Source organism: Oreochromis aureus, linkage group 8, assembly GCF_013358895.1.
Source record: "Oreochromis aureus strain Israel breed Guangdong linkage group 8, ZZ_aureus, whole genome shotgun sequence".
NCBI lineage: Eukaryota > Metazoa > Chordata > Actinopteri > Cichliformes > Cichlidae > Oreochromis > Oreochromis aureus.
This window is the reverse complement of record NC_052949.1, coordinates 7,152,875-7,285,902: the sequence shown is the minus strand read 5'-3', so window position 1 is coordinate 7,285,902 and position 133,028 is coordinate 7,152,875. Positions and strand designations below refer to the sequence as shown.

Genomic DNA, 133,028 nt, shown 5'->3' with positions numbered 1-133,028 from the left:
GGAAATGTCAGGAAGCAGCAGGGAAATGTATGGAAGCAACTGATTCATGTCCAAGATCATTTGCAGTTTGTTCAGAGAGGGGGGAAATTGCTACTATGATGTGCACAAATGACTGAGTGTTGTGGAGGTTGAACTAATAGTTATGAGAATTTCAATTCTGATCTGAGAAACGCACCAAAGCGACTGAGAAAAACTGTATATATATACTTGTAGAGTAGGGGATACTGTAACGCGATTCACCTATGACTGGGTAGAAGAGGCTTTTCATTGGTTGCAAGTAAGAGTAACACACACCAATTTTCATTAGTGTGAGATAAAGTTCACCTGAGAAAAGTAATTTATGGAGATTTTCATGGAAACTCCTTGAAAATAGGGTTTTCAAAATGGATGTACAAATCGTTTGACAAGATGTTCAACAATTTTGAGTGCACTGACACAAGCAATGACATGAAGACTATTAGTTGTATGGACAATGACTATTCAGCTGGTACAAGTATAAATAATTGTGACATTCATGATAGAAGCAAGGAGATAGTGATGAATAGCAAGTCAAAAGTGACCATTCTTTAGATATTTGTACTTACTCAACTGCTTCATGTCCAAAGGCATTTGCCTTTGGACGAAATGAACATGAAACTGCCACAAGGTTGTGCCAAAACGACTATATGTTGTGGAGGTTGAACTAACTATTGTGCAAAGTTTAATTCTGTTGTGAGAAATGCACCAAAGCAACTGAGAAAAACTGTAAGTTATGACTACAAGCTTGAGAAACTGGCATCACCTCTGATTTATGCCAATTAATTCATCTACGTACGGGAACAATTTGTGTTCCTTGTGACGCTGTGCGCCACGTTTACATGAGATTATTTCTACGATGGCAGATATACACATAATAATGTTGCTGTTAATCTGACTATCTGCAGTTTTTACACACTTACATATATACATACTGTCCCTCCATTTAGAAAGACAGAGGCATCAGAGTGAACTTCTCCATTCAACACAGACGGTCTCGCAACCTAAATCCCGACGCTGACGTCATTGTCAGTTTGGAATAAATTTAATTTTTTAAAGTTAAAATTTATGCATGCTGTATGCATTTTGTTCATTCCTAAGTTGTGAGCCTACACCAGCCAAAATACTGTTTTTGGTTATTAACATTTGAAATGATTAAGGGACTTGAAAAGTAACACAAAATTAGCTGCCTTTTCAGAAAAACACAAAAACCTTTCAAAAGTACTTAAGGTTTGCCTAAAACCTTCTAGACTTCTGATTGGCCAACATTTCTACACGGCTAGGATTTGGCATGTTCTTGACAATGTTTGACTGCGTTTTTGGCGTTGATATGTGGACGGAGAAATTTTTCAAAACTGCACGTGTGGACCGGATTTAAAAACAAAAACGAAAACGGAAAATCTCCAGATGTTAAACTTAATTGTCACACCTGGTAAAGCAGCAACGCTGATCATTTTATTAAAGGTGAAAGGATTTAGACAGTTTTTAACTCTCAGTGATGCTGCAGTGTTCGTTTGACTGTGGAACCTGAAGCGGACGGAGTTTTGAACCCAGATTACTCCGCGAGGCTCCTGACTACGGTAGCTGTAATGCTCCAACAATCCATCAAGCGGTGTGGCTTCGTAGCTTACCAATGTCATACTAAAACGTTTTTTTAAAGACTCTTCAGTGCCGTGTACGACATAAAATCAGTTTGACGTCAGTAAGCACAACCAGAATTCATACATAAGTGCACCAGATTATAAGGCGCACTTTCGATTTTTGAGAAAATTAAAGGATTTTAAGTGCGTCTTATAGTGTGGAAAATACAGTACTGTTCGGCTGCCCCGCTTCAGCCATCTGCTGTTTTTTTCGGAAAATTATACATACCTACCGCCGCGCTATGAATTCTGGGATAGGTTGGGCCACGAAGGATACACCCGACGCATCCTTCAAATTCAGGGAAATGAAGAACCATTTCTCGGCTGCATTTGGAGCAGCCTTGGAATTGGGACAGCCTTCGTCGCGTTGCTGTGATGCAATCAGCCTTCAAAGGGGGCGTTGAAGGATGCAGATCCTGAATTGGGATACAGCCATTGTGTACGTTAACGACGCGACAGCAAGCAGTGAATGACACCGGACTAAAATACAGAGTGGAGTAATCAGGGAACAGGAGACAGGAGGAAAACACAGCTGGAACAAATTCAGCAGGACGAGACAAGGGAGGCAAAGTAAAACAGCACAAAGTAAAACAGGAAATATGACACGTACGCACAGACACGGACTCAGAAACGAGAGTAACATAGCGACATCACAGACGTGGCAACAGAGGAAATTTAGAGACAGGGGACCAAGACAGGCACATACTAGACACTGAAAAGAGGGGACACGTAACCAAAAGCTAAGAACTGAAACACACAGAGCAAGGACGAACTAGAGCTTTAGAGATGCAAAACAGAAACCAAAACTATAAACAACAATAATCAAATTATACATTTACTAGTACCGTGACATGTAAGCTTTTGTCTCACTCTGCCCAGGGTTTCTAAAACATCTACTTTTTACACTCCATGATTGAGGTTTACACAAATACTTTCATCAGGAGTCAGGATCACTTAATGATGTTGTTAAAGTTACCTTTGCAACAGTTTGTTTAGTCACTGTTAATAAAGCTGAGACTCTTGGAAATGTAATTTTTCTCAGCATTTAATGATGTCACTGTGTTCTCACACATGGCTTTTATTCCCCTTTATTAATCAAGCATAATATTTAAAAAGATGGAAAGAGATACGTGTTATAGATGATTTTTGATGTAAAGTGTCATAATTTGATGTAGTGTGTGTATTTTCTAGAACTAGCTGTTTCGGTTGGCTGGTGAGCTAGGGCTCTTCAACAATCAGAGAGCTGTCATTTGGTCAGCTGGCCTGATAAGTTATTGTCGTCAACCCCAGCACAGGTCTGGCAGCGTGGACACCCAACTATTAGCCGTTTTCCATGACCTACTCAGATCAGTAGGATTTTAAGGGATTTTCATTAGGTGGTAGTACCTGGTACCAGGCACTGTGTTAGTACTTACTTGGCCGGTGCTCCAAATGATCTGAGACTGCATACCACCGATTGACCAATTGGTTGCGTCACTCGAGTCATGAGAGCGTCTCCTTCACGAAACTCTAAACCGCCATTTTTGAAACCCAGCAACTAGGGAGATGGCTACACAAAAAACACCCTGATCTCCAAGTTTGACAAACCATACAGTGATCAGCTGGTGTACCAATGTCACAATGTCCTCCTTTGTTGCGCCATTCATGTATCATACAAATGACATCACGGGACATTCATGCATCTGGTAAAAGGCTGAGGAGCAGCACTGGTGGCTGCCAGTATTTTTTTTAAATTATCTTACACTAAAAAGGAATTAAAAAACATTAAAAGATATATTTTATAAAAAAATTAAGGCAAATGATTAAACTGAGAATATCCTTGAATGAACTTTTATATCCAAATTAAGATCTTTCTTGCATGAAAACACTGGGACCTGTTATCCATTTCAAACCTACTGAGTCATCTTAATACAGGGGAGCTTAAATAAAGCAGAATTTAAGTTATTCAGCTTTTCTTAGTTGCTTCTAAAACTTAATTTTCATTAGAAATGTTTCTGAACAACACAGAAATTGATTATGACCCTGAAGCAAACTGAATTTATTTAAAAAGTTTCTCCATGTGGAAAATAATATCCTGTCAAATCCCCTGATTCTTGGAGGGAAAGACTTGGACACTACAGCTTTAGACCAAATAATTTCTATATTTGACCTGTTTAATAAAGTGACAAGCAGACGCGTAAAAATCCAATTGATTGTGTTTATTGATTTTAAAACGTCCAACTCTGTTGGTGGTGTTTTATTAATTTTGTGTGTTTGAATCCAAATAGAAATTTCTTCACTCAAAGGTGAAGAAACAGGAATTCTTCTTTTGGCTTCTTGAAAAACTGCCATAATTCAGTCTGTTGCTCAGTAAAAAGTTTCAGCTGTGACCTTCTCAAAGAGTTGATAGAACATGTGGAACATAAAGATCACAGTGTAAGCTGCCACAGTAATTCTCAACGTTGCCCAGGTTGTAGTTGTAGCCAGGTTGCCCAGGCCTCAATTAGTTGTCCAATCTGAATTTTTCTTCGGGCTGCTTGAATTACTGCCAGAGTCCAGTCTATTGACCAGTAAACAATTGTCCGAAATGCAGCTGCAACATCCACAAAGAGTTCATAGAGGATGTGGAACATAAAGATCACAGTGAAAGCAGCTACTGTAATTTGCAATGTTGCCCACTGCGTCGCTGTCCCAGTGTATTGCCTCATAAGATTTTTTCTTCTGGCTTCTTGAGAAATTGCCAGAATCCTGTTTGTTGCCCAGTAAACAGTTGTCTGAAATGCAGCTGCGATGTTCACAAAGAGTTGATAGAGGATGTGGAACATAAAGATCACAGTGTAAGCTGCCACAGTAATTCTCAACGTTGCCCAGGTTGTAGTTGTACCCAGGTTGCCCAGGCCTCAATTAGTTGTTAAATCTGAATTTTTCTTCGGGCTGCTTGAACCACTGCCAGAATCCAGTCTATTGACCAGTAAACAATTGTGCGAAATGCAGCTGCGACATCCACAAAGAGTTGATAGAGGATGTGGAACATAAAGATCACAGTGAAAGCAGCTACTGTAATTTGCAATGTTGCCCAGGTTGTAGCTGCCTCGATTACTTGTCCAATCTGAATTTTTCTTCGGGCTGCTTGAACCACTGCCAGAATCCAGTCTATTGACCAGTAAACAATTGTGCGAAATGCAGCTGCGACATCCACAAAGAGTTGATAGAGGATGTGGAACATAAAGATCACAGTGAAAGCAGCTACTGTAATTTGCAATGTTGCCCAGGTTGTAGCTGCCTCGATTACTTGTCCAATCTGAATTTTTCTTCGGGCTGCTTGAACCACTGCCAGAATCCAGTCTATTGACCAGTAAACAATTGTCCGAAATGCAGCTGCGATGCTCACAAAGAGTTGATAGAGCATGTGGAACATAAAGATCACAGTGAAAGCAGCTACTGTAATTTGCAATGTTGCCCACTGCGTCGCTGTCCCAGTGTATTGCCTCATAAGATTTTTTCTTCTGGCTTCTTGAGAAATTGCCAGAACCCAGTCGGTTGCCCAGTAAACAGTTGTCTGAAATGCAGCTGCGATGTTCACAAAGAGTTGATAGAGGATGTGGAACATAATGATCACAGTGAAAGCTGCTATTGTAATTTTCAATGTTGGCCACAGTGTAGCTGTCCCAATTTGTTGTCCCAATAGAATTTTTCTTCTGGCTTCTTGAAAAACTGCCAGAACCCAGTCGGATGCCCAGCAAGCGGTTGTGTGAAATGGACCTGCTGGGGTCTCAAAGAGTGGATAGAACATGTAGAACATGAAAATCACAGTGAAAGCAGCCACTGTAAATCTCAAAGGTGCACACATTGTAGCTGCCTCATTTTGTTGTTGCATCTGAAATTTTCTTCTGGCTTCTTGAAAAATGACCAGAATCCTGTCTCTTGCCCAATAAAAGGTCCTGACAAATGGGGCTGCGATGTTCTTAAAGACTTGATACAACATGTAGAACATATAGATCACAATCATAATTGGAGCTGTAATTGTGGTTCCGAGCCATGTTATAGCAGCCTCAGCTCTTCTTCTGGCGGCTTGAAAACCAGCCCCAATGCCGTGTGGTGTGCTGTAAATAAAGCCATTCTGTGTTTCAGGAATGTCCACATTCTCCCAGGCCATGTCATTCATGGACCAGTAACCAGTGTAGGAAGAATCGGGTTGGGGTTCTGATTTTTCTTCTAGTTCATCTTTAAAACTTTCACTGGCAGGTTTCAATGTATGAGTCACAGAAGTGGACTGAATTTCACTCAAATGCGAGGTGACATGGTCATATGGCTTATCAGTAAGACAAGGAAGCATATCATTAGATACAGTTCCTCGTCTAGCCGTGGAATAAATAATTGTCGATGTCTCGTGGCTCCAGTAAACTGAGAAGTCTTCGTCAGTTGTTGTTCTACTAGTAGAAACAACAGTGACAGTTTTTTCCTGGGCCCAGTAAATTGATGCCATTCTTGCTTGACCCATGCTGTCAAAAGGTTTGGTCTTCTCTGAACCCAGGAATTCAATATTTAGCCATTCTCTCTTATTTAGGGCATAAATACTTCTTACAGTTAGCCGTGGGGTGCACAGGAGAAAGCTTGAGCTCTGAAATGGCAGAATCCTTTCTTCTGTGCTCAGGTTTCTCTTGCACCATTTCACTACAAGAGCGCAAACCAATGGAACTGGATCCATGACTCTCATAAGTCACTTCATCATCATCGTTGCTTCTCACATTTTTTTCTGTCTGAGCCGATGCGTGCACAGATGTATATCGTTGGTGAGCTTTTTCAGCTATATATGATGCAATATGTGGAAAAATATTTTCCACATTCTCCCAGGCCATGTCATTCATGGACCAATAGCCAGTGTTGGAAGAATCGGGTTGGGGTTCTGATTTTTCTTCTGGTTCATCTTTAAAATTTTCACTGGCAAGTTTCAATGTATGAGTCACAGAAGTGGACTGAATTTCACTCAAATGCGAGGTGACATGGTCATATGGCTTATCAGTAAGACAAGGAAGCATATCATTAGATACAGTTCCTCGTCTAGCCGTGGAATAAATAATTATTGATCTCTCATGGCTCCAGTAAACTGAGAAGTCATCATCAGTTGTAGAGTGAAATCTTGGGTATTGTTGATGTTATAGCTGCACAAATTCGTTATCCAATCTGAATTCTTCTTTTGGCTTCTTGAAAAACTGCCATAATTCAGTCTATTGCTCAGTAAAAGTTTCAGCTGTGACCTTCTCAAAGAGTTGATAGAACATGTGGAACATAAAGATCACAGTGTAAGCTGCCACAATAATTCTCAACGTTGCCCAGGTTGTAGTTGTACCCAGGTTGCCCAGGCCTCAATTAGTTGTTAAATCTGAATTTTTCTTCTGGCTGCTTGAATTACTGCCAGAATCCAGTCTATTGACCAGTAAACAATTGTCCGAAATGCAGCTGCGACATCCACAAAGAGTTCATAGAGGATGTGGAACATAAAGATCACAGTGAAAGCAGCTACTGTAATTTGCAATGTTGCCCAGGTTTTAGCTGCCTCGATTACTTGTCCAATTCGACTTTTTCTTCTGGCAGCTGTGACCTTCTCAAAGAGTTGATAGAGCATGTGGAACATAAAGATCACAGTGAAAGCAGCTACTGTAATTTGCAATGTTGCCCACTGCGTCGCTGTCCCAGTGTATTGCCTCATAAGATTTTTTCTTCTGGCTTCTTGAGAAATTGCCAGAACCCAGTCGGTTGCCCAGTAAACAGTTGTCTGAAATGCAGCTGCGATGTTCACAAAGAGTTGATAGAGGATGTGGAACATAATGATCACAGTGAAAGCTGCTATTGTAATTTTCAATGTTGGCCACAGTGTAGCTGTCCCAATTTGTTGTCCCAATAGAATTTTCTTCTGGCTTCTTGAAAACTGCCAGAACCCAGTCGGATGCCCAGCAAGCGGTTGTGTGAAATGGACCTGCTGGGGTCTCAAAGAGTGGATAGAACATGTAGAACATGAAAATCACAGTGAAAGCAGCCACTGTAAATCTCAAAGGTGCACACATTGTAGCTGCCTCATTTTGTTGTTGCATCTGAAATTTTCTTCTGGCTTCTTGAAAATGACCAGAATCCTGTCTCTTGCCCAATAAAAGGTCCTGACAAATGGGGCTGCGATGTTCTTAAAGACTTGATACAACATGTAGAACATATAGATCACAATCATAATTGGAGCTGTAATTGTGGTTCCGAGCCATGTTATAGCAGCCTCAGCTCTTCTTCTGGCGGCTTGAAAACCAGCCCCAATGCTGTGTGGTGTGCTGTAAATAAAGCCATTCTGTGTTTCAGGAATGTCCACATTCTCCCAGGCCATGTCATTCATGGACCAGTAACCAGTGTAGGAAGAATCGGGTTGGGGTTCTGATTTTTCTTCTAGTTCATCTTTAAAACTTTCACTGGCAAGTTTCAATGTATGAGTCACAGAAGTGGACTGAATTTCACTCAAATGCGAGGTGACATGGTCATATGGCTTATCAGTAAGACAAGGAAGCATATCATTAGATACAGTTCCTCGTCCAGCCGTGGAATAAATAATTGTCGATCTCTCGTGGCTCCAGTAAACTGAGAAGTCTTCGTCAGTTGTTGTTCTACTAGTAGAAACAACAGTGACAGTTTTTTCCTGGGCCCAGTAAATTGATGCCATTCTTGCTTGACCCATGCTGTCAAAAGGTTTGGTCTTCTCTGAACCCAGGAATTCAATATTTAGCCATTCTCTCTTATTTAGGGCATAAATACTTCTTACAGTTAGCCGTGGGGGTGCACAGGGAGAAAGCTTGAGCTCTGAAATGGCAGAATCCTTTCTTCTGTGCTCAGGTCTCTCTTGCACCATTTCACTACAAGAGCGCAAACCAATGGAACTGGGTCCATGACTCTCATAAGTCACTTCATCATCATCGTTGCTTCTCACATTTTTTTCTGTCTGAGCCGATGCGTGCACAGATGTATATTGTTGCAGAGCTTTTTCAGCTATATATGATGCAATATGTGGAAAAATATTTTCCACATTCTCCCAGGCCATGTCATTCATGGACCAATAGCCAGTGTTGGAAGAATCGGGTTGGGGTTCTGATTTTTCTTCTGGTTCATCTTTAAAATTTTCACTGGCAAGTTTCAATGTATGAGTCACAGAAGTGGACTGAATTTCACTCAAATGCGAGGTGACATGGTCATATGGCTTATCAGTAAGACAAGGAAGCATATCATTAGATACAGTTCCTCGTCTAGCCGTGGAATAAATAATTGTTGATCTCGCATGGCTCCAGTAAACTGAGAAGTCATCATCAGTTGTAGAGTGAAATCTTGGGTATTGTTGATGTTATAGCTGCACAAATTCGTTATCCAATCTGAATTCTTCTTTTGGCTTCTTGAAAAACTGCCATAATTCAGTCTATTGCTCAGTAAAAAGTTTCAGCTGTGACCTTCTCAAAGAGTTGATAGAACATGTGGAACATAAAGATCACAGTGTAAGCTGCCACAGTAATTCTCAACGTTGCCCAGGTTGTAGTTGTACCCAGGTTGCCCAGGCCTCAATTAGTTGTTAAATCTGAATTTTTCTTCTGGCTGCTTGAATTACTGCCAGAATCCAGTCTATTGACCAGTAAACAATTGTCCGAAATGCAGCTGCGACATCCACAAAGAGTTCATAGAGGATGTGGAACATAAAGATCACAGTGAAAGCAGCTACTGTAATTTGCAATGTTGCCCAGGTTTTAGCTGCCTCGATTACTTGTCCAATTCGACTTTTTCTTCTGGCAGCTGTGACCTTCTCAAAGAGTTGATAGAGCATGTGGAACATAAAGATCACAGTGAAAGCAGCTACTGTAATTTGCAATGTTGCCCACTGCGTCGCTGTCCCAGTGTATTGCCTCATAAGATTTTTTCTTCTGGCTTCTTGAGAAATTGCCAGAATCCTGTTTGTTGCCCAGTAAACAGTTGTCTGAAATGCAGCTGCGATGTTCACAAAGAGCTGATAGAGGATGTGGAACATAATGATCACAGTGAAAGCTGCTATTGTAATTTTCAATGTTGGCCACAGTGTAGCTGTCCCAATTTGTTGTCCCAATAGAATTTTTCTTCTGGCTTCTTGAAAAACTGCCAGAACCCAGTCGGATGCCCAGCAAGCGGTTGTGTGAAATGGACCTGCTGGGGTCTCAAAGAGTGGATAGAACATGTAGAACATGAAAATCACAGTGAAAGCAGCCACTGTAAATCTCAAAGGTGCACACATTGTAGCTGCCTCATTTTGTTGTTGCATCTGAAATTTTCTTCTGGCTTCTTGAAAATGACCAGAATCCTGTCTCTTGCCCAATAAAAGGTCCTGACAAATGGGGCTGCGATGTTCTTAAAGACTTGATACAACATGTAGAACATATAGATCACAATCATAATTGGAGCTGTAATTGTGATTCCGAGCCATGTTATAGCAGCCTCAGCTCTTCTTCTGGCGGCTTGAAAACCAGCCCCAATGCTGTGTGGTGTGCTGTAAATAAAGCCATTCTGTGTTTCAGGAATGTCCACATTCTCCCAGGCCATGTCATTCATGGACCAGTAACCAGTGTAGGAAGAATCGGGTTGGGGTTCTGATTTTTCTTCTAGTTCATCTTTAAAACTTTCACTGGCAGGTTTCAATGTATGAGTCACAGAAGTGGACTGAATTTCACTCAAATGCGAGGTGACATGGTCATATGGCTTATCAGTAAGACAAGGAAGCATATCATTAGATACAGTTCCTCGTCTAGCCGTGGAATAAATAATTGTCGATGTCTCGTGGCTCCAGTAAACTGAGAAGTCTTCGTCAGTTGTTGTTCTACTAGTAGAAACAACAGTGACAGTTTTTCCTGGGCCCAGTAAATTGATGCCATTCTTGCTTGACCCATGCTGTCAAAAGGTTTGGTCTTCTCTGAACCCAGGAATTCAATATTTAGCCATTCTCTCTTATTTAGGGCATAAATACTTCTTACAGTTAGCCGTGGGGGTGCACAGGGAGAAAGCTTGAGCTCTGAAATGGCAGAATCCTTTCTTCTGTGCTCAGGTCTCTCTTGCACCATTTCACTGCAAGAGCGCAAACCAATGGAACTGGGTCCATGACTCTCATAAGTCACTTCATCATCATCGTTGCTTCTCACATTTTTTTCTGTCTGAGCCGATGCGTGCACAGATGTATATTGTTGCAGAGCTTTTTCAGCTATATATGATGCAATATGTGGAAAAATATTTTCCACATTCTCACAGGCCATGTCATTCATGGACCAATAGCCAGTGTTGGAAGAATCGGGTTGGGTTTCTGATTTTTCTTCTGGTTCATCTTTAAAACTTTCACTGGCAAGTTTCAATGTATGAGTCACAGAAGTGGACTGAATTTCACTCAAATGCGAGGTGACATGGTCATATGGCTTATCAGTAAGACAAGGAAGCATATCATTAGATACAGTTCCTCGTCTAGCCGTGGAATAAATAATTGTCGATCTCTCGTGGCTCCAGTAAACTGAGAAGTCTTCGTCAGTTGTTGTTCTACTAGTAGAAACAACAGTGACAGTTTTTTCCTGGGCCCAGTAAATTGATGCTTGACCCATGCTGTCAAAAGGTTTGGTCTTCTCTGAACCCAGGAATTCAATATTTAGCCATTCTCTCTTATTTAGGGCATAAATACTTCTTACAGTTAGCCGTGGTGCACAGGGAGAAAGCTTGAGCTCTGAAATGGCAGAATCCTTTCTTCTGTGCTCAGGTTTCTCTTGCACCATTTCACTACAAGAGTGCAAACCAATGGAACTGGGTCCATGACTCTCATAAGTCACTTCATCATCATCGTTGCTTCTCACATTTTTTTCTGTCTGAGCCGATGGCTGCGCAGATGTATATCGTTGCAGAGCTTTTTTAGCTATATATGATGCAACTTGTGGAAAAATATTTTCCACAACATATGTGAGAGCCACACCAAAAATAGTGTCCATGTTTGCAGAGCAAATGGGTTTAAATAAAGCCAGTGGTTGTGCAGTGGCTGAAAGCCACTTGCTCCACTTACTGTTGGAATCTCTAGTTGGACTGCTGTTAGTTCTGATTGCAATTAAAAGTATTTCTTGTCGTCCTCTGGAGCTTGAATAAAGTCCAAGGTGAAGAAAAGGAGGTAAATATACGCCAAACTGTGCATTTGCTTTGAAAGCAGCAGGAAGGAATGATGAGACTGGAACTTGTTTGGGCTATTTATGCTTATAGGGACATCAAAGGGACAAACAGATGATGACATCACACAGGGTGAAAGCATGCACATGCAACATTCTGTGGCTTTAATCCAGAGAGAGAGAAAAACTAAAACCTTCATGTTTATGAAGTAGTTACATATGAGAGTTTGTGTTGCCAGTATTTAGGTTTGTTTTTATTTTTTTATTATACCAGTGATGGTCTCAAAGCTTCTGGTTCTATTGTGCCATAATGGTCACTTTGAAAGTGTGATGAATTTTGGATGTTTGCCTTCTCTTTACCCTTCTTTTTTTCTCATCCATGTGCTGTACTCATCATCTCTTCTGCTCTTTCCTCCTGTGAGGAATACAGTCAGTATGTGTCAGAAAAGCCAAATTTCTAACCTTTCTGTAACCTTGTTCCTGCATGCCTGTGTATGTGCACAGTTTGAAGAGCAAATGAGAACTCTCTGTGAATGGTACTCATGGCCAATTGTTAATTGTCATTGATCAGTGGTTATTGATCAGTGTCTCAGTCATTATGCAAATGTACTGTTTATAAGGTTGGGGAAAGCTGCATTGAGACTGAAGATGAAGATGAGTGAAGAAAGTTTTCTCCCAACCTTTGTCCAGTTTAACAAAATCAACTTTTTGGGATTGCCCTACAGGATGATTGAAGTGACGGACCACTAGTCTATTGTGCACTGCACACGTGGGTTTGAATCCCATCCTTGTAGCTGTACTTGTGTCTTAAATCTGTTGGGATGCGCTGAATTACATCCTGGGTCACTTCTGTTGTAGTTCAAAGATCAAACACAGGAAGATATCTCAGTATCTCTGCTGAAGAAAAAACATGACTTCATGCACAAATGAAATCACTGCAAATTAAATGAATGAAAGGCTTGGAGGTGTTTACTACTCTCATAATGTTTGTCATTACACATTAAAATTTTTTTGTATAAATAAAAAATTTTTCATGTCGGCATATACTTGAAATATTACATTAAATATTTGTATTATTTTTCTAAATAATACCGAAGTCATTGTTTCTCTTCCATAGAAGTGAGGTGTAGATGATACTGCAGAATAGAAGCTGTCAAAGCGGTGACTGTGGTGTGAGTGCAACTGTGGTGTTATTGCGGTACACATGACTGAATCTTACTGTCAGTGTTGGCAAACTTCTGTGTGTTACGGCCTCTGGCCTCAGGTGGCCCCGCCTTCCTCTATGGAAATCGCAGTGTTCCAGGACTCACGGGGGATTGGCTGGCCCGGACCCGTGCCAACCCTCTTTTATGCAGAATGAAGTGTGCCAGACCACACGGACGATTGGCTGCCCAGGGATCCCGTGATGCTCCAAGAGGCAATCAGTGGCTGATCGTGCCCACCTGTGGGTACAAAAGGCTGGAGGTCCTTCACTCAGTGGCTGCTGCTTAGAACTGAACATGCAGTTTGCCCTTTGTGCCTCCCTCTTCAATCTTTGTTGAGCTTGTTCATATTGCTCAACTTTGTCAAACCTTGGTGCATGCTTGAACTAAGCCTGATTAGAGCTTTGAGCTGCTAGCTGGCTGTGAGTAGAATTTTGTGATGCTGGCCCGCCTTAGTTAACCCTTAGCTTTTATTTTGTGTGCTGCCAGCTTGCCTTAGTTAACCTTTAGCTTTTACTCTTGTCTTTTTTTTTGTCTTTATATAATAATTGTTTGCCCAGTGGTCTGTTGAACAGCCCTGTCGGTTTTCTGTTTAAAGTTTGAAATTAAAACCTTTCTTTACTCAGTTGTGTGTTGGGGGCTTGTGTATGTTACTCCTCCCCTGACGCCTAGGAGAGGGGGTCGTAACACTGTGAGAAAATGAACATAAAAATTGAGCTAACACAAAAGTTAGCCCACCATCATCACTTTAACAGACTAATGAAGAAGCTTCTTGAATGTCACGGATTTCAGTGGAATAAAAACTGGTCTGCTGATCTGGGTCATGGTTATGGTTGATATCCTTCCCGTCACACAGTTAGTACTGCCACTGTAACTTAGTGTTCACAAACCTGAGGTCAATGCCTCAAAGAAGCTTGGTAGATAAAGGGGAAAAGGATAAGAAAGAAAATGCTTGATAAGTTACTGGATTATTTCATCTCTGAAAAGCGAAACAATCAGAAGGAAAAAAGAACTTTTGAACTGTTTACCACTCAAGGCCACATTAAGGACATAACATATGACCAGAGTGAGGAAACATACTCTATCTCCCTGTAAGGATCACAAGTTATTAATATATAATAGGCTGTTTTGTGCCTTTTTTCTTTATCTTACTTTAATTAACCACATTTTGGAAGCCTTTTCATAGCATTTAATGTCATCACAGGGAAACTAATAATGATTGTGTGGACATGTTTTTGAGAAATCCTTAATCAGTTGTCCTCAACCACTGTGAATCATTGGTGAACAACTTTTCTTTTTCTCTTGCTTTATCAAAATGTCAAATGTAAGATAAAAATTCTACTTTTAGGAAAGCTCAGACCTGCTTTGTCATTTTTGGGTTTTTTTTTTAATGTTTTTTCCTTGCATTCTTACAGCTCTGTGTTTTTATGTATCATCTTATACCGCAATGATCGTAACGTATGTATGTTTATTCCTGAACTCCTGCTAGACGACTGGTTCAATCTTCATGAAACTTACCCCATAAACTGGTTTCACATTGTTAGTTAATATGTTTTCCTTCAAATTCTCAACTGTAACGGTCCAAAGTTACCAAGTTTGCAGGTTTGGCAGAAACAGTCCGTAGGGGAGGTTTTTGTTTGATGTGTGGAATAATATAAAGTAAGGGAAAATTCTAGAGAGAAAACTTTTACAAAACAGACAAATGATCATTTTACATAATAAAGATCAAAAGACAAGCATATTCTCTGATGACAAGAGAGATAAAAGTCAAGTGTAAAACCAAAATCCATTAGTAAACATCTGACTAGACCTAGTAATACACCCATGACTGGCCCTCCATGCAAAAACACAAATAGGCTGCTTCAGTACAATTTGCTTGTGTTGGGAGATGAACAGTCCTGACCTTGAAATATCCAATATCAAAGGTTTTCAACACAACTCCCATGAACAATACTGAATAGATCTAAAAATTGTGAATTATATCTCTAAACTGAAATGTATTCATGTAATTTTCCTCTCTGCACAGGGCTAAACCAGGTTTCCTCGCTTCCAGAGTCACAGCTCCACTCCTCAAAGCCTGACCTGAAGCATATACAATGCATTTTATTTAGATTTTGGGTAATGTTGGTTTTTAAATAGACAGTAGACCCCTAACTCACTTGATATTCTTTTTTTCCCCAAACATTTCTCCCCTTAAGTTCTTCAGACAAGAAAGGGGGGGTGAACATCTGTGTGAATAATAGGGTAACCAGTTCCTCCAGTGAGAGGGTGCTGACTTTATCCAGAATAAGCTAGTGTTGCTACAGGTAAAGAGACACATTAAACATATCCCCTTTCAGGATTTAAGAAAGCTGAATGGGAACAGAGAAAAGTCAGTCATCTCAAGATGGATAAACGACTTCTTTCGAGAAACAAAATACTTAAAGGTAAGCCTAATCCAACAATACAGCTAACTAATTAAATACCAAATCCAGAATCCCAGCATAATTAAAACAGACTTAAGCAAAACTCCAGTTTCCAAAGAGCAAATTTAACATTTCATGTCTGAAGACAATATTTTTGCATTTTATTTTGGCAATGCACCACTCAATGGTGTTTTTCAAAGGCACAGATGCCTCCACACAAACCTAAATCTGTAAGACTATAACTCTGTGCAGCAAAGTTGTATCTAACCAATGCTTTTTAATGTTTGAGTTTCATAAGTTTGATTTTTCCCCCAAATCTCCTGAGCTTATCCAGTAGATCAGGTTGTGTAACCTACTTTGTAATTGGTTTCTAAAACCAACATAAGTAGATTACAAAACATGTTTTAAAGGACCACAGCCTTCATGTCAACTCAAGCTTATGTCCCTCTAGGCAGATGAATATCTGCAGTAAACTAGAATGCTCATATTTAACATTTTTATTAAGACTATAAAAGGGAAAAAAAAAAAATCCTTCTGAACACAAGACTCAAAGATACTTTCTGAACTGTGCTTCTTGCAAAGTTGAAGTACAAAGTGACTTTGATAGTTCTCATAACTTAATAAGAGAGCACTCAACAGGAAATAAGACTTATCCTAGATGATGATCTTGGCTCTGAAAATGGTTCCACCCTCCACCCACCCTGGTATCAGTCCAACTACTGAATAACTTCAATGCATAAAGAAAAAACAAAACACAAAATACAAATCTGCCGAGCACCGAAACATGTTTTATTGTTCAAAAGATTAGCCTCATTACTTCCAGGACAGCACAGTGGTATCAGAGTTTTAAGAAAATGAGCATTAAGCATCAGGTCTGCTTCTTCTATAGAGTTTAAAGACAGGCCATCATTAACACACTCAGACTCTTAAAAACAGTCATACTGCAAAATGCATCCTTATCTTAAAGAGACAGGCAAACTATCAAATGTACAAATTTCCTCATTTAAAAGAAAAATTTGTCTATACCATATATTTAGACAATGCTGTAGATTTTATGTTATCTGAAAGGTGTTTAATTGTTAATAATTTTTAAATGTTCAAAAACACGAGTAATACAAAGAATTATTTCTTCTCCAAAGACTGTAGTTCCTGTGGTATTTTTCTGACAGCTTGGAGGACATCTTCAATGTTTACTTTATCTCCAAACTCAATCTCTCTGTGTTCCAAAAGTATTCCCTGCAGGACAAACAGACAAGAGATACTAAACATTGCCTAGTATGATGGCTTCACTCTTCTTAAGAAATTTGTATTGCAATTTATTAGAACCTTTCCAATGACATTGGATTAATGTGAAATTTTTACCTGCTGTCCTTGCCCGATGACAAAGACCCCACCAAGGACAAAACCCTCTCCGAGAACATTTCCCACAAAGCCATTCCTGAAAGCCCTTACGCCATTCATCCACACTCCAACACGCAGGAATGCCAGGAGACCCAACTTCCGCTCACGAGGCCCATAAAAACGTCTCTGCAAGCATATCAGAATGCTTGGTTAATTCATGCAGACCTAAAGGGATTTTTCAGACACCCTAAATGGGTCCAAGTGTATTTGGAAGCAGTTATGCTTAAAAACGGGCCGGATGTAGTTTGCAGATAACTTTTGACCATGGTAGAATAGTTCATTAGAGGAAAATAATAAAGTTTACCTTTTCATCCAAGAAGACTTCCCCCTGAAAGTATGGCCTGAAGTTCTTGACCTCTGTGCCGACATCTTCCTTTACAACAGCGTACAGAGGAACCCCAAGCTCATCCAGCTGGGGTTTCAGAGAGGACAGCTCTGCAGCTTCCTGCAGCCAAAGAGCATTAATAAAGAATCTTAACAGTTAACAACTGCAGTTAGAAACTTAAAGGTACAATTGAGGGGTCATGTTGTATTCATTATATGCACACTGCCCATATTTTAGGTGGTAAGCAGGGATTGTGGGGTCCTGCAACAGTACTTTAGGCACTTTATTGTATTATTACAGGAGGATTATGACTTTCTGTTAATTAAACAATCTAAATACTTATTTGACCACAATTAATTTTCAGGCCAATTTCATGTAATAGAGCCATGTCAAGTGGATGCACTGCAATTATACTGTGCCTACTCTGACGGGGAAAAATAAAATATACTGAGACAATTCTGGGGGCAAGGTGGGCTACAGATTTACATATACATCCTCTTGTGCCTTTTATAGCTTAGATTTAGAGGATTATAACCACACCAGGTTTAAATACTCCAGAACTACCTCAGATTTATGCTACACAAATCCACACTCAAGAGTTCAAGTTACAACAGGCAGACATAGTTGTAGAGTATGTAGATACTTTATATGAAAACTGAACTTCACAGCATTTGAGAGCCACTTTGCTCCTCCAGTGCAGACATTTTCATAGTTTGTATCATTTAATCACCATACCTGAATTGAGACCAAAAGTTTGATGTTGTAGAAGTTGCAGAAGTTATTCATTCTGCAACTTTCTAAACATAACGAATATGTTGCCTTTTGGTTACAACTGACAAGAAATGGAAAATATGTGTATGGCAAACTTTCTCTTTTGTGAAGCAGGCAAAACCAAAGGGCTTAAAGTAATAAGCCAATAGCTCATGATAACCGATTGTCACTGGAACAATACCTCTCTGCACAAAAATCATCCAGGACGCCGGACTGCCATGATAACAGCTCCTGACTTTTCCCACAGAGATTTGGCTTTGAACGTCTTTATTTCTAAGGAGAGAGATTAGGTGAAAGGGTAAAAGTTTAGCAACAGGCTAAATGCGTAACAAATCCCAGTTGGGAGGGAAAAAACGACTTTAAAACAAACTTTTTTATAATTACATGGTTTCTTTGGGTAAACACAGATATGACTCACCTCCCTTCGTGGTCTTGAGTTCAGCCTCCTCTAAATATTTGAGAGTTGCTTCCAGCGGCGGTGTAAGAAATCTGTCAGTGAAGAAATTCATTACACCGGTAACGAGACCACCGACAGTGGCCACAACATTGGTTACGAGTTCCATTACAGCCTCTTTTTGCAGCCCGTTTTTAATTAAAGCATCTCAGCTCCGCTGTTGTTGCGCACTCTCGACCGCGCCTCGTCCAAACGCGCATTTAAATTCCAACTCCAGCTGATCTGCCAGCGTTTCCCAAACCCAGCCTCTCTTGGTTGCAGATACTGATGAGATTGAATACAGCTGTATTTCATCAGCGACGAGAAGGGGAACGCAGATGCGGAAACATTCAATACAAACCAGTCATTATGCACCAAACTTTGCCCTCCTCCTCCTCCAGGCTAAAGGTCACTCAACAGCCTGGAAACTGCAGCGTCATCCAATCGAAATGCCAGCCATGACGAGAATTACTTTGCACGCTTACACAATCAAGCATTTCTATAACAGGACCAATAAAAGCTAATGCAAACTTATATTATCATTACTACTAAAAAAGCTAGTTACAGTTTCAGCTATTGTCTGCTCTAATGTGGGTTGAAGAAGCAGACTATCACATTAAAGGTTTTCTTTAATCGCTTGTATGTCACTCCACATTTCGTTATCTCTGCACAAAGTTTGAGTTAAGGCTGATTTTAAATTCACCTGCTAAAAGGGGGGACAGTATGTGGAATCACCTTTAATCTCAGTTTAACATGTGGATGTGCCATTGGGATTTCTGACACTGCAACGTGACTGGAAGCCAACTGGGCTACTTACACAAGTGTGATGTGGAAACAAGCACATGGACTGGGTTGTTTTCATAACTTTTAAAAATGTCTAGAGTGGATCTTTAACACTGTGCAAAAACAAAAGAGACAAATGAATAAACAATAATAAATTATGTCGGCTCACTATTTGTTGTGTATGTTTTTTATTTACACATTAATAACCATTAATGATTTCAGCTTCGGTAAAAGCTCAGACATGTGATGTGATCAAGCTTGGTCTTTTTCCTCTTCTTGGTCCTGAAAAGCAACACAAAGCTGAGTTACAAATTAATCAGTATTAAGTTAAAGAAATAAATATCACACTTGTCAGAAAATAGATGTAGACACTGGTTCTCAAACACAGACACTGCAGGTGGTCCCTAAATGACCAGAGAGTGGGAATGATATTCCAATAATTTAGAAAAAAATAATGTGATCATGCTATATTTTATTTCACTAAAATTGAAACTGGATATTTTTTAATTGCTAGAAACCAAAAATATTTGCTGGGTGCATGCAAGAAAAAGTTTGAGAACCAACAGATGAGAAACACATTCACTCAGGTCAACCTTCTCCCGGGAGTCTTCCTCGTTAGACAGAGACTTTTCAGGTTCCTCTTGTGAACTCTCAGGTTCCCCGCGCTGCATCGTTTCCTCTGCTGTTACCTCACCCTCAACTGGAGCTGAAGAATCAGTGCTTTCGCTCTTCGGTTGTTCATCGGCTGCCTGAGGTAAAGAGGTGAGAAAAGTTCTGGTTAAGCCTTGTTTTATTATTTCTAGCTTCTGAACAGACCTTTGGTTCTCAAACCCAAAAGTGCTGCTTCCCCTGGGCAAATTTTCCTCATTAATGTTAAAAAAATTAGCAAAGTATTAAAGGGAAACATTGTGCATTTTAAATAAGGTTATGCCACCTTTTCCTGGTCCTTGAGAAGGGGTGTACTTGATTCTTGTGCATCCTGTTCAGATTCAGATGTCTTCTCAGGTTCGATGTCCTCACTCTGTGAAGCTGAAGCTGAAGCTGGCTCCACTTGGATGGCATCTTCAGGTTTGCCAGTTTCTTCTTCATGGGCCTTATGGTGAAGGAAAAGTAAACCAGATTAGATTATGGAGAACATAATAATTCTCTGCTTCTACCTGTGCTCAGTCTGACTGTGTTGTCTCAGAAAAGTTCTTGCTCTTCTCATCTTTATTTGTGTTCCTTGTCTCCTCTGTCCTCCTCTGGCCTGAACTTGAACTCGTCTTCAAATCTCACCACTCTGCTGATCTGTCCTTCATCTTTTCTGGTACTTGAGCCTGCACCTCTTGCTTATTCGATCTGAATATGTGCCAAACTGAATCCTCAGCGCACAGTCTGCATTTAACCTGTTTCACCTTTTCTGTGTCATGAGAGTCAAGGTCAGGAGGACTTTGCTTGCTGTATTGATCTTCTGTTTCATTTGATTTTGAATCACTCCCATCTTGTGTGAGAGTTGACTGTAGTGGGTCAGTCTTCTCAGGTTCAGCAGTTTCAGATTGATCAACCTCCTGCAAAGCAGATAAGAACCACAATTACTAACTAAACTATTTTAGCACCACAAACAAAATCAAGTTGTACCATTTCTTTCTTGACAGTGTACTGTCAAGAAAGAAATGGTACAACTTGATTTTGTTTGTGGTGCTAAAATAGTGATATTTCTTACATTATCCAGGCAAATACGACAAAATTTCTCCTGACCTTATCTTCATCTTGGTCACCTTCCTTCTCTTCGTTTTGGCTGGTAATTCCTTCCTTCTCCTCCTCTTCAGTTTTTTCCTCAACACTATTCGTACTTGGCTCTATTTCTGTTTTTTCTTCTATTTGCTCCATCCTTGTCTCCACTTCAGTTTTTTCATCAGGCTTCTGTTCAGACTCCTCTTTGACCTCTGTGTCCTGCCCCTCAGATAGGGAAGAATGACTGACCTCTGCAGGTTTTCCTTCAGGCGGCTCTGGACTGGTTGCTGCTTTATCTGTGATGTCCACCTGGCAGATCTCAAACCATTTATAGTCAGTGATTTGTAGTTTCTTTCAAAAACCATATAAGGCAAGTCATGCAGTTTTAGAGTGAGCTTGGTAGACTGACCCATCACCAAAGAAAAAAAAACCCCAGAAGCACTCATGGCTCAAAACCAAAAACAACAGAAATGAAAGGGATAATCAGAAAATATCACAGAGACTGCCACCACCTCCAGAAGCACTCATATTTTGAATTCTTATCACCTCCTTTTCAGTGACATTTTCCTGCACTTCAGTTTGGCGATCTTCTGTGCCTTGCTGGTTTTCCAGATCGGATGTGTTTGATTTCCCCTCTTGTACGGGTTTGCTGTCCTCAACGGCTCCTGTTGTGGCTGCGGTGGGTGCTTCAGAATCTGTGGGCTTCTTCTCAGAGAGCTGTCGATGTGTTTATGTTATATGCTTTTAAACAATTTACTTAAAAGTGTTTTGGAGTAATTGGAAGCAAGTGGAGAGGACTGAAGCGAAAATAAGCAACTGGTCATTTTAAAGGATAACAGGAAAAATTAGAAAACATCTTAACACATACTATTTTAAAAAAAATTTGATGTAACAAACACAAACAAATGTTCGGTTAGATTAAAAGTTTTGTGTTTTAAAAGTAGTTTGTGACTCCTCCCAGGTCTCACTGACCTTTTGCTCCTCCTCCCTCAGCTTCGCCTGGTGTAACTCCTCCTCTCTGGCTTTTGCCTGCTCTTTCTCCAGGAGTGCCAGTTTGGCCTTTTTCTACAAATATAATTGTGGTTACAACAAAGACGCTTCTAACTATGAGATAAAAAGCTTTCATCTAGACCTTTTACTCCTTGTAATCCTGAGGCGGCTGCAGATCTCTATAGGCATGCAGGGATCTGTTGGTACTTTCTGAGTCAAGGTAAAAAGGTGACTGGGTTTTTGTTACCTTGGCTCTTACAGGCTTTTAATCTTTCAGCCTGATAAGCTTAGACTGTCTAAGCCTCTTTTATCCTTTATATCAGCCCTTAAAACCTATGTAAGGACAGAGGCTTTAAGGCACTAGTAGTGTGAGCAGAAATAGTTTCACTGCTCACACTTTAACAGCCAGTGGAGGCTTCCAAGAGCTAATCACCTGTTTCACTGTCAACTGTTGTTTACTATAACACTTTTGTAGTTATTATGTTGCTAATATAACTATTTGGATTCTGTTTAATACAGTATACTGCCGCATAAGGCTGATGAATGCTAATAGTGCAACACTGTAAAATACTCCAATTGTTTACTTCACTGAACATAATTTACATTTGAGCACTTGTAGCTTCTTAAACAAATGATACTGATGCTTATTGTTAGTTACAGAACACAAAGACATATTTGGCTTTAGATTGTGACACTTGGAGTGGGAATAAAATTGAATTTGTTGCATTATCTAACAGCATTTCACATTTCATGTGATTATTTCTTTTACTAATTTAGTTAGACTTCAAGAGCACAAAATTTCAACCCAAGTCTATGTACTTTGAGGGCTTCTAACTTGGACAGTTTTCAGATTATAAAGGTCAAATTTAGGTTACAAAGTACAAAAAAAAGAAAAAAAACCCTAGCTGATTCTGAAGGGGTCAAATGGGAGACAGTCATATTAGACAATAAGTTGTGCATGCTACCCCCTACTGACAGGACAACAAAACAGCAAGTTTTATCAGGAAAATTTTTACTTCCACGATGCCGATTCTCATTTTTTTTTTTAAATGTTTCTTAGTGGTACTGATCATAATCTTGAGTCTCCAACAAATAACCAGAAATCTATGCAAAAATTAGGTCTGTTTGCCCCCCCCCCTTATTAATGCCACTATTTACTCATCTTTTGATTCAGGTATTTTTTCTGACTGTGTTGACGTAAGATAGCATGACTTGTAAACTGTAACGGGTGCAGTAATAAATAAAAGAAGAGCTCACCTCTGCTTGGTATTCACGGTTTGAGCTGTACTTGTAAAGCCAGTGAGCCAGATACAGGATCGGGTTCACAGGTCGCTGCTCGGCCACTTCAGCCAGGCCGTCCGCCAGGCACTGTCCCAGGTTTCTTTTTAAATACTCCGAGTCCATGCTTATGTTTTCCCGTCTGAATACCAAAAAACATCATTATATTAACAACTAAAGTAATAAACACATGTATCACTTTTAATAAACACACACACACAGTGGAGGTCAAGTAGCGTCGGTGAACAAGAAGTTTCCCAGCAAATAAAACATTTCGGTCATTTTGGGGTTTTTTTTTGTTAGCGGTTAAGTCAGACTAAGCGTTTTTCCTCTTCTGTTTAATGTCAGTAATAATGTTAGTTTCACACAGTAACTAAAAAACTACAGGAAGACAAACAAACCTATTTCTTCCTGAAAATCCTTGTGTAGTGGTTAGGGCTCCATGGTAACGGTGTCACATTATTAATCTTCCCCTCGGTGTTTTGAATTAGCCAACTTCTGACTGCTACTGCTCTACATACCGCAAATATTCTCCCAGTACCCATACTGATATTTTTAACCTGTAACTGCAGCTTATGCAGTGGAGAACAGTGTGTTATGATTTATGAGTTAATCATCATACATTTGCAAATTTTAAACATATTTTAAGAGCCGCTAAATGACTGTGATTTTTTTACTTTATAATAAATAGTTTACACAACAAACCACGTCACGAAACGTGTATCTGGAATTGCAGAAAATCTGTAAATGCAGCTGTCTGGTACCACGAGCCAACTTCTGTTGTTTAAATGTGTTATAGGCTATAAATAAAAATATATATGTGACAGTCAACACAAAATGGTTTCGACATTTTTCATAGTGCTTGTTTGAGGTGTTTTTAATTTATTAATTTATTTAATACAGTTCAGTGGGCTGACCTTAGAGGATAGAAACTGAGTATCGATCCTACACAAGCATGGATCTGGTAACAATACCAGAACTGGCATCAATACAATCGATATCAATCCTCTGTTTCTTTCAGTGTTTCTTTTATTTGCTGTAAAAGAATTAAGTAAATATCTGCAGCTATAGTTTTACTGTAGCTGCAGATGTATAATACATAAGGATATGTATAAAATATAGAGAAACTCTAAAAATAAACATAGAGTTGTATGAAAAAGTATTTGCCTGCCTTATTTTATTTTATTGTATATTTGTCACATTTACATGTTTCAGATCATTAAATGATTAAACTAAAATATATTGAAAAGTTATGACTTTGCTGTCACTGTTCACTGTAGTCCTGTAATTTGCAATTAGAAAAAATCTTGGTGACTAAACTCCATTATTCATAAATAACAATTCTACAAAATAATTAATAAAATTAATAAAAATTCAACAAACAAAATTTAAATATCAAGACGAAGTCATATATATCAAGACACATGAAACGTCCTGAAAACATTATATATAACTGTGACATTAAACAAGCGTTTAATAAGTACATTATATTTCTGACAATGTGCAGTAACCTAAAACTTAGCTACTTAGATGCATATCTGCACATTGCAGATATTGAAATTTGAGTTCAGTTGCGTTTATCTATTTTTCACTCAGACAAAATACAGACAAACATTTTGAATTCTGTGTGGTGATCTAATCATCCGGTAAGAATGTGACTCAGGTACCTTTATGATAATTCAAATGGCTTTTCAGACCAATTAAGTAACATTGCAGGAGGACAGAAGTAAGACCTCTCTCTCTTGGCTGAACAGCTCCCTCTGAACACCAGACCCAGAGCAGAGGACTGAACATGAGAGTTTTTTTTTTTTAAACATATGATGCTATATATGTAAAAGTTTAGGAGTTTTATTCAGTGAATGCTTTATGACTCCTTATGACTCTAGTGACTCTGATCATAATGTTTCATGGAACAACTCTGCTGGTTCCCATTTTGTGCAGGTAGTCAGTTTTGCCTTTAATAATTATTTAAATAAAGACACTTCCCATTTTGCAACCATAATAAAACGCTTTTGTCTGCAACGCACAGCTGTGCAAGGCAGCAAAACCACTTTGTGAGTTTCGAGAAATGAAATCTGCAGAGAAATGAAACTAGCTGTCGTGGTATGTGGGCTTCGTTTTTTGGCTTCCTTAGTTTATAGAGTTTAGGTTTATCCTAATGGAATAATGATTGTGTTTTTGTTGTGTTTTTTTGTTTCTGCATTCGTTTTCCTATTGCTCCTGTTATTGCTGATTTGGTATCTTCCAAACTAAACACAATTAAATACTAAATTTCAGGGTTCTAAGTAAAGTGTTTGTAAAGTAACACACGGGGGCAGTGTTGCCTCACAGCAGAAAGGTTCGATCTGTATCTGAACTGAATGGTTGCAGCGATAGAAATCGTGTAGTTATGCTTCTCAGTCAAACAGCCATGGTTTTAAGTTGTATAGAATATAAAGGATTTTTGTTTATAATGTCCCTTTTGTTTGTTTTGGTTTCATTTTGCAAAATGGGTTTGTGTATTTCAGTTTCATTGTTAAAAATGTTAGCTTTCCCTAGTGGGTTTTTTGTGGTACCATGCAGTAGTTGTTAGGAGGAAAGTATTAAGAAAATCAAAAGAGATATTATAAATCCAAACCACCACACGTTGAAGGTAACTGTTGCTCAGTGTTTGAGAAAGTTCTGTTCACTCTAATTTTAGGATGTCTTTTATTGCATGATTGAAAATAGATGGTAATTTTGCAGCACACACAGGAGGTGCAATGCTGCCTGAAGATGACTCAATCATTAACTGGATCTACCAATCTCATACCCAAGGTGTCAATTAATACTAAGTTATGTTTAGTATATGTAACCCAGACAAAACCGTGTTATCATCTAAACTTAGCCGCTAGTTGTTATAGACTAAACCTGACTAGTGAGTGGAAGTAAAACTTAAATGGGAAGGGAAAAAAATGAACTAAGTACAAAACATAAAACTCCCAACAGGACATGACGCAGGGCCTCCTGGCTGTTCACTCTGGAAAGTGTCCCCTTTAGACTCAGTTTTAAAGAACATGCCATAAAATTGCTGGACTGTCTCCATTCAACCTCAAGTCCAACTCATGCTGGCCAGACATGAGATATGAGATGTTTTGTCACATTTGGAACATGAGGTGTTGTTATCTGGGTCATAAAGTATCTTGCTCATTTCCCCACAAACCAAAATAATATTGTTAAATATTCATGGTAATTATTCCTTTTTAAAAAGTTGTACTTTTTCTTTTATTAGTAGTCAAGGTTTCAAGGCCTTACGTTGTATAAATGACAGACAAAATACAACCTGAATCACTGATAAAACTTTTAAGCCAGATCCATTTCATCATTTAGGATCATTTTATTTTATATGCTGCTCACTGTGTTCTGAAACTGAGACAGTAAGCTGGCCTGGGAGAGGAGAAGGTGGGAAAATTGTAGCAGGCTCCATTTCCAAGAAACCAATGACACCCAGTTAACATTTGTAATCGCAGGTATCATTTTCCTTGTATAATCATACTACACACCTTTCAGCCAAATATAGCCTTCACATCGACATGAGGGACTTTCACAATCAGGCCCTCTCACTGCATACGCTGACGATTTTTAAACCAAATGTGTTGTTTGTATAATGTGACCCTCCATAAATTTTATAAGAGGTGATATCCTCATATTAATATTATTGTCATTAAACTATGGATGCAGGTTTAATTTGAGTCATAGACGTGGGGGAAACACATTTAAGAAACATTTGATACTTTTCATACATACATTTTTACATACTCATACATTTTTAACATCAGCATAATACATGTTTTGATTTTTTTTTAAAAAAAAGAAAAACACTAAAATCAGTGGTAGTGCGTAGTAAGTCCTTTACTTCTTTCGTGTCTTTTATTGGGGTGCAAAGACATGTGTTTTAGATACTTAGGTGAGAACCGTAAATCTATAAGTATGTTTTATTCATTCAAATATTCTTTCAAACATTAAACTGGGGCCATCGAGTGGGTCCATTCAACTGAATGTCTTTTAAAAGTGTGTTTTGGAGAGAAGCTGGACATAGACAATGGTAAACCAAACTGCCAATTTACTCAGAGCAGCAGTTTGATTTATAACCCTTGTGCTTCTTTGTAATGGCAGTAAATTATCAAAATTGGTCAAAACTGATGCACATTGTTAAATACCGAACTGTTGACATCAGAGTGGCCTGATAACAAGGGGAAGGTGTCCCACTATAAGTGAGTTCACACAGGAGTTTCATCCATTATCCTCACATTCCATTTTTATTGGCTCCAGTCTCTAAGGATGGTATAAGCTGCACAGCTGACATAATAGCTCACAGTGACTGTAAGAGAGGTTGAATATAGATGTTTATTAATTAGGCTTATAAACATCTGGAAAAAAAAAATTAATCCAGATTTTAAAATTGTACATTTGTTTTTCTTGTGTACTAACCTGCAAAATATACTCAAGTTTATTTCTGAAATCAGATAAATGGATTACAAACATACAAGAATACTCAAATATAATAAGTTTGACACCTCTGCTTTAAATATTTTATTGGTGAACAGAACTGGGATTTCAAGGTTCTTTTCTTTTCTTTTCTTTTCCCAAAAAAAAAAAAAAAAAAAAAAAAAAAAATCAACCAAACACCTGCGGTCCTATTTGCAGGCTATGTTTAACTCTCCTGTGTTTATATCAGCACTCTCCCAAGTGCTGATGTAAACGTATTACGTCACCACAAAGTCTTAATGTGCACATTTTTCACATTCTGGCAAAACCTAAAACTACTTCAGCTCTCAGTTCCTTTTTTTTTTATAGTGCTCAACATATTAGGCTCCAAAACTTTTAGGTGAGAGGAGTCATGCGCTCATGGGTCCGTGCTGGGGAGAAGAGACCGTCGTGCGCTCCGTTCATCTGCGCTGCCGCGGTTCTTTTCTTCTCTCTGCCACAAAATAATAGTAATCGAGTCTCACTATCGGAAATGCGCTCAGGAGCGACCAGCGGTGCGGGAACGGGACGCGATTCCGGTACCGAAGTGTCAAAGGTCTGATTTTACCTGCAGCGACTCCTCCGGTTTCACTGCAGGACGCCACACTGCGTCAGCAACAGCTGCCCTGCAGCCCCGGGCTGGAAGGAGAAGAATTGCGTCCTCAGTGTAAGACTTGGAAGAAGACATTGTTTTATTTTTCTGTTTTCTTGGATTCTGTGGAAATATTTCTGTTCCCGTGCAAGGTAACGCACCACCTGCATTCTGTTGACTTCCATGAGCCTGGAGATGGCTCCTGCATGAAGTTCAGACTCGGAAAAAGTTGCCTGTCTGGCTGCAGTTTGGGGAGGGTTTTGATGATTATTTGGCGCTGTTTGGTGTCTTCATTGGTTGTGAGTTTGCTGCATTTGCTACCTTACTTGAAATTAAATGGACAAGTTTGGTATCTTCCAGATTTTAAGACGAGGGCAGTTAAGCTATTCTTTAGAATCGCTTGATTTTATGCTCTTCTTATTTGGACTGGGGTGAAGCCTTCACAGTTTTCTGTAGCTGGGTACTGCGTACTTTCACGCCAATCAAAAAAAAATTAAATGAAAAGTGTTTTGATAAGAGAGGCTTTGGATTTGTTCCAGAAATACTCTGTAATTGAGCTAGACAGATTTATGGCTTCACGAAAGCTTATTAAATATGTGTATGAGGAAGCATGTGGTTGTTTGTGTGCACACATAAGCTGTGGCAAATTATTTCACTGCAATGTTATGCAATAGTAACGCAGGGAAAGCGTGTGTGAACATCACAACAGGCCCGTTTCTACACCTGCGAGGTGAATATCTCCCATGTGGCACATGGCTGTAATGTCCAATGTGGACACTGAAACCTTCTCAAAACCCCCACTACGCTTCCTCCTGCAGAGACAGGATTGTATTTTTAGCTCATGTCTTCATGGCAGATGGGCAAGATACTGTGATGCTGTGGATGCTCCTACCCAGCCGTGTCCATTAATCCATGCTGCCCGAATCAGAGGTGCAGGACTATGCATACAGCCTGGCTCCATGCAGGCAAAGCAGCGTCAAAAACCCGGAGGCTGGTGTTTCTGTTAGAGGCTGCCAACAATGCACCTGCAGCTCTTATGTAACAGCTGGACTTACACAGTGGAGGCCAAGCAGTATCAGTGCAAATTCCAACATGGGTTGGGACCTCAGGGGGCATTTTTAAACATTTTTAAATTTTATTTTCATAATTTTAGTTAATATTTAAATTTAAGAATACAAAGTTTTAGTTTCTGTTCTGCATTCTTCCCTAACTTTCTTACTTGTGACCTGACATATCTGGCGTAAATATATATAATTGTGTTTTTTCATATGGACAAAATGGAAATTTTATGGAGAGATCTGTTGGCTTCTTCTCCCTGAGTGTGTTTGTGTGTCTTGTATCAGATGTTCTTGGACGCAGAAGGTGTCGGTTTTGAGTTACTTTCACCAAGTAAGACCATGTGACTGCCTGGCCAGGGCTCTGTATTTTCCACTGTATTCAAAAGGTGAAATAAGGTTAAAGATAAGTAAATATTTTTCTAAAAAAACATGATCTAATTTATTCAGCTACCTGATGAAGTGTACTTGTCTTTGAAATATTATTTGTCTTTGAAAAATTATTTAGTGAGATGGTTCAAACTTAGGCAGCTCCTTTATAGATGTCTGTTTTTTAAGGTCTCTGTTGGTGTTATGGTTATGATAATAGCTCCCCCTGGTCCCACACAAGCTGGATGGAATATTCTCCATAACACTTCCACGTGTAATCTACTCAGATTTCCGCTCAGTGAGTGCAAAGGCCAAATGGGTCAGTTTGAGACCACAGAAATCTGTTTAGAAAGTTGTATCAGACTAGAGGAAGAGGGCTTTCATACCACCACGAATGCTGAGAATTCCCTCTTCACAATGCATGAATTGCACCTCTATCTCTGGATTTGTTTGTGATATTTTCTTGATGGCACCAAAATGATGTCTCACAGTTTTTCTTATTTCATTTTCATGTGTTGTTGTAAGTTGAGGTGATATGAAATGTCTAAATTTGCCTTATCACCTCATGATAAAAAAAAAAATCCGTCAGAAAGTTTCTAAAGCCACAACCAGATAGAATCATGCAATACCATCAATAAGATTTTGAGTAATCCTGCCTGACAAAAATAAAATACACAAACGAATCATCCGTAATGATGGTAATAATTGTAGCTCTTTTTAAAACAAGCTTGCTTCAGTAGTGATCTCCTGCTGTCGCAGCTGCGATGGCAGGCTGTGTGGATGTGGAAATTAGGACCCAAGATGCAGGCACGGCCTCTGATGTGAGTGAGCTTTATTTTGACAGTGATGGTACAAATAGCAGTGGTGATGGCAAGTGCAGAACCTAAACTGGAAAAAACTAACAAAAGCAAACTTGAAACCTTTAAATGGCGACACAGGGAGACTGGGCAAAACAACACAACAATCTGTAAATTTCCAGATTGTTTTATTTTATTTTATTTTATTTCTATTTATATAATGTACATAACTCACCCACTTGCTGCACATAATGTCCTCTTTGTATATACTCATTCACTGTATATAAAGTTCTGTCTGTCTCGCTCTTTTTTTCTTTGCACAGTCGAGGAGAGTATCAGGTCACATTTCACTGCGTGTTATGCCTGTATAACTATGCACGTGGCAAATAAAGAATCTTGAATCTTGAATCACAGACAAAACAACAAACAAGCAGGTAAAAACACAGGGTTTATATACACGCAGGAACAATCAGAGACTGAGAAACAGGAGGGAGACACAGCTGGGGTAATTAGACAAGACAAGACAAGGGACGTGAAACTAGAAACACTGACAAGAGACACGGACCTTCAAAGTAGAAAACACACAGACTCAACTCTGGACACGTAAACACAGACTGGGGAGACAGAACATCGGAACCTGAAACGTGGGACAGGAGAGCACAGAGAGCACTAAACACTGGGAATAATCACAAACAACCCAAAATAAACAAAGCCACAGAATATTATATTATATTATATTATATTATATTATATTATATTATATTATATTATATTATATTATATTATATTATATTATATTAATTATAGATTAAAAATCTAGAGCCATTTATGTCTCTTTTAGCAGCAGCAGAGCAATTACATTAGGTCATTGCAGCTCCTCATTATGTCGTAACAGGGGCATACTTTGGATTACAGCAGCTGTCATCTTAGCAATACCAGTGCTGCTGAGTCTACTGTATCACATATGGGATTGAAGCATTAAGAAAAATATCATCTTGAAGGGCTTTGGGCATTACTGACGTTATGCATCCATTTTTAATTTTGGTGCTATGATTCATTGGCGTAACTTTGTGCTGAACATTGGGGGGGTCAAGGTCTAAATAAATAAATTCCCAGATGATTAAACATGCAACTATTTTGCTGTTAATAACTGAAATGAGTGAAGAAAATCAACAGCCTATTTATGCAAGATAATTCATAATTTTATTGGGGGGGGTTATATATGTTGGGTCTGATTATTGAGGGGGTCATAACCCCCCTAACCCCCCTGGAAATTACGCCCCTGCTATGATTTGTCTGTTGGTATCCATGCATTTTGGTTTTGTTTGAGCATTGCGAGAGCCACTTTAGATGTGGTATTTGGGCCAATTTGCACTCGTTTCTGCCTTTTCTACATCAACTTATGTTGGAAATGACTCTTGTAAAGAAAAAGTAAAAATCTTGGTACTGGTTGATGATTACAAATATAAACTTATTTAATGCTACAGCAACAACAGGAAAATAGACTGTAGACCTTAGCATGACTAAAAGTACTGTGACCATGTGCATTGAACTTGTGATCTAATTTGATCTGAAAGAGTTACTTTGTAGACAGGGACCAGATTCGATACCACTCAGTTGTTGCTCTCGTCTATGTAGCTAGTGCATTAATCAGGTGGCAATCAGTTGAGTCAAGTCTACTATTGCAAAGAGATGCAGTGCAGACAAGTTGTGCTCACTGGCACAGACTGACTCAGATTAATTGAGCTATATGTTGGCAAGCTGTCTGTCTTTAGATGGCAGTTATTTGCACAGCTTCGCCAATCTGTCCCAGAGTGATTGCGTTTAGTCTAAGTCGGGCTGTGATTGTTTGGAAACATGCTGGCTTCCAGCAAGCAACCTGTGATTGAAAGAAGTCACCCAGAGGTTGAGGATGCTGCATGCTTAGACCCATTACTGAAGAATAAACACTGAACTATATAGGAGGCATTTATCTCTGAGTAATGCTGTTGCACTTTTTTCCCTTTATAGTGCTTCTTAAACATTTCTATACCTCGCATCCCCCCTGAAATCTATGCCTATGGTAGCAGCATACAGTAACACCACAGGGAGAAGCAACAGGTGGAGTTTCTGTTAGTGTGGCTTCCTGTGAGAGTATGAAATATATGGGTAATTGGTGGGTGACAGTGTGAGAGCAAACTATGGTGTTGTAAGTTGACCTCGTGAGAAAAAAAAGTGAACAGGAGGATGGCAAATGCCAAAGGATGTGTGAATAAAGGCCCTTGTTTGCTCTGTCGCGCTGTCATTTATAATTACACAGCACTCAATTATGTGCATTGAAGGGACTGAGATGTCTGCTGTGTGACCACAAGATTTGTCTTTGAACTCCAAGCTACTGTTATGGTTGTCTGGTGCGTTATTTTTTACCCCTCAAGATCTCATTGCTCTTCCCATTATGTCAGCAACTTGAGGATTTTGTGCTTGTTTAATGGTGGTTAAATTAAATGTATTTACTGTCTCTGAGTATACAGCACACTCTCTATCACCATCTGAACTCAACCTGCCCTTGTGATAAAAGCCAAAAGCCAGCTGAGTTGGTTTCCGGAGGCGAATATTGGCAATTGCATTCCCCAGCCGGCTAATGTAACGAAGAAGTATCTACATTACCCCGTCTATATCCTCAGCTGGAATGTCTCAGGTCACATGGCGTCCACTGACATGCAAGGTGATATATATATTACTGTCAGGGAAGGCTTCTGAAATCCAACATTCCCTCCCTCTTCCTAAGTTTCCAACTGTGTCTGACAGCATGGAGGCATGGTCATGATGATCTGTCTTAAGTTTTACTCTCAAGATAAAACCAGTGGAGGAAATGACCTTTCAAGAACTATACTTAATGAAATGATAAAGAACTTATAAAGTATGATAAATATTAATGCAACTATATTTTAAAGGCGATATTGTACTTTATATTCTATTGGATTTATTTTATTTATTTATTTCTTCTTCTTCTTCTTCTTCTTCTTCATTTTTTTTTTTTTTTTTTTTTTTTTCACAAATACCATACTAGGTTTGTACTCAGATTTATCTCTATTGTCAAATTTCTGTTCCAGCTTCTGGTCAATTTTAATAGCTAATACTTTCGAGAATGCATTTCAATAAATCCCCTTTTACTCTCCACACTGTTTTTTTTTTTCAGTTAAACCAAAACCTCATAAAACATGTCAATAGTCCAACAACCCCAGTTCCCAAAATGTGAGGAGCCTTTGTAAAATGTAATGATTTGCAAATCTCAGGAACCAATATTCACAGTAGAACATGGGATAAATGTCTCAAATGTTTATATTGAGACATTTTTCTGTTTCATGAAAACAAATTTAATGATGGCAACACATCTCAAAAAAGTTGCAATGGGGGCAACAAAAGACAGGAAAAATAAGTGGTGGTAAAAAGAAGCTGCTGGAGGAACATTTTGCAACTAATTAGGTTAACTGGCAATGGGTCAGTAACATGACTGAGTATAAAGCATAGAGAGACAGTGTTTTTCAGAAGTGAAAAGAGACAAGGGTCAAGGGTTTTGACAGATCAGAACTTGAAATTCCTTTTGGAAAACATGGACACCATGTCCTCTGGACTAAAGAGGAGAGGAAACATTTGGCTTCTTATCAGCTCTGTATTCTAAAACCTGCATCTCTGACAGTATAGGGGTGTTTGTGGAACTGGCAGCTTGCACATCTGGCAAGGCACCATCAATTCTGAAAGATATTTTAGAGCAACATACGCAGTCTTCTTCAGGGAAGGCCTTGCATATTTCAACAAAATAATGAGACCAAGTGCTAACAATTCAAAAAGCCATTTTGTTTTTGTATTGGGATAACAGTTCCACTGAATAATTATTTTTAGGCCCAAGCACTCAAAATGTCTCCAGTATTTAAAAAAAAAAAAAAAGCAAAGGAAAAAAGTGTTTCAAATGTCTGTATGGCTTCTGTCTCTAATTAATCATCTCAAGACCTCTTTTACTTATCAGGTTGCCCTCAGAAGGTAACCAAACCTTCTATTAGTAACCACCAATTAAAACATTTGGACAGTCATCAAGATGGCTCCTCGTAAATATTTTTATTAAGTTCTGGGGCTTATTTTACTGCAGCAACTTTGATGTTAAAGACCTAGTGAAAACTAAGTGATTTTGGATTATTACTTTTACTTAAGTACAGGATCTGATTATTTAAAATAGTGAACCAAATGCTTTTTTGGTGCTTAAACTCAAAATTAGACAGGATTTTATTTATGAAGGTGGTTTATCGAGGAGGAGTAAGATATCATCCTTTGGCTGATACAGAATATCGCAGGCTCTTTCAGTGCTGGCTCTTTCCACACCGATATTTGCAGTTTCAAAAAAATGGTGCCGAAACGTATTACTTACCTAACTTATGAGGGAACAACCAACTCATGAAGACTTTTTTTGATATTAAAGGACCTAGCTTTTTTTTTTTTAAAAAAGGACATTTCCTGGCTTGAGCAAGTTATAGCGTGATGTAATGCAATCAGGAAATGTTCCCCATAAGCCACGTAGAAACACATCCATCCATCTCACGACGTGTATTTTAGGGTCGCGAGCAGCAGGGCCCTCGGGGTCCAAAACGGGGGTTTTGAAACAGGATGATGAGAGAGGAAACTGGCGCTGAGAAGGGGGTGTGAAGGGATTACTGGGTAGGTGCAGATCTGTCCAACTGAAATAGCCTGGTTTTATAGGTAAGTGGTCATAAATAAAGGACATGCAGACCAATTTATTGGTATTGTTTCAGGGGACCACAGAGTTATAGTCTGGTTTGTGTTGTGTTGTGATTAGGAGCAAAGATGGTGATAGGGTAATGAGTTTGATGAGTGATAGGGTAAAGATGGTAATGACTGAATGAAAGAACGAGAGTCTCAAATGCCATGCGGCGGGATAGTGGGTGGGTTTGGTAAGGGTGCAGACGTGGAAGCTTACTGTATATTTGGGGGCCCTGGGTTTAATAGAAGGTAGAGAGAAGAAGCCTGGCAAGATAAGTTGGCAGGCTGTCCTGTTTATCGGAGAGATGTGAGGCGCAGGGCAAAGACTCAGCCAGGAAGGAATGAGCAGAGTCATCGGACTTCTGTAACACGACGCTCCGTCTTGATTGCCTGTAGCAGCTGGGCAGCCACCGTATCTGTGCGAGAGTGTGCATGTCTTCACATGTGTGTAAATGCAGAATTTTATGTTCGAGTGAAGTGGTTCAAGCAAGTATAACTGCACGTTCACGTCTGTGATCAGTGCATCAGTCTGTTTATGGCATCATGTTGACTTATGTGTGTGAAGTCAAGAACCTTTTTCTTTTTACAGTCTTCTTTGCCTGTTTTGGTGATTTGGTGTTATGTCATTCCTTCTTGTGCAGTCTTTATTTAAGAAAATCCAAACTTTTGGTACTTGACTTGTAGACAGTGTGTTTCTCAGATTGTATTAGTTATTCTTTTCAGTTTAAGGCTCACCTCTAGTTATGCTTTGTTTTCCTCCTTGAAATTAGCATATCAAAGCTAAAATAACTGTATATTAATATTGTTGTTCTTGGGCAAATTCCTAAGGGGAAATGTTTATTTATTCTGTAGGATGCTGATGTTATTCATCTTATTCATTAGTCATATAGAGACATATATTTCATTTAATACATTATCATGTCCAGCACAGTGGGAGCTAACTTTAGCTCCTCCAGACAAAAGTGATCTCCTCTGGCTGCTAAACACATCAAAGGATGTAAGCAAATGCTACTTGGACCTGATGTGAAGCGCCTGCTAAGGTAATAAGTAATCCGATGTAGACAACTAATGTCACGGTGTCTTTAGAGTGGTGGGAAAGTCCAGGACCCTGTCCTAAGTCTGTCTAGTCATTTTGCTACCATATGGTCACTTTTAACTGCCTGTGGTGCAGTGGTGGGCGGGGATGGTGAGGTGAGGGGGCAGTGGTGGGCTGAAGATGTAAAGCAGAAGGTAGAGGGCAGAAATGAGAGAGGGTGAGGTGTTTGGACACACATTAGAGCAACTAAGACCTATTGATTGATTGATTGATTGAATCTTTATTTTGAACATGTTGAAAAAGTACAAAAACATAGAATAAAAAGAGACAAATAAACAAAGCAAAACAAAAGGAAAACGAGCAACCACAACTACAAATAACTTTCATGTTCAAAAAGGAGCAGGAAGAATCATAAGCTTATTTAATCCCACCCCCTTTCCACTATCTAGTAATCAATAGACTACAGAAATACCTCCTTGCAATTACATTATATGTTATGTGTATTTTTTATTTATTTATTTTTATTATTATTAATTTTTTTATATATATATACATATATGTTTCTATCTATCCATACATACTTATATACACATACACACATATACACATTTTCAATAACCCCAGTAACACCTCAAAGGATACACAACCTACAGATATATATACCCATACCAACATACCCGTGCACCCGCACACACATGAAAATATTGGACAAGAACACCCTATCAAATCTCTACCTCCTCCCTGTACCCTGTAAAAACCATATCCTTAAACCGCTTTTTAAACTGCGCCATGCTCGGAGATTGCTTCATATCTTTACTTAGTCTGTTCCACAGCTTCACTCCACACACAGAGATGCAAAAACTTTTTAATGTTGTACGGATACAAGGATGTTTTAAATTTAATTCCCCCCTCAAATTGTATCCCCGTTCCCTTTTAGAAAACAGTTTTAGAATATTGTCAGGAAGCAGGTTATTTATTGCTTTATACATAATTTGTGCAGTGAGAAAATGAACCAGATCTGTGAATTTTAGAATTTTTGATTTTAAGAATAGTGTATTTGTATGATCTCTGTAACCAGTTTTATGGATTATCCTATAATTAATTAATTGTATTTAGGACATATGTAGAGAAATGCAGGGTGTGTTTACATTTGGCTTCAGATCATCATAGGTTTATGTGCTTTAGCAAAGGTCCAGCCATTTCCTATCTTTGTCAGTAAAATGTACACAGCCTAGATATACCTTTGCTAGTTCTGGGTTGAACCCCCTTTTTGCCTTCAGAACCACCTCAGTTCTTCATGCCATGGATCCAAAGGCATGCTGAAAACCTTTCTCAGTGATTGTGGTCCAAATTGAAGTGACCGCATCACACAGTTGATGCAGATTTGTTGGCTGCTCATGCATGAATGAATCTCCTGTTTCACCATATCCCAAAGGTGCTCTGTTGGATTGAGATCTAGTGACTGAGGATGCTATTTTAGAACTTATTGTCATGTTCAAGAAACTAGTTTGAAATGATTTGAGCTCTGTGACATGGCACACTCTCCTGCTGTAAGTAGTCATCAGAGGGTGGGCAAACAGCTGGGGCAACTGCGGCTAGGGCTCAGGGGGAAGAGTGGTTTATCTACCAATTAGAAGGTTGGTGGATTGATCCCCTCAGATCCCTGAGTTGCATCCATTGGCTTGTGAGTGAGTGAATGTTAGGTAAAAGTGCTTAGGTATACATAAAAGCACAGTGTGCTAATGGGTGAATGAGGCATGTAATACAAAACTCCTGGAGGTCTTATTCTGAGTAGAAAGCTGCAATATAAGTAGCAATCCATCCATTTACTGTTGCTGTAAAAGATTGGACTTAGACAGCAGCAATACTTTAAACAATGCTTTCCTGCCATTGAGGGGCCCAAAGTGGACGAAGAAAATATCCCCCACACTTTTACACCACCATCACCAGCCTGAATTATTGATACAAGCCAGGATGGATCCATGCTTTCATGTCCATTGCAGCACAAATCAAGAATGCTTAGACCAGGCGGCATATTTCCAGTCTTTTTTTATGCAGTTTTTTGTGTTAATTATAGCCCAAGTTTTCTGTTCTTAGCTGAGTGCCACCACTGTAGCCCATCTGCTTAAAGGTTTGATATGTTGTGTGTTTGGAGGTGGTGTTCTGCATACCTTGGTTATAATGAGTTATTTGAGTTACATTTGGCACTGAGTGTATCAGTAAATGTTGTGAAAAGTCCAAACATTTGTCCAAACAAGTTCTTTCTCCCATTATAAAATCTCATGCCCTCTCCCCTTTATTCAAGCATGAGTAAAAAGTTTCTCTGCAAAAATTAGTCCATGAAAAGCTTATCAGAGAACAAAACTGTGATTTCTTCCCCCTATGAGAACAGTGGTATTTGGTAAATATCCAAAACAGGTAACACAATAAATGGTAAATTTTAAGTTAACAGTAAAAGTCAACCAGTCAATTAAACAACAACTCATAATGTTTACTGGTGTATTTGGTCCATAATTGGTTTGTAAACCATCATTTTGAAGGTTATCGTAAAGTTGCAACAAGTGTTCATAAATCTTTTTTTAAGGTTATTACATTTTAAACATTATACATGTTATAAAACTGCTGTTTGCTATACATGTTTGTAAAGTAGCAGGCAGAGAAGCAGTTTTATAAATCACAAGACTGTTAAACTACACAATGAGGTTTCAGTCAACCTTTAACCTTTAGTTATTGTTTACATCTGCATCACATTGTGGATCTGATGAGGCTGCTTGAGCTGATTGCAACCACTCAAGACTGCTTTTTAAGTTCCACCTGAATGAGTTTTAGAAGCATCCTTGAAGTGGCTCTCTGCTCAGTGACACTTAAAATAGCACTGCACAAGCTGCACAGAGCAGCCGAGGAGGACAAGAAGTCAGACCCAAGAATGTCATAGAAAAACTGGGCAATTTTCAACAAAAAAGATGCACAACAGTCAAGATAAACAAGAGTTCACCTGGGCACCTGATGCATATTGTTAGTTAGAAAAGGCAATGTTATACCGGTTATGTAAATTTGTAAAGCTCATGTTTTGAGTTGCTTTGTCTTGAAGGTTTTTGTATGTCCTATCTGCATGTGACACCCGGACCTATTTAAAAAAACATGGTTGTTTTATATTCTCTCTGTTCACTCACTGTCCTCCCTCCAGCTCCTTCTAGGGAAACCCCGGCAAGGCGGTATCCCTTCGCAATGCAAAGATGGCGCCGCTGCTTCCTCCCCCAGGCACCGATGCGTTTCGCCCCTTTACTCGGGAATCACTGGCGAAGATCAAGAGGCTCAAGGAGGAAAGGAAAAAAGCAGCAGAAGTAAAGGCTGATGACGAGGAAGAACCAGCAACCCCGAATGCTGATCTGGAGGCAGGCAAGGGTCTGCCCATGATCTATGGGGACCCTCCACCAGAGCTGCTCAACACACCCCTGGAGGACATAGACCCCTTCTATGAAACACAGAAAGTCAGTATGAGCACACATGGAAGAAAAAGCTCTGCTGAAGCACACAAACACATTGCACACTCAGGCTCTAATAAACTTGACTGTATCTTAAAATGTGACATTGCAGCTCCATGCAGGGTCTCCTAGAGAATTCATTGAAATGTTGTTTTTTGTGCAAAAAATTATAAACTTTGTAGATAATTTTGTGTTTTTCAGACATTCATTGTGATCACCAAAGGAAACACGATCTTCAGGTTCAACGCAGAACCGGCGTGCTACATTCTGAGCCCCTTTAGTTTGGTTAGGAGAGGAGCCATCAAAATTCTCATACATTCATATCCTTTTGATTTATTGAGTGTATTTTAGTTTGAATGGTATGACAGTATTCTTGTACGCTTCCTTAATGCTGACTTAAATTATTTAGCATGTTCATCATGATTACAATTCTATCGAATTGTGTGTTCATGACGATGAGCAACCCACCAGTATGGAGTAAAACTGTTGAGTAAGTAGCTCATCACTGATTATTCACACGTCACACCTCACACAGTATTTTTGATAATTAATTCTGATTAATTCCTTTCCAGGTATGTTTTTACTGGTATTTATACCTTTGAGGCAACAGTTAAAGTGTTGTCTCGAGGTTTCTGTGTTGGATCTTTTACATTCCTTCGAGATCCATGGAATTGGCTGGATTTCATGGTGATCAGCATGGCGTAAGTATCTGCTTGTATGTTTATTTAAATGACTTAAATGACAGTAGGAACACCCTTTTTGCTGGTGCAATAAAGCCACTGAAGGTTATCCAACAAAGACATTGGGTTTTAGTAAAAGATATCCATTTGCTTCATTGCATCAGAACATCCCATACAGTATACCTGTGTTATTAGCTGCTAGTGTGGTTCCCTTTTTACACCTCAGCTGTAAAATTCTGATGGGGTATTGTCGTCACCTTGCCGGGTGGGTGGGCAACATAGATACCCAAGTTTGTGAATGTGATAATTCAAGAAGGAAGTCACCTAGGATTTTCAAATTACCATAGGTGTATATATGAAAAATCTGAAACACACAAACACAGAGTACCGCTGGCCACCGCCAATATTTTTGTTTTATTTTTACGGTTTATGGTGAGACCTCTGCTTACATCGGGGTGGCATGGAAACCATTTCCTTGATATGCTTGTGCCTTTTCCCAGTTACGTCACTGAGTTCGTTGACCTCGGCAATGTGTCTGCTCTGAGGACGTTTCGTGTTCTTCGAGCCCTTAAAACAATTACTGTGATTCCTGGTATGCTTTCTATTTTAATATAACACTAATAGTTTAACTGCACTCAGTACAGTAATGATACATTATTTTTACTGGTTTTTGAGATATTCGACTTCCAAATATATACCACTCATGTATCAATTGTGTTTTGTCAGGTTTGAAAACAATTGTAGCTGCTTTGATCCAGTCAGTGAAGAAAATGGGGGACGTGATGATTCTGACAGTCTTCGCCCTTGCGGTTTTTGCACTCGTCGGTCTTCAGCTTTTTATGGGAAACCTGCGACAGAAATGTGTGCGATGGCCCATCCAAACAAATGACACCATGTTTGAAATCTTTAACGCCACCTCTTCATTCAATAACACAGTGGACTTTAACAACACAACTGGTTTCAATGATACATATACCAACAGCACCTTCAATTTCACAGCATATATTGAAAACTCAGGTATTTTTCATCTCATCTCTAAGTTTTTGTCTGTAATTTTAAGTCAGTGTTGTCCACAGAGGTGTAAAGGTGTAGCTTTTCCAATTTCTTTTTTTCTTTGATTTTAGAGAATCACTACTTTCTGGAAGGCAGCCAAGATGCTCTGATTTGTGGAAACAGCTCCGATGCTGGGTGCGTATCACCACAAAGATGCTACAGTGCTAATTTTATCTTTTATTTGGGGTAGGGGAGTTTCAGTGCAGACATGAGCCTTAATTGAAGTTTTAGAAAGGTTGCAAGTGTGATTTGGAGCCTGGGAGTCCAGATGTAGTTGGATAACTTTTCTTCTCTGCTGACAGGAAGTGCCCCGAAGGATACACATGCATGAAGGCTGGGAGGAACCCAAACTTTGGCTACACCAGCTTTGATTCTTTTGGCTGGGCCTTCCTTGCCCTCTTCAGGCTCATGACCCAGGACTACTGGGAGAACCTTTTCCAGCTGGTTGGCTCTACTTTCATTTGATCCATTACAGTTTATGCTTTCTAATGCTTTAATTTTAAAAATGTATTGAGAAGAAATTTGTCCTTAGTTCTCGTAGCTTCTTTTCTGTTCTTAAAACAGATCATGAGGGCAGCTGGTAGGACATACATGATGTTCTTTGTAGTCGTTATCTTTCTGGGCTCCTTCTACCTCATCAATCTTATCCTGGCTGTGGTAGCCATGGCTTATGACGAACAGAATCAGGCAACTCGGCAAGAGGCCATTGAAAAAGAGGAGGAGTTCCAGCGGCTACTAGAGCAAGTCAAGAATCAAGAGCAGGTAACTTGCACCGGCCTGTTACACTGAATCAGAATTAGTTCAAAAACTGATTAAAACAAATGGCCAACAAATTTGTGTTTCATTTGCTTGATTTATAATTTTTTTCCAAAAACAATCAAAAGCATTTCATAAGTTTCAAAGACTATTATTGGCAAATAAATCAAACTTATACACAGAGACAGTATTTACAGTGTTGAACCTCCTTCTTTATACGCAGTTCTTTCTGGCACTGGATGCTCTTCAAGGGATGTGATCTAGGGAGACTCTTGGTCATAGATTCAAACTATTATTACTTTGCCTTGTGACATGGTGCTTTTTCCTTCCTGAAAAATGCACTGATTAACACTAAATTCCTCCTCGATGACTGGAAGAAGTTGGTCTTTGCCTGGATCAAATTCAAAATAAAACTGAAGATGCAAAGTGTATAAGACACAAAATATGTGCCACAACAACCACTTTTAACCACAGCTATTTGGATTTAGTGTCCCAGCAATCCCTGACTCATTGCCAAATTTATATTACTTTACAATAACTTCTCATGCTGTCCATGTGTTCAGCCATTTAGAGCATTATTACAAGTCAAAACTAGTCTCACCTTGAAGCCTTTTGGCCAAAATCCCAGTATTGTTTTTTTACATGTTATGGCTCATAGTAAAAACTTTGTTTTCTTTTTTTTATTCAGTACTATCCATCCATCCTTCCACCTTCTTCTGCTTAATCGGGGTTGGGCTGCGGGGGCAGCAGCCTAAGCAGAGAAGCCCAGACCTCGCTCTCCCCAGCCACCTCCTCCAGCTTGTCCGGGGGAACACTAAGGCGTTCCCAGGCCAGCCGAGAGATATAATCTCTCCAGTGTTTCCTGGGTCTGCCCTGGGGCCTCCTCCCCGTGGGACATGCCTGGAACTCCTCACCCAGGAGGCGCCCAGGAGGCATCCTTGTCAGATGCCCGAACCACCTCAGCTGGCTCCTTTCGATGTGGCTCTAGTCTGACCTCCTCCCCGATGGCTGAACTTCTCACCCTATCTCAAAGGGAGAGGCCAGCCACCCTTCGGAGGAAGCCCATTTCTGCCGCTTGTATCCGCGATCTCGTTCTTTCAGTCACTACCCACAGCTCGTGACCATAGCTGAGGGTAGGGAATCGCTACCTTATCTTGGTGTAGGGGGTTTTGTGTCCCAGGGCTCCCAGGGGCTGTGTTGTCCAGGGGCTTCTGCCCCCTGGTAGGGTCTCTCATAGCAAATTGGTCCTGGGTGAGGGACCAGACAAAGAGCAATTCAGAAGACCCCTATGAGAAGAACACCTAGGGAACAGGTCACCCTGCCCGGGATAGGGTTACCAGGGCCCCACTCTGGAGCCAGGTCCAGAGAGTTTGCCCGAGGGTGAGCGTCTAGTGGCCAAACCTTGGTCCATGGGGCCCGGCCGGGCATAGCCTGAAAAAGGGACATGGCCCATCTTCCTGCAGGACCACCTCCTGCAGGAGGCACCGTAGGGGTCGGGTGCATTGTGAGCTGGGTGGTGGCCAGGAGTGGAGGCCCTGATGGACCGATCCCTGGCTACCAAGACTGGCAGATGGGACATGGAATGTCACCTATTCAGTACTAAATTATAATAAAGTAATATTTTATACTGTAAAATTACAGACGAGCCATGTTTTAAAGGGTTTTATAAACTGTCCAATGCAATAACAGAGGCATCGTACTGAATGACTTATCTTCTGCCAATCAGGCTAAGATGCTCGGTAGCCAAGGCACTCTAACCAGCAAGAACTCGCTCAGCCATCATACTGGGTCCGATTTGGCAGATGATGAACAGAGCCTCGACCGTGATGAAATTGTCAAAGATTGCAATGGGAGAATTGTTCCACGTCTTATTATCAGAGCACCTACCATGAAAGAGGTAAGTTATAGTTAGTGGAGCCTTGTATGAGTGTTTTTAAAAACCTTTGCCTTGTCCATCTGCAATTCCATACCTTGACTTATGTGTTTTGAGAAATTCTCAAACTATTTTACAGTCTGCCATGGATTATGAATGCAGAGAGAAGTCACTGGGCTCCGTTCACAGCATGCTTCAACTGGACGAACCATGCATGACAGAGAGAACTGCTAGTGCTCTGACTGTGCTCACTGCAGCTGCCATGGAAGGTACACCACCAAACACACACAATATTGATATCACACTAACAAAATGAAGGATATGTTGTTTAGCTTTGATTAACGTAAGCTGAGGACACAACAACATAACCTCTATTTCAGGGTAATGTTTTTTTATACTGCGTGGAGAAATCTAGGCATCTGGAAGTGTCAGGTGCCACTGGGGGTGAAGAAGAAATACACAAGGCTTAGCATTAGGTGCTCTGGTGTGAGCAATAATTCCTAAGATTATCAAGCAGTTGTTAACATTGTTCATTAATTTATCCAAGGCCGATACAGTGGAGTTGTTTTGAGCTTATCATAACGAGGCTAAAAATATTGTGTGTAGCAGAGATTTCTGTCAAACATGGTGTTAAGCTAGGTCTATTTCAGCACAGCTATAACCTGAAGCAACAAGACTTGAACTTTAGGTTAAAGGTTTAAGCTTAAGTGAGGTTTAATATTACCTTTTGTTTTCTGCCTCTTTCTCTAGAGTTGGAGGAGGCTCAGAGGCCATGCCCACCTGGCTGGTACAAATTTGCTGACCTTTTCCTGAAGTGGGACTGCTGTGCCCCCTGGGTGGTCTTTAAAAAGTGGGTATACTTTGTTGTGATGGACCCTTTTGTTGACCTGGCTATCACTATCTGCATTGTGCTCAACACCCTCTTCATGGCCATGGAGCACTACCCCATGACCCCGGAGTTTGACTATATGCTGTCTGTGGGGAATCTGGTATGTGCCGCCTAACATTTTAAAATACTTTAAAGACATTGCTCAGATTTTAGGGGTGAAAAAAACATTTATCTTTTTTTTTTAAAAGGTTTTTACAGGTATTTTCACAGCAGAAATGGTCTTCAAGCTTATTGCTATGGATCCCTACTACTACTTTCAAGTTGGCTGGAACATATTCGACAGCATCATTGTCACACTCAGTCTGGTGGAGTTGGGGCTGGCAAATGTTCAGGGTCTGTCAGTCCTCAGGTCATTCCGTCTGGTGAGACACACTGATTGAATTTCTTTGCATCAGTTTAACACAGTGGAATTACCTGCTCTGCTATTATTAAATGTCTTTATTTATTTTTGTCCCACGTTTGGTGACAGCTTCGAGTTTTCAAACTGGCAAAGTCCTGGCCCACTCTCAACATGCTCATCAAGATCATTGGTAACTCAGTAGGGGCTTTAGGAAACCTGACTTTGGTGCTGGCCATCATTGTCTTCATTTTCGCCGTCGTGGGCATGCAGCTCTTTGGCAAGAACTACAAAGACTGTGTGTGCAAGATCTCCTTGGACTGTGAATTGCCGCGCTGGCATATGAACGACTTCTTCCACTCATTTCTCATCGTGTTTCGCATCCTGTGCGGGGAGTGGATCGAGACTATGTGGGACTGCATGGAGGTTGCCGGAACTGGGATGTGTTTAGTTGTCTTCATGTTGGTCATGGTCATTGGAAATCTAGTGGTGAGTCCAACAACTGCATGCTATCTTCAGACTGAAGATTGAAGAAAGAAAGTTTTAGTTTTTTCAGTGATCCATCTAGAAGATTGTGAGGTAAATATTTGAGTATGTTAAGGAAAAACTTGCGAAACTTTTTTTGTTGGAGCTGGAGGAAAAAACTGTTTACGCTGATCAGCCAAAAGATTAAAACCAACTCTCTTATATTGTGCATGCCCCCGTCGTGCAGTCAAGAAAATTTTGACCCATCAGTGCAGGATCACCTGACCTCCTCACCCCTGTGGTACGAGACTTCAGATCCTCTGGGTTCTGTGGGTTGATGCATAGTATCCATGGATCAGGCTTGTTACGGCACCTCTCACGGGTGTTTTGAGATTTTTCATGTTCCTCAAGCTGCTCCTGAGCAGTTTTTGTTGTTTGATTGGACTCATTGCTCAACTGGGGGTCTAGATGGATGACATGTGTCAGAGTGACATTTATTTCCCAGGAGATTGTTTCAGTCCAACATATACAATTTAACAGAACAGCCTTTGAACTGATTGAGCTGTACAAACCTTTTAATGCAGAGTCTGACTCAGTTTTCGTGATGAGGCTTCAGGGTTTGTAATGCTTTCTGAAGAATTCTGAGTGTCTGCAGCATGAAAACGCTGCCCCCTGACCTTTTTATCTTGGCCTCACGAAACAAGGCCATACAGACGATCACTGTCAGACATCATTTCAGCATCATATTTAATGACTAGAGCCAAATCCATTTCCTGTCAGGTTATTCATAGAAATGAAAAGGAAATGGCTCATCATCAAGGTTTGAAGTATTGTGTTAGACACACTGTGCCAAAATTGTTGAGGCTTCTTGGATCTTAAACTCTTACTTACCCACTGTTAAACCTGAGCATGCTTACTTAACACATAAATGTACACTTTTTTTCTCTAATAATGAGGCAAATAATATACTTACAAGGTTCATGGGAGGGGGTTTCTATTTAAATCAAATGACTTAAGCTACCAAACAGTGGTTTTGACCTTGAGTATGCGCTAAGATCCGGCTCAAGTAAGCATGCTGCCACTGATGGAACAAACACGGACAGCTGAGCGAGCACAGCTCAGGTGGCAGGGCGTCTGGGTGTAAAGGAGAAGTCATTTGATAGCAGATTGAACTCTAATTGATGTAGAAGTAATCATATTGAGCCATCAACACCACAGCATATGGAGCAGAGAAGATTTAAAGGGGACTTATTATGTTTTTATTTTATGTTATACATTACTGTTAGAGTGGGGGACGATCATTCTGTGTGAGATGGGCAGCCAATTAGAATAAACTTGGCTCAGAGGGAGGGGCTTATTTTGAACTGAGAATCACACAGAGTATTTTCTCTGGTTAAATGAGCATGAAATCACCACTAGCTTTTATGCACAGTTTTTATTAAAACTTAAACAAATAATAATATAACATCAGCTCAAGCTGCTGGCTGTGCCTTCAGATAAAACCAAAAGTAATGAGTTTTAAATGTTTAGATTTTTTGTTTTTATTTTAATCTATTTTGCAGCAAGAAATCGACTAGGTACATTTCCTATAGGCCACACTATTCCTCTAAGACAAGGAAGAAATGTCTCACTTCATCAGGTTACCGGACAAAGCTAATGGAATTTGAAACTACTGACAAATCACCTGAATTATATTGCAGGAGAACATGACCCTGAAAAAACACTATAACCTCTACCACAGTTATTTTTCCACTCATCAAAGATCATCAAATCCATTTCCGATCTTTCATTGTCGGGTTTGGTTTTTGTGCAGCTCATCCTGTCCATCAGCTTTATTTTCTTATTGACATCTCTGACACTGGAATAAGCGAGATGAGCAGTCCCACTAGTCCATGTAACCATGATCTCCTGCTAAACCTGGGAAATAGAAGCCGCGAAATCGAATAACATGTTTGAGTAACTAAAGATAGCTGCATCTGAGACAGGAGGCAGACAACATAATATTTATTGATGTGACGTCACAGGAACAATATGGTATATGATGTCTGCTTGAGCTATTCCAAACTTTTGTGTTTAGTTTATCAAAGTTAGTACAGTTTTACTCACTGATCACTGGATATAAGCTTGATGACTGTTTTGCAGTCGAGTAATGATCCTAATTCTCACTTCTTTAGGCATCACTTCGACTGTTAAATATTTATTTTCACTAAACAAAATGAACAATAAGAAGCTGTTAATTCTATGTGTGAAATATGGGCTGTACGTATGATGCGTATTCATGATTACCTTCATTACTCTTTGAACTCAGGTGCTGAACCTCTTTTTGGCCTTACTGCTCAGCTCGTTCAGTGGAGACAACCTTTCTGCAGGAGAAGATGACGGAGAGATGAACAATCTCCAGATTGCCATTGGCAGGATCACACGGTTCATCGACTGGTTTAAAGCATTCATCATTCAAACTGTCTTGCGGACTCTTGGCAGAAAGCCCAAGGAGCCTGACGAGGGCCCTGCTGATGACGTCGACCCTAAAACGGAAGGAATTGAAATGAACCATTTGGACACCGGTCAGACTTTGAAACTGCCAGATGGGATATCAGATTGCCTAGTTGAAGGCCGGCCTTCTGGATTTATTGTGGCTGGAGAGTTTAGTCTTAGTGTGCCAATTGCCCAGGGAGAGTCAGACTCTGAAAATCTGGGAGAGGACAATGAGGATGATGAAGATGAAACCAGTGATTCCAATGATGATAATCACTCTGAGAGTTTAGATGAGGGACATAGCCAACAGAATACCGTAAGAAAACTTCTGTCCTAACCCAAAGTCTTATACAGTTTATTTCAAATAATTGACATCTTTTGATCTATTATTCATCTCAAAATAACATTTTAACAGCTCTTGACCACCAAAGATAAATTGTATTGGTTAATTCATTCATTCATTTATTCATTTAAGAGTCCAACTTCACTTTTTTGTTTTCAAATTTGCAGCTAAAATTCAATTCATAAGGAAATATATATCCAGCATAAGTAAAATTAGACTTTGGTTAATAAGCTGGTGACATGGCTTAAACATGTATTGGAACTTTGTATTTGGAAATTTGCCAAACATTAAAATAAATCCTAACTATCACAAGAATTTTTTTGTAATTGTTGGATATAAGGCAGCAAAGAAAATAATTATTCTGATGCAGATCAAAAACTATTTACATTTTTTCTGTAAATAAATAAATGAAATTATACCGGATGCTGTTCCTGACGTAACCTCAAAGGGATTTGTGTGTGCTCCCAGGATTCCCATAATGCATTTTTGGGAAAATAAACTTGTGTGCTGGATGTTTCTCACACTGCTATGAACACTTAATAAAGTTTGTTTTCTGTTCGTCTGCTGTTTCAGGAAAATGTGAAAGATCAAATTAGTATCCCAGGAAATATCAAAGTGAGTTAACAGTATTTTCATCTGTGTGATTGCATAATGCATGTGCATCTGAACTTTAATTGTGATTCTTGTCTAGCTGATGGGTGCTCGGAATGATGAGGATTCTTCAGTATGCAGCACAGCGGACTATCAACCACCTGAGCCTGAACCGGAAATAGAAGAGCCAGAGCCACTGGAGCCAGAGGCGTGCTTCACTGACAGTATGAACAACAATTTTATTAAATAAACAAAACAAAAAAGACACAAAAGTCTTTTTCAGTACCCATTCTGTAATCTGACATTATGAGGTAATCGTAAACCTTTCCACTTTTCTCAGACTGTGTGAGGCGCTGGCCATGTCTGATGGTGGACATCACCCAAGACAAAGGCAAAAAATGGTGGAACCTCCGCAAGACCTGCTTCACTATTGTGGAGCATGATTGGTTTGAAACCTTCATAATCTTTATGATCCTCCTCAGCAGTGGAGCTCTTGTGAGTGTTGCCATAACAGCAACAAATTTAGAAACGATGACCTTTTTATGATAGCGTTAAGACACTGATCCTGTCATGACACATATCTAGGTAGATAATGTTTTCTTTTGGCAGGCTTTTGAAGATATATACATAGAAAAGCGCCGAACGATCAAAATAATTCTGGAGTATGCTGACAAGATTTTCAGCTACATCTTTGTCATCGAGATGCTCCTTAAATGGGTTGCATATGGCTTCAAGACCTATTTCACCAATGCCTGGTGTTGGCTAGACTTTTTCATTGTAGATGTAAGTTTCACTGAATGTGATAATACATCTCCTATGCCAGAAAGGTTTTGTGATAGCACTTGAATGGGAAATGTTTTGATTCTGCTACAGATTTCCCTGATTAGTTTAGTTGCCAACTGGATGGGCTACTCTGACCTTGGGCCAATCAAATCCCTCAGAACCCTCAGAGCACTAAGGCCTCTTCGAGCTCTATCAAGATTTGAAGGGATGAGGGTAAGTTATTGGCTGCTAATGCTTGTTTCATAGGGAATTTGTAATACTTAATGTTAACATTATAATATTTTGAATGGTTAACACTGATTTAGAAGATGCAAACCTGTCATGTTTGATGCACTCTTCTACTAATTTGCCTGGCTTTTGTCCATCTGTGTTTGTTGAATGCATGCTTAAACCACAGCTGCTGTAACAGAGGTGACTGAGGTGAGTTTCCCCGAGTCAGTTGACTAACTAAGTAGTAGAGTAAGATTATTGTTGTAGCCCTGTGCAAAGGTCTTGAGCCACCACTCATTTCTTTCTTTTTTTTTTTTTCCTTTCCAAGGAGTCAGACATTCTTGTTATTTTAAAGTATTTTTGAGCAAGTTTTCCTTTGTTTCTGTAGATCTTTCAAAGCTTTTCTTTGGACATTAGCTGCTTTTTCACTCATTTTCGGTGAGGTTCTTGTACCCAACCTTATCTTTCCTTTTATTTTTGTTTATTTGTTTGTTAAGTCACCTAAGATTGACCTATGAATCATTCAAGCATAAAAGAGGTATCCAACTCAAAGGATCAGTATTGTGTGTCAGCACATAACAGTTTAGCCAAGAACCAATTTTAATTGTATCTTTAAGCACTTTGTTTCTAGCAGCCTGTTGCAAAAGCACATAATGTTCCCCTTTCTTAAGCTGAGTCTATAAAAAATGACATGCACTCTGGGATCATTTTGGTAGAGAACGAAACAAAAGGCACCCAGAATTTAAAGAACAGATTTGGATGTCAAGAAGCCTGGAGAACTACACCAGAGGACTCCTTAAAGGAAGTAAAATGAAACTTGCCTAAGAAAGCTCAGACTACAATATAGAAAATAGGTGGCAATGCCAAATATTGCCTTGAAATCTTGTTAGGGTTCTAAAAACTCTGTTTGTGACTTACATACTGTGCTCTCATGAATATTTGCACCTTTCAATAAATTGCTCCACATACTTCCCATCTTGTTAACAAATTATAGAGAAATGTGGGGTGCCTTTGCACAGTACTTCAGGTCTTACAGCTGAATAAATTATTGAATAAATCTGAATATCTATTGCAAAATTCTAAACAGAGTCTTGTCTTGTGGGGCAGGTGGTGGTAAACGCTCTTGTTGGAGCAATTCCCTCCATCTTCAACGTGCTACTCGTGTGTCTGATTTTTTGGCTCATCTTCAGCATCATGGGAGTTAATTTGTTTGCTGGGAAGTTCTACCGCTGCATCAACACCACATCGGAGGAGCTTTTCCCCATCACTGAAGTCAATAACCGGAGCGACTGCATGGCCATCAAAGAAGTGACACAGGACGCCCGCTGGGTCAACATGAAAGTAAACTATGACAACGTTGGACAAGGCTACCTGTCCTTGCTTCAAGTGGTGAGGTGTTTTGTTTGAGTTAAAGAAAATTAGTAGTCATATTTACTGATACATATTTTAAATGAATGTTTTCACTGACTGCAGGCAACTTTTAAAGGTTGGATGGACATCATGTATGCTGCTGTTGACTCAAGAGAGGTAATCATTTCGTATCTTTGAAGTTCTGGTGCATTGCATAAAGGAATCCTCATCTGGGGCAATACATCACTACTATGAATCCAATTACAATTATTTCCTTAGAAGTGCATGTATGCATTGCAACCCTACATTCTAAAATCAAATGAAGAAAACCTTGTAACCTGTACCTGAGCAAATGATAATGATTAGGCATTTATTCACCTGTATTTTTTCTGCTTAGGTTGAAGAGCAACCATCCTACGAAATCAACCTCTACATGTACATGTACTTTGTCATCTTCATTATCTTTGGCGCTTTCTTCACACTTAACCTCTTCATTGGTGTCATTATTGACAACTTTAGTCAGCAAAAGAAAAAGATAAGTATAAGACTTTGTTCATCTGAAATAGTGCCTGTGCAAAAGCATTGAGTGTTTTCTTTCTTAATTTCAAGTGTACAATTTTATAACTTTAAACCACATAGACTTGTGACATTATTTAAATTCCTATAATTACGTTTGAATTCTGCTTTTTCCGCACTTTGGAGATGAAGACATCTTTATGACTGATGAACAGAAAAAGTACTATGAAGCCATGAAGAAACTTGGTTCCAAGAAGCCACAGAAGCCAATTCCTCGTCCAACGGTAAGACATTATGATTATTTTAGTTTTCTGTATTAGCAATGCGTTACGTTGTTCAGTCCAAGACTGGAAAACTTGCATGTATGAATGACATCATCAGAAGTAATGATGCTTCACGTCGGCATGCATGTTCACCTTTTCTGCACACTACTTGTGTTAACAGATGAGCCAAATGACTTTCCTGGATTTGTATTTCTGTTCCTCACTGCTCTCGATTTACTTCCTCTCCTTTACAGAACCTAATCCAGGGCATAGTGTTTGACTTCATCAGTCAACAATTCTTTGACATCTTCATTATGGTCCTCATTTGCCTCAATATGGTGTCCATGATGGTGGAAACAGATGACCAAAGTGCAGAGAAGGAGGATTTCCTCTTTAAGCTAAATGTGGCTTTCATTGTGGTCTTCACTGGAGAGTGTGTGTTGAAGGTCTTTGCCCTGCGGCAGTACTACTTCACCAATGGATGGAACATTTTTGATTTTGTCGTGGTCATCTTGTCAATAGCTGGTGGGTAATTAATGATTTAAAAGTACAGCTGTGAATTGCTAATTTGGTCTGGCAGATATATTGATACATTGTTGCTTTTCTGTGTGTTTTCTTCCAGGTACGATGCTCTCAGACCTAATTGAGAAGTACTTTGTGTCACCAACTCTTTTCAGGGTGATCAGACTGGCCAGGATAGGCAGGATTCTACGTCTTATTAAAGGAGCTAAGGGCATTCGGACGCTTCTATTTGCCCTGATGATGTCCCTACCTGCTCTATTCAATATTGGTCTCCTACTCTTCCTCAATATGTTCATTTTCTCTATATTTGGGATGTCAAACTTTGCCTATGTCAAAAAGGAGGCTGGGATTGATGATATATTTAATTTTGAAACATTTGGAGGAAGTATTATCTGCTTGTTCCAGATTACAACATCTGCAGGCTGGGATGGACTTCTACTTCCGATGCTGAACCGGGAGCCTCCAGACTGTGATCCAGATTTTGAGCATCCTGGCACGAATGTAAAGGGCAATTGTGGAAGCCCTGGCATGGGCATGATGTTCTTCTGCAGTTACATCATCGTCTCATTCTTGGTGGTGGTCAACATGTATATCGCGATCATCTTGGAGAACTTCAATGTGGCACAGGAGGAAAGCAGTGATCCACTCTGCGAGGACGACTTTGAGATGTTCAATGAGACATGGGAGAAATTTGACATTGATGGAACTCAGTTTATTGAGTATAGCCAGCTCTCAGATTTTTGCGATACCTTGCAGGAGCCACTGAAGGTTGCCAAACCCAACCTGTTCCAACTGATTGAAATGGATCTCCCCTTGGTTGCTGGAGATAAGATCCACTACTTGGATGTGTTGATGGCTGTCACTCAGTTGATCTTGGGAGACACAGTGGAGATGGAAGCAATACGGAATAGCACTGAGGAAAAATTTAAGGATAGCAAAGACACCTTTGCACCAGTTATCACAACGGTGCGCCACAAAGAAGAGCAGAGAGCTGCTGTGGTTATTCAGAGGGCTTACCGCAGCCATCTTCTGAGGCGCTGCTTATGCCATGCAGCTTTTATGCATCGATCTAAGAAGATGGGGAGAAAGAAAGAAGGTGACGATCCACCAGAAAAAGAAGGGTTGCTTGCACGAAGGTTAGGGGTTCTCTATGGGAGTAATGCAGAGCTTGCTGAGGAAATGGAGCAAGCTGCTTTAGAAACTTTGGCAAGACAACAGCCCTCTAATCCTGAGGCACTGTCACATTACAGAGATGCACGGTGCTGTCCAGAAACCCCTGAGCAAAATATTGTTGTTGTTCCTGTAGAAGTCACTAGTGAGGTTTTATTGCATTCTGCCCCCAACCAACACCTCTTGACTCTACAAGCAAACCTGAGAGAGTCAGTTGTATAGTAAACTGCATAATATAATTATTTATGTCTTCCCTCTATTTTTTTTTTTTTTTTTTACCAGTGATGGAAACTGTTCTTGTTAATGTATAAGTGTCGCTGATATGCTTTTTAACTCTAGATAAAGAAGAGGCTAACTGATGTTTCAGTTTTTATCCCTAAACTTAAGAATCTATTCCTCTTTTTTTCTTGCTATATTTAATTTTCTCGGGTATTGAAAGTGAAACTGAAGTGTGTACTGCCAAGCAGGTTCAAAATAACAGGGTTTTTGTGTGCAAAAGTGTGCGTTAACTACCTTGACAAAACCTAAAGGTTCAGTTTTAGGGAGTTCAGTTGTTGGTGGTGGTTCACAAGTGGTGGTTACCAACTTTCTCTGTTAACCCCAGTTTTCTGTTTCAGGCTCAGGGAGATTTGATGCCTTGTCTAACTCTTCTTCTGCACAAAATAAACAAATTGCCTTCCTTCAGTAGGGAGGAACAGGAGGGTTATAAATCACATAACAATTCTTACAGCAAAATCAAACAAAAATAACAAATGTGATGAGAAGAACACACCAGAAAACTGCTAATGTTGTAAATCCACATGTGAATATATGTGTTTTACCGTTCTCGTCAGTTACACATAGGAGGTCTGAAACTTCAAACTATATTTCATCATGATATTGATGAACGATAATGAAGGAATAAACATGAAATCATATATATACATTTCATGCATCATCAAATTAACGTGTGCTAATTCTCGTGGCAATGCGAAGCTTGAAGTTTGCGCTGTTGCAATTAGATTGGGGTATAAGGCTAATAATAGTCTATGGCTCAGCTGGTATTAAAATAATATCCTCTCAGCTCAGAATCATATTTCATTAAAAGAACTTTTGAAAACACAACACTTACAGCTAATTATACCTAACCTATCCGGGTTAAAAGAGGGCCACATTAGTGACACTAAAAACTCTGGTTGAAGTCTGAACATACCTTGTCGTACACCCCTCAATATATATTGACTTTCCCTCATAGAAACATAAACATTAACACAATTGGTCAAGGAAAATTGTGATTTAATGCACAATTCAAAAATAATGAAACAGTAAAATATGATTTCTTTCAGTTTAACAGAAATACAAGATCTAATATTTATTTTAGCCTTTATTATCCAATGAAAATATGCTAGACTTTATTGTAGGCTGAAACATTACTGTGGACTAGAATCTGTTTTATGGTAAATTTCTAGTGGGAAGAAAACAAACAAACAAACAAACAAAAAAAAACAGAAACAAAAACAAAGGCAAAACCTAAATTGAGATAAGCTAACAATAACATGAAAAATATGACAGGGGATGTGAACATGAATCAGAACAGATGTATTGCAAAAATTATGATGAAAAACATGAACATGAATCAACGCTTGAAAATAATCCTGTGACTTGAAGTCTATGATGCTAGACAATCAGATAACCCGACACTGAACAGAGAACGACAGAGGACCTAAATACACAGGATAATAATAATAATAATAATGAGGGAAGTGGAAACACCTGGGGATAATGAGCTGACACAAATGAATCTGAATGCAACAGGGGAAGTACAACTAAACACACTGAACATGGAACACGGACCCTTCAAAGTAAAACAGGAAACAACAGAACGTAGACAAGACAACAAGCTTGACAACGTGAACACAAAGACATTACAAATGACAGACTTCACAGAGGACAGGAAAAGACTCATATCAGGAGACAGAGACGAAACATAAACTCAACTAAAACAAGCTAATAATACTAGAACTTAACATTATCTCAATATATAAGAAGCAAAGAAAATACAAAATAACACAAAAATGCTGGATCACAGACCCAGCCCCCTGCCATATAAGAGCAAAGTTTCTGAACATATTTCAGTTCAGAATGTAAATGTATTTTAAAGCATATTATAGTTGAAGCTTTTATTTGGGCTTAGCAATTAATGCACTGATCATTTTTGTCTTTATATAATTAGAGTTTAGTATACAGTTTAAAATTATTTCACAGTGTCCTTACAGTTAAAGAACTCACGATATGCTTTCTTTTTTTCTGAATATGACATCATTTCAGCTCTATTAACAGTCCCAACAGAATATTTTATATGGTAATATGCACAAATCACTACTTTATCATGATAGCCATGTTATTTCATTTAGGTTTAACAGCAACAAGAACAACAAGAACAACAAGAACAATAATAATAATGATGATGATGATGATGATGATGATGATAATAATAATAATAATGATAATAACAATTATTATTATTATTATTATTATTATTATTATTATTATTATTATTATTAGAAATTGTATTTATCAATTTATCAGCACATTTTAAAACACCCAAGGACACCATACAATAGATGAACAAAAACTAATAAAAAAGAGAAATATAAAAAGCATATAAAAAAAATGAGACAGTCTAAATCTAATGACAGGAAAAAAGGGGTTTAAAACAGATGGATTTTGAGCTTGGATTTTAAAAGTAGTAATTAATCATAATTCATGTTATCAGAAGGTAAAGAGTATAAAAGACTAATATTAGTGTTTTATTATTAATTAGATACCAGATGACTTTCTATGGGGAATCTGTTTTGTACACAGGCAAATAAATTGCTATAAAATAGGGTCCCTGGATCTCATTGTCAGTCTCTTTTTGTGAAACTGCTTATTAGTTAACAATGGGGTTAACTAAGCCCCCGTGGTGTGGCTAATATAGTTAGCATCTGTTCCTAACAGGCTCATTCAGACAGGCCCACTTTATATTGGACTATTTATGTCCCTCCAAGTCAAATAAGAGCAGTTAACTGCACTCCACTGAATGATTTCAAAGGTTATTTCCCACTCATACACTGTATGCATGTTTATATTTTTTGGTCCCTTCGGATTTCAGATGTTCTCAAAACTTAAATCAGCCATGTTTGGCCATTTCATTGCTGGATTTTCCTTTCAGCATTCAGGTTTGAATGTTGCCTGTAAACTTACAATGTGATGTTTTTATGTTAATGTGGCTGCATTAGAGAACTGCTAAGCACATACTTACTTGCTGTGCATTAAAAGGAAGTTTCGTCTCAGGTTAGATCACAAGATGCAAGGCACACACATTGAATGGTTGGAAAAAAAAAAAAAACATGTGCCACTTTCCAAAATGTAGTTAATCAGATCTTTTTACAAGAAACCCTGCAGTGGATCTAGTCATATAAAGATTAATTCTCTTGCTTTTGTCTAAGTCTTAATAGAAATTATGATGTCTTACTTTAAATGTATGGTACTGTGTAAAACTTGCAGGCAGTTTTAAAAGTAATTTCATATAAACATATTTTTTTAAATTTAGCAATAAACTTCATTTAAAGTGCAGTAAACATAGAAAAAAATCAAATAAAATCACTCTTTGTGAATATAATTTATTTCGAGAAAGGTACCGCTCCTCTTTGGTACTTTGCCATGTAGTATTATTATTATTATTTTATTTTTTCATTTTAATTTGCACAGGTAGGTTGTCCCAAGGATCCTAAAGACTTTCCTTGACTGTTTTGTGGATTTAGGCTTTCTCGTTTTTTTCTCTTCATGTAGTTCTTGACACACAAAAGGTGTTGATATCTGATCAGATGCCCCTTTACATTCTGCACAGTACTGTATATACATGAATAACATGTGCACTTTTACAGTTTTCTAGCTTGTGTTTTTTTAACAATAGGCAATAAGATGTCTATTTTCAATTGAGTTTGACACTGTTCCAATGTCATCTTTGGAGAAGGTACATAAATTATGAATGTTTCCTCCACAAGGGGTCTCTCTTGTCATATCCTGCTGCTACAGCATGGCAGTTTTCCTGTCAGGAGACTGTAATGTGACCATCCGAACTCCTATGTGAGACTGAGACACTGCTGCACCACTCATCTATAGTGTCCTCTGATGGGACAGTCATATTCACAAGACAGTGTCCTCTTTTTGTTTACATTTCTACTGGAGGAAAAGACACATGGGGAGCTTTGCTGGTACAACCTACAATCACCTACAATGTTGCTTGTACATACTTTTTTCTTTTTTCCTTCTGAACTGTACATTTATATCATTTTGTTATTTTAAAACTATATTGTTAGAATAAAATAGCTATTGTAAGGAAAAGTAGGCTGTGCGATCACGTTGTCAGTTCTTACTTTGTCTTGTCTGTGAAATTGCATTGATGCACTGTAGCCCTCTGCTGGTGGAGAGGTCGACAGGCCACACTACAAACTGAAGATGGAAAACAACCAAGAGAGCACAATGTAGTGACTTTTTACTCTTTAAAAAAGCCACTGGGTAGCAGCTATAGTCAGACTTTTTAATGATCTATGCTTTACATTAAAGAGTGTCCATCTTTTTGCATAATTATAAGAAATGTAGGTTAATGAATAAGAAAAAGCACATTAAAAAAACCTCATTACCAAGGAGCAACACTTCGAGAGCTCTACTTTTACCTCCTTAAAAACAACTTACAACTGTTAAACATGTGCAATGTGTGTTTTTTTTTTTAATGGACAAACCATTTTTATTAACAGGGGATTAAACGAGGCCTTAACTTGATAGCAGGTTCTATGTTGAAAAATATGCATTCAGTGACTTTTTCAAGCATGATTGTCAGTAGATTAAAAAACACCCTGTTTCTGACATGAAGTGGGACGATGGGATTTTTGATTTATTTGCATTTTATGTCATTTCATTCTGCCTCACCCAGCTGGAGATCACCTCTGCAAATGCATGTTTCTAGTGCCTGTTTTTTGCCACCTGGTTTTCAATGCTACTCTTTTTTGGGTTGTTTTTTTCTTTAGGTCCTAATGTCTAGTAAACCAAAATGGTTAAGGTTGATAACATTTTTTTTAACAAGTAGGGTTAATCCAGAATTTTTACATCAAATAATTAGAAAACTGTAAATCGGTCTGTCACAATTAAGAGCCAAACACCAAATGACATTTAATTTTGTAGATTTTGTGCTTGCATTTTACTTTTGATTGATTAAATAAATGTTATTTTCACTTCAGCTTTGCAAACAATAGCAGCCACCATTTCTTATAAAAATGTAAAGGTTAGACACCCTAAGCATTGCAAATCTTTTTGGAAATATTTCTTTTCTTTTAAGAGAGGTACAGTATTTCTAGTTATTACATACTTCTTGAAAGAAGCTTTTTATCTCTTCCTTACAGATTGTGATAGGTGATAAAATACGCAAATATCGAGGACTGTGCTGTGCGGAGTTTATCAGCTTTGAAAATTAGGGAAATGAGATCAGCTTGGCTGACCTGAAAACTTCACTCTTGACTGCAACTTTATGTTGCATAACAAGATCGAGAGTCCATAGCAATGCTAAAAGCTCTTTGGGGATGTACGGAGCCACATAATGACAATATCCTGCAAATACGTCGTGTTCAGCACGACATTCTCATTCTCATATATTTATATTATTATAGGTTTATATTTTTTTTAGTTTGTTTATTTATTTTAACTGTATATTCCATTTTTTATTTTCAGTTCACTTTAGTTTCAGTTAGTTTCCAGAGTTGATTTGGTCGTTTCAGTTTAGTTTTTTATTAGTTTCAGTCTTAGTTTTAGTTTTATATCATTATAACATGGGTGGCATTCAGAAGTTCAGAACATTTATTACTATGCACATCATTTTAATATCATTTAGGCATTCCACTCCCAAAACACGTCTGTATTAAAGCTTCCTGATACTTGTCGGGTTGACAAATTTGAGTGTAGTGAAAAGGACTAAAATTAACGAAGACTGAGATGATCAGATGTTTTGAGCTGATTTTAATCCAACAGTACATTTATTTTTTGTTCTTTTTCATAAGTTCATAACTTATAAAAGCACAAACAATCCTCCAACTCTTACCCATTAGTTTAGCTCGTGTGACACGAGGCACAGAGATGGGACTGGCATGGCCTTCACTGGCAGAAGACTAAAGAAGTTTGCGTGCCTTTGCATTTCAATCCCCCCAAAACAATAACATTGTGTTTTTTTAAATCTCAGTCTAGTTTTAAGAACCACCACTCCATGTATTAGTGCAACTGACCAAATGATCCTGTAAGAAATGATAGATGGTTTTCTATCTAACACCACTGGGTGTTTATGCCCAAAAGGAAGCTTTGGTTTACAGTTATAGTCACAGCTATTCAGATTTCTATATGCAAAAATAACGGCTTTAGGCTAACTAAAGTCTAAAAAAGCCTGCTATTTTCACTTGAACTCAAAATTTGGCAAGTTAGATGTGAGTCTATGTTCATTCATAATTAAAAATTCAGACATTAGACAAACTACTTATTAAATACCTGATTTTTGCAAGACAGACAACAGAGACAGATTAAACACGAGGAGTATGCTATAATACTGCAAGCCTGGTTAAAATGATGAGTATATAAAGGTTCTCTGTAATCAGTTTAATATAACTGATTACAGGTAGTTAGTTACTGATACCCGATAGTCATTTCTTGATGCTTTTCTGCTATACAAAACTATGAACTACTATTTTATGGCAGCTATTTAAAATAAATGTAATGAGGGTTAAATGAGCATATCATAGTAACCTAAAAAATTAACAACCATGCTTGTGTAATGTGTCACTAATTTCTCTGGTCATATATACTTTTATTTGTCTGGTGCTAATTTATCATATAAAATAACTACCAAAAGGCAATGATAGGTACTTTAATAGCCATTATTTCCCTTTTGGACAAATTTGGATTTGTCACTTGATATGTCACCTCTTGCCACTGATTTTCAGAGCATTTCGGAGGAAGCTTTGGCAAACTGTATATATATATGGATCAGCTGAAAGCCCAGGTGTATCTCTCAGGCCCTGTTTCAGGTCATTGGTCGATTTTTATTTGTTATTTTTCATACATAACTTTCAGTTACTGCTCATTTACCACAGATATGTATTGTTTTTAAAACCTGCCACTTGTGTCCTCCACTTGTCCAGTTACCTCAGTTTTTTTTAAGGCTACATTGCACACTATGCCAAAATATGCCAAGTTTTCAGGTCTCTGTAAATTGGGTGTTTTCGGTCTGAAGTGACCATTTAAAATGGGTTCTTTGCCAAGTTGTTTGTGAAGTAGTTCATAAATTTCAGTAGGTGCCATTTTTATGCTGGAATGATTCATAGTTCAGTGTTGAGTGGTTTAAAAACTGTAGAAACTTTAGTCCTCCAAGCCTGGAGAATTGTTGCTAAAGACCTCTGCTAAAGACAAATCTGACTCATTGGAAGCAAACAAACAAACAAACAAACAAGGGTTGAAAAGTCTCAACGACTTTTGCACAGTACAGTATCTTCTTTTGCATACTGTATCTTGTAAATGTTTTTTTTTTTTTAAGGAATTTAATGTTTAAAAATGATCTGCTTTGGTTTGTTGACCATAAAGGCTTTCTTTTGAAATCTAAGGTATCTAAAAACATCTTCTTGGTATCAATATTGAAACTATGATATTATATTGGCTGTAATATCACTAATCATAACCTTAATGTTTAGCTTAATAATGCTGTTTCATCTGTCCCTAAAAATGGAACATTTAATCATTCGTGTTACTGACGCTAAAAGTGTGGGCTGTTTTTTTGGTTCAACGATAGAGCCCTCTTCCTCTTATTTGCCTGCCTGCATGGTGACAGAAGACAGACTGTACACCCACTGATGCAGACACTTCATCTTCGTTCACAACACTTTTAGACCTGCAGAGAAACTCAGATACAGCTGTGGAGTCAGCATCTGAAGCGTATTTCTCTTCTTTTTGAGGACATCATGCGCTGGATGCTAGCTGGATGCTGGGGGCTTGTGTTAATCAGTCTGTCAGGTAAATGGAAATTTTTGGAATATAATCAACACGATTTTGTGACTGAAAAATGAAACCAATACAGGAAAAATACCAGTTTGAGTGCTATATATATTAACTCACAGTGCCAGTACACCAAAATAATTCAGTAAAGTACAGTACTGGCAATTTACAACACCTCACGCAGTCTTTTAATTGTATTTTTTATAACTGTTAAACCACAACTACACTGCATACTAGTGTTTTGCATGTTATTTTTGACTCTGCAGCACCATTACTTCCTGCCCATCTGGGGAAAAGAGGAAGTTTTCTTCTGAAACAAAGACTATAAGATTATTGTCATGTTGATGAATTGAAGTCCTTTATAATTTTATAGTAAATAAATATCACACATGCACCTCCAAGTTATTCAGTTCTTAGTTTCCATTGTTTTATTTACATATAACTTGTAATCTAATTTAAAGAATGAATATAGAAATAGCAAATAAAAGAAAAAAGCATCTGATATTTATGTGTTGTAAACATTAAAAGCAAACAAATATGATATCCTCATACATGCATGTATACATGTCTTGGGACACAAATACGGATTATTTTCAATATCAGTGGATAATAAGGCCTTTATTTACATTAACTGATTTATCATTACTCCATAGTATTTGAGAAAATAGTGCAATAGTGTCTTCTGATCTTATGGTTTCTACTCCTCAATCTAAAGATATTCAATTTATCATTTCATTGGCATTACCATTTCAAAAAGGAAGTTAATTATTCACTTTGTTTTCTAAACTTTTTGGATTAGTATAGAAATGGTTATCGATTTAATTTTAGCTTATCTGCAATGATTGTTTTGTAGCAACATTCATAAAATCCTTCCTATGTTTGATGGTTATGGTTTGTGTAATTTATACTGTAGTTTAGATGAAACCTGGAAATCTGGCAACATCTTTTTATTATGTTTTTTAGACTGAATAAACTGAATAATGGAGTCAAAGAATAATGTGGATAATGTCCCTTACAACAATGGCACTTTTCTCCACCATGTGTACCATTCGGTTCCATCATCATCTTGAAGTTTGTCTCTTTTTATGTAGAAATTTTTCATAATTAGTGATACAGGGCATTTATCTTTTGTTTCCACATGCATTAGCCTCTTGAGACCTGAACTCTTGTTTAGTACGCATTTTTAACTTCTCCTAGCTAGCTCCTTCATGATACAAACTAAGCTTCCTCTTTCAACAGGAAGCCCTTATGATTTCACAGAAAAACATGTCCTCATCTGGGGGCAATGGGTTTATTTCACAGGATAAAACAAGAAAGTTAACATTACTTGAAAAAGTACAAAATCTCAGCCCCTCAGGTGTGGGTTAGGGTTAGGGGTTACCCTGCCAGTGGCTGATGCCCCCAGACGTCAGTGCATTGGTGGTTCTCGGTGTCTGGGGCTGGGGACTCAGGTATGCACTGACTCACTCAGGTGCAGGGGCCTGGCACCTGTGGCTCGGTTGGGCCCCTTCTGTGGGGAGGGGGGACCTCGGTCCTCTGGGCCTGGGGCTCGTCTCGCTCTGCTGCGGCTGGCTGCCGACAGGGCCTGCAGGCACGTCACCGCAGTCTCCTGTAGCTTCACCACCGTGGCTGCTAGGTGACCCCTAGTCTGCGGCTCTCCTCAGCTCTTTCCAGGAGGATGGCGCAGCTGCCCCTCCGGTGGTCCTCCTTGGGCTCTCGCGCTCTGGAGGGCCTCTAGATGTCTGGGACCTGGATCTCCTCCATGTCTGCTTCATGTCCTGGGGGACAGGGCTATGGCTCCCCACACCCTCTATCAGATAGTTAAATGGAGAAACCTTTTACATACAAGCGCACTCACGCACACAAGTGTGCACACAGGTATACACATGGGTGCTCATAGACACACTCTATATCTTCCTTTGCTGCATCCTCAAAGCATACTGTGCATTGTCGGTCTTGTGTTCTGCTCGGTAACATTCAATATTTATTATTTACTGTTACTTATAGTTATCAAGGTTGTTGCTGTGGTCTCCCTACTGTGGTGTTCTCTATTTTTTTTTCTTCCAGCAGGTGATCCAGTGGACTTTTTAATGTCTTGTCTCACTGTCCCTCTCTCTGTTTTTCTTTCCCCTCTCCTTTTCTTGAACTTCTCTTGTCTTTGTCTTCCCCTTTCCTATCCCCCAGTCATGTCTGTTCTGTTTGTAATAACTTAAAAGTTAAAAATAAATAATACCAGTCAATCTAATGGGCCAATAATGATCTACTTGATTAAAAAAAATCTGTTGGGCCTTTTTTTTGGCCTTCAGACAATAATTCTGATCGCTACAGTGCCGAACAGGATAGGCACAAAAAAAACCCCAACCAACCAAACAAACAAACAAACAAAAAGACGAAACATGATTCATTAGAATAACGTATAAGGTGAAGAAAGGGCTTAATGCAATGTCCCTATATGAGGATACGGGGTCCCAGGAGGTTACGTACATCACTGTTCTCTGTAAAGCAAGCATCTCATAAGTGGCATACACATTATTTATCCTCAACCACAATGACAAAATCCTTTTAATGTATATTTTGTCCATTTGAAATGTGTGATAATTGCTGGTATAACTATGTCACAGTGTCTTTCAACCTTTCTTTGTCTGCTTAGTTGCTGATAACAAGAAACTGCAGATCAGACAGAAACCCCGCTTCTATGGTGTGACAGTTAACACCAATGTGCCCATTTACTGTTCATCCTCACGACAAGACAATTCTACTGTGCAGTGGTTCAAGGCCAACAAGATCGGAGACGAGCAAACACCGCTATTGACATTGATAGATGACAACATTAATTTTCAAAACCATGGTTTTATGCAAAAGGCCTATCTTTACATCACCAAGATACAAATGAGGCACAGTGGCGTGTACTACTGCATGGTAAATGAAACACAGGGACCTGGAACTGAAGTAAACGTTTTCAGTAAGTAGCTGGAACAGCATGTCATCAGCAGATCTTTAAAAATACAGTGCACTTTTACCATATTTTTTATTTTTAATTATGTACCAACTTGCTCATGAAAATGCACAGCTGACATACATCTTTTCACTGTGCAGGACCCGTTGCGATGGAAAAGGCACTCTACAGGAGCAACGTGAAGGACGGTCTCATTGTGTTCCAGGGTTTTCTTTTGGCTGTATTCATCGCTGCTCTGTTCCTACGTAAACAAAAACTGGTGAGGAACACGATGAACAAAACTCGAGGCAAATGTGTGCTCCAAAAAAGGATTTTGTGCAGAACTTGCATAACAAATCTTCACCAGAACGCAGGGTTCTTTGGATCAAGAATTTTTTTTAATATGGTTTATTTCAGGAAAATTTAGAGGTTTTTCTTTAGAAGCAGAGAAAAGAAATATCAAGGCTGTAGAGAAAAATATGTGCATTTACTATGATTAGCCTCACAACAGGAAGGCTTTCTAACTGATCGTTTCGCTTTGCTTAATGTGTATGCAACGTGGTGCACTGAGTAAAATGCTTTGTATCCCACTGGTGAAGGCAACAGCTTTACATTGATTTTTCTGTAAACAGTCCAGAGGAAAACAAAAGAAAGGCAGCAAATCATCTAATTAAGAAGAGAGTAGATCAACAGTAGGTCAAATATCAAAGCTGACATGTTGAAATGATAAGTATCTGATTATTAAGGCGCCAGCCAGATACCAATCAGTGCCAATCTAGGTTAGGCATTCCCACTATACAGTAAATGGCTGCATTTCATCCAGGTGCTCATGAGATAGCTATTGAGCTACACAGCTAAAATAACTATTTACACTTGCTTCATATATGTCTGCTTTTAAATTAAAACAACACCTATGTCTTTAAATTTTTCTGAAAAGTAAGCCAGTTTTACCTATACAACACTTTGTCAGAATCTGTTATCATTGCTATGCCTGAAATCAAACTTGTCAATGCCATAAAGTGTCTTAGAATGTTTTGACATCCTTAATACACACATGAATCCATTTTACTTTAAATAAAACCTGTAATACATCTTAAAAAAGATGATCAGTATTGCCAGTGGAAACATGTGCGCCCCAAGAAATTAAATTTTTTGGGCTACAGCTCCGTAGGCCTTCATTCATTCTATGTTGTAACCAGCACCCACGAAACTGGAAGTGGAGATAATAGGAGGTTTCAAACAGATGTTTTAGATAAGAGGTTCTCTAACATACCAAAAATTACCAAAGGTGTGTTGATATTAATAACTGACAGTGATCTCCACCAATATTTAAAAAAAGAAAATCCATACATTTTATTAAATAGTACTTACTCGGTTTAATTCTATACATGAAGTTAAATCTAGTTTTTGAGTTATCACAGTGTTAGCTACAATTATGTTGCCATTTAATAGGTTAATCATTTTCTACAAACATTTATTTAGCTTTTGTCTTTATAACACAGGAAAGCAACTGCAACTGTATTTTTTAATATAACCTACAACAAAACACGCTTTAGTCATTTTCACTACAGTTATTTGAGTTCACCTACTGCAAACAGACAAATTTTGAAATAAAAATACTTTAATTATCATTTTAATTTATTTCGTTGTGTGTTATGTGCGATGTGTCTCTATATAAGATGGTATCAGCTCTTTAACTGCATTCATTCTCCCCACCCACACCCCCATTTCCTTTTTTAACAGTGGGAACGAAGAGACAGCGAATACGAGGAGCCGGAAACAGATCACATCTATGAGGTTTGTCAGCTCTTTGTTTTACAATAAAAAGTGAAAAAAAGAAAGACACTGGCTTTCTTTAAGAAAAAAAATATTACAGTGACGCTTCACTGTGTGGTCTCATTTGTGTAAACATGTCACAGTGAATACACACCACAGCTGTGTGACTTTACATAAAAATGCAGGAGCACAATAGACAAGCGAAAAAACAGGAATCGCAATCTCCGTGCACCACTGAGCTCCTAACCACAAATTTACCGTCAGGTTTATTGTTGAATGTATGAATACACATCCTATATTTGAGTTAATAAATAAAGTACATCTAGCTGGCTGAATTTGTATTTCATTTGTTTATTGCATTAATAATAACACATTTGAAGGATTTTATAGATTTTGTTGCTGCTGCTCTCTTACACAAGAAACAGAACGGTTTGTAAATCAATTATACCAAAAGTGTAGAAGGTAGTCTTATTGTGATTGCTTGACTTTTCATATAGTGAAGAGTTATTTAAAGCAACATAGCAAAAACATAGTCATAAATTAAAATCTTACTAAGGCTCCAGAATAGTGTACATAAGTATAAGTTAATAAATAATAATAATAACAATAGCAAGATCAACTTCAATTATCGTACTCAATACATGAGTCTTTGTGTTTTTTCTTGAGACTTTTTCATCATCAGTGTGAGTTTTCCCCTGAAAATCCTTTTAAAAAAACCGTAAATTTATTTTTAAGCAAAAATTGCCAAAAAAAGAGAAAGAAAATAACATAAAATGCTGGATGCAGCAAATGTGATACAAATTAAAGCTCATATATGCAAAATAATATTTAAGGTCCATTTAAAAAAAAGTTTATTTCATTATTTCATATTTCAGGCTTTACAGGGTTAAGTGGGAGAAATTATAACTTTTATTTTGAACATGCACGTCTCAAAAAGTATGTGTCATGTAAATCAATCAAACCCACAAATTAACCAAATGAACATGGCTGTAATTCAGAATTTCGAAGTCTTACTAATATCAACACTTTGTTGATATTGGGAACTACTAGGAAGGTAAGACTGCACCTTCACAGTATTTACAGTATGTTTTAAAAGTCAGTGAGCTCACTTTTTCTTGCAGTCCTGTGACCCATATATCACTTAGTTACAACATCATTGGTTTTATTAAGATTTGAACAACCCTGAATATGAACACTGCACTATAGGAGTGTCAGACGCAATGGCAAAACCTTGTTAGCTAAACCTGTACACTGTTCTAGGTTATATAACTACTGGAAACCACACTTACAGCTTTACACAGTTTAACTAAAATAATGACCTAAACAGAGCCAAACTAAGGATTTGAAGTTAAATATGAACAACAATTGGTCAAAATTATTAAGTAAAACTAATTAAAAAAATAAATGAATACCCAGTTACACTTCTTAGTATTCAGACAGCAATTACAGATACATTAATAAAGTACATCTACAAATGAAGTAAAATCCATTAACTCAAATGAAGTAAGGATGTTGGGCTGAGCTCCAATTTGCATTATGAATGAAGAACAGTAGCGTTTGAGGTTCATGCAAACGTTGTTATGTTTTGTTACTTTTTGAGTTAATGTCATTCTGCAGTGACATTAAGCGGGAGCCCATTTTTAACTCTGAGTCATGTCTGAAACGCCAACTATGCAAATAAAAACTGTAGCTGCCAGTATGCCCAGACATATACAGTAACTATGTAATGGATTTTCATCATTTGTTTAATCATCTTTTTAATAATATAGTGGGAGAAGGAGCCCTCAAATCTAGACACATGTAAAGTTAGTAAAACTGACTTATTTCTGTCTTTTAGGGCTTGGCGATCGAGACATGTGGTGGAGGTCTGTATGAGGAACTCTCCGTGTATGCTCAGGCTGAGGGAGCTGAGGCCCCGTGGGAGTGAGACTCACACAACTACTTTTCACCTGCTAAAGCCTCTGAATGAGGACACATAATATGTTCTTAATTGCAACTTGTAAAGTCCTTAAATAGTTTACTGAGAATGGAGACGTGCCTTTTTCTCACAACACAATACATGGTTTGTTCGTAGATGTGCAGCTGCATGCTTGCCCTATTTTTTTTAATGTGATGTGCTGTTTAGTAACACTGTTTTGAATTAATCTGTTGTCGTAAAGTGTAAATAAGCCTTTCTGCAATTTAGACCCAAAAGCTGATATTTCAGCGGACCTTTTTGGTGCTTCTGGTGATGTTTATTTAAACTATATTGTGTATCAGGTGGTCCTGTAAAAGCCCAGTCTATCAGTCTATCACAGGCTCTGGGTTGTACCCCTGCTCTTGATCAGTGTGAGCTGGGACAGAATCCACACCCCTTATGACTCTTAAAAAATTAGTCTTACGTAAGTAGATGGATGGATAATTTCATACTGACTGTACTAACATGACATTTTGAAGCCTGTGGGTGGTGGAAAAACAAAGACTAACTTGTGTCAGTAAGAACTAAAACAACATCCTACTCGTTTTTTCATTTTTCAGTTGTTTGTTAAGATTAAGTATATACATATGTATTTTGTTTGTTTAACATGAATAAAAACAATAAACACATCTGTCTTTGCTGAAGAAATTTATTTTTTCCCATAACTATGGAAAACATGATTTTCTTTTTTTTAATCACCAACATGTTTGATTAAAAAGACAATGATAAATAAAAATGCCGTAAATAAATAAGTAAATAAATAAATAAAAAGAATCAAATAAATTAACACATCCTTCCTTTAACAGGAATGCAACATCTGTTTACTTCATTTTGCAGGAATAAAAATATGTCCACTTTCTTTTTTAAATGGGAAATATTTATTGATTTCAACATATAAAATACAGAAAATGTTCTGTTTAGTTTAAAGTAAATTTATAAATAAATAAACATATGCTGTTTACCTGTATGAACTATTCACTTATACAATCAACTTAAAAATCATTAAATAAATTAGTAGATAAATAAGTTAAAAAATAAATAAATTAACACATCCTTCCTGTAACAGACAGATTTTAGTTGGCCGTGTGCAGAGATGAAGCCAGCTGTTCTGCTCTCATGAGATGGGCTTTGGTTTCCTTCCTGATTACCTCCCAGGCTTCAGCACTGTGACCCTACAGACACAACAATATTATCATAAGTAAAGTATTCCAGTGGCGTTTAATTAAAGAATTGGTTTTAAAAAATAATAAAGACCTACCTTTTTCTTTAGGACATCATCTGAAAGCCTTTTGAAATACATTTCTGTCTTGAAATACAGCTGTGAGTTCTTCTTCTTGTGACTGTGGCTCCCAATCTAAATCAGGAAAAATAGTCATTTAAATATATGTTTTAGCCACGTTAGCACTATAATTGATCTCAGTAGTGGTGTTACTGAAAGTGAACTTACACAGGAGTGAAGCTCTTCAGCCTGTTTGTTGACAATATTGAGAAAGTTCCTCACTGTGCTGTCCTCCCATGATGCAGAGCTGTGATCCTCCTCAAACAGGGCAGCCACCTCCTCCAGAACCTGAACTGTGAAAGCCAGTTTATCCTCATCCTGGAAGAAGAATCATAAGTTTTTATAATTCAAAAAAATTGAAAAATAAGAACAAATATCAGAACACTGAGACCCGAGTTTTGCATAATAAGAACTTAAAGTTATGACGGTTATGAATTTTAATTTTTGATTGTTCTTGATATTTGAAAATTTAAAAACCTTTACGTTGTTTTACTTTAAGGAGAAATTAGTCTAGGATAAAATGAGAAAAGCTGAGGTTCACTTACTGATGCTTTTGATGCCTGGCGGTACAGATGATTAGGGAAGGCCACGGTGTCCTCCACCTCAGTGGTGTTAGTTGAGTTGTTACCCTGGATCACACACAGAAACAGACTTAGAGTTGAAGTGCAGACACTAAACCTAAATAATTTCATTTAATTAAAAATTCAACAAAATTTTAAGCCTATTAAAAGAAACGCACTCACCATGGTATCAAGTAGGTTCAGAGTCTCCTCGTTGTGCTGTTTGAATTTATCATCCATCCATTTGCAGCTCAGCGAGGAGCCGACAGTGAACAGACCAAGAAACAGGCAAGCAAAGAGAATCCTGCTGATCATTTTTTATGGATGTCAATTGTCTTTGTATGAAGCAGACTCAGATGTCTCCTGTTCTGATGGAGCTGACCTGCCCAGCAGCACTTATAGCAGAGCACACCTGTTTCATTTTCCATATATACCTCTGTGGCTTTCACCTCAACAAAGGTGGGTTCTGATGTCACACATTTCAGACTTGGTTTCCATGGGAAGCAAAAAAATCCCACATTAAATTTTTTTGTCCTGTTCAGCTGTTGTATAAAGCAGAATAATAGTCTGCTTTGTTGTGCCACACAGTTGCTTTCCAAAGAGGAGCACTTCACCAGGTCATTTTCGAGTGTGTTTCATGACAAAAGCAGACACTCACACACACAGACACACACTGGCTTTCATATTTTAGTGAGGACATCTAATTGTGACATAATGCTTTCCCTAGCTGCTTACCCTGACTCTAACCCTCAAAAATGAATGCTTAACTGTAACCCTTAGCCTAAACTTAACCATAACCTAATTGTAACCCTGACACTAAAACCACATTTTGAGCCTCAAAAATGCCTTCAAACTCATGGGGATGGGCACTTTGTCCCCATAAGCGACTGTTGGTCCCCACAAGTATAGCAGCATGCCAATTTTCTGTCCTCACAAAGATATCTAAACATACACGCACTCTTTCACCAGTTTGGCCTTCACCCCCTGTCTACTCAAGCATAATATCCACACAGATAATAATATGGATAATAAAACACTAACAGTATAATCCATAATGTGCAAAATGTCCCCATAAATGCACAATTATAGAATAGTAAAGTGTAATTTTTTTTAAAGAGTAGAAACATTAGTGTTATAGGTATTTTACTGTGAGTAGACATATAGATGTTTTTAAAGCTTAAACATTTTACTTATATGTCCTTATTTAAATGCATGTTGCATGGATGAAATTTCTGCAATTCATGATGATTAAAAAACAAACAAACAAAAATAAAAAAGTGTTTACATTTACATCTCTCTCCAGTGTGGTGGTGGTAAATGTACATTAACGCTTTGGAGTCACATTTCACAGTTACTTCTAGTTGTGATTGTGCCATAAAAGGGAAGTTCTTACACCGAGAAAAAGAAAGTGGCTTCGTGACTCTTTGGCCTACAGTGACGCTCATTCATATGAACCAGTCAGCGAAATTTCGCCTTGTTTTATCGAGAATATCTGCTTCACCGTGGGAACCAGGTGAAGGGGATTGTCCCTCACGATCAGTGGGAACATTAGAGCATATTTTCAGCCTGATATAAATCAAAAACATGCCAATATGTTCTTTTGCTAATGCTTGTATTATATTCTTCTTCCCTTATTTTGGTATAACTCGTTTTACAACTTTTTGTTTTATTGCATTTATTGCATTATGCAAAGGACAAGACATGTGAAACAAATTATTATTGCATGTCTAACCACTAAAAGTTCCAACGCAGCAAACACTTCAAGCAAGCAGTTTAAATCATAACTCATACATTCAGTTGGGTAGGCATAAATTGTTATTTTCTAAGTACAAACTGTCACCTCTAGTTATGCTCACACTTGCCTGTTTAGTGTGAGTCTTTAAATATACAAGGACAAAAGTATTGGAATACACCATTTATTATTTGAATTCAGGTGTTTTCAGTCCCCGTGCCACAGTTGTATAAAATCAAGCACATGCAGTCTGCGTTTACGAAAGTTCCTGAAACAATGGATTGTTCCAAAGACCTCGCTGAATGGTACTGAATTATAATATGATATCACCGATGCAACAAGTGTATTTGTAAAATTTATCCCCTCCTAGATATTCCACAATCATCTGTAAGTGGTATTATTGCTAACTTGAAGCGAAGGGGAAGAGCACGTAAAGTTACAGAGCCGGGTTGCCAAATGCTCAGGCGCAAAGTGCGTACAAGTCTCCAAAGCTTCGCTGTCTCAGTAACTACAGATGCATAAACCTCCTCTGGCATTAACATCAGTATCAATCACATTACGACCCTCCTCATATGCTGGCACTGATACAAGTGTTTGGTGCTGATTTATCATCACGTTAATTCACATCATTTGAATGTGTGATGAGAGGTGAGTCCAGAAGAAGGGGGATGAGGCGGTACTGGCCCCCACTGAAATATGACTGGCCCTCCACGAATGCCACTGGGTAAATTAGTGGCATCGAGGAAAATAAGCCAGAGGTGTACACGCCAGCGAACTCAATATGTGGGTATAAATGGGGAGAGTTGCTTCATGAAGGGAATATAACATGATTTGCTGCTAAATCTTTGTGCGAATCAGAACAATTTCGTACTATATTGGTCACTCGGATGGAAGTAGGTGATCAACTTGGCCCGCCTAAAGCCAGCAGCCAAAAGAAGAAGATGAAGATTTTAATGTACTTGTACTTTAAGTACCTCTTTGTTATTTTTACTTCTTCTCCACTATAAATCAACTTACCTTAGCTTATTTTACTTATTGGATGGCAATATTTTGCACTCCATACTATTCGTGGCAAGGCTCTATTTACTGTTTAGTAGTATTCATATGACACTCTAGAAATACTGATATCCAACCTAAGTAATTAAAATCTCCAGCAACAACAGTGAACAGGTCAATGAAGCACGCATTATGAGATCGTGCTTTTGCTGTAGCAGCTCCCAAAACTGTGGAACAATCTGCCTGTAGAGATTAGACAGGCCTATTCTCTGCCTGTTTTTAAATCACTTCTGAAAACCCAGCTCTTCACTCTGGCCTTTGACACCTTGTGAGATGTTGGTTTTAGTTTTAGTTTTATTTTAGTTGTTTTTGTTGAATCTATGCTGTTTTATCTTGTTTTTGGTATAGGGCTGTTTTAATTTTTATGTATTATGTGTTTTATTTTTCGCTGTTTTGTTTTATTCTATTGTTCTTAACCTAATTACTCTACAGCTTTTTGGTCCTGTGCTGAGTATTTTAAAGTGCTTTGTAAAGAAAGTTGGATTGAATTTCAAACTATTACTAAAGTATGATTATGTTTTTTTGTTAAGGAAAGGGTCTAATTGTTTCTTTTGTCACATTTTTCAGTTTAAGAATGTATTTCTGTACGTGACCATGAATAGATAGACAGTAAGATAGCTAGATAGATAGATCAAGCACTCTTGCGCCCCCTGCTGAAAAGGAAGAACGGGCCTCACACAGTATTATACCGCATTAAAATGATTAATCGTGTTTATTGTTTGTTGCTTAATTTAAAATCAAGGCTAAATTTCACTTATTTCTCATGCTATACTGTACTTTGTGTCTGTGAGGTATAACTGTACTCAATACATAAACTGACTCAAATTAAAATAGATAACTACATTCTTCCTCAATTTTAATTTTTGAAATAATAATAACAGCAATAAACACCTTTCTGATTCTAAGAGGAGGTGATCCTTTTATGCTATAAAATAATGCAAAAATATCTAATTTTGCTCAATGAACATTTTAAAGAATACAGAACAGACATAACATTTCATTTTCATTTCTAAAGATATATATATATATATATATTTAATTGTTATTTTAAAAATAATATCTCTGTATGTATCTCTGGTACTTCACAATTATTTGGTTAGTTAATTTCTTTCATTTCCACGGATATTTGTCATGGTTTTGTTTCCCCAGCCGTTCTTTCCATGTAGGCACAGTGTTTTCGGTCTGTACTCTCCGTGTTTGTTTGTTTTTTTTCTATTGTTGAAATTACCTAATTGCGCCTGTTTGAATAATAGCCCTTTCTGCAATACGTAAAACTGCATATCTGCTTGTTCAGTATCCAGTGTGCCGTAAAAGGGAAGAAACTGTGTTGAGAAAGTGAAAGCGTCCTGGTGACTGGGCGCCTGCACTGTGACGCTCATTCTTACGAATCGGTCAGTGATATTTCGCCTTGTTTTATCAGCGTGTGAACCAGATAACCTGGAGAAGGGGATTGTCCTTCACATTTTAATAGGAAGATTAGACTAGTAGAAAAACGAAAGTCATGCAATATTATATTCAGCCTAAGACTGATAAGATTTGCTTAGACTTTTATTGTTCCTCTGCCAAAAATAATATTTAAATAAATAAAAAAATAAATCTTATAGGCAATCATAGGTGATCATTGCTTGGTGTTTGCAACCTACTTGTATTAGCTGCTAAAATCCCAATAGTCCTTATTACCATTTATATTTTGCAATATCAAATATCAAAGATTAAACATTTCAAATTACAGCATCGGTCGTCAGCTGTGTTTGTTTGAGCCGATATTCTTACTTTTTGAACACGAGCGATTGTTTCACACGATTTGGGATCTAATTAAATCCGAAATATGTTTGATTCTACCTGAATGCTGCGGTTAAAGCCACAGGTTACGTTCAGGTCCCGCAGGCAGAAAACGAAATATGTTGCTCTACCATAAATGCGGCGTTACAGGTCTGCTCCATCAGAACACCAGGAGACATCCGAGTTTGCTTCATAGAAGAGCAGCTAATACCTTTTGAAAAAAATGATGAGCAGGATTCTCTTTGCTTGCCTGTTTCTCGGCCTGGTGACTGCAGGCTCCTCGTTGAGCTGCAAATGGATGGATGAAAAATTCAGACAGCACAACGAAGAAACTCTGAATCTACTTGATACCATGGTGAGCGCGCTCTTTTTAAGAAAACTGTAACAACATTTAGTGGTTTGAACTTGATGTTTCATTATTTTAACACACAAACTGTCTGTGTGTTTCTGGTTGTTATACAGGTTTATAACTCCACCAACACCACTGAAGATACTGAAGTGGAAGTCATTGTGGCTTTCCCTAATCATCTGTACCGCCAAGCGTCCAAAGCATCAGTAAGTTAATCTTAGCGTTTATTTATAAACTCAGTTCACAATGAGAGCACAGTACAATTTCTCCTTAAATGTGAGTAATATAAAATAGTCCAAATGGGCCACATGGTGCATATTTCTATGTGTTTTTCTTTAAATGTTAGCCCATAGTATCAATAATCTACAATGTTATGTAAATATTATATTGGTAATTTTTTAGAGAGACATTCAGTAGCAAAGGTGCCAGAAATATATTGTTTGGCTCACATAGAGGAGGGAATTATGGTAATCTGTTCTTCTTCTTCCAGGCTGAGGATAAACTGGCTTTCACAGTTCAGGTTCTGGAGGAGGTGGCTGCCCTGTTTGAGGAGGATCACAGCTCTGCATCATGGGAGGACAGCACAGTGAGGAACTTTCTCAATATTGTCAACAAACAAGCTGAAGAGCTTCACTCCTGTGTAAGTTCACTTTCAGTATCACCACTACTGAGATAACTGAGATAAATTATAGTGGTAACATGGCTAAAACATATATTTAAATGACTATTTTTCCTGATTTAGATTGGGAGCCACAGTCACAAGAAGAAGAACTCACAGCTGTATTTCAAGACAGAAATGTATTTCAAAAGGCTTTCAGATGATGTCCTAAAGAAAAAGGTAGGTCTTGATTATTTTTTTAAACCAATTCTTTAATTAAACACCTCTGGAATACTTTACTAATATTAATGTTGTTGTGTCTGTAGGGTCACAGTGCTGAAGCCTGGGAGGTGATCAGGAAGGAAACCAAAGCCCATCTAATGAGAGCAGAACAGCTGGCTTCATCTCTGCACACTGCCAACTAAAATCTGTCTGTTACATGAAAATGTATTCATTTATCTGCTTGCCTGTTACTTTTTGTATTTATTTATTTATCTATCTATTGACTTCTATTTATTGGTTGACTGCATCAGTATTTTCAGTGCTTGCAAACCAAATCTAATAATTTCTATAAGTTTTTTTTGTCTTGAAGTAATAAAAAGAACACTTATTGCAAATGAATATTGTCAATCTTTTGATTCATAGGAAACAAAATAAGAAACAGAAAAATAATGAAAGTCTTATCTTTAGTCTGGAGCAGTTTATTTGTAGCTATAACTGCTTCAGACTGGTTTAAGTCTTCTCTGACTGACTGATGTGTTTCTATTAACACTGATGGTCATTTTGCATTGTTAGCCCCTCACACCTGTAGTGTTCAGATTTGCCACTTGGTTATATTTTTAATGAATTTTGTGATGGTGATTACTAGATAATGAAATGACTTGTCTGTCATTTCTTTACAAAGTTTTTAATCTTATGTTAAATCTCAGATCTCTCTGTCTCTCTACACTTTGCCATTTTAAATGAAAGTTTATTGATTAGTCCTTCTCTCCTGCCGGAGGTGTCACAGACCTTGCTTCAATGCCTCCCTTATGTAATAGGCTCAGCCTTATTCAACATTCATCAATCCATCATGGAGCCTATCTCAGCTCTCATAAGGCAAAAGGAGGGACGTACTCTAAACAGCTTGCATACAGCCATTAACACAATGACACTTACAACTACGACCAACTTTGAATCGCCTGTTGATTTAACCCATGTATACTTGTCTGGACTGTGGGAAGATGCCACAAGAACAGAAAGAGCATCCAAACCCCACAATGATAAAGGACCCCTGTGACTGTGGATTAAAACCTGTGACCGTGTCACTCCAGTCAAGAAAACTAAACACATCACAGCATTGTTCCGTTTCATTTGAGTCTTCTGTTTAATTAGACATTTCAAATTTGTTCTTAAAGTTCTATCCTTCCCATTATGCCCTCGTTTAAACTGAACTATCGTGCTTTTCTTAGTTCTGCATTTATATATAAATTTACTTTTGCAATGGTCGATGGCTTATTAAATATGTCCAAAGTTTCAGGTATTGTCAGAGTATTTACTTTGAAACAAACATGCATCTTAGGTTTTTCACCTGTCTTGGCTATATATGATGTCAGTGAGTTGGGATATATTTAACATGGCCATTTCAGCAAGACAGATAGGTGATTTATGTAGAAGGCTGAGTATCCAATCAGAGGAAAGCTGGCTTCAAAAAGTGGAAGGGGCAAAAATGATTTGGTGCAAATAACGTTTTCTTTTCTTCTTAAGAATCAAGAAATGTAAACAAAGCATAGTTTACTATACTCCAGGTCTACTGAGAAGATAAACTCTGGTTGTTTAGAAAGACTCAAACAGCTGATATTTATAAAATAAAACAAAACATTATAACTAGTAGTAGTTATAATGACTTCTCCAAATGAATCTTGGATTGAGGTTTTACAGTTAAGCATACAACGTATAAGTGCTGTGCTTTGAAACTTGCTTATCTTGTTTAATGATTTTTATTAATGTTTTTGTTTGTATTTTTCAGTCATCACTCACAGTGCAACTGCACAATGTCAGCAGCATAATGTATGAAGAAATTTGAATCAGGTTTTTTTTCATCCCAGGTTTTTTGGCTAAATGTTGTGATATCTTATGAAATCAATTTTATGATAAAGTGAGAGAAAAAAAATAGACTAATCTGTTTTTGTAGTTTCTATGTGATACGTGCAGATCTGTCTTTGTGAACGATCAAAGAGATTTTTCTTTGGCTCAGCAGGTTTCTGATATTTGATTCTACCTATTAAAAGGGAATGCAACATCTGTTTACTTCATTTTGCAGGAATAAAAATATGTCCACTTTGTTTTTTAAATGGGAAATATTTATTGATTTCAACATATAAAATGATACAGAAAATGTTCTGTTTAGTTTAAAGTAAATTCACAAATAAATAAAGATTTGCTGTTTAATACTTAGAAATATTCACTTATACAAGCAACTTAAAAATCAGTAAATAAATTAGTAGATAAATAAGTTAAAAAATAAATAAATTAACATATCCTTCCTGTAACAGACAGATTTTAGTTGACAGTGTGCAGAGATGAAGCCAGCGGTTCTGCTATCATGAGATGGGCTTTGGTTTCCTTCCTGATCACCTCCCAGGCTTCAGCACTGTGACCCTACAGACACAACAATATTATCATTAGTAAAATATGCCAGAGGTGTTTAAATAAAGAATTGATCAAAAATAATAAAGACCTACCTTCTTCTTTAGGACATCATCTGAAAGCCTTTTGAAATACATTTCTGTCTTGAAATACAGCTGTGAATTCTTCTTCTTGTGACTGTGGCTCCCAATCTAAATCAGGAAAAATAGTCATTTAAATATATGTTTTAGCGCCATTAGCAATATAATTTATTTCAGTTATCTCAATCGTGGTGTTACTGAAAGTGAACTTACACAGGAGTGAAGCTCTTCAGCCTGTTTGTTGACAATATTGAGAAAGTTCCTCACTGTGCTGTCCTCCCATGATGCAGAGCTGTGATCCTCCTCAAACAGGGCAGCCACCTCCTCCAGAACCTGAACTGTGAAAGCCAGTTTATCCTCAGCCTGGAAGAAGAGCAATCACAGATTATTTACTCACATGGCTGTCTCTGTAAAGAAAACTGAGTTTCTAAGTTAAGCAGTCTAAGTTCTAAGTTTTAAGTAGTCTGGGATATTATGGGATAAAATCAGAAAAACCGAGATTTACTTACTGATGCTTTGGACACCTGGCGGTACAAGTGATTAGGGAAGGGCACGGTGTCCTCCACTTCAGTGATGTTAGTGGAATTATTAGCCTGCATCACACACAGAAGCACATCGAGTGTTTCAGTAAACAGGCACTACATTTAAGCACATTTAAATTTTTTTTAGCGTAAATATTAAAAGATGTGCACTCACCATGGTATCAAGTAGTTTCAGAGTTTCTTCGTTGTGCTGTTTGAATTTATCATCCATCCATTTGCAGCTCAACGAGGAGCCTGCAGTGACCAGACCGAGAAACAGGCAAGCAAAGAAAACCCTGTTGATCATTTTCCAAAAGGTATTAACTGCTCTTGTATGAAGCAAACTCAAATGTCTCCTGGTGTTCTGATGGAGTAGACCTGCAACGCCGGATTTATAGGAGAAAAAACGGAAAACGGAAAACACCTGTGGCTTTCATTACATCATGCAGGTAAGTGACACATTTCAGAATTTTTATTTATATTGTAATTTATACATTTTAAACATCCTAAACTATTAATAATGATTAATTTACATAATCATAACGCCTACGGTTAAGAAATGCATTTTATTTATAATCACTGAAATGCTTTACCTTCTCTTTGTTTATATCGAGACCCAACATCTAAAAAATCAAAATTTTAAACGTATTGTTCGATACTTGACTTAAATATCTTTAACCCAAAATATATTAGGCATTTAGGCTCATTTATATTTTATTCTATTTATTTAATAATAAATTATTTCATTGACTTTTATGTCATGAATTTTTTTTTTCCAAGGAATTCTTTCCATACAGACACGACGTTTTCGGTAGTAATGAGGATTTTTTTTTTTTTTTTTTCCATTTTCGATTTATATAATTAACTACCTAAACACGTAAAACTGTTAATTACGCAGTACGTGAAGCTGCAGATCTAATTGCACCGTATCCACAGTGCCACAAAGTTCCTGTATAAAGAAACTGAAAGTGATTTCGTGACCCAGCGCCTGCGCTATGTCGCGCATTCTGAGTAATATTTAACCTTCTGGGAATTTAGAGTGAGAAGCAGGTAACCTGGAGAAGGGGATTCACCCTTACATTTTAATATGGCAATCTGAGCAGATTTTAATCCTGAATCATTATTATTATTTTTTAATCACTGTTTAAACTATGAAGGAATGCGACTTTGTTTAGATTTTTAGTCTTCCTCTGCCAAGCCAAAACCATATACGTCATCACTGCTTGGTGTTGTAATTAATTGTATCTAATTTTCCAGAAATAATCTTCTTAGCTTTGTATTGGCAGCTAATTTCCCAGTAATACATATAAGAGTTTAAACCATTCAAATTATGCCATCAGTCGTGAGTTGTGTTTGTTGTCATTCTTTTTTAAGGTATTTGGTTACCTGTGTTCCTGCTTGAAGCCATTATAATGATGTAAATTAATCTTTATCTATGGTGATATTTTAGCAAATTCTAAATATTTAGTTTTCCCTAAATGTGGGATAGTTTCTTTAATTACAATACAAATTTAAATCTAAAAATGTACTGATAATTAACATTACAAAAGACAGATTAAAAGAATGAGGTTATAGCCCATCTGAATATTGAGATGAAAGTGTGAAAATGAAAAGTGTGCTCTGCTATAAATTAAATGCTGCAAGTATGCTTCATTAGATCACTAGGAGACGTTCGAGTTTGCTTATATAAAGGCAGTTTATACCTTTTTGAAAAATCATAAACAGGATTTTCTTTGCTTGTCTGTTTCTCAGTCTCTTTACTGGGGCCTGTATGAGCTCTCATAGGGCCACAGACGGGATATAGGTAGCAAATCTACCACAAGGCAGACAATCATTAACACACGCATTCACAGCTATAGCCAATAATTGGCAGTCAGCCTAAAGAATGCATTTCTTTGTGGAAGGAAACCTCAAGCGTTGGAAGAACAGAAAAACCCAACACAGAAAGCCCCCAGCCTTTTTGCTGTGACACAGTAACATTAACCACAACACCACCACGCTGCCCTTTTTAATTTGATTCTTTCTTTTTCATATTTACGTGCAAATTGCTGTCAGACAAAATCAGTTGTCGTTTTCAATACACCTGGATACAGAATGGTAGGTGTGTGGCAAGAAAAGCCCCCTGCTGCAGAGGGCTGCAAGTTTAAAGACTTCCATTTTGGAGCTTTTATAAACAGGTGCACACTTAAGTGCATCAAATTCTGAGTCCAAAAACAAGGCACTGAAGAGTCTTGTATCGCCTCGCAAACTTGCAAATGCCTTGCCAGTTTATCCTCAGCCTGGAAGAAGAAGAAGAGATTACCATAATTCCCTCCTCTATTAGAGAGACATTCAGTAGCAAAGGTGCCAGTTTATCCTCAGCCTGGAACTAGCAGAAGATGATCAATCTCAGATTTCCTCTAAAGGAAAAATTACATTTATAAGTAAATGCTGAGATTGACTTACTGAGGCTTTGGACGCCTGGCGGTACAGTTGATTGTCGTACGTTTGCTTTGAAATAATATTTACACAAAAGAATAGACAACAAATGATAAAGGTTAATTAGCCTCCTTATGATGGCTTCTAACAAGAAACACATATAACTGAAGCAGGTGCACGTCCAGAATTTCTTTTTTAGGGATGGCCATATGGGGGCCAGGAAAAATACATGAGTGGCACACCAAAAACAGAACAGTGTAGGGGCACAGCAGAGGGGAGGGGGTGACGACAGGAAATTGTGAGAGACATACAAAGTGACACAATATGATTGACAAAAAATGCTTATCCAAGAATAAACAAGTTAATGTTTCTACTTATTGTCGAGTGTCGTTCTCTGTCTTGTGCTCAAGTTTATTAAAATTATTACCTACATAGGACAGTCTTTCCAAGGGGGCCAGCCATGGAATTTTTTGAATTTTTGGCTACTTGATTTAATTTTATGTAACGCAGAATATATGTGCTATTGCCCATTTATATATTTACCTACTTTCTTTCATACTAATTTATTTCTGTGATTTTCAGTAATGGTCTTGTTTTCCCAGGAGTTCTCTCCGTACAGGCACAACGTTTTCGATCTGCACACTGACCAACGTGGTATTTTTCTACTGCCCAAATGAGCGATTTAATTACTTAAACGGAAAATCACGCAATACGTAAATCTACAGGTCTAATTGCACAGTAGGTATCCGTAGTGCCAGAAATGGGAAGTTCCTGTATAAAGAAACTGAAAGTTAGTGAATGTGCGCCTGCGCTGTGACGATCGTTCTTAAGAATCGACCTTTGATATTTCGCCTTCTGAGGATTTAGCGTGATGAGTAGGTAATCTAGTAGGGAGTTCACCTTTACATTTTAATGGGAAGATCTGAGCAGATTTTAACCCTGAAATGGAATTAAAACTCGTGTTTGTAATTTAGCACTCATTTAAAGTATCTAATTTTCCTGAAATTATCTTCTGAGCTTTGTGCTGGAGACTAAGCCCAGTAATACACGTTTTCCATATCAAACATCAAATAACTCGAATTACACCATCAGTCGTGAGTTGTGATTGTGATTTTTTTTTTTTTTTTTTTTTTTTTTGGTATTCAGTTACACATGTTTATTTCCTGTAACCGTTATAATGATGGCAATTAATCCTCAGTGTTTAAATTTTTGTTTGTCTTAACATTTGGGATATTTTATTTCCTTATGATACAAATTAAAATCCGAAATGTTCTCTGCATAGTGAAAGCCGTCCTTCACCTTCGGGATTCCCACAGGTGGTTAGAAAATGGAAAGCTATAAATGCGGCACTTCAGGTCTGCTCCATCAGAACAAGAGGAGGCATCTGAGTTTGCTTCATACAAGAGCAATTAATACCTTTTGAAAAAATGATGATGAGGATTTTCTTTGCTTGCCTGTTTCTCGGTCTGTTCACTGCAGGCTCCTCGTTGAGCTGCAGATGGATGGATCATAAATTCAGACAGCACAACGAAGAGACTCTGAATCTACTTGATACCATGGTGAGTGCACATCTTTGAATATTCAGTCTAAATATTTAAAAGTGTACTGACTGTAATTTAGTTATTTAAACTTAGTGCCTGTTAACTCAAACATGATATGTCTCTGTGTGTGATGCAGGCTAATAACTCCACTAACATCACTGAAGTGGAGGTCACTGTGGTCTTCCCTAATCACCTGTACCGCCAGGTGTCCAAAGCATCAGTAAGTCAACATCAGCTTTGACTTAATTAATCAACTTATTTATTTTCAGAGACAGTCATATGAGTAAATAATCTGTAATTGCTCCTCTGTCCAGGATGAGGATAAACTTGCTTTCACAGTTCAGGTTCTGGAGGAGGTGGCTGCCCTGTTTGAGGAGGATCACAGCTCTGCATCATGGGAGGACAGCACAGTGAGGAACCTTCTCAATATTGTCAACAAACAGGCTGAAGAGCTTCACTCCTGTGTAAGTTCACTTTCAGTAACACCACTACTGAGATAACTGAGATAAATTATAGTGCTAACGTGGCTAAAACATATATTTAAATGACTATTTTTCCTGATTTAGATTGGGAGCCACAGTCACAAGAAGAAGAACTCACAACTGTATTTCAAGACAAAAATGTATTTCAAAAGGCTTTCAGATGATGTCCTAAAGAAAAAGGTAGGTCTTTAAAGTTTTGACCAATTCTTTAATTAAACACCTCTGGCATGTTTTAATAATGATAATATTGTTGTGTCTGTAGGGTCACAGTGCTGAAGCCTGGGAGGTGATCAGGAAGGAAACCAAAGCCCATCTAATGAGAGCAGAACCGCTGGCTTCATACACTGCCAACTAAAGTGTCATGTCACATAAAGAATGTATTAATTTATTGCCTTTATTTATTTATTTATCCATTGATTTTATGTATTAGTTGACTGGATTTGTATTTATTTTCAATGATGAGCAACGGAAATGAATTTTTTTTTTTATAAATGTTTTGTCTGGAATTCAATAAAAAAATAACACTTATTTCCAATTAAATGTTTTCATTATTTGAAAACAAATAATAATAATAATATCCTGGAAAACAAAATACAGGGAGTGCAGAATTATTAGGCAAGTTGTATTTTTGAGGAATAATTTTATTATTGAACAACAACCATGTTCTCAATGAACCCAAAAAACTCATTAATATCAAAGCTGAATGTTTTTGGAAGTAGTTTTTGTTTTTAGTTTGAGCTATTTTAGGGGGATATCTGTGTGTGCAGGTGACTATTACTGTGCATAATTATTAGGCAACTTAACAAAAAACAAATATATACCCATTTCAATTATTTATTTTTACCAGTGAAACCAATATAACATCTCCACATTCACGAATATACATTTCTGACATTCAAAAACAAAACAAAAACAAATCAGCGACCAATATAGCCACCTTTCTTTGCAAGGACACTCAAAAGCCTGCCATCCATGGATTCTGTCAGTGTTTTGATCTGTTCACCATCAACATTGCGTGCAGCAGCAACCACAGCCTCCCAGACACTGTTCAGAGAGGTGTACTGTTTTCCTCCTTGTAAATCTCACATTTGATGATGGACCACAGGTTCTCAATGGGGTTCAGATCAGGTGAACAAGGAGGCCATGTCATTAGTTTTTCTTCTTTTATACCCTTTCTTGCCAGCCACGCTGTGGAGTACTTGGACGCGTGTGATGGAGCATTGTCCTGCATGAAAATCATGTTTTCTTGAAGGATGCAGACTTCTTCCTGTACCACTGCTTGAAGAAGGTGTCTTCCAGAAACTGGCAGTAGGACTGGGAGTTGAGTTTGACTCCATCCTCAACCCGAAAAGGCCCCACAAGCTCATCTTTGATGATACCAGCCCAAACCAGTACTCCACCTCCACCTTGCTGGCGTCTGAGTCGGACTGGAGCTCTCTGCCCTTTACCAATCCAGCCACGGGCCCATCCATCTGGCCCATCAAGACTCACTCTCATTTCATCAGTCCATAAAACCTTAGAAAAATCAGTCTTGAGATATTTCTTGGCGCAGTCTTGACGTTTCAGCTTGTGTGTCTTGGTGGTCGTCTTTCAGCCTTTCTTACCTTGGCCATATCTCTGAGTATTGCACACCTTGTGCTTTTGGGCACTCCAGTGATGTTGCAGCTCTGAAATATGGCCAAACTGGTGGCAAGTGGCATCTTGGCAGCTGCACGCTTGACTTTTCTCAGTTCATGGGCAGTTATTTTGCGCCTTGGTTTTTCCACACGCTTCTTGCGACCCTGTTGACTATTTTGAATGAAACGCTTGAGTGTTCGATGATCACGCTTCAGAAGCTTTGCAATTTTAAGACTGCTGCATCCCTCTGCAAGATATCTCACTATTTTTGACTTTTCTGAGCCTGTCAAGTCCTTCTTTTGACCCATTTTGCCAAAGGAAAGGACGTTGCCTAATAATTATGCACACCTGATATAGGGTGTTGATGTCATTAGACCACACCTCTTCTCATTACAGAGATGCACATCACCTAATATGCTTAATTGGTAGTAGGCTTGGAGTAAGACAACATGCATGAAGAGGATGATGTGGACAAAATACTCATTTGCCTAATAATTCTGCACTCCCTGTAAGACAAAAGAATTTAATACGTGTTTTTAATTTATATAAGTAAGTGTCCTTTGTAAAGAAGAGAGGAACCTGAAAGTCTTACTTCCAGTCTGGAGCAGTTTGTTTGTAGCTTCACACTGGTTTCAGTCTTCTCTGACTGACTGATCCTTTTCTATTGGCACTGATGGTTATTTTGCTTTGTTAGCCCCTCACACCTGTTGTGTACCTCAATTTCAAGAGGTTCACTATATACTCTACCTGTTGGGTATATTTTTAATTAATTTTATGGTGATGATGATGATAATATAATGAAACCTAACCCGTGCATTCCTTTACACTGTGGGATGAAATCACAAGCACAGGAAGCACATCAAAACTTTACTCAGAAGGACCACAGCTGGCCAGTGGATTCAAATTGGCCATCATTGTTGTGAGTCAACACATCTGCTTTGGATTTTATTGGTCCAGTCAATAGACATTATGAATAACTACAGAACCATGCTGCCCTGTTTTATTTAATTTTTCCTTTAAATGAGAATTTTCAAATCAAATCTGTTTGCAGTTCTTCTTATTGTTTTCAAAAGTTATCTTTTTTTGTTTTGTTTTATGGAATTATTGCTATTGGTTGCTGGAAAACAAGTGTAAAAAAAAAAGCCTTGAACTACTTGCAATATCAGAAAATGTGGTTCAATCATTTAAAATTCAGAATTCACAGGTTGCTAATGACCTTTCCAAAAACATCTTGGAATGAGGTTCTCCAGTTAAACAGACAATATTCAGAGCCATGTCTTTAGCATAAAGGCGTTTCTGAAGGCCCAAGTGTACTGTTGCTGCTGTCCTTGCAAACATCACAGAAGGAAGTCATGAAAGACTCATTATTCCGCGTTTCTATTAAGAAGCTACAGCAAATGTCTGATGGAGTTGCTACTACTAAAGGTGATTCTTGGAGTTATTTCATTCAATTATTCACTTTTTCAATCCCATTTGTCACTGAATTATTAGATTTTCAACCAGACATAATTCAATATAAGGTTACACAATATATCTCAGAAAAACAACAACATAAAAACTTACTTTTTTCATGTAAATAAGTCAAAGTTATGGTTAACATTTAATAAGCCTTCAATTTATGAAAGCGATGACAAACAGCTTGAAATATCTAAACTATTACATTTCAACAGCTTGTCTTATTACATGAGTGCAGAGGATCTTCAAAGGCACTAAACCTTTAACATCAATACCATTTTATTGGTTAAATGTTGCACAGCATTCATAAAATCTGTGATAAAGTAAGTGTGGCGGGGAGGCTGACACACATTGGAGCTCCATCAGCTCATCACGCCTCCCTCATATAAAACGTGCCGGGACCTGAGATTGTTGTTGTGTGTGTGGGGTTATAGCTGAAAAGTTGCAACCGAGTGTCGTAATAACCAGCAACCAAACAAAACTGTTAAAAGAGCAAACTATGTGGTCGGGTCCAGGTCCAACTATTTTTGTAGTTTCTGTATTAAAAGAGCAGATCTGTCTTTGTGAATGATCAAATAGGTATTTCTACACTAAACACTCACCATGTTTTAGACATTTTCGTCTGCTCATTATAAATAAAGGCAACACCTTTTTGCTTCATTTTGCAGCAATCTTCCCAAATCTTCCCATTAAAATGTGAAGGAGAATTCCCTTCTTCGGGTTACCTACTTCTAAAACTAAATCCTAGAGAGGCAAAATATCACTGATCGATTCCTATGAATGATCGTCACAGTGCAGTTGCTCAGTCACTAACTCACTTTCAGTTTCTTCATAAAGAAACTTCCTGTTTATGGCTCTACAGATACTATGCTTTTAGACCTCCAGGTTTTTGTATTACATAGTTCTCTATTTTATGTGCCTAGATAATTACGTTGGTAATTCAAACAATAGGAAAATACCACATTGCTCAGTGTACATATCAAATCATCTGTACCCCCATAGAGTATGGAAAGAATTCCTATAAAAATAAAGCCATGACAAAAAAATACTGAAATAAAAGAAATATAAAAATAAATACATAAATGTGCAATACTACAAATGTTCTGTAATATTAAATCAAGCAGTCAATAATCACACTAAAATGTTTATTTGTTTGATGTAAAGTCAGCATATAAAAACCATATAAACACTTTATTTCTTTTATCAAGCTAACACATGTACAGGCTATGATAAACAAAATAGTCAGTTAGGACTTGTGTTTTTTTGTCATGCTTTTTTTTTTTGGTCTTTTTTAGATCTTCACGTACATGTGTTTCTTTTTTTTATCATTCTGATAATTTAGCATGTTCTCCATTCTTTTGTGTAATTATAGATTTAAAGCCAACATTTAACAATCTGCTATATCAGAACACCAGGACATCTGAGAGATTACTTCATACAAAAGCAGTTTATACCTTCTGAAAAAGCGATCAACAGGATTCTCTTTGCTTGCCTGTTTCTTGCTCTGTTCACTGCAGGCTCCTCGCTAAGCTGCAGACGGATGGATCATAAATTCAGATGGAACAATGAAGAAACTCTAATTCTACTTGATACCATGGTGAGTGTTTTACCATTGTTGTGTTTTATGTTTCCGTTTTGCTAAAGACTTTTTCAAAAGCCTCTTGGAGTGAGGTTTTACATGTTGTCAGAACAGACTTGTGTGAACCATGCTTTGATCACGTCCTTTACTGCTCTATGGAAAAACACAAAGCTCGAAATGGCCACAAAGTCGTTGAAACATCACAGTGAGAAATCATGAAAAATGTAAAAAGCAACCAAAGGGCAAACAGAAAGAAACAGTTCTATTGATTAAAAGGTCAAAACAGGTCAAAATTTCCCCATTATTGTGCAGCTTTGATAAGAGCCTACAGCAAATGTGTGATGGCGTTTACTGGTTCTTGAAGTCAGTTGGTTCTCAAGTTTTTTTTCATGTTTAACAGCCTGTTTGTTGTTGGATTATTACAGTCTCAACCAGACATAACTCAATGAATAGTTATAATAAATAAAAAATAACACACAACACACTTTAGAAACAAAAACACAAAGTAGAAGCAAAGTTTAATATTTAATAACCCTTCAGAAAGCTTAAATATTAAGTATTAAATAATTATATCAAATGTTAATTTTAATGCATTTTTATAAATATGTATATTTGTTAGCCCGCACAGAGGAAAAAGAATCACTCATCCAAGCAGCTTGTAAATGAAAAAAAAAAGAATATATGACAAAATTATAAGCTAAATTAAAAAAAAATTCTTCTTGTAAGAATCTGAATAATGTAGACTTTTTTTCTTTAGATCATCATCTGTGAGTTTCTTGAAACACAGCTGTGTTATTATTCTCTGGCTCTCTTCCTCACCATGCCTTTTATCTTTTATCCTGCCTTCCTTTTCTCACTCCAACCGGTCTCACTCTAAATTGGTAAAAAAAAAATAGAGTTCCTAGGCTCACTTAAAATGCATCGTTGTCTCAAGGTAGGCAAAAATCAATCATCCATTTTACACAAACTCGGATGTCTCCTGGTGTTCTGACGGAGCAAATTTCATTTTCTAACTACCCCTGGAAAACACCTGTGATTTTTACTGCAGCATACAGGTGTAATGAAGCATTTTAGTTTTAATTTGAGAGTAAAAGAATCTTATTGGCAAATAAAAAGCTAAAATATGGTTCAGTGAATTGTATAATTAACCTCTCAGAAATTTTGGCTTTTGTTCACAATGACACTCTGCTTGATAAAGTATCTTATATTTTTATTGTGTTGTGCTATTCAAGAACAACCTTATTTTCAAAGATGATGCTCATTTTTGTATTAAGATTAATAATCTTATGGAATATTTAAAAATGCATCGCAACTAGATCTTAGGTATCATGAGGCTCAACAGGTCTCCCGGTAATACAACAGAAACAGCGCTACATATTATACAGGTATATCTAAAGGTATGTTGTTTATATTTATTTGCATTGTTTACTCTTAGAAGTTGGAGATTAAAGTCTCAAGGGATGTTAAATTTGTAACTTTAATTTCCTCAGTCTTTCCATGTTGCCAGAAGTTTCGCATATTCTCGGTAAAACAAGTTGAAATATCACTGGCCGGTTCCTTTGAATGAATGCTGAATGGTAACAGTTGCAGAACCACAAAGCCACTTTTTATCGCTTCCTTTTTATGTCTCATGTGGATACTGCGCAGTTTCATTTATTTATGAAGTATTACTTTTCCACACAAACAACTGAGTAATCAGAAAAAAAATCACATAGGTCAGCGTACAGTAAAAGGTTGTGCCTGAGTGGAAAAGTACCCAGCAATAAGAAAACAATTAACCAAATCAAACCATTAACAATCTGTGGACATAATTCATGTGTAAATGCACAATACCCAAATTCAGCAGCTAACAAATCATTTTAATTGTATAACAGTCTAGATGTAATAAAGTTGGAATGATATTTTGTAACACAGTATTTTTTTTTATACCAAAACATAAGCTATTCCAGTGATAAAGTCAGAAACTTTGAATTTACAATAAAAAGTTACTAAAACTACTCAATGCCATCTAATAAGTTTGATTTTTATTTAGTTTAAATATTTCAATATTGTGTTTGATGCTTTAAACACCTGATGTGTTTACTGCAGGATAACCGAACCAACACCACTGAAGTGGAGGAAAATATACCCTTCCCCAATCATTTGTACCGTCAGGCGTCCCCAGTTTTTACTTCTAAACCTCCTTCTCTTCTTCTTCTTCTTCTTCTTCTTCTTCTTCTTCTTCTTCTTCTTCTTCTTCTTTTAACAAAATCACTGGATATAATAATACATTGACCTTTCCTTTTAAAAATTTCCTGAGCAATGGTGTAAAAGTATCTGTTAGGTAGTCTGTGATTGTTCTTCCAGGCTGCAGGATTAACTGGATTTCGAATGCAATTCTCGAACTCACAAACTAATTTCTCATCATTGCCTAGCGCACAAACTGACACACGTTAACGTAACCACACCAGTGGAAGTTTAGATCGAATTTATTTTAAATCAGTATATAATAAAAGGAATAAAAATGTAATGTAGGATCATAATGTAGTGGAAAAGGTAAACTGACCTAACCTGAAAATTCGAGATCTGCTCCAGTGATCTAAACGAGTGTGATCTGGCATATTGGTGCAATAAGATAAAGAAGGGTTACTCTTCTTAAGGGTTACTTACGTATTTAAAAATGAGCTACAAAACTCACAAATGCTAATATTTTATTAATTGTTAATATATGTACCAGTGAATATATGCTCGCATTTGCATGGCATCAGAACCACTTGCACTGGGGTATTAGTGTTGTTCATTCCAATATACAGTGAATTGCTTAATTAAATCTACAGGCGATAAATTACTCAGCGTCTTCAAAATGAGAGTTTTTATGCTTTTTATAGTGGTCACAATTCAAGATAGTCCGTATTTGTCCTGTACCGGTCCAGAAAATTTTGAAAATTGAAATTGTGGGTTTCAGTCAGGGTTACTGATCTCATGTCTGCCTATACAATAGTAGTGTCTTTATTCATTATTTCTCAATTGAGATGAAAACATGCGCTAATCTTCCGATTAACATGTGAAGCAGAGTCTAGTTTTCCGTAGGTTACCTGGTTCACACAGGGAAGCGACAGGTTCAAGATAAAACAAGGCGAAATGTCACTCATTGGTTCGCGTTATGGCACATTCTGCACAGTCATCAAGCCACTTTCAGTTTCTGAAAGTAGGAACTTCCCTTTTATAGCACATATGGACACTGTGCAATAGACCTGGAGCTTTAGGTAAAAAGGATTATCATTTACAAAGAAGCAACTGAGTAATTCCAACTACGAAAAAAATACATTGTTCGTTGTTCAAACCGAAAACGCTGTGTGCTGTGTGAAAAAAGATGCCGAAAAAAGGAAAAAAAAACCCACAAACAATCAATGCAAAGAGATGAAATGTGCAATACCATAATTTATTACAAATTACACAGATTTAAGTAAGGTGACCGTTAAAGAAATGTCATTGTATTTAATTATCTTTATTTTCTGGATGTAAATTGGCGCTAAAATCAGGATAAATATTCAAGGAACACGTTATGTTTTTCATATCACAACTTAACTATTTCAGAAACATATAGAGGCTATGAAAAAAGAAAAAAGAATCAGCCGTGAGATGTGTTTCTTGTTTTGTGTTAAGTTCATGTATATATGATTGGCAGGTAACTCGTACTGACGTAAATTACTAAATTAACGAAGGTGATGCCTTAGCTTGTTTAAAAATGCTGCCTATCCTCCAGTGTGGAATATTTTCTTTGATTTGGATGCAAATTCTAATCTGAGATTTCCGACATTACAGTCTGTTGTACGCGGCCTCAACCCGCTCACCTGCGGGTTTCCCAGGTATGGAAAATGAAATATTTTCGCTCTGCTATAAATGCGGCGCTGCAGGTCTGCTCCATCAGAACACCGAGAGACATCCGAGTTTGCTTCAAACAAAGGAAGTTTATACCTTTTAAAAATGCTGAACAGGATTCTCTTTGCTTGCCTGTTTCTCGCTCTGTCCACTGAAGGCTCCTCGCTAAGCTGCAGATGGATGGATCATAAATTCAGACAGCACAACGAAGAAACTCTGAATCTACTTGATACCATGGTGAGTGTTTTAATGTTTAAATATTAGTTAATTTGTTATTTTTCGTGACAGAATTATTTCACTTTAGCATCTGATGACTAAAACACTCAATGTGTTTCAGGCTAAAAACTCCACTAACACCACTGAAGAGGAGGTCACCGTGGCCTTCCCTAATCACCTGTACCGCCAGGTGTCCAAATCATCAGTAAGTGAACCTCAGCTTTCACTTACTGAAAGAAAACCCCATAATTTTCGTTTAGGGTAGATTCATTTTGTCTTTTAAACCCACTCTTACTATTATTAAAGCATTTCTAAAGTGGTCTGTGTTTGATCTTCTTCTTCTTCCAGGCTGAGGATAAACTGGTTTTCACAGTTCAGGTTCTGGAGGAGGTGGCTGCCCTGTTTGAGGAGGATCACAGCTCTGCATCATGGGAGCACAGCACAGTGAGGAACTTTCTCAATATTGTCAACAAACAGGCTGAAGAGCTTCACTCCTGTGTAAGTTCACTTTCAGTTAAGTTTTTATTACATTTGAATATGATACTTTACATGACATGACATATTCTTAATTGTCGTTTTGCTTGTAATTAAATTAGATTGGGAGCCACGGTCACAAGAAAAAAACCACAAAGCTGCACATGTACTTTAAGAGACTCTCACATCATATCCTAAAGGAAATGGTAAGATCACATCATTCTCATTAATTTGTGGTTTAGATAATCCTTAAGATAAATAGATATAATAACTTGTTTCAATAACAATAATAATACTAATATTGGTATTTCTGTAGGGTCACAGTGCTGAAGCCTGGGAGGTGATCAGGAAGGAAACCAAAGCCCATCTAATGAGAGCAGAACAGCTGGCTTCATCTCTGCACACTGCCCACTAAAACCTGTCTGTTGTCATGTCTGTGATGACGGCTGTGTTCATTTAACTGCTTGTCTATTTATTTAATTTATTTAATGTCTTTAATTTATGTACTTGGTTGTTTGTATATTTATTTTTGTGTTGATTGTTTTTCTATGCTGTTCAAGATTTTGGAATATTTTTATCTTTATACTGAGGAAAATGAACATTTTTAAAAATATATTTTTACTAAATAAAAGAGTTTATCTTCTTACAAACAAAGTGAATTTATTGATGATATTACTTTTTTATTATCCAAATGGTGAACTTGTGAGTTCCTTTAACCAGATTTTGATTGCAATTAAACTCAAAAATAATGTCTGAAAAAACAAAAACAAAAACAAAAAAACCCCCAAAACCCCAAAACCAAAACTCCACAGTGCTTGGAAGTTCACAAAAGAGAAATTAAAGTGTTCTTTAATGGGTTAAAAAGAAAACCCATAATATAAGATGTAACTGTTCTGTCAATCAATCAATACATTGACACAGTTATTATTATATTATAATAATAATGGATTGCATTCATATAGCACTTTTCGAGACCCTCAAAGCACTTTACAATTCCACTATTCATTAACTCTCACATTCTCACACTGGTGGAGGCAAGCCACAGTTGTAGCCACAGCTGCCCTGGGGTAGACTGACAGAAGCGAGGCTGCCATATCGCGCCATCGTCCCATCTGGTCAACACAAGTAGGCGGTAGGTGAACTGTCTTGCCCAAGGACACAACGACCAAGACAGACAGAGCTGGGGATCAAACCAGCAACCTTCCAGTTACAAGATGAGCTTCCCAACCCCCTAATATATGGTCGCCCCATATATTATATTATATCATATTATATTATATTATATTATATTATATTATATTATATTATATTATATTATATTATATTATATTATATTACATTCATGGATGTATTTATTTATTTTATTTTTAATGTCCTAATATAGAATTGAAGAAGTATGTAACATTTTTCAGTTCTTTTACACATGACTGTGTATTTGTGTAGGCACCGTGCTCATGTACTGCATCAGTCTAACTTTTACGTTGTGTTCATTGCACCATGCATTATTCTTCATGTTTACTGAGACAGAGGGCGTTTTAAACACAATCTCAAATACGTCTAAACTGGAGGAGTAATTGTATCATTTAAGTCACTTTTTCATAAAGCACAGTTTGTAAATTAAAAAAAAAAGTTTAACAATGTGTCTGTTTTTTATGATCAACTTTATCTGTTATTTCCTTTGTAATTCAGCATAAGCGGTTATTGACTTTTAACTCCTTTCGCCATTTCTCATTGGTTGTACTGTATTTTTTATGTTTCTTATTGTTTGCTTGGTTTTTGTTTAGTAGTTTGTTTTTTGATGATGATAGCTCATTGGAAATCATCTTGTTGATGGAAAAATACTGTTATCATTGACATGTTTTGTAGATATGACAAAAGAACCTGCAAACAAATAATTTCTTCTTTCTTTCTTTGTTGTGACAGGTGCTAGTAATAAAGTGCCAAAATATACAATTTAAAAGGGGTTCTTTGAATCTTGTGTTTAGACACAACCCTGGTTCACTCCTTGAGTTATTTATTTTTTAATGCTGAATGTCTTAAAGGTCAGAGTTAAGTGGCTTAAGAAACAAAACAAAACATCTTTTTTTCAAGAACTGGAATAAAAAAGCACACAGTGTACAATGGGACAGACCTGGCACACCTAAATGTATAGTGAGGGTGTGCTGGGAATGCCTAGGAGAGGCCCCGGTCCGCAAGATCTTCAACTCACACCTCCGGCAGAGTTTACAACCCAGTGGAAGGAGTTCGGGCAGGCCACGGAAAAAGCCTTTGGGACTACCTTGAAGAGATTCTGCCAAACCGTCCGGTAACTCAGGTGAGAAAAGCGATGCTCTACCTGCACTGTGAATAGTGCAGGTGGAGCACTGCTGACTTCAACTGACAGCATTTTGGGGAAGTGGGCGGAATACTTTGAGGACCTACTTAATCCCACTGGCAGAGTCGGGGGATGAAGGGAGCCACTTGTCTATCTCTGGGGGTGAGGTCACTGAGCTAGTTAAACAACTCCTTGGTGGCAGAGCCTCGGGGGTGGATGAGGTTCGCCCTGAGCTCCTGAAGGCTCTGGATGCTGTAGGCCTGTTTTGGTTGACACACCTCTACAATGTTGTGTGGAGATCAGGCGCGGTACCTCTGGATTGTCAGACAGGGGTGGTGGTTCCCATTTTTAAGAAGGGGGACCAAAGGATGTGTTCCACCTATAGGGAATCACATTCCTCAGCCTCCTTGGAAAAGTCTATGCCAGAGTGCTGGAAAGGAGAGTCCGTCCATTAGTCGAACTTTGGATACAAGAGGAACAATGCAGTTTTCGTCCTGGTCGTGGAACCCTGGACCAGCTTTTTATCCTCTCGACTTGAGCGTGCAAGGGAGTTTGCCCAACCAGTCTACATGTGCCTTGTGGACTTGGAGAAGGCATTCGACCTTGTCCCTCAGAGTGTCCGGTGGAATGTGCTCTGGGAGTTGGGGGTTTCTGGCCAATTGCTACGGGCCATTCAACCTTATACAACCACTGCAGGAGCTTTGTCTGCATGAAGCACCAGGGCAGATCCATCATGCGCTGGAGGGATTATATATCTAGGCTGACCTGGGAATGCCTTGGTGTTCGGGGAGAGGTGGCCGGGTTTCTTCCTTTTAAAAGGGAGTTTTTCCTTCCCACTGTCGCCAAAGTGCTTGCTCATAGGGGGTCATAGGATTGTTGGGTTTTTCTCTGTATCTATTATTGTAGGATCTACTGTACAATATAAAGTGCCTTGAGGCGACTGTTGTTGTGATTTGGTGCTATGTAAATAAAACTGAATTGAATTGAATTGAATTGAATTGAATTGAATTGAATTGAATTGAACTGAATTGAATCGAATTGAATTGAATTGAATGAGGCACCAGGGCAGATCTAAAACACACTGGAAGGATTTAGCTCTCAGCTGACCTGGCAATGCCTTGATGTTCAGGGAGAGTTGGCCAAGGAGACGAAGGTCTGGCCTTCTCTGCTTACAGTGCTGCCAAGCGACTCGGCCCTGGATAAGCGGAAGAGCATGGATGTATAGAGTGTGGAGAAAGAAAAAAAAAAAGTAAGATATATTCAAGAAACTTACTCACCACTTTAAAAACCCAAAAAAGTTTTTAAAGTGGTTTTGGTGCTCATACTCACTCCACATGAGGTATCAGAGCTTTTGTGAAGAATCAAACCAGTCTTTCTATATAATTCTGGACAATGTTTCTAATGTTTGACTGTACTCATTAAAAATAAGTGCATAACAATTATTCTGGATATTTCAGGAATAGAAAAGTCAACATATTTCAATTTGTGAGGTAAGAAAATATTTATTGACTTTAACATATAAAATAATATAAAATATGTCTAGTTTACTGTATGGAAATTTTTCAGAAATCAATAAATAAATAAATATACACAAATATTAAAAATAAATAATAGTGTAAATATTATGAATAGAGTAAATAAATTAAACCAATTAAAAAACTACAAATACACTTTAAAAAAAATATCCGACAGGTCTTGGTGCTCAAACTCACTCCATATGAGGTATCAGTACTTCTGCTTTCTATGTTATAAGAACGTTTGTGAAGGATCAAACTCCTTTCTTTATAAATCTGGACAATGTTTGTAATGTTTGATTGTACTCATTAAAAATAAATGCATAACCCTTATTCTGGATATTTCAGGAATAGAAAGGTCAACATATTTCAGTTTGTGAAATAAGATAATAATTATTCAATGTAACATATAAAATAATATGAAATAGTTTATTTTAATGAAAATTTACAAAACAAATAAATAAATGTATAATACACAAATATTAAAAATAAATAATAGTGTAAATATCATAAATACAATAAATAAATTAAACCAACTAAGATATAATTTAACAATAAATTAAAAAATACTTTTAAAAAATATGTATCCGAGAGACAACTTTCAGTGGGCAGTTCTCGGAGATATGAGCAATTCACATCGACTCAGATGGGCTTGTGTTATGTTCCTGATCTTCTCCCAGGCTTCAGCACTGTAACCCTACAGACAAAACAATATTATCATTATTAAAATACCAGAGGTGAAATATCTGTCATATCTAAATACAGGCTCAGTAAAAATAATGCAGGCTTACATTTTCCTTTAAGATTTCATTTAAGAGTCTCTCGAAATACATTTCTCTCCTAAAAGACAGCTGTTGCCCCTTCTGTGTCGTATTGCTGTGGCTTCCAATCTAAGTAAATCAAGAGAAATAAAACAAAATATATTTAAATAAATCATTCACCACTTTAACTTATTCACAGTTGTCAGGTCTTTTACATAATAGAGACTGAATTCATTGTAAAATTACAAAAACGAATGAAAGTGAACTTACACAGGAGCGAAGCTCTTCAGTCTGTTTGTGGACAATATTGAGAAAGTTCTCCACTGTGTTCTCCTCCCATGGTGCAGAGCTGCGATTCTTCTCAAACAGGGCAAACAGGTCATTCAGAATCTGAATTGTGAAAGCCAGTTTATCCTCAGCCTGGAAGAAGAAGAAGAAGAAGAAGAAGAAGAAGAAGACATTACTATAGGAATACTTTTATGACACTAGAAGATGGATGGCTTAGAAAGTCAAAGAACATGAATCCACACAGCAATGAAAATTTCCCCAGATATATCTTAGTTTGCACAGGAATAAATGGTTGAAAATGAGTTCTTTGTATTTTTGTCCTTGAATTATACACAGGAGTTATGACAGAGTCGTGATAATAGACAACTCCATTGGCTCTGTGGGAGAGAATCCCTACGACCCTTTTAATAGCTATAGTCTATATATAGGTAAAGACAAACTTTTGTAGATTTGCCATCATGACACCTTCAGTTCTTCCAACAAAAAAAGAAACAACTTTATGTAAAAAGTTAGGGATGACTTACTGTTGCTTTGGACGTCTGGCGATACAGTCGATTAGGGAAAGCTACGTTGTGCTCAATTTCAGCATCCTTAGTGGTGTTAGTAATCTGCATCACACACGCACACACATCACATGCATGAAACTAATCAAACTATTTAAATCAATACCACATTAAACATTATGCAAAGAAGTGCACTCACCATCATATCAAGGAAATCTGAAGCTATTTTGTTGTACTGACTGAATTGACTCCTTTTGTTGCCTGGATGTTTTACAATCCATTTGCAACTTAGCGAGGAGCCCGTACTGTACATCCCGAGAAACAGGCAAGCGATGAAAATCCTGCTGATCATTTTTGAAAAATGTAGAAATTTCCTTAGTGTGAAGCAAACTCTCAGGTCTCCTGGTGTTCTGATGGAGCAAACCTCCAGCGCTTCATTTATAGCAGAGTGCAAGAATTTCATTTTCTAATCAACTAGAAAGTTAAAAAAAAAAAAAACAAAACAAAAAGATTTATAACATCATTTTCATTTTGTTTATGCGAAATTCTTTCTTACATTATTTTATATTGGAAAGTTGAAGGTTGGAGATTTACAGTAATGTTTTTCAGGCAGTATTCACCTTCTTTGCGGGTTGCAAGGCATTAATGGCAGTTAAAACAAAAAAAAAAGTTAAAAAATGAAAACAGCCAACGTCGAACACAGTTTTTCGTCACTCATGATCAAATAGAATGAAAGCGGATGTGTACCAAACGTCACTGACGCACATTACGCACGTTTGCTTTCAGTTTCAAGTAGGGTTGAATAAAGAAGAGAAGAAAAGAGTATAGAGTGATTTAAGTTTGTTTTTTCAGGTTCTGAAATAAATAAAAAGCCAAATATATCCTACTGGTCATATAAGTTGCAGTGTGTTATGAAAAGTCTTGAAAAGCAGGGCAGGAGCTGTGAACGGAGAACAGAAAGTCCTGTGGCGTCTACAACAATATGTAAAGGAGCACTAAGGTGTCAAATAAAATGTCAAAGAGATAAATGTATAATGTATTTATTCCATCAATTAAACATACATCTCCCATTCATTCCCAGACAGGACTTAAAACATATTTTACTAACATTCCAGCTGCACATGAGACCCATCAAACCAAAGGTGCGAGCAAATAACACTACACTGCAAACCGTCACACCCAGTTTAGAGACACTGCAATCCATTTGCAACAGTCCATTTACCAGTGGGCACGCACTGCAAACAGTTCTGGTCTCAGCACAGCTGGGAATCAGCGATATGCGTGACCTGCAGTCTGGATTTATAAAAGGGAAGTGGCACAAATAAATAAACGAAAAGATAAAAATAAAAACGAGAGAGGTTAGTCCGCCCTTCATTCATAACAGTCTTTACGGCTGGACGGAGTAACCAAGGGAAATTACAAATCAACCAAAAAGAAAAAATTAACTGCAGAGGCATCACAACAACAGAATATCGATCGCGCGCAGTCGATCTAGAGCTTGAACACCATTAAAACTTCACACGAACAACATACCCACTCGCACCAGAGTGAGTTAATTGTCTCTGGAACTTCCCACAGAAGAGCGCTGACCTCACCTCACACACCCACTACCTGTTCAAAGTTCCTCTGCCAATCACACGGCAGAAGCCAGCAAACTGCCAGGTGACACTTGTTACAAATAGAAACTCTACGCCGCCTATAGGTGATACTCGTAAATTACAGCTTCCACTTTGGGTATTTGTTTCTCTTTACCGAGGAAAATGAAAGCGGCTGCTGCCACGTGGGTGAAGAATGGGCGCAGGTATGGATGAGCAGGTGTATTTACCTTGGTTCATTGCATCATTGCATCATTTCATGTGGCCTGCATTTAGCTTTTTTAGCAGTTTGTTCATTATTAAACAGCTTGCACTTCTGCTGTACTTGTAAATCAGTTGTGATGTATTTGTGTTGGCCTCATGTGACCAATAGTGGAGGGCAAACCAGGAGTCTTCATCTGCTCCGATTCTGAATGAGTCTGAAATAAAAATAATTGAAAAAAGCCCCCCTCAGCAAAACAAAACAAACAAACAAACAAACAAGAAAAGCAATCCAGCACCTGTAGTACTTGCAATGACGTTATCGTTAACATATGTCTGACCTGTGATCTGATCAGTTTTGTTTCGTCACCTATTCATGCTTGTGGGTCCACTCTCTGCCTGCCACATGCCCGTTTCTTGACATAATAGACTTAAATGTCCTCAAAGCAGCATTAATATCCCTGTAACACGTTAACTGTTTAGTATCAAAAGGTAAACCTATATACGTTATGGTTACAAATAAAATCATCAGTCGTGAGTTGTGTTTGTCGTCATGTTTCTTAGGTGTTCAAATGGATGTGTATCTCCAGGAATCCTCATAATGATGTCAACTAACTTTTAACCCTTATAACTTCGGATATCTTATCCACCTGCGGGTTTCCCAGGTATATAGAAAATGAAATATTTTCGCTCTGCTATAAATCTTGGCGCTGCAGGTCTGCTCCATCAGAACACCGGGAGACATTTGCTTCATACAAAGAAAGTTTATACCTTTTAAAAATGCTGAACAGGATTCTCTTTGCTTGCCTGTTTCTTGCTCTGTCCACTGAAGGCTCCTCGCTAAGCTGCAGATGGATGGATCATAAATTCAGACAGCACAACGAAGAAACTCTGAATCTACTTGATACCATGGTGAGTGTTTGAATGTTTTAATATTAGTTGATTCGTTATTTAAATAGTTTTAGAATTATTTCACTTTAGCATCTGATGACTAAAACACTCAATGTGTTTCAGGCTAAAAATGTCACTAACACCACTGAAGTGGAGGTCACCGTGGCCTTTCCTAATCACCTGTACCGCCAGGTTTCCAAATCATCAGTAAGTGAACCTCAGCTTTTGAATATTGAAAGAAAAAAAAGATAATTTTCTCTTATGACAGGTTAATTGTGTCTTTTAAATCCACTCTTATTATTATTAAAGCATTTCTAAAGTGGTCTGTGTTTGATCTTCTTCTTCCAGGCTGAGGATAAACTGGTTTTCACAGTTCAGGTTCTGGAGGAGGTGGCTGCCCTGTTTGAGGAGGATCACAGCTCTGCATCATGGGAGGACAGCACAGTGAGGAACTTTCTCAATATTGTCAACAAACAGGCTGAAGAGCTTCACTCCTGTGTAAGTTCACTTTCAGTTGGGTTTTTAGTACATTCGAATATGATACTTTACATGACATGACATATTCTTAATTGTCATTTTGCTTGTAATTAAATTAGATTGGGAGCCACGGTCACAAGAAGAAAACCACAAAGCTGCACATGTATTTTAAGAGACTCTCACATCATATCTTAAAGGAAATGGTAAGATCACATCATTCTCATTAATTTGGGGTTTAGATCATCCTTAAGATAAATAGATGGAATAACTTATTTCAGTAATAATAATACTAATATTGGTATTTCTGTAGGGTCACAGTGCTGAAGCCTGGGAGGTGATCAGGAAGGAAACCAAAGCCCATCTAATGAGAGCAGAACAGCTGGCTTCATCTCTGCACACTGCCCACTAAAACCTGTCTGTTGTCATGTCTGTGATGACGGCTGTGTTCTTTTAATTGCTTGTCTATTTATTTTATTTATTTATTTATTTACTTGGTTGTTTGTATATTTATTTTTGTGTTGATTGTTTTTCTATGCTGATCAAGATTTTGTAAAAATTTTGTCTTCATAACGAGCAAAATGAACATTTTTTTAAAATATATTTTTATTAAATAAACGAGTCTATCTTCTTACAAACAAAGTGAATTTATTGTTTATATTACATTTTTATTATCAAAATGGGGAGCTTGTAAGTTCCTTTAACCAGATTATGATTGCAGTTAGAAGATGATCATTTAGCCTGGAGAAATAGTTTGTTGCTTTATAAGAAAGCCCTCCGTAAAGCCAGAACATCTTACTATTCGTCACTGATTAAAGAAAATCAGAACAACCCTAAGTTACTCTTCAGCACTGTAGCCAGGCTGACAAAAAGTCAGAGCACTGTTGAGCCAACCATCCCTTTAACATTAACAAGTAATGACTTCATGAACTTCTTCACAAATAAAATTTTAATCACTAGAGAAAAAATTACCAAGAATCGTCTCACAGACGTAATATTATCTACAGCTACTTTAAATACCATTGATATTCATTTAGACTCTTTCTCTCCAATCGATCTTTCTGAGTTAACTTCAATAATTACGTCCTCCAAAACATCAACGTGTATTTTAGACCCCATTCCTACAAAACTGTTTAAAGAATTACTGCCATTAATTAATGCTTCAATCTTAAATCTGATCAACCTATCTCTAATAATCGGCATGTATGTATCACAGGCCTTCAAGCTGGCTGTAGTTAAACCTTGACTTAAAAAGCCATCTCTAGACCCATCAGTCTTAGCTAATTATAGGCCAATCTCCAACCTTCCTTTCATTTCAAAGATTCCTGAAAGAGTAGTTGTCAAACAGCTAACAGATCATCTGCAGAGGAATGGCTTATTTGAAGACTTTCAGTCAGGTTTCAGAGCTCATCACAGCACAGAAACAGCTTTAGTGAAGGTTACAAATGATCTTCTTACAGCCTCTGTCAGTTTTGGCCGGCGGTCATAGGTTCCTTCCAATGATATGACGCAAGACTGGAATAAAATATATCCATGGACTGGCACTTTATTAAAGAAGGCACATGTTAACAGCACAAACACCAACAACTAAAAACAAAATGGCTTCCTTTTATACTCTACCTATTCAGGTGAGCATCCGGACGAGCCCAAGTATGGGGATTAACTAATCAAAATGAAAATATAACTCTCCACACAAACAAACATACAATAACATTAGAGCACATAACAAACATATACATATTTCCAACACGCACTATAAACAAATCAATAACTCAAGCTTCAACCATTACTATCTAAATTAAAACCATTCTTAACCATACTCCCCTAACCTGGCACACTGGTCTGCTCCAGGAGCTCTTAAGCAGGTGATTGAGCTGCTTTCACTATTTTACGCCACATCCTGCAAGAAGCAACCAGGATAGGTGAGTACTTTTCCAAATTCTCTTTTCACATATGTTTAGGTTATCGACAAATGATTAAATGTAAGCAGCTCTAACTTCGGCTCTTTTCTGACACAGGTAGGATGGCCAGTCCTCTTGTCTCTTCTCATTTACAAGCTGTCAATTTAATCCTACATCAAATAAACCTAATAAAGAATTCATAAGAACTAATGTGTGATTTCTTTATTATACTTTCTAATTCCTAAACAATTAATAAAAATACAAACAAGATAATGGAACCCCAGGTCTCCATTACAGCCTCTGACAGTGGACTCGTCTCTGTGCTTGTCCTGCTAGACCTCAGTGCAGCGTTCGATACTGTTGACCATAATATTCTATTAGAGCACGCTGTAGGTATTACAGGTACTGTGCTGCAGTGGGTTGTATCATATGTATCTAATAGACTCTAATAGACTATCTAATAGACTCCAATTTGTTCAAGCAAATGGAGAGTCCTCTTCACACACTAAGGTCAACTATGGTGTTCCACAGGGTTCAGTGATAGGACCAACTCTGTTTACATTATACATGCTTCCCTTAGGCAGTATCATTAGAAGACATGGTATACATTTTCACTGCTATGCTGATGACACGCAGCTCTATCTATGAAGCCAGATAACACACACCAATTAGTTAAACTGCAGGAATGTCTTGAAGACATAAAGACCTGGATGGCCGCTAACTTTCTGCTTCTTAATTCAGATCAAACTGAGGTTATTGTACTCGCCCCTGAAAATCTTAGAAATATGGTATCTAACCAGATTCTTACTCTGGATGGCATTACCTTGGCCTCCAGTAACACTGTGAGGAACCTTGGAGTCATTTTTGACCAAGACATATCCTTCAATGCACATATTAAACAAATATGTAAGACTGCCTTCTTCCATTTGCACAACATCTCTAAAATTAGAAATATCCTGTCCTCGGAGTGATGCTGAAAAACTAGTTCATGCATTTATTACTTCCAGGCTGGACTACAGTAATTCATTATTATCAGGAAGTCCTAAAAGCTCCCTTGAAAAGCCTTCAATTAATCCAAAATGCTGCAGCAAGTGTACTGACAGGGACTAGAAAGAGAGAGCATATCTCTCCTGTATTGGCTTCCCTTCATTGGCTTCCTGTTAAATCCAGAATTCAAAATCCTGCTCCTCACATACAAGGTCTTGAACAATCAGGCCCCATCTTATCTTAATGACCTTGTAGTACCATTTCACCCTATTAGAGCACTTCGCTCTCGCACTGCAGGCTTACTTGTTGTTCCTGGAGTATTTAAAAGTAGAATGGGAGGGAGAGCCTTTAGTTTTCAGGCCCCTCTTCTATGGAACCAGCTTCCAGTTTGGATTCGGGAGACAGACATTATCTCTACTTTTAAGATCAGGCTTAAAACGTTCCTTTTTGCGAAAGCATATAGTTAGGGCTGGACCAGGTGACCCTGAATCCTCTCTTAGTTATGCTGCAATAGACATAGGCTGCCGGGGGACTCCCATGATACATTGAGTTTTTCCTTTCCAGTCACCTCTCCTACTCACTACGTGTTAATAGACCTCTCTGCATTGAATCGCACCTGCTATTAATCTCTTCCACAGCATGTCTTTATCCTGTTTTCCTTCTTTCACCCCAACCTGTCGCAGCAGATGGCCCCGCCCCTCCCTGAGCCTGGTTCTGCTGGAGATTTCTTCCTGTTAAAAGAGTTTTTCCTTCCCACTGTCGCCAAAGTGCTTGCTCATAGGGGCTCATAGGATTGTTGGGTTTTTCTCTGTATCTATTATTGTAGGATCTACTGTACAATATAAAGCGGCTTGAGGTGACTGTTGTTGTGATTTGGCGCTATATAAATAAAACTGAATTGAATTGAATGAGGCATCAGCGAAGATCCAGGACATGCTCGAGGGATGGCTAGCAAGATCTTCAACTCACACCTCCGGCAGAGTTTACAACCCAGTGGAAGGAGTTCGGGCAGGCCAAGGAAAAAGCCTTTGGGACTACCTTGAAGAGATTCTGCCAAACCGTCCGGTAACTCAGGTGAGAAAAGCGATGCTCTACCTGCACTGTGAATAGTGCAGGTGGAGCACTGCTGACTTCAACTGACAGCATTTTGGGGAAGTGGGCGGAATAATTCGCGGACCTACTTAAGCCCACTGGCAGAGTCGGGGGATGAAGGGAGCCACTCGTCCATCTCTGGGGGTGAGGTCACTGAGCTAGTTAAACAACTCCTTGGTGGCAGAGCCTCGGGGGTGGATGAGGTTCGCCCTGAGCTCCTGAAGGCTCTGGATGCTGTAGGCCTGTTTTGGTCGACACACCTCTACAATGTTGTGTGGAGATCAGGCGCGGTACCTCTGGATTGTCAGACGGGGGTGGTGGTTCCCGTCTTTAAGAAGGGGGACCAATGGATGTGTTCCACCTATAGGGAATCACATTCCTCAGCCTCCTTGGAAAAGTCTATGCCAGGGTGCTGGAAAGGAGAGTCCGTCCATTAGTCGAACTTTGGATACAAGAGGAACAATGCAGTTTTCGTCCTGGTCGTGGAACCCTGGACCAGCTTTTTATCCTCTCGACTTGAGGGTGCAAGGGAGTTTGCCCAACCAGTCTACATGTGCCTTGTGGACTTGGAGAATGTAACCCATATCAACTACTCCCTGTCAAATGACTCAAGCCAGCTGATTTGAGGCCCCTCTCCTGATTGGCTCCTTCCACGTCGCGGCAACTATGAATACGGCCGTGGAGGGATACTTCCGGGTTCGACTCCTGCTGTGGCTGTAAGCTTATGTCGTGTGGAACCGCGTTGGAAAACAAAGCGTTTTTCTCCCCTAAACCCGTCTATAAAATTGTATCACCTCAGCGGTAAGTGTTCTTAACATCTACTAATAACAACCTTTTAGTCGTCAGTAACCAGCCGGCCGTTTTCGCGATTAACAAATGACTTTGTTCGGCGGCGTTCCCACCATGAGCAGAACTCGGTTCAAAACCGCTGTTTTTGAACACCTTTATTTCTTAAGCACTTTAATGGGCTTACTTTGAAACAAAGTGCAATTAAATGATTATTGTTATGTGTTGCCTTGAATTCGGCTATGCTGTCTGTTAGACAGTTGTTTTCCTTTATTGTTATTTTTATATTTGTTTGTAGCGAACGCTACTGGAATATATAGATTAAGCTACGTAGCCAAGATGATTACTAATTTAACTGTTGTACATTTGTGACTGATGATGATGATGATGATGATGATGATGATGATGATGATTTGCATTGTTACATAGACTTGCAGAAAAATGTATTTGTTTACCGGTAAACTGAATTGATTTTGATTTACTAATGGATATTTTTCTGGCCTACAGGTCAGGTTTTTTTTTCCTTTAAATTGATCTTCTTCATATTGAAGTGGCGAGCGGTAGGACCATTCTTTGTTTTTTTCCCCGCTTTGCCGTCTATGGATTACGGACATATTTTTTCCCCATTGTATGAAACTGGACCCTAAGGAGGAATACCTTAAAAAGTGAACTTTAAAAAGAAAAAGGACCGAAAAGGACTCTTAACAAAAGGACTGTTGCACAGGAAATCACAGCAATTGATTTATTATTTGTTACACAATTATTTGATTGTGGGCATTTATTTATGTTGTGTGTTGTATTGATTATTTTGGTCCATTTCCCTTTTCCCCATTTATTCAATATATTTTTGGTACAAGATACTGCAGTCTTTGGTCTCATCATTCACACCATCTAGGCTCCATAAAGAACCATTTCTTCTCTTGGCGTCAGTCAATAAACTCGTCCATTGCAATAACACTAGCCCTTAAATAACTTTGCGTTACACGTGGCGAGCCAGCCAGGAGCCTGATGTGTGAATGACTGTTCTTTTGTGTTATTTGATTTAATTGAATATTTGGTATTTCCTGTGGTTTTGATAAGGTCCGCGACAAGGGGAAAATGAAGTTTATTCAGGAAAGTGGGGTCAATATTGCACATTCTGTCATTGTTTCTGGTGCCACAAACACTGAGGAAGATGAGGAAATTCTTGATTATTTGAAACAATACGGTCGTATACAAAAGGTTATTTTCGTGGATGACTTAAATAGCGTGTTTTACAAAAACCTGATCGTTGAATACGTTGATAGTTCTGCGTTAACTGCTCTTAATCCATTTTTCCCATATACTCATCAGTCAAAGAATTACTCTGCTTTGACTTTTTGTGTAAAATCGCTTGCCGCGGAATGCACAGCCACAGCGGGAGTCCAGACCCCTGCAGATTACCTCGGCGAGCTCGAGCAACTTGCACGCCGCAGCGGCAGGGATTTTCCAGATATTCTGAGGGAAATGATGGGACAAATCAGTGAGCATCTGGAAGGAATGGAACAAGATGGTGACTTAGAAGAGGGAGCCTAAGTCCAAATTGAGGAGCCTGCACCATCTCTGCCTGGCCTGCAGGGGTTGTTGTCTGGACACTCCGCAATCCCTGAGACAGCTACCAGCAATGCCTCACCCGACCAACAGGGGTCACTGCCACATCCACAAAGATTTTCACTGTCACAGACTGAAATGAACCCCCCGGAAATACAAAAGGTAGTGGTGGAGCATGTTGTAAAAACAGACACTGTACCTGCATTCAGACTTCGTCCTTTCTCTGGGAAGATTCCCAAACCAGCCAATGAAACTGATTATGAGACCTGGAGATCTCACATTGAACTGCTATTAGCAGATCCAAATGTAGCACCTCTACAGATCACTCGTCACATCCTTGAAAGTTTGCTACCTCCGGCAGCAGATGTTGTGAAGGGGCTGGGCTCAAACACAATTCCATCCATCTATTTAAAAGTGTTGGATTCTGCTTTCGCCACAGTACAAGATGGAGAGGAGTTGTTTGCTCAATTCCTGAATACATTACAGGATTCAGGTGAGAAACCCTCTGCTTTTTTGCAACGTTTACAACTCGCATTAAACACTGTGATGAAAAGAGGTGGTATCTTGTCTTCAGACTTCAACAAACATTTACTCAAGCAGTTTTGTCGAGGATGCTGGGATAGCGATATCATAAACAAACTACAGTTGGAGAACTTGAGGAGTGATCCCCCATGTTTTGCAGAGTTCCTCCTACTGCTTCGAACTGAGGAGGGTAGACAACTGGCCAAGGAGAATCTCATGAAGAAGCACCTGACTGCATCCAAGCCTCGTGTCGCTGTTCACTCTCAGAGCACATGTGCTTGTAGCCATTCAGACACCAAGGCTATTAATGAGCTGAAGCAACAGATGCAGAAACTGCAGAGTCAAATGGCTGCTCTTCTCTCACAGAAATCTCAGTTCTCCAAGCCAGCACCACCTCAACTCAGATCAGCACAACCAAGACCCAACAGCAGTGCAACCAGTTCCCGGCCTAGAGCAGGCTACTGCTTTAAATGTGGAGAGGATGGGCACATGTCAGCAGGATGCGCCAACCCTCCAAACCCGACACTGCTTCTGAAAAAGAAGAAACAACTTGAGAAAAGACAGCAGGCTTGGGACAGCAACAACAAATCATCAAACTAGAGGCAGTCTCTGTGGAGGGACAGACGGAGGCTGCAGTTAACCCATGTCCCAGTCACAAGCAAAATGGACATTCCATCACACTGCCTAAAGGACTCATTGGAACCCGAAGTACAGCACAGGTCACGATTGGAGGGACTGTATTCAACTGCCTGTTAGACACGGGGTCCCAGGTAACCACCATCTCTCACTCCTTCCACCATGATTATCTCTCTGACCAGGAGATACAACCTCTGAAGAATCTCTTGGAGATAGAAGGAGCGAATGGCCAAGCGGTTCCATACCTTGGCTATGTGGAGATGAACGTCACCTTCCTTCCGACTTCTTGGGTTCCACCACAGCTGTTGATACACTTGCTCTGGTAGTTCCTGATGTCCAATCAGCTCAACAGCCATCAATACTGATTGGCACAAACACTCTGGACTTGGCATATGAGAAAGCATTCTCAGACCAACAACCCTCCTTTCCAGCCCCTCATGGATACAGAACGGTGCTGAAAATTCTTGAGCAACGATACAGACTGGCCAACAGTAATCATCATGGAATCGTCAAGCTGCACACTGACGGACCACAGACCATCCCAGCTGGAAAAACTGTTGCCCTGGAGGGGTTAATTTTCGGACGCTGCCTCCAGGCCGAGAAGGCTGTGTTGGTGGAACACCCGACTTCGTCGCCTCTGCCAGGTGGCTTAATGGTCCCGTCTTGTGTCATGGATTTCCTTCTTACCAGCCATACCACTTACCCGTGGTAATCTGCAACCAGTCTGATCATGATGTAACCCTCCCAGCCAAAGCCATCATTGCGGAGATCAGTGCCATTCAGTCCATTCAGTGTCAAGAAAGGAGTCATGACCGTATGCCTCCTAACCCTGTGACTTCTGGATTCAACTTCAACTTTGGTAACTCCCCCTTAACACCGGAATGGAAGAGTCGTATTACTGAGAAGTTAAACGCCTCCATGATGTCTTCGCCAAACACGACCTTGACTTTGGGAAAACCGACAAAGTGAAACATCAGATCAAGCTCTCTGACCCTACTCCCTTCAAACAGCGCCCAAGACCAATCCATCCTCAAGATCTGGATGCTGTGCGCCAACACCTGAAGGAGCTGGTTGACTCTGGGGTCATCAGAGAGTCAGACTCACCCTTTGCGTCACCCATTGTCGTGGTGCGAAAGAAGAATGGGAGTGTGTGGCTCTGCATTGATTACCGGAAACTAAATCTGCAGACCATCAAAGATGCATATGCATTGCCAAAGCTGGAGGATACCTTTACAGCTCTCTCTGGATCAGAATGGTTTTCAGTCCTTGACCTTAAATCTGGTTATTATCAGATTGAAATGGAAGAGGCAGACAAGAGCAAAACAGCATTTGTATGTCCACTTGGATTCTATGAGTTCAACAGAATGCCCCAGGGAGTCACAAACGCACCCAGTACCTTCCAACGACTAATGGAAAAGTGCATGGGAGAAATGAACTTGAAAGAAGTCTTGGTCTTCATTGACGACTTGATTATTTTTGCACCAACACTTGAAGAGCATGAGAGGAGACTACTGAAAGTCCTTCACCGTCTGAAGGAATTTGGACTCAAGCTCTCAGTTGAAAAGTGCATGTTCTTCCAGAAAACCGTAAAATACCTGGGGCATGTTGTGTCAAAGGATGGTGTGCAGACAGATCCAGATAGAATCGGGACCCTTAAGTCCTGGCCGGTTCCGAAGACTCTTAAAGAACTCCGCTCTTTCCTGGGTTTCGCAGGATATTACCGCAGGTTCATCCAAGGCTACTCTAACATCGTCAAACCTTTGCATGACCTTACTGCTGGATATCCTCCATCACAGCGAAAACTCAGAGCCACCATCAAGCGAGACCAATATTTGGATCCTAAGGAACCACTTGCCAGTCGCTGGACTCCTGCATGTCAACAAGCCTTTGACACCATTATCAAAAAACTCACCACAGCACCAGTACTTGCTTTCGCCGATCCCCAGAAGCCTTACCTTCTCCATACAGATGCCAGTTCTGCCGGGCTAGGAGCTATTCTGTACCAGGAGCAACAAGGACAAAACCAGGTGATCGCCTATGCAAGTCGCGGTCTGTCGAGGTGTGAGTCAAAATATCCAGCTCACAAACTGGAATTTCTGGCTCTCAAGTGGGCTGTTACGGAGAAGTTTCACGACTATCTCTATGGCACCAACTTCACTGTCATTACTGACAGCAACCCACTCACCTACCTACTTGCCTCTGCTAAATTAGATGCCACCAGTTACCGTTGGCTCTCTGCTCTTTCCACTTTTTCATTCAAAATCATGTACAGATCTGGTAAGCAAAATCTAGATGCTGATGCTCTCTCTCGCCGGCCACATGGAGAACTCGCCAATGACCAAATGTCCCAAAAGGAGAGGGAGAGAATTCTTCGATTTGCCCAACACCATCTGGATCGGTCTTCTTCATTTTCCATCGATCAGCACACGGTCAAAGCCATTTGTGACCGTCAGCTTGTTTATAGCATGGCTGAAGAGACGTCCACCACCGCACTCATCCAATCACTAACTGCCCATACCGACAGTTTGCCTGACAGCTTCGTCAACGACACCCAGTTTGCATCTCCTGTTGTTTCTCAGCTGACAACTGCTGAAATCGCTGAGAGACAGAGGGAAGACCAGATCCTGAGGCATGTCATATTGCTGCTAGAGACTGGGGAAAGTCCACCTCCCATCTTGCGGGATGAACTCCCAGAACTGCCCCTTCTACTCCGAGACCAACATCGCATGGAGCTCCAAAATGGCATTCTCGTGAGAAGGAGGCAAGTTGGGGACCAGCTCTATTACCAGCTAGTGTTACCTGAGAAATTCCGGGCTGAAGTACTGTCAGAACTGCATGACAAGATGGGTCATTTGGGCATCGAACGTACTCTTGACCTCGTACGTCGAAGATTCTACTGGCCGAAAATGGCCAATGATGTGTGGAATAAAGTGAAGACATGTGAGAGATGCACCAAACGGAAAGCCTTACCTGAAAGAGCAGCACCCCTGGTGAACATTCGAACTTGTCGACCTCTGGAACTGGTTTGCATGGACTTTTTATCACTGGAACCTGACAGGAGCAGAACCAAAGACATCCTTGTAATAACAGATCACTTTACCAAGTACGCTGTCGCTGTCCCCACTCCAAACCAAAAAGCAAAGACCGTCGCCAAATGTCTCTGGGACAATTTCCTGGTTCATTATGGTATCCCAGAAAAGCTCCATAGTGATCAAGGACCAGATTTTGAGTCACGCACAATAAAGGAACTGTGCAAAATGGCTGGGATTCACAAAATCAGAACTACACCATACCATCCACGGGGTAATCCAGTCGAGCGCTTTAACAGAACACTCCTGAATATGCTCGGAACACTCACCGCTGAAGAGAAAACTCACTGGAAAGATTTTGTTAAGCCCCTGGTCCACGCATACAACTGCACCCGGAGTGATGTTACTGGTTACTCACCCTATGAGCTCATGTTTGGTCGACAACCTCGCCTCCCGATTGACCTGGTCTTTGGACTGCCTGTGGACAACAATCAGCCCACTCATTCACAGTATGTCCAGAACCTAAAGTCAAATCTAGAAAAGAGCTACAAGATTGCCATTGGTAATACGGAGAAGCTCATGGGAAGGAACAAGAGCCGTTTCGACCAACATATCACCCCCTCAGAACTGGACGTTGGTGACGGGGTGCTGGTACGTAATGTGAAACTCCGAGGCAAACACAAAATCGCAGACAAATGGGAACCAGACATCTATGTGGTGGTAAAAAGAGCAGACAATATTCCAGTGTACACTCTCCGACCAGAGAACAAACCCAAACCGATTCGTACTCTGCACAGAGATCTCCTCCTGCCATGTGGATTCTTGCCGGATTCCACTGAAACCAACCGAACAACTGTAGAACCAACCAGGAAGCGGTCACTCAACCTTTCTGATGAGGACTGTGCACAACCTCAGTCAGAAGATGAGGATGACATAATATCGCATCTATGGTATGATCCTGTCTCAGAGCCTTTGCAATTCACCACTATCCACAATCTGCCAGAACCTTCATCCACCGTTCCAGCCACTGAAACTTTACCACCTGATATGCCATTCTGTGAACCTGCTACGCTCCCGTTGCCTCCTCTTGAGCCAGCAGAAAGCGAAACCCCTTGCTCAGAAACCCCTGTCAAGGAGGAAGCTCCTGATCCTGTGGAATCAGAGGACAGTCTGTCCTATGTTGAACCTACCAATGATGAATTGCCGACTGAGCCCAGTATCTCCTCTGCTGCTGATCTACCGTCTAGCTCTGACACCTCCAGCTCTGAACTAGAACCTGTGAGGACATCAACTCGGACCAGGAAACCACCAGACCGGTTACAGTACTCTAAGCTTGGTCAGCCCATCTTGAAGAGTATTCAGGCACTAGTCCATGGCTTAACCACTGCCTTTACTCATGCACTGGAGGATGAAGAGGACCATCTACTTAGTGCCACTGAGCAACCTGTCATCCGGAACCAGCCACCATGTACGGGACGTACATGAGATCGAGGGGGGAACCTGTAACCCATATCAACTACTCCCTGTCAAATGACTCAAGCCAGCTGATTTGAGGCCCCTCTCCTGATTGGCTCCTTCCACGTCGCGGCAACTATGAATACGGCCGTGGAGGGATACTTCCGGGTTCGACTCCTGCTGTGGCTGTAAGCTTATGTCGTGTGGAACCGCGTTGGAAAACAAAGCGTTTTTCTCCCCTAAACCCGTCTATAAAATTGTATCACCTCAGCGGTAAGTGTTCTTAACATCTACTAATAACAACCTTTTAGTCGTCAGTAACCAGCCGGCCGTTTTCGCGATTAACAAATGACTTTGTTCGGCGGCGTTCCCACCGCGAGCAGAACTCCGGTTCAAAAACCGCTGTTTTTGAACACCTTTATTTCCTTAAGCACTTTAATGGGCTTACTTTGAAACAAAGTGCAATTAAATGATTATTGTTATGTGTTGCCTTGAATTCGGCTATGCTGTCTGTTAGACAGTTGTTTTCCTTTATTGTTATTTTTATATTTGTTTGTAGCGAATGCTACTGGAATATATAGATTAAGCTACGTAGCCAAGATGATTACTAATTTAACTGTTGTACATTTGTGACTGATGATGATGATGATGATGATGATGATGATGATTTGCATTGTTACATAGACTTGCAGAAAAATGTATTTGTTTACCGGTAAACTGAATTGATTTTGATTTACTAATGGATATTTTTCTGGCCTACAGGTCAGGTTTTTTTTCCCTTTAAATTGATCTTCTTCATATTGAAGTGGCGAGCCGGTAGGACCATTCTTTGTTTTTTTCCCCCGCTTTGCCGTCTATGGATTACGGACATATTTTTTCCCCATTGTATGAAACTGGACCCTAAGGAGGAATACCTTAAAAAGTGAACTTTAAAAAGAAAAAGGGCCGAAAAGGACTCTTAACAAAAGGACTGTTGCACAGGAAATCACAGCAATTGATTTATTATTTGTTACACAATTATTTGATTGTGGGCATTTATTTATGTTGTGTGTTGTATTGATTATTTTGGTCCATTTCCCCTTTTCCCCATTTATTCAATATATTTTTGGTACAAGATACTGCAGTCTTTGGTCTCATCATTCACACCATCTAGGCTCCATAAAGAACCATTTCTTCTGCGCGTCAGTCAATAAACTCGTCCATTGCAATAACACTAGCCCTTAAATAACTTTGCGTTACAAGAAGGCATTCGACCTTGTCCCTCAGAGTGTCCTGTGGAATGTGCTCTGGGAGTTGGGGGTTTCTGGCCAATTGCTACGGGCCATTCAACCTTATACAACCACTGCAGGAGCTTTGTCCGCATAAAGCACCAGGGCAGATCCATCATGCGCTGGAGGAATTATATATCTAGGCTGACCTGGGAATGCCTTGTTGTTCGGGGAGAGGTGGCCGGGTTTCTTCCTTTTAAAAGGGAGTTTTTCCTTCCCACTGTCGCCAAAGTGCTTGCTCATAGGGGGTCATAGGATTGTTGGGTTTTTCTCTGTATCTATTATTGTAGGATCTACTGTACAATATAAAGCGTCTTGAGGCGACTGTTGTTGTGATTTGGTGCTATGTAAATAAAACTGAATTGAATTGAATTGAATTGAATTGAATGAGGCACCAGGGCAGATCTAAAACACACTGGAGGGATTATAGCTCTCAGCTGACCTGGGAATGCCTTGATGTTCAGGGAGAGTTGGCCAGGGAGAGGAAGGTCTGGCCTTCTCTGCTTACAGTGCTGCCAAGCAACTCAGCCCTGGATAAGCGGAAGAGCATGGATGTATAGAGTGTGGAGAAGGAAAAAAAGAAAGTAAGATGTATTCAAGAAACCTACTCACCACTTTAAAAACCCCAGAAAGTTTTTAAAGTGGTCTTGGTGCTCATACTCACTCCATATGAGGTATCAGAGCTTTTGTGAAGAATCAAACCAGTCTTTCTATATAATTCTGGACAATGTTTCTAATGTAAGTAAGTAAAATTTATTTATATAGCACATTTCACAGATAAAAATCACAAAGTGCTTCACAATAAGATCAGACATACAAGTTAAAATTAATTAAAAGCCCGTTTGTATAAAAATGTCTTCAGCTGCTTTTTAAAGGAGTCAGTAGAGTCTAGACAGCGTAAAGACAACGGCAGGGAGTTCCACAGCCTAGGTGCCAGTGCCTGAAAAGCCCGATCCCCACGTGTTTTAAACCTAGTACGTGGGACCACCAGTAGCCTCTGACCTGAAGACCTAAGTGCTCGGGATGAAGCATGAGGTTTCAACAGGTCAGAGATATACTGGGGAGCTTCACCGTGCAGAGCTCTAAAAGTTACAACTAAAATTTTAAAATGAACCCTAAAATTTACTGGCAACCAATGAAGAGAAGCCAAAACTGGAGTAATGTGAGACCTCTTGTTTGTACCAGTTAAAAGTCTTGCCGCTGCATTCTGTACAGACTGAAGGCGATCCAGAGCTGATTTGTTGAGACACGTAAAAAGACCGTTACAATAATCCAAACGAGAAGAGATAAAAGCATGAATAATCATCTCAACTTCCGCCTTTGACACCAGTAGTCTGAGTTTAGAAATGTTTCTTAAATGATAAAAACAGTTCCGGACAAGTTGTTTAGAGTGTTTCTCAAGAGACATTGAACTGTCAAATATAACACCTAAGTTTCTGAGACTCGACTGAAATGAAGGGTCTAAAAAACTGATATGCTGCTGAATTTCTGAGAGCATGTGATCAGGTGCAATAATCAAGGTTTCTGTTTTATCTGCATTTAACTGGAGGAAATTGTCATTTACCCATTGTTTGATTTCTGACAGACAATTATTTAAACAAGACAATTTATACAACTCAGAAGCTTTGAAAGAACAGTATAACTGAATGTCATCAGCATAGAGATAAGAAATATTACTGTAACGTTTGATAATTTGGCCTAGAGGGAGTGTATATACAGCAAAAAGAGAATAGGACCTAAAACAGATCCTTGAGGTACCCCAGAAGGCAGAACTGACGTTTCAGACAACACATGATTGATACAGACAGTAAAGGATCTCTCAGACAGGTACGACATAAACCATTTCAAAACAACACCAGTAATCCCGAACAAATCCTTCAGCCTATTTATCATGATGCTGTGATCAACAGTATCAAAAGCAGAGCTGCGATCCAACAGAACCAGAACGGTGTACTCTCCAGAGTCTGCTGCCATCAAAATGTCACTAGATACTTTAAGCAAAGCGGTTTCAGTGGAGTGCAATTTATGGAAACCAGACTGGAAAATGTCCAGAACATTGTTCTTCTCCAAAAGTTGTTAAGTTGTTCTGCAACTGTTTTTCCAAGATCTTTGACACCAATGGTAATTTTGATATTGGCCTGTAACTGCTTGGAAGAGATGGGTCCAAATTTGATTTCTTTAATATTGGTTCAACAATAGCTTGTTTAAAATAGCTGGGAACTGAGCCAGTATAAAGAGAAGTATTAATTATTTCCAGAATACAGGGGCCAATAGAGTCAAACACACTAATGAAAAATGATGGAGGAAGTACATCAAGGTGGCTTGAAGTCAGTTTCATCTGACCAAGCAGAGCACTGATGTCCTGTAAGGTAACAGGAGCAAAAGAGGACCAGGTGTCAGAGGTAAGCAACGTGTCAGTGTGATACTGAGAGGATGATGGAGAAATATTAGACCTGATGGCAGCGACCTTATTAACAAAATGGTTTAAAAACTCATTACAATCAGATCTAGTATAGACTGGTACATGAGGAACATCAGGAGAGACAATGTTCTTAATTGTATCAAACAATACTCTGGGATTTTTCTTTTTTGAAGCTATTAGATTAGCAAAATATTCAGTTCTGGCATTTTTTTTTATCATGTCATTAAGTAAGAAAATTGATTCCTTGAGATGTACCCTATGGACCTCAAGCTTGGAAGCCTTCCATAAACGTTCTAATTTGCGACAATATCTCCTAAAATTTCGAATATTTTCATTTATCCAAGGACAGAAATTTGAAGAATGGACAACAGTTAGTTTCAGAGGTGCCACTGTATCTAAAATAGATTTACATTGATTGTTAAAAGACAAAATAAGTGAATCCATATCATTCTGAGCCATGCGAGGGTCAAACATGGCAGAGAACCTTCCAGCAGCATCCTGGTTTATAATCCGCCTTTGGATCATCAATTTAGGAGGTGAAGGATCCACGTAAAATGACAAATTAAAGAATATGCAGCTATGGTCACTCACATGGACATCCTCCACACATACATCATGTATATTTAAACCCAGGGAGAAAACAAGGTCCAGTGTGTGGCCCTTTGTATGTGTGGGGCCAGAAACATGCTGCATAAAGTTAAAAGACTCAGTGATAGTGATGAGCTCAGCAGCAGTGTTACAGGAAGCGTCATCAATATGAAGGTGGAAGTCTCCCAATATTACAACCTTCTCCAATTTAATGATCGATGTCAGAAGGTTGTTAAATTCAGTTAGAAAGACCCCAGCAGGTCCAGGAGGTCGATAGATTAAAATACAGTAAAAGGTTTTCAGAGAACCGACCTTCATCATCTGTGACTCAAATGAAGAAAAGAAGTCCGAGGTCATCAGATTGCATGTGAGTCTGTCCTGGTAAACAACAGCGAGTCCTCCACCACGTCCTGACAGACGCGGAGTTCCAATGACAGAACAGCCAGACGGGCAGATTTCATTCAAGTGGACATAATCCTTATTTTGCTGCCACGTCTCAGTCAGACACATAAAATCTAGAGACTCTTTAATAAAAAGATCATTTAGAATAAATGATTTGTTCGTTATAGAGCGAACGTTAAGCAGGGCGAACCGAATTGATGACGGTTTATCTGCGAAATCTACAGCTGACTGCAGCGGCGCTTGAATTAGACACCTGTGGACCTGCCGGGCAGGGCGGCGACTCCAGAGTTGGGAAAAACCTTGATCGATGAGCAGACGTAGCTGTCACCAGCAAAACGGAAAATGGATGACGGACACAGAGTGAGCAAACTGCTTTCGAGCCATGGGGCTCGGGTCCCAGGCGGCAGCGGCGGCGTAACATCCCCAGCAAACGACAGGAGAGGAACTGGTCGCAGGCACCGAGAGTCACCCCACAGCCAAGCAGCTAGCCTCCGGTACCTTCTCCGTTTCACCTGGACGCCGGCCCTCGTTCCCCTTTTTCGTCTCTTGAGGGTGGAAATGTCGCGGGTTGTGCACAGTAGCACGCACTCAGGTGAGGAACATACCAGAGGAGGAGGAGGAAAAGTTTTTCTGTAGCTGTCCCAGCTGTTACAGTAGCTCTCCATTGAGTCTTCGATGTTTAAAAGTGTATCCCGATTATAAGTTAAAGCAGCAGAAGCAAAGTCAGAATACAAAAGAGCAAAAATTATATTGTAAACGACAAGTGACGACAGTGAAAAACTATACTGTCGCCTCCAACGAGCTGTAGCAGCGGCAAAGCCAAACACAGGCGCCATTGCTCCCCTGTTTGATTGTACTCATTAAAAATAAGTGCATAATAATTATTCTGGATATTTCAGGAATAGAGTCAAGTCAACATATTTCAATTTGTGAGTTAAGAATATATTTATTGACTTTAACATATAAAATAATATGAAATATGTCTAGTTTACTGTATGGAAATTTTTCAGAAATCAATAAATAAATAAATATACACAAATATTAAAAATAAATAATAGTGTAAATATTATGAATAGAGTAAATAAATTAAACCAATTAAAAAATACAAATACACTTTTAAAAATTTATCCGGCAGGTCTTGGTGCTCAAACTCACTCCATATGAGGTATCAGTACTTCTGCTTTCTATGTTATAAGAGCGTTTGTGAAGGATCAAACCCCTTTCTTTATAAATCTGGACAATGTTTCTAATGTTTGATTGTACTCATTAAAAATAAATGCATAACCCTTATTCTGGATATTTCAGGAATAGAAAGGTCAACATATTTCAGTTTGTGAAATAAGATAATAATTATTCAATGTAAGATATAAAATAATATGAAATAGTTTATTTTAATGAAAATTTACAAAACAAATAAATAAATGAATAATACACAAATATTAAAAATAAATAATAGTGTAAATATCATAAATACAATAAATAAATTAAACCAACTAAGATATAATTTAACAATAAATTAAAAAATACTTTTTAAAAATATGTATCCGAGAGACAACTTTCAGTGGGCAGTTCTCGGAGATATGAGAAATTCACATCGTCTCAGATGGGCTTGTGTTATGTTCCTAATCTTCTCCCAGGCTTCAGCACTGTAACCCTACAGACAAAACAATATTATCATTATTAAAATACCAGAGGTGAAATATCTGTCATATCTAAATACAGGCTCAGTAAAAATAATGCAGGCTTACATTTTTCTTTAGGATTTCATTTAAGAGTCTCTCGAAATACATTTCTCTCCTAAAAGACAGCTGTTGCCCCTTCTGTGTCGTATTGCTGTGGCTTCCAATCTAAGTAAATCAAGAGAAATAAAACAAAATATATTTAAATAAATCATTCACCACTTTAACTTATTCACAGTTGTCAGGTCTTTTACATAATAGAGACTGAATTCATTGTAAAATTACAAAAACGAATGAAAGTGAACTTACACAGGAGCGAAGCTCTTCAGTCTGTTTGTGGACAATATTGAGAAAGTTCTCCACTGTGTTCTCCTCCCATGGTGCAGAGCTGCGATTCTTCTTAAACAGGGCAAACAGGTCATTCAGAATCTGAATTGTGAAAGCCAGTTTATCCTCAGCCTGGAAGAAGAAGAAGAAGAAGAAGAAGAAGAAGAAGAAGAAGAGATTACTATAGGAATACTTTTGTGACATTTGAAGATGGATGGCTTAGAAAGTCAAAGAACATGAATCCACACAGCAATGAAAATTTCCCCAGATATATCTTAGTTTGCACAGGAATAAATGGTTGAAAATGAGTTCTTTGTATTTTTGTCCTTGAATTATACACAGGAGTTATGACAGAGTCGTGATAATAGACAACTCCATTGGCTCTGTGGGAGAGAATCCCTACGACCCTTTTAATAGCTATAGTCTATATATAGGTAAAGACAAACTTTTGTAGATTTGCCATCACGACACTTTCAGTTCTTCCAACAAAAAAAGAAACAACTTTATGTAAAAAGTTAGGGATGACTTACTGTTGCTTTGGACGTCTGGCGATACAGTCGATTAGGGAAAGCTACGTTGTGCTCAATTTCAGCATCCTTAGTGGTGTTAGTAATCTGCATCACACACGCACACACATCACATGCATGAAACTAATCAAACTATTTAAATCAATACCACATTAAACATTATGCAAAGAAGTGCACTCACCATCATATGAAGTCGACCTAAAGCTATTTCGTTGTACAGACTGAATTGACTCATTTTGTTGCCTGGATGTTTTACAATCCATTTGCAACTTAGCGAGGAGCCCGTACTGTACATCCCGAGAAACAGGCAAGCGATGAAAATCCTGCTGATCATTTTTGAAAAATGTAGAAATTTCCTTAGTGTGAAGCAAACTCTCAGGTCTCCTGGTGTTCTGATGGAGCAAACCTCCAGCGCTTCATTTATAGCAGAGTGCAAGAATTTCATTTTCTAATCAACTAGAAAGTTAAAAAAAACAAAAAAAACAAAACAAAAAGATTTATAACATCATTTTCATTTTGTTTATGCGAAATTCTTTCTTACATTATTTTATATTGGAAAGTTGAAGGTTGGAGATTTACAGTAATGTTTTGCAGGCAGTATTCACCTTCTTTGCGGGCAAGGCATTAATGGCAGTTTTGACTGAGTGTTTGATTGTTGAGTGATATATCACCTAGGACGTATGTCAAGTGACTGTATGTGGCATTAGGCCTGGATTGCTTTGGGTGCATTTACTGTATGAGAAGATTGTATTTTATTTTATTTTTTCTACAGTATTTACAACATAGTTTGTTTTTTGTTTTTTGTTTTTTTATAACATAGTTTTTAAGTATTTATTTTTGTGAATGTTGCATTGATCAGAGACATCTCTCAATTTCATTGTACTTGTGGCAATGACAATAAAGAATATTCTATTCTATTCTATTCTATTCTATTCTATTCTATTCTAAAAAAAAAAAAAAAGTTAAAAAATGAAAACAGCCAACGTCGAACACAGTTTTTCGTCACTCATGATCAAATAGAATGAAAGCGGATGTGTACCAAACGTCATTGACGCACCTTACGCACGTTTGCTTTCAGTTTCAAGTAGGGTTGAATAAAGAAGAGAAGAAAAGAGTATAGAGTGATTTAAGTTTGTTTTTTCAGGTTCTGAAATAAATAAAAAGCCAAATATAGATTACTGGTCATATAAGTTGCAGTGTGTTATGAAAAGTCTTGAAAAGCAGGGCAGGAGCTGTGAACGGAGAACAGAAAGTCTTGTGGCGTCTACAACAATATGTAACAAAGCACTAAGGTGTCAAATAAAATGACAAAGAGATAAATGTATAATGTATTTATTCCATCAATTAAACATACATTTCCCATTCATTCCCAGACAGGACTTAAAACATATTTTACTAAGATTCCAGCTGCACATGAGACCCATCAGACCAAAGGTGCGAGCAAATAACACTACACTGCAAACCGTCACACCCAGTTTAGAGACACTGCAATCCATTTGCAACAGTCCATTTACCAGTGGGCACGCACTGCAAACAGTTCTGGTCTCAGCACAGCTGGGAATCAGCGATATGCGTGACCTGCAGTCTGGATTTATAAAAGGAAGTGGCACAAATAAATAAACGGAAGAGATAAAAATAAAAACGAGAGAGGTTAGTCCGCCCTTCATTCATAACAGTCTTTACGGCTGGACGGACTAACCAAAAGAAATTACAAATCAACCAAAAAGAAAAAATTAACTGCAGAGACATCACAACAACAGAATATCGATCGCGCGCAGTCGATCTAGAGCTTGAACACCATTAAAACTTCACACGAACAACATACCCACTCGCACCAGAGTGAGTTAATTGTCTCTGGAACTTCCCACAGAAGAGCGCTGACCTCACCTCACACACCTACTACCTGTTCAAAGTTCCTCTGCCAATCACACGGCGGAAGCCAGCAAACTGCCAGGTGACACTTGTTACAAATAGAAACTCTACGCCGCCTATAGGTGATACTCGTAAATTACAGCTTCCACTTTGGGTATTTGTTTTCTCTTTACCGAGGAAAATGAAAGCGGCTGCCACGTGGGTGAAGAATGGGCGCAGGTATGGATGAGCAGGTGTATTTACCTTGGTTCATTGCATCATTGCATCATTTCATGTGGCCTGCATTTAGCTTTTTTAGCAGTTTGTTCATTATTAAACAGCTTGCACTTCTGCTGTACTTGTAAATCAGTTGTGATGTATTTGTGTTGGCCTCATGTGACCAATAGTGGAGGGCAAACCAGGAGTCTTCATCTGCTCCGATTCTGAATGAGTCTGAAATAAAAATAATTGAAAAAAGCCCCCGTCAGCAAAACAAAAAAAAAAACAAAACAAGAAAAGCAATCCAGCACCTGTAGTACTTGCAATGACGTTATCGTTAACATATGTCTGACCTGTGATCTGATCAGTTTTGTTTCGTCACCTATTCATGCATGTGGGTCCACTCTCTGCCTGCCACATGCCCGTTTCTTGACATAATAGACTTAAATGTCCTCAAAGCAGCATTAATATCCCTGTAACACGTTAACTGTTTAGTATCAAAAGGTAAACCTATACACGTTATGGTTACAAATAAAATCATCAGTCGTGAGTTGTGTTTGTCGTCATGTTTCTTAGGTGTTCAAATGGATGTGTATCTCCAGGAATCCTCATAATGATGTCAACTAACTTTTAACCCTTATAACTTCGGATATCTTATCCACCTGCGGGTTTCCCAGGTATATAGAAAATGAAATATTTTCGCTCTGCTATAAATCTTGGCGCTGCAGGTCTGCTCCATCAGAACACCGGGAGACATTTGCTTCATACAAAGGAAGTTTATACCTTTTAAAAATGCTGAACAGGATTCTCTTTGCTTGCCTGTTTCTTGCTCTGTCCACTGAAGGCTCCTCGCTAAGCTGCAGATGGATGGATCATAAATTCAGACAGCACAACGAAGAAACTCTGAATCTACTTGATACCATGGTAAGTGTTTTAATGTTTTAATATTAGTTGATTCGTTATTTAAATACTTTTAGAATTATTTCACTTTAGCATCTGATGACTAAAACACTCAATGTGTTTCAGGCTAAAAACGTCACTAACACCACTGAAGTGGAGGTCACCGTGGCCTTCCCTAATCACCTGTACCGCCAGGTTTCCAAATCATCAGTAAGTGAACCTCAGCTTTTGAATATTGAAAGAAAAAAAAAAGATAATTTTCTCTTATGACAGGTTACTTGTGTCTTTTAAATCCACTCTTATTATTATTAAAGCATTTCTAAAGTGGTCTGTGTTTGATCTTCTTCTTCCAGGCTGAGGATAAACTGGTTTTCACAGTTCAGGTTCTGGAGGAGGTGGCTGCCCTGTTTGAGGAGGATCACAGCTCTGCATCATGGGAGGACGGCACAGTGAGGAACTTTCTCAATATTGTCAACAAACAGGCTAAAGAGCTTCACTCCTGTGTAAGTTCACTTTCGTTTGGGTTTTAGTACATTCGAATATGATACTTTACATGACATGACATATTCTTAATTGTCATTTTGCTTGTAATTAAATTAGATTGGGAGCCACGGTCACAAGATGAAAACCACAAAGCTGCACATGTATTTTAAGAGACTCTCACATCATATCTTAAAGGAAATGGTAAGATCACATCATTCTCATTAATTTGTGGTTTAGATCATCCTTAAGATAAATAGATGGAATAACTTATTTCAGTAATAATAATACTAATATTGGTATTTCTGTAGGGTCACAGTGCTGAAGCCTGGGAGGTGATCAGGAAGGAAACCAAAGCCCATCTAATGAGAGCAGAACAGCTGGCTTCGTCTCTGCACACTGCCCACTAAAACCTGTCTGTTGTCATGTCTGTGATGACGGCTGTGTTCATTTAACTGCTTGTCTATGTATTTAATTTATTTATTTATTTACTTGGTTGTTTGTATATTTATTTTGTTTTGATTGTTTTTCTATGCTGATCAAGATTTTGTAAAAATTTTGTCTTCATAATGAGCAAAATGAACATTTTTTAAAATATATTTTTATTAAATAAACGAGTCTATCTTTGTACAAACAAAGTGAATTTATTGTTAATATTACATTTTATTATCAAAATGGGGAGCTTGTAAGTTCCTTTAACCAGATTATGATTGCAATTAGAAGATGATCATTTAGCCTGGAGAAATAGTTTGTTGCTTTATAAGAAAGCCCTCCGTAGAAAGCCAGAACATCTTACTATTCGTCACTGATTAAAGAAAATCAGAACAACCCTAAGTTACTCTTCAGCACTGTAGCCAGGCTGACAAAAAGTCAGAGCACTGTTGAGCCAACCATCCCTTTAACATTAACAAGTAATGACTTCATGTACATCTTCTCAAATAAAATTTTAATCACTAGAGAAAAATTACCAAGAATCGTCTCACAGGCGTAATATTATCTACAGCTACTTTAAATACCATTGATATTCATTTAGACTCTTTTCTCCAATTGATCTTTCTGAGTTAACTTCAATAATTACTTCCTCCAAACCATCAACGTGTATTTTAGACCCCATTCCTACAAAACTGTTTAAAGAATTACTGCCATTAATTAATGCTTCAATCTTAAATCTGATCAACCTATCTCTAATAATCGGCATGTATGTATCACAGGCCTTCAAGCTGGCTGTAGTTAAACCTTTACTTAAAAAGCCATCTCTAGACCCATCAGTCTTAGCTAATTATAGGCCAATCTCCAACCTTCCTTTCATATCAAAAATCCTTGAAAGAGTAGTTGTCAAACAGCTAACAGATCATCTGCAGAGGAATGGCTTATTTGAAGACTTTCAGTCAGGTTTCAGAGCTCATCACAGCACAGAAACAGCTTTAGTGAAGGTTACAAATGATCTTCTTATAGCCTCTGTTAGTTTTGGCGGCGGTCATAGGTTCCTTCCAATGATATGACGCGAGACTGGAATAAAATATATCCATGGACTGGCACTTTATTAAAGAAGGCACATGTTAACAGCACAAACACCAACAACTAAAAACAAAATGGCTTCCTTTTATACTCTACCTATTCAGGTGAGCATCCGGACGAGCCCAAGTATGGGGATTAACTAATTAACTAATCAAAATGAAAACATAACCCTCCACACAAACAAACATACAATAACATTAGAGCACATAATAAACATATACATATTTCCAACACGCACTATAAACAAATCAATAACTCAAGCTTCAACCATTACTATCTAAATTAAAACCATTCTTAACCATACTCCCCTAACCTGGCACACTGGTCTGCTCCAGGAGCTCTTAAGCAGGTGATTGAGCTGCTTTCACTATTTTACGCCACATCCTGCAAGAAGCAACCAGGATAGGTGAGTACTTTTCCAAATTCTCTTTTCACATATGTTTAGGTTATCGACAAATGATTAAATGTAAGCAGCTCTAACTTCGGCTCTTTTCTGACACAGGTAGGATGGCCAGTCCCCTTGTCTCTTCTCATTTACAAGCTGTCAATTTAATCCTACATCAAATAAACCTAATAAAGAATTCATAAGAACTAATGTGTGATTTCTTTATTATACTTTTAAATTCCTAATCAATTAATAAAAATACAAACAAGATAATGGAACCCCAGGTCTCCATTATAGCCTCTGACAGTGGACTCGTCTCTGTGCTTGTCCTGTTAGACCTCAGTGCAGCGTTCAATACTGTTGACCATAATATTCTATTAGAGCACGCTGTAGGTATTACAGGTACTGCGCTGCAGTGGGTTGTATCATATGTATCTAATAGACTCTAAAAGACTATCTAATAGACTCCAATTTGTGCATGTAAATGGAGAGTCCTCTTCACACACTAAGGTCAACTATGGTGTTCCACAAGGTTCAGTGATAGGACCAATTCTGTTTACATTATACATGCTTCCCTTAGGCAGTATCATTAGAAGACATGGTATACATTTTCACTGCTATGCTGATGACACGCAGCTCTATCTATGAAGCCAGATAACACACACCAATTAGTTAAACTGCAGGAATGTCTTAAAGACATAAAGACCTGGATGGCCGCTAACTTTCTGCTTCTTAATTCAGATCAAACTGAAGTTATTGTACTCGGCCCTGAAAATCTTAGAAATATGGTATCTAACCAGATTCTTACTCTGGATGGCATTACCTTGGCCTCCAGTAACACTCTGAGGAACCTTGGAGTCATTTTTGACCAAGACATATCCTTCAATGCACATATTAAACAAATATGTAAGACTGCCTTCTTCCATTTGCACAACATCTCTAAAATTAGAAATATCCTGTCCTCGGAGTGATAAGATAAGATAAGATAAGATAACCTTTATTAGTCCCACATGTGGGATGATGCTGAAAAACTAGTTCATGCATTTATTACTTCCAGGCTGGACTACAGTAATTCATTATTATCAGGAAGTCCTAAAAGCTCCCTTGAAAAGCCTTCAATTAATCCAAAATGCTGCAGCAAGAGTCCTGACAGGGACTAGAAAGAGAAAGCATATCTCTCCTGTATTGGCTTCCCATTCTTTGGCTTCCTGTTAAATCCAGAATTGAATTCAAAATCCTGCTCCTCACATACAAGGTCTTGAATAATCAGGCCCCATCTTATCTTAATGACCTTGTAGTACCATTTCACCCTATTAGAGCACTTCGCTCTCGCACTGCAGGCTTACTTGTTGTTCCTGGAGTATTTAAAAGTAGAATGGGAGGAGAGCCTTTAGTTTTCAGGCCCCTCTTCTGTGGAACCAGCTTCCAGTTTGGATTCGGGAGACAGACATTATCTCTACTTTTAAGATCAGGCTTAAACGCGTTCCTTTTGCGAAAGCATATAGTTAGGGCTGGACCAGGTGACCCTGAATCCTCCCTTAGTTATGCTGCAATAGACATAGGCTGCCGGGGGACTCCCAAGATGCATTGAGTTTTTCCTTTCCAGTCACCTCTCCTACTCACTACGTGTTAATAGACCTCTCTGCATTGAATCGCACCTGCTATTAATCTCTTCCACAGCATGTCTTTATCCTGTTTTCCTTCTTTCACCCCAACCTGTCGCAGCAGATGGCCCCGCCCCTCCCTGAGCCTGGTTCTGCTGGAGATTTCTTCCTGTTAAAAGAGTTTTTCCTTCCCACTGTCGCCAAAGTGCTTGCTCATAGGGGCTCATAGGATTGTTGGGTTTTCTCTGTATCTATTATTGTAGGATCTACTGTACAATATAAAGCGGCTTGAGGTGACTGTTGTTGTGATTTGGCGCTATATAAATAAAACTGAATTGAATTGAATGAGGCATCAACGAAGATCCAGGACACGCTCGAGGGATTATAGCTCTCAGCTGACTTGGGAATGCCTTGGTGTTCAGGGAGAGTTGGCCGGCGAGTGGGAGGTCTGGCCTTCTCTGCTTAGACTGCTGCCCAGCGACTCGGCCCTGGATAAGTGGAAGAAGACGGATGGATAGACAGTGTAGAAAGAAAAAAATGTAAGATATATTCAAGGAAGCTGGAGAACAACTCACCACTTTAAAAACCAAAGAAAGTCTTTAACATGGTCTTGGTGCTCATACTCACTTCACGTGAGGTATCAGAGCTTTTGTGAAGAATCAAACCGGTCTTTTTATATAAATCTGGACAATATTTTTTGATTGCACTCATTAAAAATTAGTGCATAACCCTTATTCTGGATATTTCAGGAACAGAAAAGTCAACATATCTCAGTTTGTGAGATAAGAAAATATTTATTGACTTTAACATATAAAGTAATAAGAAATATGTCTAGTTTATTTCATGGAAAATTTTCAGAAATCTAATAAATAAATAAATAAAAACAACAGTATAAATATTATGAATACAATAAATACATTAAACCAATTAAGAAATACAAATACATTTTAAAAATTTATCCGACAGACAAGTTTTAGTGGGCAGTTCCCAGAGATGTAACCAGGAACAGCGCATTGTCTCAGATGGGCTTGTATATGTTCCTGATCTCCTCCCAGGCTTCAGCACTGTAACCCTACAGACACAACAATATTATCATTATTAAAATACCAGAGGTGTAATATCTGTCATATCGAAATACAGGTTTAGTACAAATAATGCAGACTTACATTGTCCTTTAGGGTTTCATTTGAAAGTCTCTTGAAATGCGTCAGCTGTGTCGTTTTGTGATTGTTTTTCTATGCTGATCAAGATTTTGGAAAATTTTGTCTTCATAATGAGCAAACTGAACATTTTGAAAAATATATTTTACTAAATAAAAGAGTCTATCTTCTTACAAACAAAGTGAATTTATTGTTAATATTACTTTTTATTATCAAAATGGGAAACTTGTAAGTTCCTTTAACCAGATTTCGATTCCAATTAAACTCAAAAATAACGTCTCAAAAAAACAAAACAAACAAAAAAAGGGAAAACTCCACAGTGCTTGGAAGTTCACAAAGGAGGAATTAAAGTCTTCTTTAATGGGTTAAAAAGAAAACCCATAATATAAGATGTAACTCTTCTGTCAGTCAATCAGTAAATTGACACAATTAAGACAGTTTATTATATTATATTACATTATATTATATTATATTATATTATATTATATTATATTATATTATATTATATTATATTATATTAATGAATGTATTTATTTATTTTTAATGCCCTAATATGGAAAAACTTTTCAACCATTTTTCAGTTCTTTTACACATGACTGTGTATTTGTGTAGGCATCGTGCTCATGTACTGCATCAGTCTAACGTTTACTTTGTGGTCATTCCACCATGCGTTATTCTTCATATGTATTGAGACAGAGGGCGTTTTAAACACAATCTCAAATATGTCTAAACTGGAGGAGTAATTGTATCATTTACTGACTATATTAATTTCTGTGTGGATAACACCGTACCTACCAGGACTGTACGGTGTTTCTCCAACAACAAACCTTGGATTACCCCAGAAATTAAAGCTGTCCTCAAGCAGAAGAGGAGGGCCTTCAAATCCAAAGACAAAGAGGAGTTGAAAAGGGTGCAGAAAGAGCTGAGGGGACTGATAAGGAATGGGAAGGACAGCTACAGGCAGAAGATGGAGAACCAGCTTCAGCAAAATAACGTTGGTGAAGTCTGAGAGGCCTCAGAACCATCTCGGCCACAAACATCAGAACTCTCTGCCTGGGAGGGATGTGAGGTGGGCAAATGAACTGAATCATTTCTTCAACAGATTTGATTCAGCCATGAGGCAGTCTTCGACATCGGCTGCAGACTCACCCACCCCACTGCTGCTGTTCCACCTCTGACACCTCAGACACTTCACACCTCCTCTATTCACCCTGCTCACTCCTCCCCACCCCAACAACAGCATCCAATACACACTCAACACAAGGCTCCAGCTTGTCTCTCTCAACCACCCAGGTTAGGAGGGAACTGAGGAGGATTAAAGCCAAGAAGGCAGCGGGCCCAGATGGCATCAGCTCAAGGGTCGTCAGGTCCTGCGCGGACCAACTGTGTGGGGTGATGGAGCGCATCTTCAACCTGAGCCTGAGGCTGGGGAGAGTCCCACAGCTCTGGAAAACCTCCTGTGTTGTACCAGTGCCAAAGACTTCACGTCCCAAGGACCTCAACAGCTACAGGCCGGTGGCTCTGACATCCCACCTGATGAAGACCCTGGAGCGGCTGGTCCTGGCTCAGCTTCGGCACCTGGTGAGCTCATCATTGGACCCACTTCAGTTTGCCTACCAACCTGGCATTGGAGCAGATGATGCCGTCATTCACCTCCTACATCGTTCCCTCGCTCACCTGGAGACCGCTGGGAGCACTGTGAGAATCATGTTCTTTGATTTCTCCAGTGCCTTCAACACTATTCTTCCCTCGGTCCTGAAGGACAAGCTGGAGAACTCAGGAGTGGACCATCACCTCACTACCTGGATTTTGGACTACCTCACCGACCGACCACAGTATGTGAGGACTCAGGGCTGTGTGTCGGACAGGGTCGTCTGCAGCACGGGGCCCCACAGGGAACGGTTCTGGCTCCATTCCTCTTCACCATCTACACTGCAGACTTCTCCCACAACTTCACCCAGTGCTTCCTGCAGAAGTTCTCTGATGACTCTGCAATAGTCGGCCTCATCACTGATGGGGACGACAAGGAGTACAGAGGACTGACTCTAACTACCTCCAGATCAACGCCAGTAAAACCAAGGAGCTGGTGGTAGACTTCATGCAGGCACAAACATCCTCCACTGCAACCACTGAACATCCAAGGTATGGACATTGAGACTGTGGACAGCTACAGGTACCTTGGTGTTCATCTGAACAACAAACTGGACTGGACTCATAACTCAGACGCCCTCTACAGGAAAGGGCAGAGTAGGCTGTACCTGCTGCGGAGACTCAGGTCGTTTGGAGTGGAGGCCCACTCCTGAAGACCTTCTATGACTCTGTGGTGGCCTCAGCCATCTTTTATGGTGTGGTCTGCTGGGGGCGGCAGCATCTCTGCTGGGGACAGGAAGAGACTGAACAGGCTGATCCGAAGGGCCAGCTCTGTTCTAGGATGCCCTCTGGACCCAGTGGAGGTGGTGAGTGACAGGAGAATGGCGGCTAAGCTGTCATCCCTGTTGGACAACATCTCCCACCCCATGCAGGAGACTGTGACAGCACTGAGCAGCTCCTTCAGCGGCAGGCTGCGGCACCCACGGTGCGGGACGGAGAGGTTTCGCAGGTCTTTCCTCCCCACTGCTGTCAGACTCCACAACAAAGACTTTTGCAGCTGATCAAACACACACATCCACACATGTGCAATAAGACTGCTATATGTGCAATTCTTTCTCTGACAAAGTTGTATTTTTGTATTTTCTTACTCAGTTGTATATAGCATTTGCATTCTATTTTATTCTATTGTATATATTATTCTATTTTATTCTATTGTATATGGTATTTTATTTTATTTTATTGCATTTCAGTGTTTTCTAATTTCTGCTACATAACTTTGCACTTTTGCTGTAACGAAACAAATTTCCCACCTGTGGGACTAATAAAGGTCATCTTATCTTATCTTATCTTATCTTATCTTATCTTAAGTCAGTTTTTCATAAAGCACAGTTTATTGGTTGTACTGTATTTTTTATGTTTCTTATTGTTTGCTTGGTTTTTGTTTAGTAGTTTGTTTTTTGATGATGATAGCTCATTGGAAATCATCTTGTTGATGGAAAATACTGTTATCATTGGCATTTGGGGTTTTTTTTAGATACGACTAAAAAAAACCTGCAAACAAATCATTTTTTCTTTCTTTCTTTGTTGTGACAGGTGCTAGTAACAAAGTGCCTAAATATACCATTTAAAATGGGTTCTTTGAATCTTGTGTGTAGACACAACCCTGGTTCACTCCTTGAGTTATTTACTTTTTAATGCTGAATGTCTCAAAGGTCCGATTTCAGTGGCTTAAGAAACAAAAAAAATAATTTTTTCAAGAACTAGAATAAAAAAGCACACAGTGTACAAGGGGGAGGATGTTGGACAGACCTGGCACACCTAAATGTATAGTGAGGGTGTGCTGGGAATGCTAGGAGAGGCCCCGGTCCGCAAGATCTTCAACTCACACCTCTGGCAGAGTTTACAACCCAGTGGCAGGAGTTCGGGCAGGCCACGGTAAAAGACTTAGGGACTACCTCGAAGAGATTCTGCCAAACCGTCCGGCAACTCAGGTGAGAAAAGCGATGCTCTACCTGCACTGTGTGTAGTGCAGGTGGAGCACTGCTGACTTTAACTGACAACATTTTTGGGAAGTGGACGGAATACTTCGAGGACCTACTTAATCCCACTGGCAGAGTCGGGGGACGAAGGGAGGGGTAAGGTCACTGAGCTAGTTAAACAACTCCTTGGTGGCAGAGCCTCGGGGGTGGATGAGGTTCACCCTGAGTTCCTGAAGGCTCTGGATGCTGTAGGCCTGTTTTGGTTGACATACCTCTACAATGTTGTGTGGAGATCAGGCGCGGTACCTGTGGATTGGCAGACCGGGGTGGTGGTTCCCGTCTTTAAGAAGGGGGACCAAAGGATGTGTTCCACCTATAGGGAATCACATTCCTCAGCCTCCTTGGAAAAGTCTATGCCAGGGTGCTGGAAAGGAGAGTCCGTCCATTAGTCGAACTTTGGATACAAGAGGAACAATGCAGTTTTCGTCCTGGTCGTGGAACCCTGGACCAGCTTTTTATCCTCTCGACTTGAGGGTGCAAGGGAGTTTGCCCAACCAGTCTACATGTGCCTTGTGGACTTGGAGAAGGCATTCGACCTTGTCCCTCAGAGTGTCCTGTGGAATGTGCTCTGGGAGTTGGGGGTTTCTGGCCAATTGCTACGGGCCATTCAACCTTATACAACCACTGCAGGAGCTTTGTCCGCATGAAG

The 133,028-nt window shown here is 38.7% G+C and overlaps 12 protein-coding genes and 1 pseudogene across 20 annotated transcripts; 7 read left to right on the top strand and 6 right to left on the bottom strand.

The window, feature by feature from the left end:
* Positions 1-16,184: 16,184 nt before the first annotated feature.
* LOC116322771 lies at positions 16,185-18,731 on the bottom strand (annotated as a pseudogene).
* A 567-nt stretch (positions 18,732-19,298) lies between these two features.
* Positions 19,299-23,611, bottom strand: dydc2 (DPY30 domain containing 2). 6 transcript variants are annotated; one of them, XM_031742968.2, is made up of 9 exons: positions 23,512-23,611; positions 23,090-23,252; positions 21,815-21,907; positions 21,389-21,559; positions 20,867-21,160; positions 20,524-20,676; positions 20,064-20,222; positions 19,723-19,878; positions 19,299-19,411 (listed from the first exon to the last, which is right to left on the bottom strand). In XM_031742968.2, exons 2-9 carry the CDS (start codon positions 23,234-23,236, stop codon positions 19,382-19,384), a joined length of 1,203 nt encoding a protein of 400 aa, XP_031598828.1. In that variant the 5' UTR covers positions 23,237-23,252; positions 23,512-23,611; the 3' UTR covers positions 19,299-19,381. The 6 variants fall into 6 exon arrangements, 5 of the variants coding, with proteins under 5 accessions (XP_031598828.1, XP_031598829.1, XP_039472094.1 ...); XM_031742969.2 differs by having other exon boundaries at positions 20,867-21,151; XM_039616160.1 differs by lacking the exon at positions 20,524-20,676 and having other exon boundaries at positions 21,092-21,160.
* A 4,389-nt stretch (positions 23,612-28,000) lies between these two features.
* scn4aa (sodium channel, voltage-gated, type IV, alpha, a) lies at positions 28,001-54,205 on the top strand. Its single transcript, XM_039616845.1, has 27 exons — positions 28,001-28,339; positions 39,384-39,687; positions 39,883-40,001; positions 40,082-40,171; positions 40,254-40,382; positions 40,862-40,953; positions 41,088-41,378; positions 41,486-41,549; positions 41,717-41,858; positions 41,979-42,176; positions 43,897-44,067; positions 44,183-44,312; positions 44,794-45,032; positions 45,121-45,294; positions 45,402-45,758; positions 48,043-48,525; positions 49,126-49,167; positions 49,244-49,367; positions 49,484-49,638; positions 49,753-49,926; positions 50,017-50,139; positions 51,244-51,525; positions 51,610-51,663; positions 51,884-52,021; positions 52,182-52,286; positions 52,520-52,790; positions 52,888-54,205. The coding sequence occupies exons 2-27, from the start codon at positions 39,433-39,435 to the stop codon at positions 54,177-54,179; spliced, it is 5,694 nt and encodes a 1,897-aa protein (XP_039472779.1). The 5' UTR covers positions 28,001-28,339; positions 39,384-39,432; the 3' UTR covers positions 54,180-54,205.
* Positions 54,206-61,845: 7,640 nt separating this feature from the next.
* cd79b (CD79b molecule, immunoglobulin-associated beta) lies at positions 61,846-69,297 on the top strand. The gene is made up of 5 exons (XM_031742950.2): positions 61,846-62,024; positions 64,657-64,968; positions 65,103-65,221; positions 66,685-66,738; positions 68,555-69,297. Exons 1-5 carry the CDS (start codon positions 61,973-61,975, stop codon positions 68,642-68,644), a joined length of 627 nt encoding a protein of 208 aa, XP_031598810.1. The 5' UTR covers positions 61,846-61,972; the 3' UTR covers positions 68,645-69,297.
* A 450-nt stretch (positions 69,298-69,747) lies between these two features.
* On the bottom strand, positions 69,748-70,828 carry LOC116322793 (interferon a3-like). The gene is made up of 5 exons (XM_031742967.1): positions 70,697-70,828; positions 70,499-70,582; positions 70,122-70,271; positions 69,933-70,028; positions 69,748-69,846 (listed from the first exon to the last, which is right to left on the bottom strand). Exons 1-5 carry the CDS (start codon positions 70,826-70,828, stop codon positions 69,748-69,750), a joined length of 561 nt encoding a protein of 186 aa, XP_031598827.1.
* Positions 70,829-75,306: 4,478 nt separating this feature from the next.
* LOC116322798 (interferon a3-like) lies at positions 75,307-76,455 on the top strand. Its single transcript, XM_031742973.2, has 5 exons — positions 75,307-75,438; positions 75,546-75,638; positions 75,923-76,072; positions 76,175-76,270; positions 76,357-76,455. Exons 1-5 carry the CDS (start codon positions 75,307-75,309, stop codon positions 76,453-76,455), a joined length of 570 nt encoding a protein of 189 aa, XP_031598833.2.
* Positions 76,456-78,551: 2,096 nt separating this feature from the next.
* On the bottom strand, positions 78,552-79,566 carry LOC116322795 (interferon a3-like). Its single transcript, XM_031742970.2, has 5 exons — positions 79,435-79,566; positions 79,248-79,331; positions 78,952-79,101; positions 78,754-78,849; positions 78,552-78,670 (listed from the first exon to the last, which is right to left on the bottom strand). The coding sequence occupies exons 1-5, from the start codon at positions 79,564-79,566 to the stop codon at positions 78,572-78,574; spliced, it is 561 nt and encodes a 186-aa protein (XP_031598830.1). The 3' UTR covers positions 78,552-78,571.
* A 3,538-nt stretch (positions 79,567-83,104) lies between these two features.
* LOC116322724 (interferon a3-like) lies at positions 83,105-84,055 on the top strand. Its single transcript, XM_031742875.2, has 5 exons — positions 83,105-83,236; positions 83,355-83,438; positions 83,533-83,682; positions 83,785-83,880; positions 83,963-84,055. The coding sequence occupies exons 1-5, from the start codon at positions 83,105-83,107 to the stop codon at positions 84,053-84,055; spliced, it is 555 nt and encodes a 184-aa protein (XP_031598735.2).
* Positions 84,056-88,311: 4,256 nt separating this feature from the next.
* Positions 88,312-124,573, top strand: LOC120441527 (interferon a3-like). 3 transcript variants are annotated; one of them, XM_039616837.1, is made up of 6 exons: positions 88,312-88,369; positions 123,548-123,627; positions 123,730-123,813; positions 123,957-124,106; positions 124,204-124,287; positions 124,395-124,573. In XM_039616837.1, the coding sequence occupies exons 2-6, from the start codon at positions 123,571-123,573 to the stop codon at positions 124,491-124,493; spliced, it is 474 nt and encodes a 157-aa protein (XP_039472771.1). In that variant the 5' UTR covers positions 88,312-88,369; positions 123,548-123,570; the 3' UTR covers positions 124,494-124,573. The 3 variants fall into 3 exon arrangements, with proteins under 3 accessions (XP_039472771.1, XP_039472770.1, XP_039472769.1); XM_039616836.1 differs by lacking the exon at positions 88,312-88,369 and adding an exon at positions 122,391-122,724; XM_039616835.1 differs by lacking the exon at positions 88,312-88,369 and having other exon boundaries at positions 123,496-123,627.
* Positions 92,318-93,359, top strand: LOC120441530 (interferon a3-like). The gene is made up of 5 exons (XM_039616841.1): positions 92,318-92,449; positions 92,550-92,633; positions 92,777-92,926; positions 93,025-93,108; positions 93,219-93,359. The coding sequence occupies exons 1-5, from the start codon at positions 92,318-92,320 to the stop codon at positions 93,315-93,317; spliced, it is 549 nt and encodes a 182-aa protein (XP_039472775.1). The 3' UTR covers positions 93,318-93,359.
* Positions 97,322-118,245, bottom strand: LOC120441524 (interferon a3-like). Its single transcript, XM_039616831.1, has 5 exons — positions 118,011-118,245; positions 98,304-98,387; positions 97,762-97,911; positions 97,522-97,620; positions 97,322-97,427 (listed from the first exon to the last, which is right to left on the bottom strand). The coding sequence occupies exons 1-5, from the start codon at positions 118,206-118,208 to the stop codon at positions 97,332-97,334; spliced, it is 627 nt and encodes a 208-aa protein (XP_039472765.1). The 5' UTR covers positions 118,209-118,245; the 3' UTR covers positions 97,322-97,331.
* Positions 100,058-101,933, top strand: LOC120441529 (interferon a3-like). Of its 2 annotated transcripts, XM_039616840.1 has the most exons (6): positions 100,058-100,083; positions 100,911-100,990; positions 101,093-101,176; positions 101,318-101,467; positions 101,566-101,649; positions 101,757-101,933. In XM_039616840.1, exons 1-6 carry the CDS (start codon positions 100,074-100,076, stop codon positions 101,853-101,855), a joined length of 507 nt encoding a protein of 168 aa, XP_039472774.1. In that variant the 5' UTR covers positions 100,058-100,073; the 3' UTR covers positions 101,856-101,933. The 2 variants fall into 2 exon arrangements, with proteins under 2 accessions (XP_039472774.1, XP_039472773.1); XM_039616839.1 differs by lacking the exon at positions 100,058-100,083 and having other exon boundaries at positions 100,859-100,990.
* On the bottom strand, positions 119,652-120,967 carry LOC120441525 (interferon a3-like). The gene is made up of 5 exons (XM_039616832.1): positions 120,785-120,967; positions 120,637-120,720; positions 120,089-120,238; positions 119,849-119,947; positions 119,652-119,754 (listed from the first exon to the last, which is right to left on the bottom strand). Exons 1-5 carry the CDS (start codon positions 120,965-120,967, stop codon positions 119,659-119,661), a joined length of 612 nt encoding a protein of 203 aa, XP_039472766.1. The 3' UTR covers positions 119,652-119,658.
* Positions 124,574-133,028: the final 8,455 nt, after the last annotated feature.

Bases quoted from the DNA above. Each gene is read 5' to 3' on its own strand.
- LOC120441527 (XM_039616835.1), top strand. From the start codon at position 123,496: ATGCTGAACAGGATTCTCTTTGCTTGCCTGTTTCTTGCTCTGTCCACT. The intron at 124,107-124,203 runs GTAAGTTCACTT...TAATTAAATTAG, and splicing joins CTAAAGAGCTTCACTCCTGT to ATTGGGAGCCACGGTCACAA. The intron at 124,288-124,394 runs GTAAGATCACAT...GTATTTCTGTAG, and splicing joins ATCATATCTTAAAGGAAATG to GGTCACAGTGCTGAAGCCTG.
- LOC120441524 (XM_039616831.1), bottom strand. From the start codon at position 118,208: ATGTGTCTGACTGAGACGTGGCAGCAAAATAAGGATTATGTCCACTTG. The intron at 98,388-118,010 runs GTCGGTTCTCTG...TGTGTGATGCAG, and splicing joins TTGAGTCACAGATGATGAAG to ATTACTAACACCACTAAGGA. The intron at 97,621-97,761 runs GTAAGTTCACTT...TGATTTACTTAG, and splicing joins CTGAAGAGCTTCGCTCCTGT to ATTGGAAGCCACAGCAATAC.
- cd79b (XM_031742950.2), top strand. From the start codon at position 61,973: ATGCGCTGGATGCTAGCTGGATGCTGGGGGCTTGTGTTAATCAGTCTG. The intron at 62,025-64,656 runs GTAAATGGAAAT...TTGTCTGCTTAG, and splicing joins TGTGTTAATCAGTCTGTCAG to TTGCTGATAACAAGAAACTG. The intron at 65,222-66,684 runs GTGAGGAACACG...CTTTTTTAACAG, and splicing joins TCCTACGTAAACAAAAACTG to TGGGAACGAAGAGACAGCGA.
- scn4aa (XM_039616845.1), top strand. From the start codon at position 39,433: ATGGCGCCGCTGCTTCCTCCCCCAGGCACCGATGCGTTTCGCCCCTTT. The intron at 40,383-40,861 runs GTAAGTATCTGC...GCCTTTTCCCAG, and splicing joins TTCATGGTGATCAGCATGGC to TTACGTCACTGAGTTCGTTG. The intron at 52,022-52,181 runs ATAAGTATAAGA...CTTTTTCCGCAC, and splicing joins TTAGTCAGCAAAAGAAAAAG to TTTGGAGATGAAGACATCTT.
- dydc2 (XM_031742968.2), bottom strand. From the start codon at position 23,236: ATGGACTCGGAGTATTTAAAAAGAAACCTGGGACAGTGCCTGGCGGAC. The intron at 21,908-23,089 runs GTGAGCTCTTCT...TTATATTTGTAG, and splicing joins ACCGTGAATACCAAGCAGAG to AAAAAGGCCAAACTGGCACT. The intron at 20,223-20,523 runs GTGAAACAGGTT...CTTCACCATAAG, and splicing joins ACTCTCATGACACAGAAAAG to GCCCATGAAGAAGAAACTGG.
- LOC120441530 (XM_039616841.1), top strand. From the start codon at position 92,318: ATGCTGAACAGGATTCTCTTTGCTTGCCTGTTTCTCGCTCTGTCCACT. The intron at 92,450-92,549 runs GTGAGTGTTTTA...AATGTGTTTCAG, and splicing joins TGAATCTACTTGATACCATG to GCTAAAAACTCCACTAACAC. The intron at 92,927-93,024 runs GTAAGTTCACTT...TAATTAAATTAG, and splicing joins CTGAAGAGCTTCACTCCTGT to ATTGGGAGCCACGGTCACAA.
- LOC116322793 (XM_031742967.1), bottom strand. From the start codon at position 70,828: ATGATCAGCAGGATTCTCTTTGCTTGCCTGTTTCTTGGTCTGTTCACT. The intron at 70,029-70,121 runs GTAAGTTCACTT...TTCCTGATTTAG, and splicing joins CTGAAGAGCTTCACTCCTGT to ATTGGGAGCCACAGTCACAA. The intron at 69,847-69,932 runs GTAGGTCTTTAT...TTGTGTCTGTAG, and splicing joins ATGATGTCCTAAAGAAAAAG to GGTCACAGTGCTGAAGCCTG.
- LOC120441525 (XM_039616832.1), bottom strand. From the start codon at position 120,967: ATGATCAGCAGGATTTTCATCGCTTGCCTGTTTCTCGGGATGTACAGT. The intron at 120,239-120,636 runs GTAAGTCATCCC...TTCTTCTTCCAG, and splicing joins GCCAGACGTCCAAAGCAACA to GCTGAGGATAAACTGGCTTT. The intron at 119,755-119,848 runs GTAAGCCTGCAT...TTTTGTCTGTAG, and splicing joins ATGAAATCCTAAAGAAAAAT to GGTTACAGTGCTGAAGCCTG.
- LOC116322724 (XM_031742875.2), top strand. From the start codon at position 83,105: ATGATGATGAGGATTTTCTTTGCTTGCCTGTTTCTCGGTCTGTTCACT. The intron at 83,237-83,354 runs GTGAGTGCACAT...TGTGTGATGCAG, and splicing joins TGAATCTACTTGATACCATG to GCTAATAACTCCACTAACAT. The intron at 83,881-83,962 runs GTAGGTCTTTAA...TTGTGTCTGTAG, and splicing joins ATGATGTCCTAAAGAAAAAG to GGTCACAGTGCTGAAGCCTG.
- LOC116322798 (XM_031742973.2), top strand. From the start codon at position 75,307: ATGATGAGCAGGATTCTCTTTGCTTGCCTGTTTCTCGGCCTGGTGACT. The intron at 75,639-75,922 runs GTAAGTTAATCT...TTCTTCTTCCAG, and splicing joins GCCAAGCGTCCAAAGCATCA to GCTGAGGATAAACTGGCTTT. The intron at 76,073-76,174 runs GTAAGTTCACTT...TTCCTGATTTAG, and splicing joins CTGAAGAGCTTCACTCCTGT to ATTGGGAGCCACAGTCACAA.
- LOC116322795 (XM_031742970.2), bottom strand. From the start codon at position 79,566: ATGATCAACAGGGTTTTCTTTGCTTGCCTGTTTCTCGGTCTGGTCACT. The intron at 79,102-79,247 runs GTAAGTAAATCT...CTCTTCTTCCAG, and splicing joins GCCAGGTGTCCAAAGCATCA to GCTGAGGATAAACTGGCTTT. The intron at 78,671-78,753 runs GTAGGTCTTTAT...TTGTGTCTGTAG, and splicing joins ATGATGTCCTAAAGAAGAAG to GGTCACAGTGCTGAAGCCTG.
- LOC120441529 (XM_039616839.1), top strand. From the start codon at position 100,859: ATGCTGAACAGGATTCTCTTTGCTTGCCTGTTTCTTGCTCTGTCCACT. The intron at 100,991-101,092 runs GTGAGTGTTTGA...AATGTGTTTCAG, and splicing joins TGAATCTACTTGATACCATG to GCTAAAAATGTCACTAACAC. The intron at 101,650-101,756 runs GTAAGATCACAT...GTATTTCTGTAG, and splicing joins ATCATATCTTAAAGGAAATG to GGTCACAGTGCTGAAGCCTG.